The sequence below is a fragment of the Populus trichocarpa genome, chromosome 13 (assembly GCF_000002775.5).
Source record: "Populus trichocarpa isolate Nisqually-1 chromosome 13, P.trichocarpa_v4.1, whole genome shotgun sequence".
Classification (NCBI taxonomy): Eukaryota; Viridiplantae; Streptophyta; class Magnoliopsida; order Malpighiales; family Salicaceae; genus Populus; species Populus trichocarpa.
In genome coordinates, this window is record NC_037297.2 from 14,575,867 (window position 1) to 14,720,045 (window position 144,179).

General features: G+C 32.5%; 11 protein-coding genes, 2 long non-coding RNA genes, 2 other non-coding genes and 1 pseudogene across 29 annotated transcripts in view; 8 read left to right on the plus strand and 8 right to left on the minus strand.

Annotated features, from left to right (window-relative positions):
• The window catches only part of LOC7497409 (transcription factor MYB4), a 2,225-nt gene extending 39 nt beyond the window's left edge, over positions 1-2,186 (minus strand). The window contains exons 1-3 of the mRNA XM_002319899.4: positions 1,954-2,186; positions 1,465-1,594; positions 1-507 (exon numbers count right to left, since the gene is read on the minus strand). The exon at positions 1-507 is cut by the window's left edge and continues 39 nt beyond it. Of these exons, the coding sequence (XP_002319935.1) occupies positions 1-507; positions 1,465-1,594; positions 1,954-2,086 (770 nt within the window). The 5' untranslated portion in view covers positions 2,087-2,186. The remainder of the gene's footprint in view (positions 508-1,464; positions 1,595-1,953) is intronic.
• Positions 2,187-23,079: 20,893 nt separating this feature from the next.
• Positions 23,080-24,773, plus strand: LOC7494445 (uncharacterized). The gene is made up of 2 exons (XR_008057156.1): positions 23,080-23,611; positions 23,845-24,773. It is a non-coding gene; the product is annotated as an uncharacterized LOC7494445 (transcript).
• A 6,808-nt stretch (positions 24,774-31,581) lies between these two features.
• LOC7497411 (uncharacterized) lies at positions 31,582-36,220 on the plus strand. 2 transcript variants are annotated; one of them, XM_024583313.2, is made up of 5 exons: positions 31,582-31,667; positions 32,340-34,466; positions 34,934-35,035; positions 35,133-35,307; positions 35,735-36,220. In XM_024583313.2, exons 2-5 carry the CDS (start codon positions 32,647-32,649, stop codon positions 35,939-35,941), a joined length of 2,304 nt encoding a protein of 767 aa, XP_024439081.2. In that variant the 5' UTR covers positions 31,582-31,667; positions 32,340-32,646; the 3' UTR covers positions 35,942-36,220. The 2 variants fall into 2 exon arrangements, with proteins under 2 accessions (XP_024439081.2, XP_002319391.4); XM_002319355.4 differs by having other exon boundaries at positions 31,588-31,667; positions 32,500-34,466.
• A 7,414-nt stretch (positions 36,221-43,634) lies between these two features.
• LOC7494446 (G-type lectin S-receptor-like serine/threonine-protein kinase At2g19130) lies at positions 43,635-58,673 on the minus strand. Of its 4 annotated transcripts, none has more exons than XM_052446675.1 (2): positions 57,676-58,673; positions 43,635-45,459 (listed from the first exon to the last, which is right to left on the minus strand). In XM_052446675.1, the coding sequence occupies exons 1-2, from the start codon at positions 58,558-58,560 to the stop codon at positions 43,867-43,869; spliced, it is 2,478 nt and encodes an 825-aa protein (XP_052302635.1). In that variant the 5' UTR covers positions 58,561-58,673; the 3' UTR covers positions 43,635-43,866. The 4 variants fall into 4 exon arrangements, with proteins under 4 accessions (XP_052302635.1, XP_052302636.1, XP_052302637.1 ...); XM_052446676.1 differs by having other exon boundaries at positions 43,635-45,389; positions 57,606-58,673; XM_052446677.1 differs by having other exon boundaries at positions 43,635-46,169; positions 58,389-58,670.
• Positions 58,674-62,404: 3,731 nt separating this feature from the next.
• On the minus strand, positions 62,405-67,849 carry LOC18104674 (uncharacterized). Its single transcript, XR_008057157.1, has 2 exons — positions 67,467-67,849; positions 62,405-66,756 (listed from the first exon to the last, which is right to left on the minus strand). It is a non-coding gene; the product is annotated as an uncharacterized LOC18104674 (long non-coding RNA).
• A 6,857-nt stretch (positions 67,850-74,706) lies between these two features.
• LOC112323930 (small nucleolar RNA Z247) lies at positions 74,707-74,838 on the minus strand (annotated as a pseudogene).
• A 2,160-nt stretch (positions 74,839-76,998) lies between these two features.
• LOC18104675 (putative pentatricopeptide repeat-containing protein At1g12700, mitochondrial) lies at positions 76,999-81,023 on the plus strand. The gene is made up of 3 exons (XM_024583299.2): positions 76,999-78,874; positions 80,015-80,168; positions 80,289-81,023. Exons 1-2 carry the CDS (start codon positions 77,039-77,041, stop codon positions 80,042-80,044), a joined length of 1,866 nt encoding a protein of 621 aa, XP_024439067.2. The 5' UTR covers positions 76,999-77,038; the 3' UTR covers positions 80,045-80,168; positions 80,289-81,023.
• Positions 81,024-81,946: 923 nt separating this feature from the next.
• Positions 81,947-84,959, minus strand: LOC7497413 (pentatricopeptide repeat-containing protein At1g62930, chloroplastic). Of its 8 annotated transcripts, none has more exons than XM_024584142.2 (3): positions 83,027-84,959; positions 82,705-82,848; positions 81,947-82,578 (listed from the first exon to the last, which is right to left on the minus strand). In XM_024584142.2, the coding sequence occupies exon 1, from the start codon at positions 84,816-84,818 to the stop codon at positions 83,142-83,144; it is 1,677 nt and encodes a 558-aa protein (XP_024439910.2). In that variant the 5' UTR covers positions 84,819-84,959; the 3' UTR covers positions 81,947-82,578; positions 82,705-82,848; positions 83,027-83,141. The 8 variants fall into 8 exon arrangements, with proteins under 8 accessions (XP_024439910.2, XP_024439911.2, XP_024439905.2 ...); XM_024584143.2 differs by having other exon boundaries at positions 82,705-82,877; XM_024584137.2 differs by having other exon boundaries at positions 82,705-82,894.
• Positions 84,960-88,386: 3,427 nt separating this feature from the next.
• On the plus strand, positions 88,387-91,209 carry LOC7494451 (universal stress protein PHOS32). Of its 2 annotated transcripts, none has more exons than XR_002977377.2 (3): positions 88,387-89,199; positions 90,390-90,454; positions 90,841-91,209. XR_002977377.2 is itself a non-coding variant. In XM_024583651.2 (3 exons), the coding sequence occupies exons 1-2, from the start codon at positions 88,449-88,451 to the stop codon at positions 90,395-90,397; spliced, it is 759 nt and encodes a 252-aa protein (XP_024439419.1). In that variant the 5' UTR covers positions 88,387-88,448; the 3' UTR covers positions 90,398-90,437; positions 90,841-91,209. The 2 variants fall into 2 exon arrangements, 1 of the variants encoding a protein (XP_024439419.1); XM_024583651.2 differs by having other exon boundaries at positions 90,390-90,437.
• A 138-nt stretch (positions 91,210-91,347) lies between these two features.
• On the minus strand, positions 91,348-95,334 carry LOC7497414 (uncharacterized). 2 transcript variants are annotated; one of them, XM_024583649.1, is made up of 6 exons: positions 95,018-95,334; positions 94,140-94,406; positions 93,965-94,052; positions 92,613-93,876; positions 92,347-92,493; positions 91,348-92,218 (listed from the first exon to the last, which is right to left on the minus strand). In XM_024583649.1, the coding sequence occupies exons 3-6, from the start codon at positions 94,013-94,015 to the stop codon at positions 91,593-91,595; spliced, it is 2,088 nt and encodes a 695-aa protein (XP_024439417.1). In that variant the 5' UTR covers positions 94,016-94,052; positions 94,140-94,406; positions 95,018-95,334; the 3' UTR covers positions 91,348-91,592. The 2 variants fall into 2 exon arrangements, with proteins under 2 accessions (XP_024439417.1, XP_024439416.1); XM_024583648.2 differs by having other exon boundaries at positions 93,965-94,406; positions 95,018-95,109; positions 95,254-95,272.
• A 6,210-nt stretch (positions 95,335-101,544) lies between these two features.
• Positions 101,545-103,418, plus strand: LOC7494452 (frataxin, mitochondrial). Its single transcript, XM_002319358.4, has 5 exons — positions 101,545-101,839; positions 101,954-102,026; positions 102,118-102,165; positions 102,260-102,354; positions 103,054-103,418. The coding sequence occupies exons 1-5, from the start codon at positions 101,607-101,609 to the stop codon at positions 103,181-103,183; spliced, it is 579 nt and encodes a 192-aa protein (XP_002319394.1). The 5' UTR covers positions 101,545-101,606; the 3' UTR covers positions 103,184-103,418.
• Positions 103,419-112,757: 9,339 nt separating this feature from the next.
• Positions 112,758-114,417, minus strand: LOC7497415 (zinc finger protein CONSTANS-LIKE 1). The gene is made up of 2 exons (XM_002319906.4): positions 113,772-114,417; positions 112,758-113,369 (listed from the first exon to the last, which is right to left on the minus strand). The coding sequence occupies exons 1-2, from the start codon at positions 114,276-114,278 to the stop codon at positions 113,244-113,246; spliced, it is 633 nt and encodes a 210-aa protein (XP_002319942.2). The 5' UTR covers positions 114,279-114,417; the 3' UTR covers positions 112,758-113,243.
• A 4,499-nt stretch (positions 114,418-118,916) lies between these two features.
• Positions 118,917-118,998, minus strand: TRNAS-UGA (transfer RNA serine (anticodon UGA)). The gene has a single exon. It is a non-coding gene; the product is annotated as a tRNA-Ser (tRNA).
• A 10,069-nt stretch (positions 118,999-129,067) lies between these two features.
• On the plus strand, positions 129,068-130,519 carry LOC18104678 (uncharacterized). Its single transcript, XR_002977254.2, has 2 exons — positions 129,068-129,729; positions 129,824-130,519. It is a non-coding gene; the product is annotated as an uncharacterized LOC18104678 (long non-coding RNA).
• Positions 130,520-132,944: 2,425 nt separating this feature from the next.
• Positions 132,945-137,366, plus strand: LOC7497416 (G-type lectin S-receptor-like serine/threonine-protein kinase At4g03230). 2 transcript variants are annotated; one of them, XM_024583213.2, is made up of 8 exons: positions 132,945-134,338; positions 134,773-135,279; positions 135,357-135,512; positions 135,638-135,849; positions 135,951-136,161; positions 136,262-136,499; positions 136,587-136,737; positions 136,891-137,366. In XM_024583213.2, exons 1-8 carry the CDS (start codon positions 133,057-133,059, stop codon positions 137,197-137,199), a joined length of 3,066 nt encoding a protein of 1,021 aa, XP_024438981.1. In that variant the 5' UTR covers positions 132,945-133,056; the 3' UTR covers positions 137,200-137,366. The 2 variants fall into 2 exon arrangements, with proteins under 2 accessions (XP_024438981.1, XP_024438980.1); XM_024583212.2 differs by having other exon boundaries at positions 132,946-134,338; positions 135,354-135,512.
• Positions 137,367-141,173: 3,807 nt separating this feature from the next.
• LOC18104679 (G-type lectin S-receptor-like serine/threonine-protein kinase B120) overlaps positions 141,174-144,179 on the plus strand; it is a 3,883-nt gene continuing 877 nt past the window's right edge. The window contains exons 1-5 of the mRNA XM_052446682.1: positions 141,174-142,903; positions 143,027-143,164; positions 143,268-143,428; positions 143,556-143,763; positions 143,958-144,179. The exon at positions 143,958-144,179 is cut by the window's right edge and continues 16 nt beyond it. Of these exons, the coding sequence (XP_052302642.1) occupies positions 141,637-142,903; positions 143,027-143,164; positions 143,268-143,428; positions 143,556-143,763; positions 143,958-144,179 (1,996 nt within the window). The 5' untranslated portion in view covers positions 141,174-141,636. The remainder of the gene's footprint in view (positions 142,904-143,026; positions 143,165-143,267; positions 143,429-143,555; positions 143,764-143,957) is intronic.

Sequence of the window (144,179 nt, forward strand, 5' to 3'; positions counted from 1 at the left end):
TAGTACAGGTTGCAATCCTCCATATCGATGAAAGCAAAAGGGCTTGAAAATTCTCCATCAAAAAATGGGGAGTCAGGGTCCACCAAGGGTGCCATAAAATCATTTGGCATGAAATAATCGTCAGACAAGAATGGTTCGGTCCAGAAATTTCCACTAGGGGCCTCGTATGCCTCCAAGAAAGCAAAATTATTATCAGAAATGAGGTCCCAGTCCGTTGCTGCTACGTTATCAATGGTTGAAATATCACTAGATGAAGCTTGAGGGGACATTGTACTCGAGGGGCTTTCAATTATTTCATTACTCGTGGCAGGATTTTGTGTGCTTATGTCTGTTTCTTCTGTGTCTTTCTCTTGGTTCTTGTCATCTTGAGACAGATCATCATCTGAGGACATTTCCTTCGCTTCCAGTACTGATTTCTTTCTCAAGCGTTTCTTCAAATTTGTGTGCCAATGGTTCTTTATCTCGTTGTCAGTTCTACCCGGTAACTGGGCAGCGATGGCAGACCATCTACATATGAACATGCAACGTAATGTAATTAAATAATGTAATGTCATGTAACATTAATGGAGAAAAATGATACTAGTTTTTAACATCTAATTAATCAGATAGTGAAAATTATGCTTTCACTAGGACATTAGATGAACGGTCTATAACATCCATCCTCCAATACAATAATATATTTTAAGAAAAACATATTATGTTAATTTTAATAACAAAAGAAAATAGAGATGACAGTTTCCAATAAATCCCACGACTAGAATGAAGATAATTTGATCTTGTTTGTTTTTGTGTTTTGAAAGCATTTTTAATTTTTTTTTACTTCAAATTAATATTTTTTGGTGTTTTAAGATCATTTTAATACGCTAATGTTAAAAATAATTTTTTAAAAATAAAAAAAATATATTATTTTGATGCATTTTCAAAGAAAAAATATTTTGAAAAACAACTGTAACTATGTGAAGGGAAAAATCAACTGCAACTACATTCTCAAACATCCCAATTTAAATCACCTGCTCTCATCACTATGTGAAGGGGAAAAAAACATTGAAGATAATAAATATAATGGAGTTAGTGTCATGCTAATATAATGTAATTATGTAGGGAGAGAAAACGATATTAGTCGGTTTTAATATTATAAGAAGCATGGCATTAATTTAAACTTTTTTGGGGAGAAAATTAAGAATAATACATTATTATTAGTCTAAAATTTAGGGGATTTTTATTGCATTCCTTATGCTAATTACATGTAACATTCATGTTAATTAACTCTCACATCATGTATTAAGAAAAAATAATCCAGTAAGAACTGAATGAATGAGATGAAGCATCATCTATTATTTGATTAGAAAGCTTGATAGGGTACGTATCTTTTCCTTTCCTTTTCTTTTCATCTTTTCTTAGTCAAAATCAATGAAATGATTTATTAATTTCTTTTAAGGAACAAGATAGTAATGAATTAGGTACCTGTTCCCCATTGTTTCATGTAAGCTGATGATGGTTTCCTCTTCTTCTTTACTGTAATTCCCTCTCTTGATATTTGGCCTCAAGTAATTCAGCCATCTCAATCTGCAACTTTTACCACACCTTTGTAGACCTGATATGTAAGCAAATGTGATCAATGGAGCAATTGTCAGTTCGACAGTACTGCAAGTCGAATCAACTAGTTGGGTGCAGCTGCTAAGAATCTTTGCTAGCCAAGTAACAATGAACTACTCTACAGTACTTTAAGAAATCCAACGAAGAATGGAACCCAAATGCATCGAAAAATGTATAGAGATGCTGAATTCCAGAAAAATAGGGTTTTTTTCTCAGTTTCTTTGAGCTCTCACTTCTCAAGAGCATGCACGGCCCTTAAATGCATCGGAAAATGCAGAACATTTAGAGTTCTATTAATTTGATTGTGAAACTGGGGAGGAAAAAAAAGCAAGTATGATCAATAATACAATCACATACCTGCAAACTTGGGAAGTTGTCTCCAATTCCAACAGCCATATCTAGTAACATAAGCCATTAGTTTCCTATCTTCTTCTGGTGTCCAAGCACCCTTCTTTAGTCCAGTTTTATCACAGCATGGAGTTCTCACCATTCTCACACCCTCTCTCTTACTCTCTTAATTCCTCTCTGCGTGTGCCCCTCAAGAGCTCCAATTTTCTTGGCACCCCGTATCACTTTGATTATGCAGCAGTGAAGCTAGCTAGCTACTTATACCACACAAACCTAAGTTTAGGAAAAACGTGTTTCATACTAGATTTTTAATGCTTCCACGCTCTTTTTACTACCGTCTTTTTTGGTTATTTTCCTAATATTTTATTTATTTATTTCATGGATGGTCTATCCAAGAAGATTTATTAATCATATTTTATTATTATTATTATTATTATTATTATTAGTGTTCCTGTATGGAAACTAAGAGAGGCTTTTCTGTCCTATTTAGCTTGATGGAAATAAAACTTCCTTGTTATGCAGTACCACGTGATGCAGTACTGTGCCATATATCTTCCTTCATCTATGGAGATCAGAAAAATTCAGATGCCGATGAATTTGGTAACGGCGTGCGGGCGTCTAGAATTGATTGTAGTTGTATGGTGTTTAAAAAATATTTTTAAAAAAATTTCATTTTTTTTATTTTTTTATTTGCTTCAAATTAATATTTTTAGTGTTTTTAAATTATTTTTATACGCTGATATAAAAAATAATTTTATTTTTTTAAAAAAAACATCATTTTAATACATTTATAAGTAAAAAGCATTTTAAAAAGCAACCGCAACCACTCTTTCAAACAGACTCATTTGAATGCAGTAGCATGTTCTTTCTTTGATTGATTTTGTCAACGTTCAATCAACCCGAGTGATCGTAGCACATTTTGATGAGCTTTTGTGCGTTTAGTGTGCTGTTTGAAATTACGTTCTAAATTGTATTTTTAAGAATATAAAAAAAAATTCATTTAAAATTATTCTTTTATGTTTTTCCAATTGTTTTGATGCGCTGATGTTAAAAATAATTTTTTAAAAATAAAAAAAAATATTATTTCGATACATTTCTGAATGAAAAATATTTTAAAAAGTAATTACTACTATACTCTCAAACACCCATTTAATATTTTCTAATATCTCATTTTTTTTTAAGTATGCTAAGCATGGAACTTATTTATTAAAAATGATTTAGATTAAGAAGGTAACAATATGTAATTTATTTTATTTTCTAATATATTATTTAAGTGAAAGTGAGTTTTTTTTTGGAGCCATTCTATCTTTGATTATAAAAATGTTAAGAAATTATTAAAATTAAAATTAAAATTATTGCTATATAATATATCAAGCTATAATTTATATTATTATTTAACAAATTCACTGAGAGGTAAAAGAAATATGAGCACGAGAGGATGAATTATGAAGAGGCAAAAAAGGCATCGTATTGCATGTTTTATGCCCCAAGTCAGCATGAAGGGGAACAGTTGTGCATGTAACTTACGACAACAGATGCTTCAAAATGAACGGTTCCGACCCCAACAACTTGTCAGTGATCAGTGTGAAATATGATCATCACTATTTACCCACAAGAAACAAAGGAATAATAATAATAATAATAATAATAATAATGTAAAATAAAGACCGTCACCAATAGGTCAAACTCAACAGTAACCATTTAAGCCCTTCAATTCAATCAACCCAAAAATTATTAAGTATTAAGCATTAATAATGGGGAAACACTGTTTTCTGACAGTGTCAAAAACAATATTCTTTAGTTATTTTATTTTATTTTTCTGATTTTATTTTATTTTTTACATTTTGATTTTTTTTCTTTAGTTATTGATTTTTTTTTAATTTATTCCTTATACTATGTGTTTATTGGGAATCTTGATAATTTATTTTAATTTATTTTTTATATAGTTATCGCGGTATCAAAAAAATATTTCAGTATTGGATTGATATGAGAAAAATATCACAGTATCGTGGTATTATCTATTTTAAAAAAATTTAGTTAAATAAAAAATGATTTTGAAAAAAACTAAGTTATTAAATTTTGTAGAGTCCATGACCCGATTTGCGAGTTTGACGAGATAACCCTGATTGCCCTGGTTCACGGGTTTAGTGGGATGCTTTCTTTTTTTTCTTCTAATTGAACTCAACTATATGATTGTCTATTTTTTTTTATCATATAATTAAAAAATAATAATTTTAAAGAAAAAAACAAGTTATTAAATTTTAAAAAGTCCAAGGGCCTGTTCATAGGTTTGATGAGTTTAACTTTTTTTAAAAAAAATCATTTTTTTTCGATTTCATCATTCGATATTGAGCTGATTGAGAATTTAATTTCATAATTTATTTTGTTTTATTTTTTATAAGGTTATCATGGTCTTAGAAAAAGTCTCATTACTAGTTTGATGCTAGATTTTATAATTGTCTATTTTTGTTATCATATAGTTAAATAAATAAAAGTTTAGAAAAAAACAATTTTAATGACAATGGAGTCTACTACATGGTTTGCGGGTTTGACAAGTTTACCCATCAAACCTGCTATGTTTTTTTTTTTGTTTTTGATCCTTGAATTTTCAATTGTTTTTTTTATTTGACTCTTTTTCAATATTGTATCGGTGAATTCATGATTTATTTTTATCTATTTTCTATAGGATTATCACGATCTCAAATAAATATATTTTTTAGGGTTGATGATTGATTTTGTAATCATCTATTTTTAACATAAAATTAAATAAAAACTCTTTTAAAAGCTCAAGTTGGCATGTTTCGAGAAAAAACCGCTTGATTAAATTTAATAATACCGCTAAAAAAATCTTCTTGCTATTTAACTTTTTTTAAAAAAAAAAAAATTGCCGCCCGTCACGGATTGCAGTCGAATCGATAGCTGTTGGGTGACAGAAAAGAAATCTAAGCCCTTAGATCGATCAACCCAAAACAAAGTAGAAGCAGTGAAGAAAATTTGAAAAGAAATGGAGACTTTGAAGATGGGTCGGAGATTAGTGGTTCAGTACAAGGCGTTGACAAGGAACAGGATGAGAAAGAAGAGTAAGTGTTTGTTCATTAATTAAAAAAAATATTAGTTTTTTTTCAAAAATAAATTCAGTCTTTCTTTTGTGATAAAAATTGAAAAAAGTATTTATTTATTCATAATGAAGACAAAATTCTTCACTAAAAACAAATACATGATTATAACTATTTTTATAAAAAATAATCATCTTATTATTTTATTCTATTTAAATAAACAATTATCATGAAAAAATTATATTGTTAACTCAAAAAAATATTTATATTATATTTATAATAATAATTAAATCTACAACATTAAATAATGATAATGATACTGATAATAATAATAATATTTTTTTTTTAGTTTAACGTGGGTGTCCGGGCCAGCTTGCGCGCACCTCGACTAATCCCACGAGCCCTGAAATTAACAATCATGTAAGCCTCCAATGGCCATCATATGAGCAACCACAGGGCTCGAACCTGAGACCACAGAGGAAGCAAGCCTCTTGGTCCCAAACTCTTACCACTGGACCACCACCTAGATGATTATAATAATAATATTTTATATTGCTAAGAAATGCTTGTATGTAAAAGAAAAAAATATGAAGAATCTCTAAAATATAATTTTCAAAATTAGTATAAATTTTAAAAAATAAAAAATATTATATTTGAATAAGAAGTTTCAGTTTTTCTTTTTAACTCTAATTTTCCTAAAACAATAGAGTATTTTTATTATTATTTCTGAATACGTTCAAAGCTTTTATTAAAAGAAAAAGAAGAAAAAAGAAGAAAGGATGGTGATGGTGACCGATCTTGTTCATGGAACGTAGTGAAAATATTATAAAGCTATTCTTACAATGGTACTTTTGGTATATATTATTTACTGTTTAATATTTTGAATTATTGTATTGACATCAACAATCACTATCACAGTGCTTGAAGATCATTTAACTTGATTTTTAAAAAAAAAAAAATTGATAGCTAATTATTGGTTTTTTTTATATATTTTCAAAAACTAATAAATTTTCGATTTTTTCTCAAATTTAATTTTTTAAAATAAAAAAACAAAAATGATACCAAAAAAATTCCTAATATTTTGGTTCAAGTAATTGAGATATTGAAATACTTCATTTTGATCCATGAAAACAAAAAAAAAATCAAAATCGAAAGAATCTTATGCTGTGGTACGGAAATAACGAATCTTATCGTTTTCTCAAAGATTATGAAAATAAAAGATCTTGTCATCATCTCATTGTTAATCATTTTTCTCCGTGCATGTTTTTTTTTTTTTTTTTTAATAATCAAGAGAAGATATTATTAAAATCTAGCTATTATTAAAAGAATGATAAACCGTCTAAAAAAAACCGACAGTGGAGAAGTAAAAAAATTAATGAAGTATTAAAAAAAGTATTAACAATAATTCATGTGGTAAACAAGTACCTTCACACGTGATTCAAGCTTGCTCATGAATCACGAGTCGCACCAGTCGATGAGAAAGCATGTGAGCACAGTTAGAGAAACGATAAGGGCCGAAAGGTCGTTAAAGAAAATCATTTTGTCTTTGAATTTGCAATTTCTTTTGGTGTAGATGTCGAGACTGCATGTTTATTTTGTATTGTTGGATGAATTAGTATGGAGTTCTTAGTATGGAGTTCTTGAATCATTTGAATTTATTTTTATTTGGTAAGTTGAGATATTTATAAACCTCGATCATGCTGGTTTATCTCATAGAGAGTGAAGCAATGATGAAAAATAGTTGTTTTTCCTTAGGTAACTTGAAAAGTTGAGCAGTTGATTGTTGTGCTTTATATTGTACTATTAGTGAGAAGGTTAGTGTTTATCATTGGTTGTCGTGCCTTGTTATGTCATTGATAGAGATGTCGATGCTTGGTAGGTACCTTTTGAGGTTATGTACGGGTAGAAAATAGTCATTGGCTAGGAAATGTAGCATCATACTAACAATTCACATGTAAGCGTCGATTAGTGCGACACCGTATCAAATTTATTGGAAGTCACAATTATGACTTATGTTGTGTGCCGATCGTTAAGAATTTACAAGATACTAGGCCGAGCCCAAGTAGTAATTTTTTTAGTCAATCAAGATAGGTATAGTTTGTTCGAGCTTGAAGCCGACCCTATTCACAAGCCCATTTGTAAGTTTTTTTATTTTTTTTAAATGGATGTAGCTATATTCTGCTGGCTTGGAGTACTATTACTATTTCTATAAGTTGAGAGAAGCCTAATATAAAGAGCTTTTTGGGATTCTAGCATGGTAAAGAAATGACAAAATAATACAGTATCAAAAATATTTAAAAAAATAACACAATTTAAAGAGTCATAGATGATATCTGTAGTTTACAAGTCACAAATATAATATGCTACTCTCTCGAATTGTAAAACTGATGGGCACAAGATTCAATAAAGAGATAGAAGAAACTCTAGAGAGAGAGAGATCCAACGGTACTGATGGTGTCATCATTGAATCTTCGGTATGTCTCTATGACCATTTTATTTTTTTTTAATTTTTTTTCTTTCCTAACTTTCCACAAATTACAAGGAGAAATGAGGAGAGAGAAAATGACATTGAAATCTTTTTTTTTAATTTTTATATCTTCATTAAATCTTATGTCCAATAAATTTATAATTTGAGAGGGTCATATATGAAACATGTTATTTCTCTAGATATTTTTGTAATGTATTATTTTATTAATTTTTTTTTTTTTTGACGACGGACGGTCAGAATCTCAAAGAAATAATATAGAACAGAAAGTAATGTAAGAGATAAAAGATTGAATGCAACTAGACTTGATTGGTACTAGCTGGTGCAAACATGGAAAGAACCTCGTTTGAAAGTCTGTTAGAAAGGGCCTCAAAGACTAAATGGGGAGTACTGTACACACGAGCAACTGAAATTCTAGCGCGACACTCGTCCACATGTTTTTACCTACATTTTCATTTATCGTGCTGTTTTTTTCCAAGTGGCAGAAGCACATGAAGATCACGGCTGATTGGCCATCTTCAATAAACTATCTGATTTTCGGTTTTCGAAAAAGAAAAGGCTGTACTTGTAAGTCAAAAGCTCTCTCAACCGTCGTGGCTGCATGGCTGCAATAAGAGCGTTGGCCTGCCCTACCATGTGAGTTGTGATTCATTTATTAATTTTTGATTTCATTGCCACTCTTCGTTTGTTTTTTAGAGAAACTTTATTCAAACAAGGAAAAATACAGCTAAGAAAGTTTACAGTGCAATCTCTCAAGATCAATCTAGAAACTAGCTAAAACCTTAATGTTTATTATTTTATCATCATTTATTTTTGTAATTAAGTGGTAAAGGATTTTATTATCATTCACCATTGAGATACCAAAGATTTTGTTGTTCTCGAGGAGTAATTATAATTATTTTATTAGTTACTCTATCGGCTACACTTTAAAAAAATAGACAAACATTAAAATAAAAAAGAATATAAAATTTATTACCCACTGAAAGTTATAAAAATATCTCATTAATTTTGGATATCTCTCTCATAGTTGTATCTCTCTATGAGAGAGAATTTACTAAAATTCGGCTTAAATTTTAAAATTAGCATTTAGAAGAATTTATTATATTTTTTAAATATAAACAAATCAATGTAGAGGATATATATTCATAAATTCGTTCATAAAAAAATCTTAATCTTAATTAACATACAAACTAATCCAAAAATATCCTCGTTATTAAATAAAAAAAGAGTCTTATCGTTATTTCAAAAACATAAATTGGCGAGTTTATTGTTTTGCCATCAAATTAAATGGATATGTTTTTATTCGAAGGGTTGGAAGTCAAGAAAAATACACTGAAACTTAGGACAAGCAAAACCCATAAGTAAAAAAATAAAATAAAATAACTGTGGGTGTTCATGGGTGGGGTTGATACCCATGATTATATTCCACCTAATTTTTAATTTTTTATAAATTATTGACCCGATTTATTAAAAGAAAATTTAGATTTGAGCGGGTTAAATATATTAAGTTGAGCAAAATATTTTTTGTAAATATTACAGATATTTATGGGTTTGAGCATGTAAACTCCATTATTCATCAACTATTCTAAGAAAAAAATACACTTTTAAAAGCATATAATTTTTTTTATCTTTAATCACAACCGTTATTGCAATATGTTTTACAATATCTCAAACATATAGTTAGCACTAAACATAAAAATAAATGGTATATTGAAATATAAGATAAAAAAAATTATATATAAAAAAATAAAGAAAGAAAATAACAAAAAAATATATTTATATTGAGTATTAGAGTTATTCAATAACTAAATGAGTAATATGAGTTGGGTCGGGTTGAGTGGTTTTTAAAAATCTCAACCCACATTCGACTTGTAATATCTATTTATTTGGTTTTTTGATCCACTATTATTTATAATATTCACATTAATTAACTTTGACGGGTTGACTCAGTTAAATAATACAAATATTATAGATAAATCAGGTTTTTTAAACACCCCTAACATCACAGAATTCTCTCTTCAACAAGCTCTCAATCTATATTCTGAGCAATTGACAAGGTTGGCAAAGATGGAGAGATTAATTAGTTTCAATGGCCGAGGAGAATTAATGGAACAAAGCCAACCCTAAATCCTGAACCAAATTAACCTGGCTCTATCAATGTAATGCCAACAGTTTTAGTATTATATATTTGATTGTTTATTGGAACTAGCATTGGCTTAACTACAGTACGAATCTTTAATTATTGGACAAAATCACATGACTATCAATTCTTGTGACGTCCACAAATTCCCATAAGCAAGAGAGACAAATTATACAAGAATTTTTTTAAGCAATTCGGTGTTCTCCTTTGAATCCCATTTGGGATTTTCCAGGATGTACTTGATCAATCATTCAATTAATTAGTAATTATAATAAACATCAATCATTCATACCATTTCTTGTTAATTATTTGATTTTATTATACTATTCTAAGTTAATTGCATTTCTATGTTTTTTTTTATAACTAATTCAGTCAATAATTATTGATGAGATCACAAGGAAAAAGGTTTCAAACCAATCATGATCGATGCATTCTTTTTGCTCTCCCTAGAAATCGCATTGCTATAATTATATCCCTTTCAACCTGTCCCCAGATTTGAGTATATTTCACTGTTAAAACTTTTAGATTTACCAACAGATTTTTTTATTGGTATTTATACTCCTAGTTTATTAGCATAAATTTTACTGACAAGCTCATGGAAAACATTACTTTGACAAAAAAAATCTCGTCAGTAATTTATGGTCTGTCAATAATAATTTTACTAATAAATTTACTGGCAGCAAAAGTGCGCCAAATTATTTTTTACTCACTTCATTCCTTTGGTATTTTTATTGATGAATATAGCATATCACCGACATAAAAACCGTATGTAATTCCATCAATGGATTTTTTTTTATTTGTTAGTATTCCCGTCAATGAATTTTACATATAACCATCAAATAGACCATATGTAATTCTATCAGTAAGTAAACAGTGCCAGTAACATTTGCAGTAATTCCTTTTCAACTCTATAAAGTATATCATGTGCTCAATAGTTTTTGGTGACATGAATAACTTTTGCAGCATATGTGCAATTGAGAAGTATCTAAGTTTTCTATGTGCGATAAGAGTTCTTTCCCTATTAGTTCTAGGTTTACAATGAGCATACCTACATGTTCTGCACTCAGACAACTCTACATTTTCAAGGTAGTACAACATGCAGAAATTTGAACACGTATTAATTTTCTGGTATCCTAAGCCGAGGGGTTTCATCATCGATTTAGCAGAATAAAAGCTCTCTTTCAGTCTATTCTCTTCAAGTAAAATGTTTCTCACCTATTTAATAATTTTATCGTAACCGTCCTTACTCAATTCATGATCTGACTTGATGGTGAAAACCTATGCAACGACCATTAATTTATTATGATTTTTGCATCCGTCCTATAATGATCTATCAGAATCTTTTAAAAGATCAAAAAACCTGGTCACGTCTGCATTAGGTTATTCATCTATTATTAGACATTGATCGACATAACCCTGATTTATTCTCATCGCATCCATAATCATATTTTTATAAGAATTACTATTGTCATCTACAACTCCATGCACTTTGTTATAACTGAAAATTGACCAAACCATCCTTTCTACCATGGTCTCGTGTTTAACATATGGTTCTCCGTGTGCAAATCAACATAGGTATCTCTCCATGAACCCTGTTTGTAAAAGATGCATCGTCACAACTTCCGAATCAAGAAACTTTTTATTTTTACATCTCTTACATTGACATCTAATATCGCCTCCACTAATATTTTTCGGATTAGATAATATGTAATTAATAAAACCCTAAATCTCATTACTATAATCCATCTTGTGTAACCATTTGGGTGCATCTCGATACATCCATTACTTACATCAATCCTATATAGAATATTGATGATAACATGTGTTAATTAATTAAGCTAAATAAATTTGCAAAAATTGGTTTAACTCAAACTTATTCAATCTATTTTAATAATACTTTTAATTCATTATCAATTATCTACATAAATTTAAATTTCTATACATTTACTGAAAATATCAACTCAATAATAAAATTAACAAAATATATAAAAAACTCGTTAAATAAGCCATTATTTATTTCATCACGAAACACCTAAGTGAAAAATTCAAAATAAATCTCATCAATTTACAAACAAATATAATTTACAAAATCTCAAACAAACCTTAATATGTATAAATCATACATTCATACAACAAATCTATAAAAACAAGCAAACACCCAAACAAAATACATATACTATAAAAATATGCAATAAAAATTAATATTTTAAAACTAAGTTCAAATAAAAAAAATGAGTAGTTTTGCTTATTTGAAGTGGGGTATCCTCAATAAAATTTAAATCAGAACAGGGATACTGATATACTAGGTGTTGGGATGGTCGAATTTGTAGAGGGAAGTTGATTTGTGATAAAAATTGGGATGGTCGGTCATGTTATAAATTAAATATTACAAACGGATTTAACCAACGAATTTAAATTCGTTGATAATTTTGTCTGTAAAAATGACACGTCATTGTATTTTTTGTTTTTTTTCATTGCTTCTTTTCGCACAGTAATTTCCCAGGTATATACAGATGAAATATTTTCATCGGCATTTACTGATAGATGCAATGATAATATATTCTATCGAAAAAATTCACCGTAATCTATCAATAATATATATTTTTTTTATCGATGTTTGTGTTTGTATTTGTTAATTTTTTTAATAGCAGTTGACAGTATTTTGAAAATGGATCTTAAAACACGTTTTGATATTTATTTTTTAAGGTTGTCCTGTCTAGTAGGTCGATGCAGGGAACCAAAAATATAATATTGATGGTCTATTCTTTTATTTATTTCCTTTTCTTGTGATCAGAGCATACAAGAAAACAATATATTTTTATTAATAACTATTATCTTTTGGCGGGATCATGGCATGACTTGCCTTACAAAACCAAATAACACGTGAGGAATTTTTTTTCCTCGGATGTGATTTGATTCTCACTCCTTCGGTGCAAATAAGACAATTTATAATCAATGGCAGTATTTTTTATGATCAATGAATAATTATGGTTAAGGTTTTAAGGTCAATGAATAATTATGGTTAAGGTTTTAATCATGATTATAATGACAATCAAAACTTAAATAAAATAATTAAAATAATGAATTATTGGTTATCCATTCCATTAATTACTAACTCTTTTATTATTTTTAAAGAATCAAATTGAACAAATAAATTTAATTATTGGTTATATATTTTGCATGTCTAAGTTATTCTAACATGAAACAATGCTCAGTATCATGATGGACATTAAAAAAAAAGCTTTCTTAAACTATGAAATGAATTACTAATTATTCATAACTAATAGCATTATTATAATTTTTCAATAATTAATTAAAAATAAGTATTATCCTTTTAGTTCAATTATCATGAAAACTAAGATCATAAGCATAATTTGCCCTTTTTATAACCATTTAGTTCTTAGTTTTTCCCTTTCATATATTGCCCTTTTCATCGCCGATCGTTTCCCTCAGATTTTGTTTAGACAATTCTGCCTTGGCTTCCTGATCTTCTTAGTGCCCTCTTTTGTTTCACAATTATTGTGATCTTTAGGATGCTTTTTTGCTTTGCATTATACAAGTGTCTGTGGTGCATGTCCATAATTATATATAATCTCTCGATGCATGTCCATGTTGTCTTATTTTCAAAATTCCTTCAGCTATATATATATATATATATATATATATATATATATATATATATATATATATATATATATATATAATCACTCATGCATGCATGCAGAGTGTTCACATGACATGATCGATATGTATCTGAGATTTTTAGTAGTGGTCAAAGTTTGCCAAACTCGATTGTCTTTATTTTTATTGATACGCTAAACTCCATAGATTTTAATAAAGTTTTTTATATATAAAGTTTCATGATGTTGATAAGCTTATATTAAAAAAATATAAAAACATTATCTTAACATGTTTTTAATTAAAAAACAATTTACATCATATTATCAAACACATATGATCAACACTAAAGCATGCTTTTATTGTTTATTTATTATACTCACAATTGTATGTTAGAAAATTGAAAAATAATTATTTTAGAAGTAGTTTGTGTATAAGTAATTAATTTTAATGGTAAGAAGTTAAGTTATCAATGGGGGCAGATAAAATTAAATAAAAAACAAACAATTTATACATTGACTATAATAATTCTTATTCTCTTTAATAACTCGTCCTTTTCTTTTTCTTACACCAAACAACATTACTCTATCATTATCTTTATAATATCAAACCTCATTACCTCCTACCAAACATACCTTAGAATAGCTATTTATTCCGATTGCTCGTTATCTAAAATGGAGGAAATGTGTTCAAAATGTTATAAAATGCATGCATTTTCACAGATTTTTCTTTTGATAATTGGAATTTCTCATAGATTGGCAAGGAATACAAGACCCTAGAACAAGTAGGGTATCTTATATCAATTTATTGTTCATATAAACAATAAATAATGTTAATATATTTGTTTAATAGTTTTTAAAGGCTCACATGATTGAAACATGCGTGCAATACTGGAGATTATCGAATCCACTCACAAACAATATTTTTTTTTAAAATCCAATTAACATGTTATTTGGATTTTTTTCAAAAAAATAAAGGGAAAAAAAGGTCTACATGTGCCTTGCTTGCTACAATAGGTTAGGCATTGGACCTGACCCTTTTATGTCCTGTTTTTTTTTTAACTCTTTTCTTTAGGTTTTTGTTTGGCACTGTAAAAAAAATTCACAAAAAAATACCTTTTTGTTTTTTTTCATGGTTTGGAAATACCATTATAAATGTTTATTGAAATTTTACTAATTTTTATTTGAAAATTATTATGTATATGATTTAAAAATAAAAGTTCATGGAAACTCAATTCATATTTTGTTTATTCTTTAGATTTTTAAATATATTTTTAATATGATTTTATCACATTTATAATATTTTTAACTTTCAATCGCACGTAAAATACAGACATACTATTTTGATATGTTTTTTTAAAAAATTATTTTAACAATCATAAATTTTTTTTTTTTAAACAGAAACAATAATTCAAATAAAAACATTGTATAATTCAGAAAGATAAATAAGAGATATATTAATAAAAAGTATATCTTGACTAAAAAATAATTAAAATGCTGTGTTTTCAGATTTAATAATTTTAATAATAATATCAAAAAATTCACATAGAAAAGTATATTTGACAATACAAACTAGTATATTCTATTTCATATACACTTAGCCTGTTATTATTGACAATTTCTTCTAGTTTCCTTGCCGATTATAAATTTTCTATTTCGAAATCTATCCTGAACTTGATTCTTTATATATATATATATATATATATATATATTCTAATTACATCTCCATAGTCATTATCTCTTTACTTTTCATTTTTCCAGGCATGCATTTAAGCTTGTCTTCTTACAACGAACATATTATTTTATGTTCTAAACGTGATCCATGCTTTTTTGCTTTTCAAATCAAGAGCATAGATGTTCCACGTGTTCCAATTGAATCACATGCTTTTTTGCTTTTCAAATCCAGAGCATAGATGTCCCACGTGTTCCAATTGATAATTGCCATGTTCTAAACGTGATCCATCAGGCACTCCAAGGATTCATTTCGCATTATAATGTAATGCCGCAGGAAATTTTTCTAATCAGATTACAGTTTTAAAATTATTTGATTTTCATTGTTTAAGCATGTTTTTTTATTTTAAATTATAGTAAAAAATCGAGTTTAAAAATATTTATATTTTATAATTTTTTAATAGTTTTTTTTTTTTAAATTACAACCATAAAAACTAAATGCTATCAAACAACTAATTTGTTGGCGGAATACATTACAAATGCTTAGTTTTCTTGAATTTAGTGTGGTTTTGAATTATTATTATTATTTTGTACCGAATTCAAGCTTATGCCATATGTTTTGAAAAGTGAAATTTCATTCTTGTATTTTATATTCTTTCAATCAGACCCTTTTAAATTCATCATGGCATATAAGGTTTTATCAATTAAGCCATTCTAAATAGTTTTCAATTACACTTGTTGCTCAATATCACTTACTTTATTTAATTGTTATCCTTGCAAGTCTCACACCGGCTCTCGAATCATTTTAATCTAGCTCTGTCATTGTCGCCATCATTGATATATGAAGAGAGAAAAAAAAACACATTTAGATCATATTTGTTTGTCAAGAAGTGTTTTTCTAAAAAAAAACAAAATTTATGTGAGATCAAGAGGGGCTATTTTTAGGGTTTATATTTCTCTGTATAGTTTATTTAATTTTTATTAAATAAATAAGGATAATGAGATTCGAACTCGAGACTATTTGGTCATCAAGACTCTGGTACCATGTCAAATAATCATCTTAACCCAATAGCTTAAACTATTATGTGGGATCCCAAAATATAATTTATATTATTTTTTAATATAAAATACCTTTTATTTTAATAAAAAAATAGTATCAGATATTTCCAAAGGAATAATGATTATTGTTTGAAATCAATAAAAAGTCAAATATTAATTAAATATTAGCCGGCATTCATTTTGCCTCTTCGAGTGGTTTTTCTCTCTCTCATGTTTTTCGAGAGAATTCTTGCAGATTTTCTTGCTGGAAGGGGGTGTTCAATGGCCAGTCCGTAAAAAATATCCTTCGAATTATTCTTTAATTTACGTTCTCTATTTTATTTTCTTTGGATGAATAATAAAATGTTTAAATTGAAAGTTTTTTAAAAAAATTTATTAACAAATATAGTTAAAAAATACATGAAAACTATACACACACACACACTAAAATACATAAATAATTGATAAATCAAAAATAAAATATTAAACAATATTTAAAAGCACCGAGATATGTTGTGTGTTAGAGAATTATATAAATCATATCTTGTGATTTTATTTAACAACTTAAGCTATTGAGTTAAATTGGTTATTTGACTTGGTATCAGACCCTTGATGATCAAGCGGTCACGAGTTCGAATCTCATCATCTCTATTTATTTGATAAAAATTAAGCACAAAGTAATGTGGGTCTGTGCAAGTTTCAAGTCCGAAAAACTTTTACTTGAAGGGGTGTGTTAAAGAATAATATAAATCATATCTTGGGACCTCACCAGCTTAAACTATTGGATTGAATTGGTTCTTTAACATTGTGTTTATTTATTAATTTATATAATGGACCATGAAAAAGTAGCTTAACTTGGTATAGCCAATATTTTGTATAAAGTCTGATCATTTATATATTTTTATATCTTTTCCTATTTTATATCAAAATATTTTAGATAACAAGTATCTTAGGGTTTGAATCTTCAATTTTTTTCATTCCATTGCATTATCTTTAAGTTATCAAAATGTGGCCAGATGTTTCATTTTTTACTGATCACATTAAAAAAAATCTTGATTGATGGCATATACTGAGTAAAATATTCATATTAATTTGACAATAATTGAGGTGATATTACGATGTCTCAGTAACTTTTTTTTTTACTTTGTCCAAAGTGTAAGAAACCCTAATTGCGTAGCCATAGGGTTCACAAAAACATAAATTATTTCTGGTACAGGTTACCATTACTAGTCCAAAAATGTAGGTATTTGCATTTTCAATCCACAGATATTATTGACAATTTCAAATTAGTGTATTGTGAGGACCGTCCTTCGAATAAAAGTTTGATGATTTTTAGGTTGGAAAAGAATATCAGAACATGAATTTAGATTTGTCAATGTCTCCCATGCATGATTATGGTAGGCAACAAGATTCTCTTGCTGTGCAAGCTAACTGCATAGAGGTTTCCTTCATGGAGTTATTTTCATGTCTCTTCTTCTTATGATTTTCTTCTTTCTTTGCCTGTGCATGTTTCTCTTTTTCAATAGACTTGTGAAGACGATCGAGGTATATATATAAAGCTTGGCCATCAAAACAATGGCAAATGTAAATGGAAGGAGACAAACGAGTAAAGATGTTCTAACAGTACCACTCATGAGCTCGTTTCTGCAGCTAATTAGCTGTCTGCACATAAGTTAGCCTCTCTCTTTATACAGACAAATTCAATACTTCGAAGTTTTACATGTTTCTGAATTTCCAAGAAATCTTTGAGCAATTATATGCGTCCAAAAGTAAACAGGTTAAGTAGACTCTGTTTTCAATATATTCTAACATGTTCACGTGAAGTCAAATCTTTTCTTTATATATATATATTTAATGTGTGATTAGTATTGTAGTACATGATACTATTTAAAAGTGTTTTTTAATTAAAAATATCTTAAAATAATATTTTTTATTTTTAACATTAATACATCAAAATCATTAAAAACACTAAGAAAAAATTAATGAAATACTATTTTCAAGTGAAATACACTTTTAAAATGCATCTAGAAGCAAAAATTACTATAATCTCAAATACTTGCTTAGCTAAAAAGAGTAAATAGGTTTCCAGTAAATTATCTTTTATACTTTCTTATATATCTTATAATTTAGGAAATTATTCAATGTGTTGATGTTAATTAAAAGTAAAGGAAATTTAAAAAAAAAATTATTTTGATCCAATTTGTAAACTAGAAATATTAAAAAAAAACTTTTTTTTTTAAATCTACATCACAATACTAAAGATAAAAAAAAAAAAAGAAGTATGAATCAAACCCATCTAAATCCACACGTAAATAATCTCCCCTCCTTTAACTATTCACATTGCAAAGCTAGCTAGCTAGCTAGCCTAGCCTCATCTCAAACTTGTACCACTAACTTGCATAATGCCCAACGAACATTCAAAAGAAGATTCAATCTTTCTTTCTTATCATTTTGGTTTGAAAGAACGTTTGCAGGTATCTTTGATCGAATTAGATCAGTGGCCACATGGGTTGACGTTCAGATGATAGACATTTTGGTTATAAATTAAATGAAGTAGCATCAGCACAATCACTTTCACTCAAATCATGCAACTCCAGGTACAAACATGAGGTTTATCTTGTCAACAAAATGTGAAGACGATAATGCTAATAATTCACAATTAAAGCATCCAGAATTTCTAATAAATATGTGGTAAGGGAAAGAAAATCGGGCTTCAATCAAGCTCAGCCCAGTGTTTTAAGAAAGAAAAAGGACAAATCAATATGATTTTTGTAATTCATCCATCTTCAATTTCAATTTCAACTTCACTTAGGAAACGTTTGGGAACGTGGTTGCGGTTGCGTTCCCAAAAAATTTTAATTTTTTTTTTTACTAAAATTTAATATGGTTTGTATGTTTTGGATCGTTTTGATGTGCTGATGTCAAAAATGATTTTTAAAAAATGAAAAAACATCATTGACATGCATTTTAACACGAAAAGTTATTTGAAAAACACCCGCAACCACACTGCCAAACACGCTCTTACCCTACCTTTGTGCAGAGCTTCAGTCTCCTTACTCTATCTTCTAGGTATCAAGCAACATAAACTGTAGCAAAATTGAATCCTAAATTTAATTTCCACTTGGCTCTTTTTTTATTTAGAGACTGTTTGATATTGTAATAATAGTTGTTTTTTAAAATGTTTTTGTTTGGAAATGCATGTAAATAATATTTTAAAAAAATATTATTTTTTATATTAGCGCATTAAAACAATCCAAAAATATATATAAAAAATAATTTTAAATAAAAAAAATTAAGGAAATGTAGCAAGCCGTGTTCCCACACAAGCTTTAAAACTCACAATTGCAAGAGCATGTGCTTTGAAATGGAAGGATTTATGAGGCTAGAGAACCTACATAATAACTTAGCCTAGAGAAAATCTCATATCCTAAGCTGGAGGAGTCACAATGGATTTCTTGTAGATTTTTTTGGCCCATGAGAAGCCCATAGGCCTTAGTTTATGAGAAATAAAAGAATCCTTATAATACAATTAGTTTGATTCCTTACGCTATGTTATGGGATGAAACTTCTTTTTTTCTCAACCAAAAAAAATGCAGACATTATTAATGTTTTTCTTTTCACCATCAATAAAAATTTTAACTGCGAACTAACAATTTTATATGTATATTTAATAAAATAAATTAAGAATTATATATATTCTAATAAACAATAATAAATTTATTAATTACAAAAAAAAACTGAGTTGGCAGGTGAGATAAAAATGTTATTTATTAGAAGAAGAAAAAGAGGTTGGATATTTATTTCAATTTGAAATTCGGTCTCTAAAGATTTAATTGGTTTGGGTTAATAAAATTGAATTTTATTTTGTTAAATCAAGCATTAACTCAATATCAACACTTGTTATTAACATCGCAAGAGTCTCGTATAAAATCCAAACAAAACAAAACACTAAACCCAATTCCAAGCCAATTTAATGTGGAAGGATTGAATTGAGAATAAAAAAATGTCAATTGAAAAAAATAGGAGAGAATATTATGGGTAACTATCACAAACTCTATTTTCATTACTTTTTAATATTTCTTTCATCTTGTGTTACCTCGTGTTTTTATAATTCAAAATATTATTTCATGATTTATTGAACATTAATTTTATAGAACCGTACTATAATTGTTAAAATGAGAGCAGAATGACTCAATAAAAAAAGATGGGAACGAAAAAAAAGTTGAGGGTTTTTAAATGAGAAGTAAAAGGATCCAACATAAAAAAAACAAAAGATTTGAATGGAAAAAAAGTAACCAATAAAAAAAATTGGATGAAAAAAATAAAGTTAAGGTAGCTAAAGTAGGAGAAGAAGATAAGCTTGAGAGAAACTATATAAAAATTGAAAAGGACAAAAACAATGAAAGATTTGGCGCAACTAGTTTACTGTTCTCATAAACAATGCTACAACCCCAAATCTTTTAATGTTTTTTTTTTTTAATAATAATAGAATTAAAAGGTGCGATGTTTTTATCATGCATCTATTGTTTATTCCCTCACATTAAATGGTTCACTTCAGTATTAATAATAGTTATTTTTTCTTTCTAGGTCCCTGAATTGTTTTTACACATTAGACATTGAATTTGCTCTCTCAAGTTTCATCTTTTATATTATTTGGTCCTGTTCTTTTGAACTTTTGAAATTTTACTTGTGAAATTTCATTTTTTTTAATATTTTAATCCATTATTGTTGTGAAAAAACAGAGGAAGTCATCCAAAAAAAGAAGAGAGGAAGCTTTTGGGTGGCTAAATTTCGACCACCAATGATAATTTTAGTATTTATGAATTCATCACTAAAAGAACTCAATGGAGATGGTTTATATCTTCAATAACGCGTAAAAATAAATAAATAAAGGCTTGATAATTTTTTAACTTGATTTAATTTTGAGTTATATTAAAGTATGTTTTGTTGATAGATTTGGAATTTTAAAGGCTGTGTGATATTTTTCATGTTTTTGGTTTTAAAAAAGTTAAAATTTGGTTTTATAAGTTTAAAAACTTGAACCTTGATTTTTCAATCATTAGAACTTTTGGTGATTAGAAAATGTTGCATGCAGATGATGTGTCATTTTAATTAAAAAAATAATAATAAAAACAATGTGTCATTTAATTTTTATTTTTTAAAAAATAGATACACAATCTTGAACTTCCAATTTAAATGCATTTGGGACTTTTTAAAGGGCATATCCTTCCATTCTAGGAGTGCATGACCTTTCTTCTAAATAGCCTCTTATTTTTTTTTTGTATTTTATAATAAGATTATCTTAACTAAATTTATTAAAATAATATTAAAATAATTATCCAATTATATCATAGTTTTTAAATAATATTCGATTTTTTGTAGTAATATTAACAACTGCTTTCTAAATAATTATATATGATCAATCTAATATCCAAAATATTTTCAAATAATTTCTCATGAATATTTAATATGAATAAAATATATATATTTTTATGTTTTTTGTAATTCTTTATATAATTTATTTGAAATTGATTTTTCTTATGTTTTTTATACATTCACGCTAAAATTAACAATCCATGATTTTTCTTATTTCAAATCATTATTTTTTTTTCAAATATGTTTTTTACTTTTACTTGTATTCAAATATTTATCTTTTTTATAACATGAGTCTTTATGTAATCTCTAATTTACAACTAAATAATAATAATACAAAAAATCATAAAATTGTTCTAAAAATATCCAGTTCCAGGCATCAATCACTATGCATATAAACAAAAAGCAAAAAGAAAAAAGAAAAAAGAAAAAAGAAAAGAAAAGAAAAGAAAAGAAAAATAAATCTAGAGAAAAATCCAAGTCCAAATTTAGAGGAAGTTTACCTTAAACCCTAGAAGTTCCAATTGCCATAGAACACATCCTTCCCTTCCCAACGACAAACAATAAAAGAGAGTTAAATCTTCTCACCTGTCCATCACGGGCAGCACTCACTCTGCCTATCATCACCACCTTTTCTACCTACAAAGCCACACAGAGAACAGAAAAATCAAATCCATGTATAAAACATCCGTACAGCACTCACATATAATAAATGTATGCCCCACTCGTTACTAAATTATCCTCTCTTTTTTTTCTTCAAGTCACCATAACCTTTAATTCCTTATTTGTTTTCTATAAATATTAAGAGCTAATTAATTTTAAAAAATTATATAAATTATATTTTAAGATCTTACCAGATTGTTTAAGTTTTTAAATTGAGTTGATTTTTTAATATGATATTAGAGTCTTATTGATGATCATGCAGTTATGAGTTCAAATCTCACCATTCTCATTCTAATTGATAAAAATTAAGTAAAAAATATTGTGAGTATATACAAATTTCAAGTCTAAAATACTTGAAAGTGTATGTTAGAGAATTATATAAATTATATATTGGAGTTTCACTTAATATATTCTTTGACAATTAATCAGCATTTTTCATTTATTTATCTTTATTTTTATTTTATTTTGCTTTTCTATTTTAAGAAATGGAAAAGAAAAAGAAAAAGGTAAATAATGTAAAAAGATTGATGAGAAATGAAGATTTTTTTTTAAATAATTAAAATAATATTAAATTAAATATGATCAATACTGGTTGACAGATTGATTAATTAATTTTTAAAATTAAAGGGGCTATTTAATTAATTTAGAAAAACTCGAAGAATTAATTTATAATTTACTTCATCCAATTCAAAGGAGAGATCAGTCTCATGCATGCATTAGAAACTCCATTTAACCTAATTTTTTTATCATAGTTAAGTAAGTTTACTTCTTTCATTATTTTTTTTTAAATCCAAATCTTGAAATTAGTATTTGTAAAAATTTATTTTCTTAATGTATCAAATCAATAAAAAGCATGGATGATTAAACTATTTTGAGAAAAAAACTTAATCTCAGTTGATATGCAAGCTGATACAAAGATTCTCTACCTAAAATTATCGGGGGAGAATTTTTTAAATAATATTTTTTTCTTGAAATTAAAACAGTGAATAATAACATGAATAACATACACACAATTACCTTCGGATGAAAACTAAAAAAAATCCTAATTATTTAATTATCTACCAGTATTAAATGGACGGCATTCATGCCGACCTTGTGCTTTCGAGTAAGAACCCCACTAACAAAACAAACCACAAGCTATCTTTTGTATCATTTCTTGTTCTTTCCCACAATATTCAAACCAAAAACACACCCAAATATATGTTAGCAAATACATTAATGATCCTTAAAACCACATACTAGCTAGCTAGTACTCGTAATTATCAACACCTTTCTTTATGATCATCAAGTCTTTATGTTACAAACAACAGTAATTATGAAGAACGTTTCAAGAAACAAGTTCTTGCTATGTTTTAAGCCAGTTGTTGATATGGATCAGCTAGTACTTAATCACTCCAAAGTTGGTGTTGTTGATCACTCAACAGACAAGTCTTTGAAGCATCTTTCCAGGGACAAGAAGGAAAGGGATCATATGAAGCGTTTGGTCCCAAATTCTTCTTTGCTTTCAGAAGATAATGATACGTGTTCAGCAATAATTTCTTCATCGGAGAATTCATTGATTCTTCATTCTTCAAAGAAAAACTTATCTCGTGTGATCAAGGCCGTTTTCTTCGAGACCATACTGGTTAGTTCATCAAGGTTTTTATTTTCATGTTGTGTTTCAAGCTCAAATTTCTACAACAATTAATGATTGTTCAAAAATTTATATTTTGATAGCTTTTCAAAGGTTTTTCTTTATGAGCATGTGTTTTCAAGCTTAAATTTTTAGAATTGACTGCTTAAGAAAAATTATAGTTATTTTTTTCAAGGAATTTTTTTTTGGGTGATGCTCATATGTTTAGTTTTATTGTTTTTCAGTCCAAGAGAATTCACGATAGAAAAGGTAATCTATGTCAAGACTCGAATATTGGATCAAAGCCTTCTTCTTCTTCTTCTTCTTCTTCTTCTTCTTCACCACCACCACCACCACCATCAATGGACAGCAAGAAATCTTTGGATGATACAAGTGATCATGACAATACCAACTTGGTCAATAAGGTATTGATCGATACTCATCAAGCTAATGAAGTAACATCTTGTCCAAGTTCGATATCAGAATCAAGAAAATTGTCCAAGATAAAGAACTCAAGAAACCCAAATCAAGAACTTGAATTCAAGGCAAAAACCATGGACAAGTCAGGCATATATCTATTCCTTATTAGTCTTACGGTGACAGTTTTATGGGGTAAGCTATGTGCAATATTTTTCACCATAATCTGGTTGTATTTTCTGCCTCGAAGACAGCACAATACTAGCCGGCCCCAAAATGTTACAAGAAGCTTGTGGTTGCCAGAGAAAGAAGAGAGCAAAGATCAGTACTCCTACAAGAAGAAGGTCATAATGGAAGGGCTGCTTGAAAGGAACCATCAGAGGGTTAACGGCATTAAATTCTTGACGTGAAAATTCTATTTTTCGTGTTTGATGCAATCTCTTCTTCTCTGGTTTTGAGAAAAAAAATTAAAGTCCTGGCAGGGTTCAGGAGATGGATCACACGCTAGTTTCTTGTACTGTTGCCCCTTTTGCATTTCGGGGTCTGGCAGAATCAGAGCGCACAACATTCTCATTTGCTTTTTGCTCCTTTCCTAGCTTTATTTATTTATTTATTTTTTATTTTCTTTTGGAGAATTGTAAGATATTATCAAGAGAAAATAATATAAAGAAACCGGATTAATGTATTATAGAATGGATGGGGTCATGGTTTGTTGGATGCTTTTATTTAATTGAAAAACAATTATTTTATTTAATAATTAAGAGGTATCTCCGGACCAATTAACAAGTTAATTAGGATTAAATTGTCTCTTTAGATGATTTTGATGATATATTCTCCACATCGATCATTCTCTTACATTAATAAATATTGTCTCAAGACATAAACTTATAAAATTAAGAAAGAGCATATATTCTCAACCACGAGGTCCATATTGAGGTTTAATTGGCAAAAAATACTGCTATTTAAAATTCTTAATTTTATTATGAGAGTATTAAAAAATATATACTTTTTAAAACTATTACAAAATATTTTCAATGGTAAAAAAAGATTAGAATATAGATAACACTATAGTTGACAACTTTGATATGTACATATACAATTTATTATATATTAATGATGTAATAATTAACAATTTCAAGAAGAAAAGACAATAATATTATTGAAAATGCAGGCATGCATGTAACACCAATAAAAGCTTATGTACTATAAATGGTTTTTCTGCAATTAAAGCAATTAATTGGAAGGTAAACTGTTTTTAGAAAGGCTGAAATTCAAGCACTTTTAGTCTATTAGGTGAAAAAGAGCTCTTAAACTTGAAACAACTTTGAACTACAATCTTTAGAAGAAAGGCTGAAATTCGTGTACTTTATTTAGTGTATTAGGCTAGCTGGGCATGCCATACCAAACCATATATTCTAATTTTCTTGGCATAACTCAAGGTCCCTCGCTACTTTTAGCCCTTTAGAAAATTGCAAAGTTTATATATATGGGACATCAGCCTGAACTGCTTTCCCTTAACCTATTTTTTAAATTATTAAATTAATATTTTTAATATTTTTATGGTTTTAATACATTCATATTAAAAATAAATCTAAAAAAATATATTATTTTAATATATTTTAAATTAAAAAATATTTATAAAAAAAACATCTTAATACACCCACTTGACTGTCGTCCTTTATAAGAACGGGTCCTCAAAAATTTTAAATAGAAAGTTGTGGTAGGGATAGATGGAGTTTGGGAATATTCTTCTTGCTTTTGATTCTCCAGCCATGTACAGCAAGCACCAAAATTAGTTAACTAGTGTAAAACCTGTTTTTTCTTGTCGGGAGTATAGATTAAAATGATTTTTTTTATTTTTTTAAAAATTATTTTTAAAATCAATGTATCAAAACAATCCAATATATATAAAAAAATTAATTTTTAGTAAAATAAAATATTTAATTTTTTAAAAAAAACGAGCTGGCTTGTATTTTTAAAAACAAATGTTCAAAATGAGTTCAAATTCAGTAATTTGGCCTAGATACTCTATATTTGCCTTTAATGGGGCCGGCCCTAGTCTTGTCTACGTTAGCTTGCTAGCACTACTATAAAAGAAGAGAGTGTTTATTTTTTTTTTTTTAATGTTTTTAAATTAATGTTTTAAGTATTTTTCTATGGTTTTAATATATTATATTAATTTTTTATTTAAAAATATTTTTTAATATATTTTCAATTAAAAAAATATCTTACACTGCATTATTAAATACACGCTAAATAAAATGAAAAAAAAATTGTAGCAATAAAAGAAAAAAAATGAATATACAAACTTTGTTTTCTTGAAAAATCTCATTAGATCACAAATATTGTCATTTATACTTAACGTGTAAAATCACGTTTTTCATTTTTTTTAGCCAAAGACTAACGATGGCTCCTTGTACTGTCATAACTCTCCAACCACAACATGGAGCTCCTCTTATAATACACCAATTATAAGGGGGAATAATGAGGAATTAATGAAAGGTTATTTATTTATTTATTATTATTCCCTTTTCTTTCTTTTGGTTCTGTGAATATTGTTCATGATTTTGTATAGTATGTGCTAATGGGGAAATATGCTTATTATGTAGACCACACCACAACGATCTTCCATGTGATAATTAAATATAGATAATTATATGTTTAATTGAATATTTTTTTTTGTTAGAAAATAATATAAATTATATCCTGGAACCTTACCTAACAGTTTAAGCTATTGGGTTGAGATGGTTCTTTAACATGGTATCAGAATCTTGATGACCAAACGATCACAAGTTTGAATCTCACCATCTTCATTTATTTGATAAAAAATAAGCACAAGGTTATATAAGTTTGTGCAGATTAAATTATTAAATTGAAATGATTCTTTTATCTTTTTAAACCAAAATACTCTTCATACATTAATGAAAGAGGAAAAGACCTAATTAATATTTTTAAAACCAAAGTATTCCCTATTATGGAGACCACACCACAACGATCTTCTGATCATGACCTAATTAATATTCTAGCAATGATCGATGGACTTTGTTTTCTTTATTGGTAAGGTATTTATTATAAAAGTGATGATGTATTCTTTCACTTTCTTCAATTTCTTAGATTTAAACTTTATCTAAAAAAAAATATTAATTTTTCTTGAATATATCAAATTGATATGAAAAATATATTCTTAAAATTAATTTGTATTCAATACAGGTTGTAGCTAATATTTTAATATCAGTAAGTTTTCTTTTATATTTTAACTCCTAAAAATTTCATATTTAATTGTTCTATCTAACGAATTATCAATTCATTGTTACTTTTCATAAGAAACAAATTCATAATATTTTTTTTAATGTACCATTTCTCTCACTTGTAAATTAATCTACAATTGTAATATATATATATATATATATATATATATATATATATATATATATATATATATATATATAATGCAAATCTTGATTATATTCAAATAAAATGATGATAGTAGAATATAAAACATAATTCTTTTTATTTTTAAATATATCCTTTTAAAATAAAAAATTAATGATCCTTATCATAATGAGGTGCTTTAAACCTTTAATAAGAATTATAGTAATTTACAAGAATAAAATTGTATGGTAATAAATCTTTAATTTCTTAAAGAAATTGTAACAAATGTTTTAGGCTAAAAAATATAGATTAAAAACAAAAACTACATAGTGAAACTTGTTGCAAAGTATTTTATAAGAAAAAAAATAACAAATTCCCAAGTGTGTTTTAAGGATTTTGTTGAAAAAAAAAAAAAGCAAAAAGACCCAGGAGCTAGGGGAAATGCATCTCAAGTACACCAATTAATAGATATGAGAGGATAAACGTTGGATTCACAAGGATAAATGATTGATTTATCCATTCAAAGCAATCTACGAGAAGGATTGTCTTTAACAGAATATATTATTTCTTGCTATGAAGCCCGAAAAAGAGTTGTGGATACTGCTGTACGAACATCAGATGCTGGATATCTTACGCGTCAAATATTGGATATCTTACACACAGAGTTGTTGAAGTAGTTCAATACATTGTTGTACATAGAACACACTGTAGCACCACCCGAGAGATTTACATGAGTTTTCTTATTTGGGGGGGAAAAAAAACTTGAAAGCCAAACTTATAATTCTAACAAAAATATCATTGACCTTATTTTAGAGTGCGCCAACATCTCATATATCAAGAGCCATACAAAGGAATATATGTATGCATTTTTATTTTTTCCTTTATGATATTTGATGACTATAAACATTCCTAAACAAAACAAGAGAAATAATAAATGAATTAACCAAGGCAATGGCTAAACAAAGATTTACAAGGCTCATTAGCTTGCCTAGCCACTTTTAATGTTCCAGAACAATAAAGTCAGGTGCTTTATTAAGGCAAAAGAGTCGTGTGCTTTATTAAGGCAAAAGGTGGAAAAAAGACATGACTTTAAAACTTGATTTAGTTCATTTAAGGTCCGCAGTGTGCCAGTTCCTGAGCTTCCTGGTTGTCAATCTCTAATCAAGGAAAGAAAATCTTTACATGTGTCAGGTCCGCCATTAGTTTATCCACAACTTATGCGAGTCTACTAATGGCGAGTTTGATCAACTAATCAAGTAATTATCAAACTTCTAATCTTGAAAAAAAAGTTATTAAAACTGGATTAGTCTACAACTGGTTTAAGGTTTTCATCATGAGTTTAAAAGATAAACTTAAATTAACCAAATCAATCAAAATAAAATTATTTGAAAAAATCAAATTAATTTTTAATTGAATTGTAGTCGGTTCAAGAATGAGAATACACTAAAATAATTTAAATAAAAAATACATTAAAATAATATTAAACATGGAGAATTGATATGATTTTGCAAGATTGGAACACTATTAGATATCCTTTATCAACTTTGGAATGCGTGATATTTTTACTTTATAATTTTGTTAATATATCTATGTATAATACAAACGGTTTTTTGTTATACAATATGTTCGTTAGCCATAAAAATACTTGATGTAGTTTGGCTTGTAAACGTGCATGATTTTGAGATGTTGGATGATAATTCGATATTACTAGATAAGGATCTGGCACCGTCAAATAATATAGATAACTTAACAAATATTTTTATGGATCAAATGGACAAGTTTAGATACTAGAAAAGATCTGGAACGATCATGACTGATTAGCTTCTTAAAAGTACGATAACGGAAGATCCGACCATTCAATCGAACTCAAATTTTTATAGGTAATTCTACAAGAAATTTTTTGTTGGAAAACCACTATGTCGCTGAACAAACCGTTAGATCTTTCATAATCATGTTTTGAGCATTGCTGCTCCTGATATGGTAGTTTGTAGTATTTCTCCTATGTTTTTTTGGATTCTATATTTTAATTCAGATGTTTTATATATATATATATATATATATATATATATATATATATATATATATATATATATTCAGATTCCTAGTTGTTTTTAAGGGATGTTGAGTTTTCTGATCTATTTAAAGGTCTTGTAACCTTTTAAAAAGCAACCATTATATGCTTTAATTTTCAAAGAGTAAAATTATAAAATTAGAGTTTATATCTGTAACTCTCTTAGTCCATTAATTAAAAAAGCAACCATGATTTTTTGTGTCTCTTAAAATTATAAAATTGTTATGCTGTTAGTTGGATAAAATAAAATTTTAAACGTAAAAATGGATGTTCAAGCATTGTTAGCATGTTTTGAAAAGTAAATTTTTTTTTTGACTCATATCATAGACCCAACTTGATTTAATAAATTAGTTTTATTTGATTATATAATAAAAAAGCAAATAAAATAAATGACCCGAATTAAAAAATATATAAATGGACCAAAGCAAAGTAATCTTGAGCTTAAGTCACACATATGCGCTCGCTCAGTTAGGCTCAATCTTATTTATGAATTTCAATAGAGAATACCTAAGAAAACAAAGGCCATATTATTATGTTACTAAAATATAATAAAAATTATAAAAATAAATTTAAATTTTGTATTGAAAAGTGTATGTGAGACTTGCTAGATACAATGAGAAAAATCCTCTATTTACAAAGAAAATAAACTTATTGGGTAAGTTAGATGCAAACTTGGACTTAGGTTGTAAAACTAAAATAACCTTATAGAAAGAAAATTGATAAAAAAAATATAATGTCCAATTCCTAATAATCCAAATATAGAAAGATGAAATTAAAAAAAAATCAATTAATAAAAAAAAAACAAACAAACCCGTATAAGTTTGTCAAACTCTGTGAGTTGGATAATGCGAATAGCATAACCTAATAGAAGGAAAAATCAAAAAAATTATGAAACTCAATTCTAAAACTAATTCAATGTTGAAAGATAAAAAAAAAATCAATCTTAAAAAAACAAACAAAAAAAATCCTAGTCGACTCAAGCTAACATGTCAAACTCGTGATGTAAGTCGTAAGATTAAGATAATCTCATAAAAAAAAAGTAAAAAAAATCACAAAACTTAATTTTCAATAAACCTAATGTTAAAGGATGAGATTGAAAAATAAAATTAGTGTAAAAAAAGAATTAAAAAAAATATTGATGTCAACCCGGGTTAGCCTTTCAAACCCATGATCCAGGTTATAATACTAAAATCATCCCATCAAAAAATAAAATAACAAAACTCAATTCCTAATCAATCCAATGTCGAAAGTTGAAATTAAAAAACATATCAACTTTACAAAAGACCCAAACACAAAAAGTAGCAATAAAAAAATAAGGATCAAATTTGACAAAAAAAAAAATATTATAGGACTTTGTTGTTGTTTTTTTACAGAGCAACACAAATCACAGAGAGAAATGAGAAAAAGAAGGAGAAAAAAAAAAGCCTCACCACCTTTCTATTGTGTGTTATAACCCTCTTTAACCTTATTTTTCAATGTATTTTAGAAAATATAAAAATTCAAAAAGAAAAAAAAATCTTTTCAATACAATTTAGTTAATTTACAGTATTTTTGGCATTTTTGCTTATTTTATTGTGTGATGAGTTTTTATAAAAAGAAAAGAATAAAATGATAAGCAAAAGAAAAAAAGGGAGAGACAAAGACAAAGACAAAAGCATTTGGTTTAGGCAATCCTCATGTATAATAAATACATTTTATTTTTCAAGAAAAAATAATGTAATTTATTTTAGATAAAATGTATAGAATGATTGATAATCTTTTAAATCTTATTATAAAACTAGATGAAGATTTTTTAATCTTTTCAATTTTGCCTCTTTTTAACTTATAGCTCACCTCAGTATCCTCTTTCTTCAATTTCTTTCAAACCTATCATTAATTCTCGACTACATGTAAAAAAAATAGAAACATCTCTAGCACATGCCAAGCTACATGTCAAGTATTAATAGTAAATCATATATATGTAGAGACCATATTAAAGACATTATCTTGAGTTGAGGGACTAAATAAATAAAAAAAGAATAGAAGGGCCATATTAAGTAAAACATAAGATCATAGGGACCAAATAAAATACCATTAACCCCCTTTATTTTTTTTAAAAAAACCCACCTAAATAACACAACCCAAAACGCCCATTTCCTTTCAATTCTCATTTTCAACTGCTTAGCGCGCTTCTTAACTACCTTTTTTCTCGCTCTCTCTCTCTCTCAGGTATATTTCTCTGCTGCCTTCATTGTCTAGCTAAAAGTATCTCTTGTTTCTTGAACTGATTAATTCAACATTAATGATTTTATCTTTCAGTTCTTATCATTTTTCTTTCTTGTTTTCATCATCAACGTTCTCTTTTCTTTTGTTATATAATTTATGCTATTTTCCTCAGTTTCTTTAGGGTTTATGTTACTGATTCTTGAACTTTGTTTTTGGTGAATGCAACCAAGAACTGATATAATTTCACTGTTTCAATGTTTCTTTACCATTTTTGTCTGGTTTAATGAAATGGGTCTTGGTCAAGTTTCTTTATTTCTTGTTGTTTCTTGGTTTCTTTGCCTATAAAGAAATGGGTTTGGTTTAGTCTCTCGGTTAAATTGCCTTAGTTGCTTTATTGGTTTCATTGTGTTAATTTATAGATAATTATGTCGGATTTCACATTGTATATGGATTATGCTGAGTTTCTTTTGATTTTATGTGATTTTTGCATAATAGGTTTTTGAAAAACAATCACATTCTCTTGTTAACTTCATGTTAGACCAGAAAGCTTTTGTTTTGAATCTCCATTCTGTTTTGCCTTTTTCCTTTTGCCTAGTTGGTTGTTGTTTTATACTCTTATCTTTGATTTTGTGTTGTATTGTGGCCAATTCTTAATTAGTACTGCATTGGTTGCAGGATTCTAACGTTGGAATTGGTTATTTGTGTGCCTTAAAATATGTTGTTTTGTTGAAAAATCTTGTAAAGATGGCACATTCAGGAGCTTTGATTAGATAATGTGAATTGTGCTATCGGTGGTGACATATACTGTCTCATGTGTTTGGACTGCCTTTATTAGATATCAAGTGCAAAAGAGGAGCAACGGTGCCTTTATTAGATATCAAGTGCAAAAGAGGAGCAACGGGTTGATTATTATGGTTGCGCTGGTATCGCAAGGGGATGTGATATTGATTCTCCAAGTGTGGAGCATGCTGAAAAGAAGAAGATGAATAAAATGAAGACTGTGTCAGCCATGAGGGAGATAGATAGTCCGTCATCAAAAAGTGATGAATTTCCAAAGCAAGATGCCTCCTTGACAACTGAAGGTTCTGTTTGTACAAATGAAGCTCTATTTGATTACAACAGTAAAGATACAATCTGTTTTAAGGGTTCAGATCTGGGCAAAAAGGGTACTGAAGGAGCAGGCAGCAACCATATTACCAGGAATTTAGAGGAAGCTTGTAAGACCATGGACATTAAATCTTACTGCAAAGTTTGTGGCAGTGGAAGTACCAAATATGGCTGCCAGTGTTTTAATGTCGACAATGTTGATGTTATGATAAAATCTGATGTTGCAAACTATGGCTATCACCACCAAATCTGGAGGGCAAAGAAAAATACTCCATTGAACTGGCAGAAGAGGCAGAGAATTTTCAGGGAGGGTAAGTTGCATTGGGAAAGTAGATTGGATTGTGCAAACGTGAAGGAGCATATGAGCTTGGGAGAGAGAAATTTCCGTTCACGACAAAACTCATTTACTGATAAAGGGTTGCTACCCACACCCATGGTTTCTTCTGCTGGACACAGCAATGCTGCCTGTGTAAGTAACAGGATGACAAATGCAGAGAGAAAAATGCACAGGGGATTCGATAGTAAAGTAATTTTTCAACATGACTGTGTCCCTAAGCATAGGTTGAATGGGAATCATTCTCAATACTTTTCACGGTCAAATCAAGCCCAGGAAATTGAGTGTAACAAATCAAGATTGCTTTCTCATTGTACATTTGGGTATGATAGAAACCACAGTAGAGGAATAGGATGGGGAGGTTATGGTCAAACTTTCTCTAGGCCTATTTTCACTCATGGTTCATGCTGCTTAAATCCATCTTCAGCTGCTTCTGCTCATGTACAGCAAAGATTTACTAGGTTTATTCCTAGGATGAAACATGTGACAGATAGGTGTTCCGATACTTCTGTAGATGGTAAACTCCATTCGAGATTGATATATTACAATCAATACAGAGAAAGGCATGTTATTCCTTGTGGAGCAAAAGCAATGTGGGTTCCTGTTTGTACCAAGGATTCAGTGATGCCAGAGAAAACTTATCCTGCTAGTGTTTGTGATTCTTCTGATATCCTGCAATTTTCATGCAATGAGCTGACTGATAGCCATTCAAAAGGAGATGTGGTTCTTTCATGTGCTTTAAATGATTCTAAAAGCTCAAGCTTGACATCCAGTCACAGAAAAACCTCTGTTGAAGGGGAAGCCCCAAAATCTGAAGAGTTTTCTGCAGAAGCTCAGAAAGTTGAAAGTGCTATGGAAGATATGGCATGCACTGAAAAATCCAGAGATGTCTCTCAGTTCCTTGGGTCACAAGTGAGAACTGAAGAATCAAATGCTGCTCAAAAACTGCAACTAGAATATCAGAGTACATTGGGCCATCCAATAGCAGAGTTTGAAAGATTCCTTCACTCTGCTGCTCCTGTTATCACTTCCTCTTGTATATATAAAAATGAGCTGTCAAATAGTTCTCTTCATTTGACACAGATACCAATTACATCACTTCAGGCTGTTTGGAAGTGGTATGAGATGCCTGGGAATTATGGGTTAGAAGTCAAGGCAAGAGATTCTCAAAGTATAAATGGTTTGCTCGCCGGATCGACATCATTCTGTGCATATTTTGTTCCTTTCCTTTCAGCTGTTCAATTATATGGTTACCCACATCTCTCAGATGCTTGTCCGAAGGATCTGCACACAAACCCTGAACTCATATTCGAATTTTTTGAATCTGAGATGCCACATGTTCGAAAGCCTCTTCATTTAAAGTTAGTTTTCTAATTGCTATTTTCAATCTTGTCTATGCTATTATTGCTTTCTTCTGGAAGCAGCAACTTTTTATAAGTTCTTGTGAACTTCAAATGCAATCAGTTAATTAATGTGGATGCTACTCGGAACCATCAGCAAATGTGGCTAACCAGTTTTCCTTGTTTAGCTCCTTTTCTGCAATTTTCTATTGACAGAAATTGCATTCAAAGCTACTATAGTCAGACAACAGCATGCCTAATTAGAATATCCTTTGATATGCAATGTCATGTCTATGCGAAGAATCGATGATTTATAGCTGATGCCAAATCACTGAGACTTGAGGCTTTTTTAACTTTAGAAATGATCATTTAATTTGCCTCACTTTTGGTTACTTTCCTCTTCTTGAACAAACATCCTGTTTCCACACTCCACTACATCCCCAAAAACCTTCCAGTGAGATGCAACTGATCTTGTGTTATAATTGCAGAATAAGGGATCTCATCAGTATTGGAACTTCTAATCTTCAAGTGTTTGGTGATCCATCAAAGCTAGAATCTATGAACCTGCAGGATCTACACCCTGCTACTTGGTGAGAACAGACAAAATCATATAGTTCTTGTTATCTTTATTGCTCATGCAAGGGCTAACTTTTATCATATTCATCAATTCTGGATAAATGATTTCAGGTTTTCAGTTGCATGGTACCCTATATATCGAATTCCAGAGGGAAAGTTCAGTGCATCATTCCTGACTTACCATTTATTAGGTCAATCAGTTGTGCAAAGCATTCCAATTGATTCACTCAGTAAGATGTTTCAGATTGTCTTCCCAGTGATAGGATTACAAAGCTACAATACACAGGTAAAATACTATATAAAATGAACTCAAAACATTCTGATGATTTGAGGTCCAGATTGTACTTCTACATGTGGAAATGATGTTTGTAGGAGAAAGAAATTGCAGTCAGGGATTCATGTCATTACTTCATCTGATTTTCCATGGTCTTCATTTCTGAACAATGACATGGTCATTTTAAGTAGTTGATGAGAATTTGGTTGCATTGCTTGTATCGAAAGACAAGATTGATTGACATGTGGTATGATAACGTTCTTTTGTGTATAAGGTGATTAGTTCTTTTTATGTTGTGTTGTTTCGGTTTATGATACTTTTGTCTTTGGTATATGATAATGCTCTAAGAATAGTGTATTTTGGTGGGAGCCTACATTCCCAATCTGCCAAGACTTGTATGGAAGAGGCCGATTGATACCTCACATTCTTGTATCTGTAGGGTGAATGCTGGTTTGATCTCAGAACACCTGATGAACCTTCTTCAAGAAAAACCATCAAAGCTAGAACTGCTGCAATTCTCAGTGAAAGACGCAGAACACTGGAGGAAAATGCCTCACTTCTCTCTAGAGGAACTGTTACCAAAGATAAAGCCAAGGGGGTTAATCAGCATCCAGATTACATGTTCTTCACTTCTCGGAAGAGCTAGGTTGCCCCTTCCCGCATCACATCTGACGCCGTACTGATTTCTGGAAAACCAAAAACATCAGGTTTGTTTAGCAGAGATTTTCCACTGTAACTGTAGTTGATTTCCCTATAACATGCAGTTTAGCAGAGATTTTCCACTGTAAAATTAGAAATCGCTCTCCATTTCGAGTGGCTTTACATTGCAAAACTTTTTCCTGATTGAATAATACCTGCTGTATATTGCATCTCCATTTGCCGCAAACATATGATGTTACTGTATCTGTATTCCACCCTTCTTATATCTCTTTTCCTATTTCCCTCAATTTCTTTTCCCCTGATAGTATGCTGATGCCATGCCTCATAGGTCTTCTGATTGTAAATGTTGAACAGATAATACATTTAGTAAATCAAATTGTTAATTTTTTTCCACTTTAAATTTGAAGCCCATTTCTAGTCATGTATGCTGGGTCAATGCCTGTCAATTGAGGGCATCTTCCTTTCAATTCTTGATTGTTCTTGTTCACCCTGTATTGCACTTAAAATGAGTGGAATACGAATGAGTGGAATACGAATGCTTTGCTGAAATGACCTGAAATGACCTGAAATGAGAAGGCTAGAGTGTCTTCTGTTCGGAAGTCTGTAGCCATCAGAAGAAGCTAAATCCAATGCCATTGCTGATTTTTAAGGTCTTCTGCTGCACACACACATAACAGATTCTTGGTCCCAAGTCATGGCTCTCTTCAACTCAGATAACCTATTTTTAACTCTTTAAATTCCAAGAAAGAAAAAAAGAAATGGAATTCTTTTTACAGGCATTTGGGTGGGATGGACTTTTAATGTTAGAATCATCATAGGTGGTGTGTGTTAGGACCATCCAAGTCTTTTCTCATTAGTGTGCTAGAACCACTGTAGACCAAATATTAGATCATTTGGGTTCAGGGCAAGTTTCAGGTAAAGAGAAATTTTATGGTGCATGGGGAGTAAATAATAGTATCATCTTATTAGTTATTCTTTGGGGTTAATTTTATTTAGAAGAGAAAAATATTAAATAGAGATATTTGTTTCATTTTTGTGGGTCATATATTTTTTTGATTGTAGGTTAATCATAAGTTTTAAAGGTCCTGAAATAATTTGGCAAAAAAGAACTATGTAGGTTATTTATTTTATTTTTCTTTTTCTTTTTCTACATATTATAATACAAAGGAAAATGAATAACCGAAAGGTAATTATTAATTCATATATCTAAGTTTAGTGTTTAATTAAGTAAATAATGGTTTTAATTAAAAAAAAACTTTGCCTAACTTGGCTAACCAAGTTGACTTGGAAAACTAGGCCAAAAATCTAATTTGGGTTATTTTTCAAATTAAACTATTTAAATATTGACTTGATGAATCTTGATTAACTTGATCATGTTTTTAGTAACTCGATTGACTCTGTTAAACTCGATCTAAACCTAGTTGAGTTAACACCAAGCAATTGTTTTTTAAAAGAAAAAAAATGAAATGGTATATTTTAATAAAAAATAATTGACTTAGGTTGATTTGGTTACACAAAAGCATTTTTCAAGTTAAACTATTAAAGATAATGACTTGATGAATCTTGATTGACTTGATCATGTTTTTAGTGATTCGATTGACTTTGTTAAACTTGGTCTAACCCTAGTTGAGTTAATACCATGCAATTGTTTTTTAAAAGAAAAAAAAATGATATATTTTAATAAAAAATAATTGACTTGGGTTGATTCGGTGAAACAAAAACCGAAGTCCCTTTCTAGATCAATTTTTGACAAATTTGATATTTATACTTTAAAAACATAAAAACTTCCTATATGATTCAAAGTTTGTCACTACCTCCAATGAATATTGATCAATCATAAATAACTCAAGAATCAGCTTACAAATAATTTAGACAATTAATGATATGACTAGAATAGATTTAGGAGAAAACACATGGCTAAAATAACTTTTTGTTTTAAAGGATGTGATAAGGGTGATTTCTATCTTTCATTAAACATAATCAACCTTTTCCTCAAATCTCTGGAACTAATGTATATTTTAGAATTCTTAATCTCCTCGAAAAACTAGACAATGACTTTATTTTTATATTTTCCTTTTAAATCTTAGAGGACTCATTATTCATGTCAAGTGCAACATGAATAATGGTAAGCCTATAAAGTGAAGAGAACCAATATCCTGGTAACCTTATAGAGCTAGAATCATTGCGTCAAGGTTGAGTAGAATCAATGGCTCTTATTCCCACAAGCACATCAATTTTTCCCTCATTTCTTTAAACAAATGGATTGAACTTAGTAGTGGTGTTGCTGTTGCGAAAAGAGAATGTTTGTTATTGCTCTTGAAGATCCAGACCTGAAGAGCTCATTTCTCTAAAACAAATGGACTAAACTTGTTGATGGTAATGGTGATGCTGCTATTGCTACGAGAAAGAATGTTTACTATTGTTCTTGAAGATCTAGACCTCACAAGCTCTTTTCTTTGAACTTCTCTCTCCAACTAATTCCTTTTTGCTTTTACTAATATCACCATGGACTCTTGTTCTCAATTTCTTCTCTCTCTTTTTTCTTCCCTCTCTTGGTTTCTTTTCTTTTCCTTTTCTCTCTTTGTGTTTCTTCACTACCATTTATTGTTTCTTTGTCTCTCTTTTATAGGCCTCAAGGAAAAACCTAAAACAACCTCCCTTTACAAAATCCTAACCCTTGGTTCTTCAACACTCATTCTAGTTGTCCAACTCTCCATATACTACATGCCAATTGGTTTGTTTCTATCTTATATCTACAACAAGATTCAAGGCTCGAAGGGAGCATCTTTTTGTGGTTTAATTACAGCAAGTGTCACACTCGACATCACGATTGTCTTGAGAGGAAAAATCAGTGACCTGGTTCCTTGATAGAAAAATGTCTAATTCTAATATTTTTAAAGAAGTTACAAGTTAGTATTATAATCACTAGGAAACCTAATTAGTCTTTAAAGATATGTGATAAGAGGTTAATTATGTTAGAAGAAAGATATTATCACCTTTAAAATATTATACAGTAGGTAAGCTATATTGTTCATCTTGTCTTAAATTGCTAATGATCTATTGTGCTTAATTTACCAGTGGTCTATTTATGGGGTAACACGAGTCTATTGCAATGAGTTAAACCTTGATTGTTAGTTCAAGCTTAATCATTATAAGATTTGGTCGATTTCACCACTCTCAATTACTTGGTGAATTGAAAAGTCTAAAATGAGTAACTTTATATCACAATAAGTCATGTATGTGAATGACATATTGTGCCTATATTGGGTTCATTAAACCGAATCTAGATCCTAGGAAAGAGTCTTGAAAAGGTTAACTTAACCTATGGTACATTAATATTCCTGATTTCAGTGTTAGTGAATATTGGACAAAAAATTTTATTGTTTGAAAAATAAAAAAGATATACTAATCTTCTTTAATAATTAAAGTGAGTCTATTATATCAAATATTACGAGTAATTAACAAAATATTTTCTTTATTTTTCATGACTTTTTACACAATGTTTTTTTAAAGGAAGGATTTTGAAATTGAGCTTTAAACTTGTATGGAAGGTGAAGAATGTGCTTTAACCCACTTTATCTAGCATGTTTAAAAGATGCCACTCATATTCATTGAGTCTATATGGGTCACATTGACTCGGCTAAATTTATTTACAATAATAAAGATAATGTGTTGTAAAAATAATTATCAAATTTATTTATAAATAAAAACAATAAAAAGAATATGATAATTTTTTTAAACTCACAAACAATTAAAAATAACTTCATGAAGCACACAAATTATGTTAAAAAAAAACATTGTACATGTTTTTGTTTGTTTTTATATGTGAAAACACTCCAAAAAAAATCATATGCAAAATGAAGTATCCCAAAAATTAAACACAGACACACAAAATCAAGCGTATGTACATGATATTTTGACGACTTACATTTTTTTGGAAATACGCTACACAAAATATATATTTTTAAGACAAAGGTATTTTATAAAATGCTAAATCATGCAATGATATATTTTTTTTTAATTCTTGGTCATGCTGAAAATAAAAATGAATTGATAACTTTTTTTATTCTTGGTTGGAATAGATGTGAGGGATCCTTGGAAAGATTTTTGGGAAATTTTAGAATTGGAGAAAATCGTGGTTCATGGGAGTGAAGAGCTGTTGCACAGTTGCTCTCCTGGTGAAGCTTACTGCAGCAGTTACTGTCTTCAGCTCCGTTCAAGGTTCATACTGAGATTATCTCAAGCATGTCAGGAAGCTTAGATAAAGATTTCAGAATTTTTAGAGCTGGGAAAGGTTGTGTGTTTTTTGTGCTGAGTGTTGGATAGGAAGATTAGTCGATGGACATTTTGCAAGGGAGAAGTTCGCCCCCCATCAAAATAATGGCTCCCCTTCTGCTTAGCCTTTTTACCCTAAAAAACGCTGGCCTCCCTTCTCTCCCTGCTTTTTTCAACTCCTCCTCTATTATTTCTCTATCTCCCTTTATTTTTTCTTCGTTTTCTTTCGGGGTGTTTAGGAGTGTGGTAGTTGTCATATTTTCTTTTAATTTAATTATAATTGCAAGCGGAGGACGGAAAACAGAGAGAACAAAATGAACCAGAGCTTTCCAGGAAGAAATCACAGCAAAACGAAAAAACCATACAGAGAGAGTCAAAGAAAGAAAGACCCAGAGGACGAAAAACCACAAAAAAGAAACAAAGAAACAGAAACCAGAGGAGAGGAGAAAGACTAGAGAGAGACAAAATGAACAAAAACAGCGGGGAGGAGAGAAGGATTGTTCAACCAGGCACGATCGCCTCACATCTTCATCTCCAGCAAAAATCCCACCAGGTGAGTTTTTCTTCCCCTGCTTACATTTATAATTACCCTGTCAGTGTCACTGTTGCAAGCACGCGTGAATAATTCACGCATGCCTACTGCTAGCCAGCCTGGTCCCTGGTTGGGCCACTGATCAGACTAGATTGACCAGATCAAGCCCAGCTTGTATAAATAGACTAGATTCAATCTGAATTTTTTTTTGTTAAAACCAGGTTGGTCTGGACCTTAGGCCTAGCGGATCCATTTTTATAAGTTAAGACAAACATATTTTTTATACTTTTTCCCTTGTTTTTACTTTTTAGTTTTTGATATCTAACCAAATAGGTATTTTAAGATATCAGAAAATTTAAAAAAATCCAAGGATCTATTTGGATTTATTTGTAGGTTTTTCATATTTTTTTTATGACTTTACTTAGTATTGAATTGTAAACTTATACTGTGAAATGTGAATCTACTATGCAATATATATATCTATTTTTTTTCTCTAAAATATATAAAAAATATGTTTTCGCTTTCAATTCAAATTTTATTAGTTTATTCACTAGCGTCAGAGTTAGGAATACCATACTTTTTTTTGTTACGTAAGATTTATCAACGCCAGAGTTGGAAGTATTCCTAATTGAATATTCACTAGCACCAGAGTCAGTAATATTACAAGTATACTATCAAAAAAAGAATAAAACAAATTGTTAGCAATTTAAGACAAAACCAGCAATACAACTTACCTTAGATATGACACTTAAATGGTGATGGTATCTTTTCTTTCGTGTATCCAGTCATATATCATAAAATCTCTGCTGGTCAGTTAGGATTTCTAGTGACTATAATATCAGATGACGATTCTTTAAACCAGATATTTTTCTCTCTAAGAACAAATTGACAGATATTTGTTCTTTTTCCCAAAATTTTCAGGTCGCCACGATGTCCGGTGTAACAGTAGTGGTTGCTTTTCAAATTGTTTTTCTCTCAAAAAATTATTAAAATAATATTATTTTTTATTTTTTAAAATTAATTTTAATATCAGCATAATAAAATAATATAAAAATAAAAAAAAAATAATTTAGATAAAAAAAAAATATCTTAAAATTTGCCCAACCCCTGTAACGCAATAATAAATGGGAGCTTCGTGTGCCAACTACCTCCGTTTTCATTTGTCCCTCAATCATTTTCTTTCATTTTTCAAAGTCTTCATGGATTATTAATTTCTCTGCCATTCCCCATTTCACTTTTCTTTCTGTTTTTAGTCCCATATTTTACGCATGGTTTCATGCCATGATTCATGCTTGTCTCCTCTCTTTTTTAGTCCCTCAATTTTATTCTTTCATGCATTCTAGTCCTCCTCCCATTTCATTCACTCTTTTTTAATTTTAATTTTAATTTTTCTCGAAAAATAACGTCAAAGTTAAAAATTACAAAAATAGCACTATAGCGTTGAAAATACTTTTTTTATTATTTTCTTAAAAAAATATTAGCAAGAAAAAAATAGTAAAAAAATCAGAAAATGCCAAAATGGGTATGTGAATGGCCGAAAGCGCGTTATTTTAGAGTTTTCTCTTTTTTGATTTTTTTGGAAAATCTCTAGAAAATGGGGTAAAAAGGTGGGATATGACAGCGGGTACAAGAAACGGATGATTGTGTTTTTGGCATGATTCTTGCCACAGCAAATAAGGAGCAAGGACTGTTGTTTTCTGTGGCAGAATGTACAACGTTTGTAGCAAGCAACAAGGCTTGAAAGAGGTGTATTTTTGACGTGTTTCTACAGCCAAAAAAAAAAAAAAGGGGGTGCAAGGGCTTTTTGACGCGTTTCTACAACAAGGCTCCATCACTTTTCATATCGGAATCGGTTTTCGAAATGTTGAGCTTAAAACAAATGCCAAGCAAATTCACATAGTAATCTAAGGAGGTTTAAACCGGTAGTAGTTTAGTAGTTTGTGGATATTTTGGTGGCCTTGCATCTTTACCAAACCTTGAATAGATATTATAGGTGTTATTTTCTTTGATTGCAATATGAGAATTCCCATCACTCTCAAGTAATCTATTTGTGCCAAGGAGGATTGATCAGGACCCCTTCCTAACTCCACTAAATGGGTTTGAAATATTCATGGTAGCAAGAAGAGAAAATTTAATGTTCCTAGTATCAATACCAGATCCCAAGAAAATGTTTTCAAGAGCTTGTAGCTTGTCATTGCTAGAAGATGAAGTGAGAGTTTCAGTTGAAAGAGTACCACTTGTGTAGGAGCCTAGACCAAGGGTTTTGTTGAAGGTGCATGAGCCGGCGGGATTACGTTGGTTTGGCTAAAGGCTTGTAAAATATGGACTGAGTATCAGAATAGAGAGGATCTTTCCGAAGGAAGCAAACATGTTGCTTTTTTCTTTGCAACCATCGCAATGGATCCATGAAATATCACTACCAGTGTCAATGCGGAAATATTAGTGTGATTTGAACTTTTCAGCATTAGGAGATATTGCATTGAATGTTCCAAAGCCATATTATGCTTGTGGACGAGAGTTGTCTGATTGTGCATGCCATGTATATATAATCGAGAATCATCCGTTCTTTTCATAGCGAACACTTGGGTGATGTTGTTGGAGCGATGAATGAAAAGGTAGCTTGTGGACTAGTAATGCTTAATATGTTACCTCTTTTACAAAGATGATGTTTCATAATAGAATTTTGTTGTCTTTTTTTTTCCAGTTTTTTTCCTTAGGAAGACAAGTTTTTGGATAGCACCATGGATAGAGGATGATGAAATGGTCTGATTAGACTTGCTAACAGCCGCTGCTTGCCCTTGTCAAAGATTGTGTATATATTTAGCTGTGTCGAGATATCTCAAAAACCAGTTACAAGCTGAAGTTGATGTCATGAAGCATGAAACATAAAATATATTAAGAAGCAGGCTTTCACGACAGTAGAAGCCATAGCATTTTTGCCATTCTCAGAAATATTCTGAAATTAGCTTTCAAATAATATACAAACCATTTAAAGAGGAGAATTTTAACTAGTACAATCACCCAAGACTCTTGCATAAATAACAGCAGCATTACACAGTTACTCAAACCCGATTTCTCGAAATGCCTTCTTGGTTCTCTCTTTTTTAAGACTTGGAACTTGTGTTTGACGTGGGGCTCTTGGTCTGAGAAGAAGCAGTGGAGGTGTGGCTCTGTGCCTGTGAACTTTGGCTAGAGGATGACTCTGTGAAGAAAATTATGCTCTCCTGGTTGTCAACAAACACTTGGAGAGATCTTGGAACCGGAGGTGGGTTCACGTTCACAACCCCTTCGAGGACCTGAACTACCTGACCCGTTGATGGCCTGTGGGCTTCATCATCTTGGATGCACCAGCAAGCAATTTTACAGATTCTTGTTAGCTCTTCAAGATCAGCATTCCCCTCCAACCTGTGGTCCAATAGGCTAAGGATTTCACCATGCTCTTGATTGATTTGGCTTGCAGCATAACTTGGGAAGAACTTCACTTTTCCATCTTCAGATTGCTCAGAGTTTCTCCTTCCTGATACAACTTCAAAAAGCATCATTCCATAACTGTAAACGTCTGCTTTGGCAGTTATAGGCACACCTGAAATCCACTCTGGTGCAAGATAACCTCTTGTCCCTCTCATGGTTGTTAGCACCCTGCTAAAATCCCGGCCGACAAGCTTCGCCAGGCCAAAATCTGCCACTTTAGGGAAAAACTGAGCATCTAAAAGGATGTTCTCAGGCTTTATATCGCAGTGTATGATACAATCCCTGCATTTCTCATGGAGATAATTTAATCCTCTAGCTGTCCCCAAAGCAATACCGTACCGAGTTTTCCAGTCTAAGACCTTTTTTGAGTCCTCCGAGAAAAGATGGGAATCAAGAGAACCATTCGGCATGTAGTCATAGACCAACAGCTTCTTATTACCCTCCGAGCAGAACCCACGAAGGCGAACAAGATTGACGTGCTGGATTGTCCCGATTGTGCTCACTTCTGAGCGGAATTGCTTCTCTCCTTGGATGATGCTTTCGAGCTTCTTCACAGCTATGACACTCGTATCAGGCAACACCCCTTTGAAAACAGAACCAAAACCTCCTCCTCCCAATTTCTCTGAGAAATTCTTTGTCGCATTCTGTAGATCTCTGTACGCAAAAGCTATCAGTGAACCTTCTACTGCTTTCCCCGTTTTGACTGTTTTCCTCCTCCTCAAAAATACAAACAGAACAAGGCCAAAGAGAGACACTATCACCACTGAGCCCACAACACCACCAATAACTATCCCCTTATCATTCTTCGAACTTGAAAACTCAGATGCTGCAAGCCTGATATAGATAGTGTTTCCATTTGAGTCATCTGCAAGTTGTTGCATATCCAAAAGATCGCCGAACCAAACTGAGCACAGACTGCCATCATAAGCATAGGCAGTACAAGTGCAGTTGCTCAAGCAAGTGGATTCGCATTCCTGTGCACTCCTGGCTGCCACTGTCTGTGGATTTGCAGGCAACTTCATATTGTTACTCGAGAAAAATCTGTCACTCTTCCCATTAACAACACTAGAATTCCCACACTGCAGATTTGATTCCCTCTCACATCCACCAGAAAAAACCTCCGACTTCCAGTCCTCCCATTTTTTCGGGTTGAAACCTCTCAAGCAGTTGCAGAAAGGCTGTGAATTCTCATTACAGCTTCCAAAAGCCCCGCAGTAAGCATAAACCTCACATTGCGTCTTTGGTTGAGACCAGAACAAAAACCATGCTTGGCTAATCTCCAACCATGATAGTTGCTGAATCTGTCCTCCAGCCGCCATCACAAACCGAGATATGAGTGTTTCATTGTACAATGAATAGGTGAAATAGCTCTCATTAGCATCGTTAACATAACTAAAGTTGTAAATATAGTTGGATCTCATTTCAGGAACTAAGCTGAAAATCTGTCCATTCCATGATCCACTATCCCAATAGTATTTAGTCCTATTCCTAAAGATCAAATATCGACTCTGATTTGGGTCTAGCTCAAGAGAGAAAAGACCTGGTGAAGGATCATCTTTGCTTTTCCATGAAATGAGAAGTGTGTTCCTTCCGGTGATTTTGTTCAATCCAACCTTGGCACCAGGCAGCCATGTATGAGCTGGAAAATCAAAAGACTGCCATAGTGGTGACACTGAATTAGACCCATCTCTCAAAACAAGATTTCCATCATCACCAAGAACTGCTTCCACAGAACTTGACCTACTAGAGCTCAAATTTGTGGACCAAATTGGGATCTTGGACTCATTAAAGAGAAATAAATTACCACCAGAAACCTTTAACTCTGAAGAAAATCTATCAGAAACGGGTGTCTCTCTGTTTGCTACCCAAACTATGGTCTGTTCAGACACTTTATCTCTATAGTACCACATGCCTATATAGTAGTTTGGGGAGTTACCTGGACGGAAGAAACCAAGTTCAAAGACTTTTCGTGCTGAGACAATAGTTTGGTCTCCAGAGAGAGAACTGTTTGCAGAGATTGTATCAGCTCCAAGGGAGACATGGGAGTTGAGAGGAAAACAAAAAAAGATAACAAAGAACATGATCCATGGATTGTTTCGGACATCCATGGCTGCTGCTAAAGAATTTTGCAGGCAAGATTGAGATGTTGGAGGCGCAAGAATGCACACTACAGCTAGTTAAAATAGAGTCTGAAAGAGAGAAAACAAGACTTGGTCTCAATATGCTACGTAAGCATTTGCCAAAGAAACTTCAAAGTCTGTTGTTTTGAACCACAAGTCAACCGAGCTTTCTTCTGGACACATTCAACATGGTTCTCCCCATCATTTATTTATTTATTTTATTACCATATGATATTCTCAATCAATTTTCATTTAAATCCAAATATATATATATATATATATATATATATATATTAAAATTGAAGTTAAACCTATTTTTCAATATCTATCAAATTTGGTTAAATTTCCATTTACTCATTACATTATTTCAATAATTCAATCCCAATAAATCTAAAAGTATTTGCTGTCATTTATAATTATTTACATGTGGTGGTTGACGCATTCATTAAAACGAAAATGACAATTTGAACTTTTAGGTAAATATGTGTCTCATATTTTTTCTTTCAATAAATATTTGGTGTTCGTTTGGAGCTGCATTTACAAAAGAGTTTTAGCAAATCTTAAAAACAATTTTCTTTAAATTAGTTTTTTTTTAATCATTTTAATGTATTAATATTAAAAATAATATTTTTTTAAAAAATATTATTTTAATATATTAAAAAAAAACTTTAAAAAATAATTTCAACTAAACTCCCAGAACACCCTTCATCATTTGAGATCCAGTGAGCGTGATTTATTATGATAAAAAAGTCATTCTCGTGCCAAGAAAAGAAAATTCAAAGTTCCATTTTGCAACCTTCAAGAGATCGAACTTGAATTCTGTGTAAGACAATTAATGGTTTGTCATGACCAGACAGAGGACTGGGAACTCAAGCTTGGTCACCATGGAAGAAAAAGGCCGCATAGCCAAGAAAACTCACTCCAATCACTTTCATGAACATATAAAATATATTGTTGGCTTGCGTGATTTTTTATGATAAAAAAATTGTCCTTAATTACATGTTTAATGAAACAATGTTTTTCCTTTGCTCGTCTCTTTTATGATGCATGGCAGGCATATGACATATCGAGATTCGGCTGATTTGGATTTAAATTGATTTATACAATTAACCTGACTAGATTAAAAACCTAATAGTCATAACACTTATTAAAAATCTATTAATATTTTTAAAAAGAATTATCAAAACAACATTGTTTTGATATTTTTTTAAATAAAAATTTATGATGTTAATATAGATTGACTCTCCTAACTTGTGATCTAAAATTTCAAATCAAGTTTTAAAATTATGATGATAAAAACAAAGATTTTATTATAAAAATATAAGTCCTTCAATTTTAAGATTCAGTTTGAATCTTATTACTATTTTTTTTAAAATGATATATTTGTCTTTTAGTACTTTTATTTATAAAAGTAATATAAAAATTGATTTCGATAGAGATGAAATGAAAATATTAAAAAAAATTGCTATAATCTTCATCAACATATATGTACAACCATTTAAAAAGAAAATCATGGTCTTCCCTGCTTAAGTTTGAAGGTTCGAGGTCATGCCCTAAATAATAAGAGGAGTCACCATGTTTAGGTCATATAAACCAAAAGAGAGCAAATCAAGAAGACTAAAAATAATCCATTCCAAAAGGTTGAAAATTGGATCAGTTTTGACGACCTTTACTTGGTTTTCACCTGTACACACTTGAAAGATGATCCTCGACGACGAGGAAGAAGATTTGGTGGGTTGGCTTAGCAGACCACAATGAAATGTCCATTTCTTTTATGTCAACAGTCCTTAAAAAAAAAAAAAGTTTTATAGCAATCGATTTTACCGAGTTATTTGAAAAACAATCCAAAGAATTAATGTTTTTCAACAATAAACTATCTCCTCTTTCTACATCTCACGCCAGCAGCGAGTGACAGCAAATCTAGCGCCGATGAATCCAAGGACACGATTAGTTTTGATATGCTCAATCAATGCGTTTATATTTTTAAAAAAAAAATCATAAGAGAAAAATTGCTTCCGGGAAAATTAATTTTTTCCACGTAAAATTAATTCAAAATTAAAACTAATAAAAATTAAAGCAAGTAATCAACAACCATAATTGTCTAATGATGACTCTTATATAACTGCTGGTTTCTTGAATATCATACGCGCAATAAAAACTATGAAATAAAATTATTTGGGAGTCCCTATGATTCCGTCAAATAAATCTAAAGTTATTTAGGGATTTATTACTTGAAAATCACAAGTTGTTCAATTGTCTGGCATTCAACGGTAATCCACACAAATCACCCGTGAGAAATCTCTATTTAGGAGAAAATGATTGTTATGTCTAGAGTATTAGCTCTAATATTGTATTTACATAGTTTTTCTATCTAACAGACAACTACTCTTCTTTTTCACTTACAAAATAATAGGCTTAGCTTTATATTTATAGAGAATCTTAAAAACCCTATAAATGATAAAATATCTATTTGCCTCTTAAATAATATTCATATATTATTTAAGGATGATTTTAAAAATTTAATCAATCAAGTTCTTATTTGATTTTTTCTAGGTCTACAAATATAATCCTTGTATTAATTATATTCTAATTCTTAATTTCTAAAATATATTTTAATCAAGTCATTTTAATTTCTTACTAATGGTTCTTAATGTGTGAGACTCATTAGGTTTCTAATATCTTGGCCCGAATATAAATTATAATTATAATTAAATAGAATTAAATAAATTAAACAATTTAATTTATTATCAATTCAACAATTGATTAATTTATATTTGAAGATCAGGTATATCGTCTAGCAACGTGTCATGATCTCTCAAATATTATAAAATTCATTAGTGGTTTGATTTTAACCTTTCAATAACCAGTTTCTCAGTATAATTAATATTCTTCCATTAACAATGTCCCGATTTAACATTAAAGCATGAAGTATGTCTGTTATATTAAATCATGTTTGTTCTCTACATAATAATCATTGATTGCTTGAATAAGATTTGAAACTCTTTTCAAATCTCATTACATCCTGACTAAGGATTTCTCAGTCAATACTATTTGAGAATAGATGAAACATTTTTTCTAATTCACATAGGATGATGAATCCTATCTTGATCACTCAGATATTTTCATATAGTTCATGTCATACCCAATGTCTGCTCTTTCGTTACCTCGATTAAGATAACATATAACAAGATCATAGCATAACATTCTCTACATAAGATGACTTAGTGATCTCAAGTCTAAGAATCACTTACACAACTGCCACATGAGTCTTTCCATAGACATGAGTGATCTCTCCATATGAAATTCTTATGCAGGTCAGTTTAGTGTACATGTCTTATGACAAGCATCTACATATTAATTCTAGGTATTTCTTATACCTCAACCTATGAGAACAACTGCTTCCATAATAGAATGGTTTGACCTCCTCCCATCTGAGACTAGTATTTCATTATATAGGAAAAGTTTTCATGTGCACAGTAATTATAAAGAGCAATTTTAAGGAGCTATATATAATAAGCTAAATCTAGGGAGCTATATATAGTAAGGTAAATTTCCTATTTATATCTAGTATTTACAAGCTAGATTTCAATGAGTACAAATAGTTGTATGCTTGATTTCAGCCTTTCTATTGACATCCCCCTTCAAATTGATGCGGGCTTGTCCATAAGCATCAATTTAGTCGTAAGAAAATGATGACGTTGTCGTCTGAGAGTATTGGTGAAAACATCAGCCGCTTGAAGATTGTTGGATACATGTGGAAGTGATATAGTCTGAGCCTCAAAGGCGTTTCTTGGGTATAGTTGGCAATAACAACTCAAGCTGAAAACGCCTAGCATTGTTGTCTTGGTTATAGACTTGTACGAGGTGATCCCATATAGCCTTTGCAGATCTATGAGGACACAAAGAAAGAATCAGATGTGGCTTCATATAACTAAGAATCCATGACATGATTTGTGCATCTTTAGCAACCCATGCTGCCTTAGCAACGACAGATCCCTCAGTAGCCGAGTCTCCTTTGTCGTTGCCATCTATATGGCCTCATAACTTCTTTCCCTTGAGAAAGATCTTCGACTGAAATGCCCAAACAACATAATTTTTGCCAGTAAATCTAACACAAACATTATCTAACTTCTCCATGAAGCTATGACTGAGAAAACTAATACTTAAAAATTCTGTGAGAAAAGCTCTGATACCATAACATAATGGTTTGACCTCTTCCCATCCAAGACTAGTCTTTCATTATATATGAAAAGTTGTCATGTGCACAGTAATTACAAAGAGCAATTCTAAGGAGCTATATATGGTAAGGTAAATTTCCTATTTATATTTAGTATATATAGCCTAGATTTCAATGAGTACAAATAGATGTATGCTTGATTTCAACCTTTATATTGACATTCTTTTTATAAAGAAAAGAACATAATATGTACTAGTCTTTACGACTCTAATGAATGTTCAGTATTTAAGAGAGTATTGACCAGGAACATTTTAGAAACAATACATTAATGCTATAGAAATCTCATAATTATAACAATTTTATAATTTTCTTTGCAGAGTATTTTTGTCCCATGAACTTTATCTTTACTCTAGATTCATTAATCTAATATTATATGAATATTAAAGATAAATTAAGCCTTTATTAATAATAAATATGTATTTATATTAATATAATAATGACATGTGTAACCAACCGATTGACTACAAAGCATATTAAACTAACATTTATTTCCACGATTAAACAATATCTTATAATGAAACACACGGTATCACCATCATGTAATTACAACATATCAACACTTTCAGCTCCAAGCATAATCTTACAAGAAATTTTCTAAAGAGACCAAACATGTAATCTCATATTACTTTACATTCAAATGACTTAATGCCAATCAAAATTATATTAACATTTCTTTCAAACAACTCCATCATCTTAACTTCCAAATGAACAGAACAAAAGATCCAAAAACCAAGAAAAAAAAAGGAGGTAGTGTTCCATGCAGAAATGCACCATAATAGATAACCATGAACGAAGAAGTGATTCAATAATAATCTATCAATATTCTTATTTGGTTGAAGAAGAGGCATCATAATTGGATGATGAAAAGAAAACTAGAATAGCTTTCATTAATTAAATCTACCAAAACACATATTGACAAACACATAAATCCACATGTATTGATTTATAACCTACAAGAATCAAATGCTAGGCCCAAACACATAACTAACAACACCTAAAAAAAAGTAAGTGATTAGTGGCTTGGTCCACACTTCGACAAGACTAATAATAATAACTTATATGAAACAATTACAAGTTCACCAAGTCCAAACAACTGTTTGAGAACATGATCATCATCCACAACCAACTTTGTTGTTTGCACATCTGAAGCAAATACTTTATCATAGTTAATCTCATGCTTTTGACTATAACATTTTACCACTAAACTTACTTTGTACCTCTTCACCTCTTATTTGACGTTCTTCTTTTCTTTGTAGATCCACTTGACACCTATTGACTTCTTTCCACTTGGTCTAAGAACCAATTTCCATGTGTCATTTTTCTCAATTGATGCAATCTTCTCATCCATAGCAATTATCTACTTTTCATCATTTATTGCTTTTTTAAACACTATAGAATCACATATAACAAGGTGACTATATAATGTTACATCATCAATAAGATTAGTTACCCCATATAAGTTATCAAGGCTCTCTATCTTTCATGGTGGATTTAGAGGAGTGCCACTACTTAAGCTTCTACTAAAAGAAAATGAAGAATAAGAAGAAATTGAGCTCATTGGTGTTTATGGAGGTGTAATTATAGGTTCTTAAAGATCTTCATATCTTTCCTCATCTTCATCAAGAATCAGTAGGAAGTCATATTTCTTACCATCATCTATCTTCCAATCACATACTCCATCTTCATTGAACTCAACATCTCTACAAATCACCATCTTTCCTTCATTAAGGTTGTAAAGCGTGTATCATTTAGACTTTTGATCATAACCCATAAAAATCATCTTTTTTCTCTTGTCATCTAACTTGGTCCTTACTTGATCATCTACATGCACATAGACAAATGTTCCAAAAAACTTTCAAGTGAGAAACACTTGGCTTTCTTCCACTCCATACTTGTGAAGTCATGTCATTCAAGCCTTTAGTAGGATATCTATTTGACAAGTAGATAACACATTCTACAGCTTCGGCCCAAAACTCTTTAGACAACTTCTTGGTTTTGAGCATACTTCTTACCATGTTGAGGATGCTTCTGTTTTTTTTTTTTATCTTCATCATGCCATTTTATTATAGAGATCTAGGCACCGTTAGGAGTCTCTTTATACCATGATCTTCACAAAACACATTAAAATCATTAGAACAAAATTCACTCCCTATCTGTCTTGAGTGATTATATAGAATAATTACTTCCTTTTCAACTAATGCCTTAAACTTTTTAAAACAACTAAACATATTAGACTTTTCTTTTCAAAGGTATACCCAAGTTTTTCTACTATAATAGTCAATAAAAAGTAAAAAATACAGATTCTTACCAAACAAACATGGTTTGATAAGACTACAAACATCAACATGTATTTTTTATGGTTTACATGCTTTTGATATAGACTCCTTCAGAAAACTCTTGAGATATTTCTTACCTACTAAACATCTTTCACATAATTGATTTGGATGTATAATAGATGGAAGACAATGACTGTCGACAGTGTTTGAAGGAGAAACAATGTTTGGAGGAATAGATATGGAGGGGCTAGGGGTAACAAGAGATGGTGGTGAGTGTTGCTTAATTTCGCAAGTGCACGAATCGTAACAAGTAATAAAGTGATGAGTAGAGTATCATCCCACGAGGATTTGTAAAAATTACTATTAATTACCAAAGTCTTTTAAATTATGATCTATTTGAGGAATTGAATGAGATAGTTTATGAAACAAAAATTAATGATTAAAAACAAACAACCAATTGATTAAATATTAATGAATTCAATTGTATTGGTTCTAGGATTTCTGACTTACCATAACTATTCCTATATGAACTTTCTCAATTGAATTAATTACTCCTAACATTGATAATCAGGTTTTTCTAATTTAAAAACTAATCTCTCTCGAGTATCAATGAATTATTTCGACAAGCAAATTTCATATACTCTACAAAAGTTCTGAACTTGTCAAAATTTATTAAGTACCGTAAAACCTATAATGATTACAAAAGTTCCTAGGATATCTCTATCCTATAGATTTCTTAAGGTATTTCAAATAATAGCTAAAATAATTATCACTTCTGAGTCTCAAATTGAATTCTAAGTCATGTAGATGTTGGCCAAACATACACAAGCATTACACATAGAATGAAATACTCAACAACTTAATGTAATAATTCAATCAAAGAAATTGTTCACATATTCATAGTAATGTTACATAAAAAATCCCAGAATAAAAGTCTACTCCACCGTTAAATTAAAGATAAACAAACTTGATACGATGAACATCACTTAAAAGCAGAGAATGGCAGTGGAATAGATAGGTGTCCTCCAAATCTTCTCTATTTTTGCCTCCGTTTTTCATCCCTTTTTGTGCAGCTTCTTCTTCTCCCTTTAGTCTATTTTAAGGTCTCTATGTATACATGTTTTTCTTGCAGACCCCTCTTTTTTTCTTTTATATTGTGGCCTTTTTACCCTCGCTGGAATGAAGACAGTTTCCTTTTCTGATTTGAATTCCTTCCTACCCAGACATTGCGGACCATATTTGAGGCAGGAAACGTGCGAATTCAAAGATCTCTATTTCTGGAGCAATTGTAGAAAATCAAATCTTCTTTCCAACAACACCAATCTTGTAATTTTTGGACCTCTAAGACTTGAGATAAGGGCCATAAACCGAGACAGTATTTGGAGTACAGGAAGTTCGGGTCTGATTCAACAATTTTTAGACCTCTAAGACTTGAGATAAGGGCCATAAATCGAGACAATATTTAGAGTGCAGGAAGTTCGGGTATGATTCAATCCCTATTTTTCGACTCGCTTTTTGGGCTTCGAAACAGCAAAACTGAGTTATTTGCCCTTCGCATGTTTTGTAGACCTTTATCTCAGTTATTTGCAAATGGTGACGAACATCTAGAACTGAGTTGTATAGCTTCCTTTGCAACACACGATAAATCAATGTTCGGTTTTACTACTAGATTCTGCCTGCTCAGTAACCTAGTATTTGAAAACACATTAATTTCCTACAAGGTCAATAGTTCAAAAAGGGATCTAAAATTCTAATTATCTTGTGCAACACATCCAAAATATTTCAAAATCAAGCATGAATAATGAAAAATATACATGCTAAAAATTCCCTTATCAGTGAGCTGGCTGGAGATGAATAAGGAGGAATGTATGGAGTAGTAGAGGGAGTTGGCGTAGGGACAAATGGAGCGGGAGTTGGCGTTATTGGAGCAGCTAGTGCAGGAGATGGTGATTTGGCTGGTGGAGCTGTTGGTGTGGCTCCTGGTGCCTGAGCCAAAGCTGAACCTGCAAAGAGAGCAAGAAGCATTTAAGACACCAAGATTTTGTAAGTCGCCATTGTTACTGTAAGTTGTTAAGGAAATGATGAAGAGAAGAGCTAGAATAAAACACAGAGAAAGGAGATAAATGGATTGATGAGAGAGAGAGACGGTGTAGTATTTATACAGAAAAGGTTAAGGTTTAAGGTTTTGGTTGGTTTAATTTCTTTTATTATTATCATTATCGTAAATATTGAATAAACTCAAACAAATATATATTATAAAACTTGAAAATAAATTTCTTTGTGGTACCTTTTGTTTTTCAAAGAAAGTTTAATGATCATTAAATAACAATTTGAAAAGGTACGGATAAAAAAGCAAAAAGCATAAAAAAATAATTATGCAACCTCAAAGTAAAGACTAAGGGTGTATAAGTGGATGTTTGAGAGTGTGTTAGCAACATAGAAAAAGCTAACAAATTCTCTATCAACCGAAGGAAGCAAACATGTTGCTTTTTTCTTTGCAACCATCGCAATGGATCCATGAAATATCACTACCAGTGTCAATGCGGAAATAGTGTGATTTGAACTTTTCAGCATTAGGAGATATTGCATTGAATGTTCCAAAGCCATATTATGCTTGTGGACGAGAGTTGTCTGATTGTGCATGCCATGTATATATAATCGAGAATCATCCATTCTTTTCATAGCGAACACTTGGGTGATGTTGTTGGAGCGATGAATGAAAAGGTAGCTTGTGGACTAGTAATGCTTAATATGTTACCTCTTTTACAAAGATGATGTTTCATAATAGAATTTTGTTGTCTTTTTTTTTCCAGTTTTTTTCCTTAGGAAGACAAGTTTTTGGATAGCACCATGGATAGAGGATGATGAAATGGTCTGATTAGACTTGCTAACAGCCGCTTCTTGCCCTTGTCAAAGATTGTGTATATATTTAGCTGTGTCGAGATATCTCAAAAACCAGTTACAAGCTGAAGTTGATGTCATGAAGCATGAAACATAAAATATATTAAGAAGCAGGCTTTCACGACAGTAGAAGCCATAGCATTTTTGCCATTCTCAGAAATATTCTGAAATTAGCTAGCTTTCAAATAATATACAAATCATTCAAAGAGGAGAATTTTAACTAGTACAATCACCCAAGACTCTTGCATATATAACAGCAGCATTACACAGTTACTCAAACCAGATTTCTCGAAATGCCTTCTTGGTTCTCTTTTTTAAGACTTGGAACTTGTGTTTGATGTGGTGCTCTTGGCCTGAGAAGAAGCAGTGGAGGTGTGGCTCTGTGCCTGTGAACTTTGGCTAGAAGATGACTCTGTGAAGAAAATTATGCTCTCCTGGTTGTCAACAAACACTTGAAGAGATCTTGGAACCGGAGGTGGGTTCACGTTCACAACCCCTTCTAGGATCTGAACTACCTGACCCATTGATGGCCTGTGGGCTTCATCATCTTGGATGCACCAGCAAGCAATTTTACAGATTCTTGTTAGCTCTTCAAGATCAGCATTCCCCTCCAACCTGTGGTCCAATAGGCTAAGGATTTCACCATGCTCTTGATTGATTTGGCTTGCAGCATAACTTGGGAAGAACTTCACTTTTCCATCTTCAGATTGCTCAGAGTTTCTCCTTCCCGATACAACTTCAAAAAGCATCATTCCATAACTGTAAACGTCTGCTTTGGCAGTTATAGGCACACCTGAAATCCACTCTGGAGCAAGATAACCTCTTGTCCCTCTCATGGTTGTTAGCACCCTGCTAAAATCCCGGCCGACAAGCTTCGCCAGGCCAAAATCTGCCACTTTAGGGAAAAACTGAGCATCTAAAAGGATGTTCTCAGGCTTTATATCGCAGTGTATGATACAATCCCTGCATTTCTCATGGAGATAATTTAATCCTCTAGCTGTCCCCAAAGCAATACCGTACCGAGTTTTCCAGTCTAAGACCTTTTTTGAGTCCTCAGAGAATATGGGAATCAAGAGAACCATTCGGCATGTAGTCATAGACCAACAGCTTCTTATTACCCTCCGAGCAGAACCCACGAAGGCGAACAAGATTGACGTGCTGGATTGTCCCGATTGTGCTCACTTCTGAGCGGAATTGCTTCTCTCCTTGGATGATGCTTTCGAGCTTCTTCACAGCTATGACACTCGTATCAGGCAACACCCCTTTGAAAACAGAACCAAAACCTCCTCCTCCCAATTTCTCTGAGAAATTCTTTGTCGCGTTCTGTAGATCTCTGTACCCAAAAGCTATCAGTGAACCTTCTACCGCTTTCCCCGTTTTGACTGTTTTCCTCCTCCTCAAAAATACAAACAGAACAAGGCCAAAGAGAGACACTATCACCACTGAGCCCACAACACCACCAATAACTATCCCCTTATCATTCTTCGAACTTGAAAACTCAGATGCTGCAAGCCTGATATAGATGGTGTTTCCATTTGATTCATCTGCAAGTTGTTTCATATCCAAAAGATCGCCGAACCAAACTGAGCACAGACTGCCATCATAAGCATAGGCAGTACAAGTGCAGTTACTCAAGCAAGTTGATTCGCATTCTTGTGCACTCCTGGCTTCCAGTACTGGCTGTGGATTTGCAGGCAACTTGATATTGTTACTTGAGAAAAATCTGTCTCTCTTCCCATTAACAACACTAGAATTCCCACATTGCAGAGTTGATACCCTCTTACATCCACCAGAAAAAACCTCCGACTTCCAGTCATCCCCTTTTTTCGGGTTGAAACCTCTCAAGCAGTTGCAGAAAGGCTGTGAATTCCCATTGCAGCTTCCAAAAGCCCCGCAGTAAGCATAAACCTCACATTGCGTCTTTGGTTGAGACCAGAACAAAAACCATTGCTGGGTACTCTCCAACCATGATTGTTGCTGAATCTGTCCTCCAGCCGCCATCACAAACCGAGATATGAGTGTTTCATTGTACAATGAATAGGTGAAATAGCTCTCCTTAGTATCGTTAATATAACTAAAGTTGTAAATATAGTTGGATCTCATTTCAGGAACTAAGCTGAAAATCAGTCCATTCCATGATCCACTACTCCAATAGTCTTTAGACCTATTCCAAAAGATCAAATATCGACTCTGATTTGGGTCTAGCTCAAGAGAGAAAAGACCCGGTGAAGGATTATCTTTGCTTTTCCATGAAATCAGAAGTGTGTTCCTTTTGGTGATTTTGTTCAATCCAACCTTAGCACCAGGCAGCCATGTATCAGCTGGAAAATCAAAAGACTGCCATAGTGGTGACACTGATGAATTAGACCCATCTCTCAAAACAAGATTTCCATCATCACCAAGAACTGCTTCCACAGAACCTGACCTACTAGAGCTCAAATTTGTGGACCAAATTGGGATCATGGACTCATTAAAGAGAACTAAATTACCACCAGAAATCCTTAACTCTGAAGAAAATCTATCAGAAACGGGTGTCTCTCTGTTTGCTACCCAAACTATGGTCTGTTCAGACACTTTATCTCTATGGTACCACATGCCTATATAGTAGTTTGAGGACTTACCTGGATGGAAGAAACCAAGTTCAAAGACTTTTCGTGCTGAGACAATAGTTTGGTCTCCAGAGAGAGAACTGTTTGCAGAGATTGTATCAGCTCCAAGGGAGACATGGGAGTTGAGAGGAAAACAAAAAAAGATAACAAAAAACATGATCCATGGATTGTTTCGGACATCCATGGCTGCTGCTAAAGAATTTTGCAGGCAAGATTGAGATGTTGGAGGTGCAAGAATGCACACTACAGTTAGTTTAATACAGTCTGAAAGAGAGAAAACAAGACTTTGTCTCAATATGCTACGTAAGCATTTGCCAAAGAAACTTCAAATACTGTTGTTTTGAACCATAAGTCAACCGAGCTATATATATATATTAAAATTGAAGTTATACCAACCATCTAGGTGGTGGCCCAATGGTAAAAGTTTGGGATCAAGAAGTTTGCTCCCTCTGTAGTCTCAGGTTCGAGCCCTGTGGTTGCTCATATGATGGTCACTGGAGGCTTACAAGGTCGTTAACTTCAGGGCCCGTGGGATTAGTCGAGGTGCGCGCAAGCTGACCCGGACAGCCACGTTAAACTAAAAAAAAAAATTGAAGTTAAACCTATTTTTCAATATCTATCAAATTTGGTTAAATTTCCAATTACTAATTACATTATTTCAACAATTCAATCCCAATAAATCTAAAAGTATTTGCTGTCATTTATAATTATTTACATGTGGTGGTTGACGCATTCATTAAAACGAAAATGACAATTTGAATTTAATAGGTAAATATGTGTCCCATATTTTTCCTTTCAATAAATATTTGGTGTTCGTTTGGGGCATTTACAAAAGAGTTTTAGTGAATTTTAAATACAATTTTCTTTAAATTAATTTTTTTTTATTTTTAAATCGTTTTGATATGCTAATATTAAAAATATATTTTTTAAAATATTATTTTAATATATTAAAAAAATCTTTAAAAAATAATTTCAACTAAACTCCCAAAAAAAATAAAAATCATTTGAGATACAGTGGGCGTTATTTATTATGATAAAAAAGTCATTCTAGTGCCAAGAAAAGAAAATTCAAAGTTCCGCGTCTTGCAACCTTCAAGAGATCGAACTTGAATTCTGTGTGAGACAATTAATGGTTTGTCATGACCGGAGACAGGACTGCGGACTCAAGTTTGGTCAACATGGAAGAAAGGCCACATAGCCAAGAACTCTTGTAAAATATTATTTCATATTAATATTTATCATTGGCTATTAATTTCTTGATATTGTTACATGTATGTGAATTGGTTTTCATCATTATTCTCTTGAAGGTATTAAAATTTTTTTTTAACTCTTAATTGAAAGAAAATTTATAAATACATTTGATTAGAAATAATTATTTGATTTAAATAAAAATTATATAAAATCAAAATCAAAATTTTACTTTAATCAATTCTCTTAAAGAAACCAAAAAAAAGTTAATATAATTTATTTTTTTGTCAAACATACTTTTAATCAATTTACTCAATTTTTTTTTATAATGGTTCAAATTGTTGATTAGAATCTTTTATTATTAATGTTTGATATTATGAAGTATTAGATAAATAACACTAGTTGATTAGTAAAACAATACATCTCAACCATCAATTCAAAACTAATCTTATCATTAACAATAATCAAAGGTGTTAATTAGAAAGTCAACTTAATTTAATGAATTAATTAAGAAACCAAAAGTGTTTCTTTTATTTTAGCCGTAGTTAAGATCACTTTGATTAGCCGTGTGGAAAACTCACTCCAATCACTTTCATGAACATATAAAATATATTGTTGGCTTGCGTGATTTTTTATGATTAAAAAATTGTCCTTAATTACATGTTTAATGAAACAATGTTTTTCCTTTGCTCGTCTCTTTTACGATGCATGGCAGGCATATCGAGATTCGGCTGATTTGGGTTTAAATTGGTTTAAATTGAATAAAATATAAACCAAAAGAGAGAAAATCAAGAAGACTAAAAATAATCCATTCCAAAAGGTTGAAAATTGGATCAGTCTTGACATGTTTTTCACGTATATACACTTGAAAGATTATCCTTGACGACAGGGAAGAAGATTTGGAAAAATTTCGGCTGACCGGAATAATAATTGAATTATTTTTGAAAACAAATCAGAAGAAAAAAAATTAATTTTTTTTCACATGAAATTAATTTGAAATTAAAATCAATAACAATTAAAATATGCAATCAACAACCTCAATTGTCTAATGATACTTCTGATACAACTGTTGGTTTCCTGAATATTATACACGCAGCGAAAACTATGAAACAAAGTTATTTGGAAGTCCCTAAGATCCCGTTAGATAAATTTAAAGTTGTTTAGGGATTTATTACCTGAAATTTAATCTTTTTCGGGTTTGAATAATTTCTTAAAAACTGGGTTGATGCAAACTACAAGTCGTTTAATTATCCGGTCTCCAAAGATAATCCACACGAATCACATGTGAGAAATCTCATAAATTCCTATTTAGGAGAGATGGATTGTTATGTCTAAAGTGCTAGCTTTAATATTATGTTTGCGCAGTTTTTCTGTCTAACATACATCCGCTCCTCTTTTTCACTTACAAAATAATAGGCTTAGCTTTATATTTACAGGAAATCCTAAAAACTCTATAAATAGCAAAATATTTATTTGCCCCTTAAATGATATACATATATTATTGAAGAATAATTTTAGAAATTTAATCAATCAAGTCCTTATTTGATTTTTTTCTAGATCTAGAATATAATCCCTGTAATAATTATATTCTAGTTCTTAATTTCTAAAATATATTTTAATTAAGTCATACTTAATTAAATCATCCCAATTTAATTTCTGACTAATGGTTCTTAATGTGTGTGACCCATTAGGTTCTTAATATGTTGGCTCAAATATAAATTATAATTATAATTAAATAGAAATAAATAAATTAAACAATTTAATTTATTATCAATTTAACAATTAATTAATTTATATTTGAAGATTAGGTGCATCGTCTAGCAATATGTCATGATCTCCTAAATATTAAAAAAGTTATTAGTGGTTTGACTTAACCTTTCAATGACCGGTTTCCCAGTGTAATTAATATATTTTCATCAATAATATTCTGATTTAACATTAAAACATAGAGTATGTCTGTCATGTTAAATCATGTTTGTTCTCTACATAATAGTTATTGATCGTTTGAATAAGATTTGAAACTTTTTTTCAAATCTCATTCCACCTTGGCCAAGGATTTCTCAATCAATACTATTTGAGAATAGATAAAATATTTTTTTTTTCTAATTCACCTAGGGGCTAGGGTGATGAATCATCTTTTGATCACTCTAATACCTTCATATATTTCATGTTATACCTAATGTCTACCTTTTTGTTACCTCAATTAAGATAACATGTAACAGGATCATAACATAACATTCCCTATATAAGATGACTTAGTGATCTTAAGTTTAAGGATCACTTATACAACCATCACGTGAGTCTTTCCATAGACATGTAATTTCTCCGTATAGAATTCTCATGCAGGTCAGTTCGGTGTACATATCTTATGACAAGTACCTACATATTAGTTATACCCAAGCTTCTAAGAACAGTTGCTTCCTTTCATAAAAGAAAGAACATAATATGTATCAATCTTTGTGACTCTAATTAATGTATAATATTTAAGAGAGTATCGACCATAAATATTTTAGGAACAATGCATTAATACAATAGAAATCTCATAATTATAACAACTTTATAATTTTCTTTGCAAAGTATTTTTATATCATGAACTTTATCTTTACTTTAGATTCATTAATCTAATATTATATAAATATTAAAGATAAATTAAATTTTTATTAATAATAAATATATATTTAAATGAATATAATAATAAGTAACCAATTAGCTACAGATTACCGTAAACAAACAATTATTTCCATGATTAAACAACATCCTGTAATGAAACACACAGGTATCACCATCATATAATTACAACATATTAACACTTTCAGCTTCGAGCATAATCTTACGAGAAATTTGCTAAAAAGACAAAACATGCAATCCCATATTACTTCACATACAAATTACTTAATGCCAATCAAAATTATATTAACATTTCTTTTAAACAGCTACATCATCTTGACTTCCAAATAAATAGAACAAAAGATCCAAAAACCAAGAAAAACAAAAGAGAAGAAGGGGTAGTCTTCTATGCAAAAATACACCATGACAGATAACAATGGAATGAAGAAGTGATTCAATAATAATCTACCAATATTCTTATTTGGTTGAAGAAGAGGCATCTTAATTAGGATGATGAAGAGAAAACTTGAATAGCTTTCATCAATTAAATCTACCAAAACAGTTGACAGACACATAAGTCCACGTGTATCGATTTATAACCCACAAGAATCAAATGCTAGTCCCAAACACGTACTTCACCAAATCCAAGCAACTGTTTGAAAACATGATCATCATCTACCATGCACCAACTTTGTTGCTTGCGCATATGCTGAGAATCCTTGGCTTTTCATCTCACTAATAAGTTGCACTGTTCATGGATCCTTGTGCTGGAGAAATCCTCGGATAAGAACATTATAGGAACAATTATCTGGTGGGCGGTCATCCTCTTCCATTTGTCTGAAAGATTTATATGCTTCATCTAGCAATCCTTCTCTGCAAAGTCCATTGATTACTATAGTCCAAGCCCGAGCATCAAGCTGCAGCCCTTTGACTGAGTTCCGAAAACAACTCCAGTGCATCTTTAAGCTTCCTATATCTGCACATGGCAATGATTATGATATCATAGATCACCAAATCATGAGGCTTCAAGTAACTTTTTTGCATGTCACAAAATAGTCCCAACGCTTGATCAAGATACCCTTGTTTTCTTAAGCCATCAAGCAAAGTTGAGTAGGTCATTAAATCAGGGAAATGGCTTTGGGCACGTATATCCTTGAAAAGCTCTTTTGCTTCCAAAACTCTCCCTGCCTAAAACAATTCACTTATAAAAATTATTTTTTTATTTGAAAATATATTAAAATAATATTTTTTTTATTTTTAAAAAATTATTTTGATATCAACATATTAAAAAAATTTAAAAATATAATAAAAAAATTAAATTTAAAGAAACATGATTTTAACAGTTAAACAAGGCAGGAAACCAAACTAGAGAAAAAATAAAGCATATATCATATAGAACCTAGCAGGATAAAGCCTTGAGTAGATGCTCGAGAGACCAAAACCGCCACTTGAAAAAGTTATACAAGTAAATCCATCATAGACCAAAGCAACACGGAAAAAGCTAACAAAAACTCCAGCATCACAGACAATTCTCTATCAAATATTACACTTGCAGCTTGTTTATAATCTTCAGCTTCATTCATGATCTGATATCTCACCTTCTTTTTTTCTTTTTTTCTCTAGATGCATAGCATTATGCTTACACAAAACGGATCTGAAATGTTTATCTACAGATGCAAAATTATACTGAAACACCAAACCTGATATCCATGATTGTTGTTTTCTTTTAAACAACAGATACAAAATGCTTGAACAGGACATGAAAAAAATATAGACATTAGAAGATTCTAAATTCACTTGAGAAATTATTCAACACCTGAATATCTTAACTCTACTTATTATTATTATATGCGTGCTTGGAAAGTGTATGTATGCACCAGCACATGCTCAAAAGTAAATGCTAGGAAGAGGGGAGTATGGAAAAGTGATTTTTAAAAACCTAAACACTCACCTCCTCGGTTTCATTGATGGCATTTCTCCTGCAGAAAATGGGTGTGAAATGTTTGTCCATGTGAACATTATGCAAGTTTGTAGTCTTGATGTCTCAGTCACGTACAACAAACAAGAAAGAAAAGTAAGACTTTTTTTTCTAGAAACTGGGGAGGTTAGTCAGTAGCATCAACACATCTCAAATAAGGCAGTCGCTTTGATTCTGATGAATAATATATAATGGTGCTTAATGAACACTTCACGTGAGTACACTTCAATGTTTTTAGTATGGCAGGCTTTGTAGGAAACCCTTATTTAGGTCATTGTGAAGGTAAAGTCCTGGTTTGGTGTACAGTTTTCTTATTTTCTTTGGCATTATATTTCCTAATCTATGATTTCTCTCGAATTTGTTACCATTACATGGTGTAAAGATCAACTATATTACACTATATATGGCAGAGTATCATGGATTACATTGGACATGTAAGAGTAAAAACGGTGGTCCTGGGTATGTTGTTGCATTTGCATCCTGTATCATCAAAGGTTTTTTAGTGCCAAAACAGCAACTGAGAGGACAAAAGTTGAGCAAAGACACTAGGGAATCAGCAACATGAACAAGTGCAAACAACAGCAGGATCACACATGAGTAAGAGGGTGCTTGGCAGTGTGGTAGCGGTTGTTTATCAAATAACTTTTTGTGCCGAAATGCATGCCAATGATTTTTTTTATTTTTAAAAAATTATTTTTGACATCAGCAAATCAAAACGATCCAAAACGTACAAACCATATTAAATTTTAGCAAAAAAAAAATTAATTTTTTTTGGAAACGCCGGTTTGTACCGCGTTCCAAACATGTTCTAAGTGCACTAACATGCACAGCAGCCACATTCATATAGATGGAGTCAGCATTGATGGAAAACAACTAAGATACCATCAGCTCAACATAACCAAAAAGGTGTTTCTTGCAAAGGCATTCCAAAAGGTAGCAGAAGTTTTGAGTTTTCCTAAGAAATTTACGTAGAATTCCACGAATTTCTCACATGTTTCTGCAACATGACAGAAAATCACCACCAATTCAAACTTAGGTGGCCATTTTTCTTGGCATCATTTCAAGGGTGGACCGCGTGTTGAGTTCTGGTTGAATGTTGACCGTAAAAAGTACTAACTTTGCAGTCAAACCAAAGTCACCTTAACAAGGGACCCAACAAGGCTACAACCCATTTCTTGATTCTTCAATACATGACACTACTAATGAACATTTTCAGCTTATACAATAAAGTTTGACATGCAGAATGAGATGAGGCAAAGCACTTATAAAGCTTGGTGAATGCCTGCACTGAAAGTCTCACAGTTAGTGTCTGATGATGTTAATTGAGAGAGTTTAAATATCTACAAGGGGTGCACTGGCAGACAAAATCCCATAAGTTTTGCATTAACAAAATACCTGAAGAATTTGGATCGATGTATCCTTCATGATGAAGTTCATCAACTACTGCACAGTAAAACTCGAGATACTGAAAACAAGGCAAATTATCATTTCCAGCAACTTTCGATACCACGCGATACCCATACCAGAGTTCTACAGATATATGCTTGATTGCAAGTATTTCTACAAGTATTTTTCTGGCTCAACCAATCACAAAAATTAACACTTTTAATCTGAACAATCACTTTCCACAATTTTAGCCCCTCGGCGTACTCTTCTTGATGCGCTCACTCAACTTACATTAACTCTTTTATAATCCACTCTTACTAGCCTGCTTTTTTTCCTTCCTGCCTCGGGAGAATTGCCACTTTCAAAATAAGATACAACAACTTTTTTTTTCCTCCCTTTTTCCTTTCATTCTTGTAGACGAACCTCTTTAGTGGTTGGTTTACACCACAAAGGCGACCGAAGTAGTAAAGTGGGCCAACATAACAAGATGATGAAGACACAATACCTTTCATGTTAGTTGGCTGGACAAGTTCAATAAACTCTTGTATCTCTGCAAAGCATGAGTGATTAGAGTAAGGAACTGAAAACATGTACTAGCTGGTGGTATCTATCAGCATATCCTAAATTACCGTCTAGCTTATCAGATGACTGTCTTTTTTTTTGTAACGAGAAGTTAAGAGCGAACCGAAGAGATTGTTGTCTCCTTTGACAAGTTTCAGCACCCATAGAAGACCAGATGGCATGATTCCTATTGTTGGTCGCATTGTGTTTAATCCCTCTAAAGTTTCAACGCTGAAACTGTAACGAGGAACTGCTTGGACTCTTGTTAGAGAAGTTTTAGTTGTGAATGTGTCATGGAATCCAAGAAGATACATGGTTTGTAAATGTTCTGGCCACACCCAAATCTTCAAAGGAAAGGAAATTAAAGCTAAAACAAACCTGAACCAGAAATAGTTTGCAAATGTAATTTGCAAGTAACTCACTAAATTTCAATCAACACCTTGCATGGTAACTGAGCTAAGAACTTGGTTCTGTGCTTTACAGAAACACATCCTTCATAATCCACGCATATAAAAGATCAGAATCTTCCATCAACATCAACGATGATCGTACCTTTACGTTAAGCACACGTGAAATGTGAATTAGAAGCTCTTCTTTCCCCAAAGTATCAATCCCAATAACGATGTCATGTTCCAGATGAGAAGCAATGATGTCAACAACCTGTCATTACCAAGTAATTAAACCAGTAAAAAAAGTTGTATAACTGATCTTTTTCCTATTTTGAAGCAATGTAATATTCTCCGCCAAGCCCATAAACTCAAAATAAATCTACTTACTTTCATGACCATTCCTAAGACACGAATACTAATCAATTGCTCAATATATTTTCTCATTTTCAGCACCAACATTTAGCTCTTTATCCATACTTCATCCCTATTAACCGGTATCCATTCTTCGCAATGCACATTAATCGTAAGCACCTACCAAAAACCACTCAAAGAAAGAACTGCTATGTGAACAAGAAATATGCAAATCCTACCTGTTGAGCAGTAACTTCTTGAGTGGGAAAATCATAAGACGGATTACAATATTTATTATCCAAGTAAAGAGAATCAACTGTCTCATTCTTGAGAACATTAAGTAGCCTACTCCTCGCATCCTTTGCCCTCTTACTATCAACTTCCCATCGAAAATCCCCCGTATACATCAAGCATCCAAACTCCCCGCGAAATAAAAACATGACCCCTCTTATTACAGTTCAATCCCATCAAATCTCCATAGCCAACCATCAAAAAAGTGATTTCGGAAAGGTATTTATTTTTTTTCTGAAATCGATTCCCAAAATATCTCATGCATTGCGATTGAATAAGCAAGCGAACTCGGCCGGTGGGTTCCGGGATAAAAAAGAAAACATAAAAAAATTAGCTTACCAGAGCAGTGGTGGGCGTCAAGAGCCATGACATGAGTGGTGATTTGAGATCCGGTGGTCGGAGAAATGAGGAAAAGGAATGCCAGATGTGAAGATCGACGACGCAAAGTAGAGAGAGGTTGAAATCAGGGAACTTGAAAGGTAAGAGCTTAGCGGTTAGTTTGGAGCAAAAGAAAGGACCTTTTCCCCATTTTGAGGTCAAGCCTTGAGTGTGGTCTGTGTGTAAGTGAGTCAAGAAGTATGTCTGGCTTGACTCGGTGAATCGGTCCACTGATATCAAACCTTTCTCCATCGACATTTGAGAGACAGGCGGAGGTTTTGATTTTTCGTTTTGGCGGGGAAATTTGATTTTATTTGAATTGTTTTGTGATTTATTTTATCTTATTGAGAGACATAGCGTGTGTGTTTGTTATATTTCGGAGGTGGAAAATTTGAAGAATGAAATCTTATAAGATGTGCTTCATCATATTCGAATAAAAAATTCAATAATCATAAGCTAATTAATATTTATATATCGTATAAGAATTTTGGATAATCTAAATCTAATCTAAAAAAAACCTAAACAAAACAGGAAATTCATGTTTATTTGTTGTGCGTTCAGACACATTGCACTACGCACTCATTCACTGTTTTACTATTCACATATTGTTCATTGCTTTTTTTATTTCATTTTGATTTTTAAACTTTTTTCTCTTTTAATGACCAATTTCTTATAATTTACAACTAAAAGTCAAAGTTCTAAGTCAAATGATTAAAGTTCAAAACACGTAAAAAGACAAGTGGTCATTGATGACTTTGAGCAAAAAAAGGTTTTTTTAGTCCACAAATTTAATTTTCACTCTCTTTTTTTTATTTCTTTAAGCTTAATATTTGATCAAAAACTTTATTTTATTTTTTTTGTTATAAAAAAATAAAATCAATAACAAACAACAAGTTAAGATAAAATATTTGATCGGCTATTAAAAAAATCAAATTTAATATCAATAATTCTCTTGAAATAAAAAATTATTTATGGTGGTTTTTTCTATCAACTATGCTCAAAAAATAGATGTATACTTAAAAAGTCTTTTTAATTAGATTTAGTTTAATTCTTGATTTTTATTGTTTTGGAGTAAAAAAAAAAAGGCAATTGAGGATTGTGGAGGTGTTTTAGGCCTTTTATTTTTCTTCTAAAAACTGGCTCAAATGGGCTTTAGAGGTAAAACCAACTACCTGATTTTTTTTTCTTTTCTAATATTATTGGGCCATACTTTTCTAGCACAAGGTTGGTTCTATACCACCTAAATCCTGTTTATTTTTGTGTTTTAAAAGTGTTTTTTAAAAATTAAAAAAATTTATTTTTTATTTCAAATTAATATTTTTTTGGTGTTTTCAATCATTTTGATGCGCTGATATCAAAAATAATTTTTAAAAAATAAAAAAACACTATTTTGATATATTTCTAAATGAAAAGTATATTAAAAAACAAAAACAACCACACTTCCAAACAGGCTACTAGTGCATCCAACTTGATTTTTCTTAATACCTTTTTCTTTTCAATGGTTTATTGTTTTCTCGATATCAATATTATTCCCATACTTAATGATTATTTTTCATGATTTTAAATTTTTTATTTATTAAAAATCAGTGTAGAAAAATAATCATTATGGTAAAAATAACTAATCTTTCATGGAGCCTTACATAAAATAAAGATATTAATCATTTTTTTCTATAATAAGTGAGGCTTGAGGATAGATAATACATAATACTAAAATAGAGTTAATGTAATAGCTTTTTTTTCTCTTAAGAAATTCAACATAGGCTTTAGATTAATATTCAGCATAATAAGGATTTATTTGTTGATAATTTATCATTTCAAGTTTTTATTATTTTTGGCTAATTATTTGTTAATTGATTCAAAATTGATCATGTTTCTTAATTAATATTTCCATTTTCCTATGTAAATTAATATTTTATTTCACATGATAGAAATAAAAATAATATTCTAATCAAAATGGATATCAAGCAAGTTTTTAATGAAATGATTTATCTAGTAAATTCTAGACACTTTTAGTTATACCACCACATTTATTAGTTTGTTTAAGTTCTTGTTTGGTATTGCATTCCAAATAGGATTGGATAAAATTAAAAAAATTATTTAAAATTAATATATTTTTATTTTTTTGAATCTTTTTAATATGTTGTTATCAAAAATAATTTTTAAAAAATAATAATAAAATATTATTTTAATATATTTTTAAATAAAAAATATTTTGAAAAGCAATAACTAACACACTAAAGATATGCATGCCCAGGCACATCCCTAGATTTGATGACTTGCTCAACTTTGCTTGCATGATGGCTCAAGGAAAACAAGGGTATCTTGATTAGGTGGTGGGACTATTTCGAGACATGCAAAACAGTTGATCGGAGGACTTCTCGAGCACAAGGATCCAAGGCCAGGCAAAGGATTCTCGGCAAACTGTTGGTGGCTTTTGTGAAGTTCATCAAGGGGAAAAGGTGACGTAATAGCTTCATACAAGGTATTATTAGTCTTGTCGAAGTCTGGAACAAGCCACCAATCACTAGCTCTTGTGGGTTATAAACTGATACATGCAGACTTGTATGTCTGTCAACATGTGGTTTTAATCCCATGCATGATCAAGTATCCTGTATCTGTTGTTCAAGAGAAAACAATCATACTGTGGTGTTCCTGTATAATTCTTGCATGTGTGGATAAACATTTCAGATCCTTTTTCAGCAGGCAAAATGCAATGGATCTAGGGGAAAGGGAGAAAAGAGAGGTGAAAGATTAGATCGTGAATGAAGCTGAAGATGGTGAACAAGCTGCAGAGTGTAATGTTTGATAGAGGATTTTCTTTGACGCTAGAGTTTTTGATAGCTATCTCTCTTGCCTTGGTTTATGATGGATCCAGTTGTATCAGTTTTCAGGAGGTGGTTCTGGGCTCTCGAGCATCCACTTCAGTCTGCATGCATGCTGCTAGGTTCTGTACAGTTTATGCTTTATTTTCCCTCAAGTTTAGCTTCTTTTTTGCTTAATCTTTCTTTTGAGGCTGCTTTGTTGTTTTCTTTATGCTTTTTGCCTCTTTATCATTTTCAAGTTTTATAATATAATTTTGTTTGAGTCTGTTCCAGATTCATGTAATAAAAAGAAATTACAATATGAAAGATGAAAGAATGAAGAGAGAAAGAGTGAAAGAAGAATTACAGAAATGTGTTTTTCTTAATTGATTGAATACTGTTACATCAAGGTCTTATATCAATTACAATCTCTGATTCAAAAATCCTATAATTAAGGAAGCAATAAATGATAAGATATACACTCAATTCTTAGACTATCTGTTGCGGATATGATTTTCATTATCTTCAGTATCAGTAATCTCTTGTGCAGATATGATCAGAGATCATGATTATCTTCAGTTTCAGTGATCCCTGATCATGATCTCTTCAGTATCAGGGATCCCTGATCATGGTGGCAATCCCTGATCATGTTTATCTTCAGTATCACTATTATCCTCAGTGGATATGATATTATCTCTAGTATCAATAATCACTGATCATGATTATCTTTAGTATCAGTAGTAATCTCTTGGGCAGATATGATCAGAGATCACGATTATCTTCAGTGTCAGTGATCCCTGATCATGATCTCTTCAGTATCAGGGATCCCTGATCATGGTGGTAATCCCTGATCATGTTTATCTTCAGTAGATTGGATAATATCTTCAACACGCCCCCGCAATCTGAACGGGAGGTTACGAACGTTGAGATTGGAGCACAGAAGATTGAACCGCGCAGCAGAGAGCGGTTTTGTAAGAAGATCGGCTAGCTGATCACGACTGGACAAAAAATTAACATTCAATTTTTTTTGAGAAACAAGATCTCTGACGAAGTGGAAATCAATCTCAATGTGTTTTGTGCGTGCATGGAACACTGGATTGGAAGAGAGATACGTGGCACCAATATTATCACACCAAAGAGTGGGACTTTGAGATAAGTGCAGACCAAGTTCTGCAACTAAGAATTGTAACCATTGGAGTTCAGCTGCTGTGTCTGCAAGAGCCTTGTATTCAGCCTCGGTACTGCTACGAGCAACTGTGGCCTGTTGTTTACTGCGCCAGGAGATTAAATTGGAGCCAAGAAACACACAGTAGGCACCAACAGATCGACGATCATCGGTGTCTCCTGCCCAATCTGCATCAGAAAAAGCCTGAAATGTAAAGGAGCTGCTACAAGACAATAGTAAACAGTAGGAGATGGAGTGTTTGAGATAACGCAGGAGTCTCTTGACACATATCCAGTGGGACTGTTTTGGTTGATGCATGAATTTGCTAACGCGATGAACAGCGAAAGCAATATCAGGCCGAGTGAATGAGAGGTAATGAAGGCCGCCAACAATGCTTCTGTACAGGGTAGGATTATCAAAGTGTTCAGCATCAGTGGCTGTCAATGCCACAGACGTGGACATGGGAGTGGAACACGGCTTGGCACCATCCATTTTGGATTTTGTAAGCAGATCAGCAATGTATCTGCGTTGAGTGAGATAGAGTCCTGTAGCATCACTTATAGCTTCAATGCCTAAGAAAAAACTGAGAGGGCCAAGATCAGTTATAGAAAACTCCTTATGCAATCGCTGAATGATATCTGTGATAATGGCAGCATTAGAACCCGTGATGATAATGTCATCAACATAAATGAGAATGTAAATGATGTTAGACGTGTCCGTGTGGACAAAGAGTGACAAGTCTGCCTTGCTGCCAACAAAGCCAAATTCTATCAACACAGCAGCAAGTCGGGAAAACCACTGGCGGGGCGCCTGTTTAAGGCCATATAAGGAGCGTTTGAGCTTATAGAGATGATCAGGAAACTGAGGATGTGTGAAGCCTGGTGGTTGATCCATGTAAACCACTTCTGTCAGATTGCCGTGAAGGAACGCATTCTGGACATCCAGCTGACGAACTGTCCAATTATTGCAGACTGCAATGGATAAAACAAGCCGGATAGTTGCAGGTTTTACAACCGGACTGTATGTTTCATGAAAGTCCACCCCTTGCTGCTGATGGTACCCCTTAGCAACCAGTCGGGCCTTATATCTTTCAATGGAGCAATCGGCTTTCCTTTTAATCTTAAAAATCCAGCGACAACCAATGACATTAAGATGGCGTGATGGAGGGACCAGTTCCCAGGTTTGATTGCGGAGCAAGGCATCAAATTCAGAATTCATTGCTTGTCGCCAATGACATGATTTGGAGGCTTCAGTAAATGAAGTAGGTTCTTGGCAGGAGGTAGAAGCAGAAACAAGCAGTGCTCGAGGCAGAGGATACAAGGTGTGTCCATCAGGGGCTTTTTTGGGTTTGGAAATGAGATTTTTAGATCTTGTAACCATCGGGTGAGTATTTGGAATAGGTGGGATTGTGTTTGGGATCGTGGCTGTGGGATTGGAAACTGGTATGAGAGGGGAGGCGGGGGCAGTATCAGCTGATGAATGAGTAGTTGGCTCCGGAGTTGAAGACGATGCTGGCAGAGTAGAATCAATATGTGGTGATGGTGAAGGTGCACATGTACCTGCAGGTGTTAGTGACAAAGAAGAAACAGTATTTGAAAAAGGAACGACTGTGAAGGGTGTGTCTGGAGAGATAGAAGAGTGATGATCAGGACTTTTATATGGAAAATGGTTTTCATCAAAAACGACATGACGGGATACATAAACTTTACCTGTTGCAAGATCAAGACATTTATAACCATGATGGTCCAAGCTATAACCAATGAAAATACAGTTTTTCGATCTGAAATCAATTTTGTGTTTGTTATATGGTCGAAGATAAGGCCAGCATGCACAACCAAAAACTTTAAGGAAATGATAGTCAGGTGTATGACGATAAACAATTTCGTATGGAGATTTGTGATTAAGAATAGGAGTAGGGAGACGATTGATAATATAAGTTGCCGTGAGAAAAGCATCTTCCCAAAATTGTTGCGGAAGTTTAGAATGTGAAAGTAAGGACAAACCAACCTCAACAATTTGTCTATGACGACGTTCAACTGCACCCATTTGTTGATGAGTGTAGGGACATGCTTTACGATGATGAATTCCAATTTGAGTTAGAAGTGTAGACATGCGGCGATATTCGCCTCCCCAATCAGATTGAATATTTTTTATGGTACGATTAAATTGTCTTTCAACAGAAGTTTTAAAGAGCAGAAATACTTTTTCAACATCAGATTTAAGCTTAAGAGGAAACAACCATAGAAATTTTGTGCAATCATCTAAAAAACATACATAGTATCGAGCACCACTAGTGGACAAGATAGGTGCTGGTCCCCAAACATCAGTATGCACGATGTCTAAAGGATGAATAGATCTATGATTGCTGGTTTTGAAAGACAATTGACTGCTTTTAGCTAGTTGACAATCTGAACAAACTGGAAGTCTTTTATTTGCAACAGGTAACGTAAATGCAGAAATTGATTTATGAAGAACTGGAAAGGATGCATGACCAAGCCTGTTGTGCCATACTTGGTAGGAAGCTCGTACAGCAGTAAGTGCATGAGGAGGGAGTGTTTCTGACAGGCTGGAGAATGAATACAGACCGTCTTTAAAAGTGCCGCGATGAAGGATTTTCCCCGAGTAGTCCTTAATGAGAAAAAAATGATCATGAAATTCAAAAAACACAAGATTATCACTGCAAAACTGTTGAACAGAAATTAGATTTTTTTGAATTTCAGGGACAAGAAGTATTTGTTTTAGTACAAATGGTGTTTCGGATGGAGTTAAAATAGAAGAACCAATTTGAGAAATTTGCAAACCTGCACCATCTCCAACAAGGACTTGATCTGAGCCAGTATAGTCTTCACTCCGTAGGTTCAAATTGGCCATGTTATTGGTGAGATGGTGTGTAGCACCTGTATTAGGGTGCCAATCTGGTGGAGAAACAGCACCGGTTGTAGCCATCAGACCATGCAGATTGCTGGTTTTGACAGCATTATCACGGTAGGTAACATCAAAACGATGATAGCATTTTTTTGCAGAATGACCGGGTTTATCACAGACCTGACATATCATAGGATCTCTATGAAATGTGTTCCTTCCAGATGAGCCATTATAGAAGGATCCTTCTCTGTAATTCCGGCCTCTGCCTCTGTATAAATTGCGTCCCCTGTAGGAAGAAGAAGAGGGCTGACGAGCAGCAACATGAACAGAGGGCTGGACAATGGGTGAATTGTTGTGCAGCAGACGGGATTCTGTGGTGAGTAAGAGAGCATATACTTCCTCTAAAGTGACAGGATCGGTGCGGGCTGTGATGGTAGTAACAAAGGGGTCATAATCATGGCCAAGACCTGACAGTAGATAGGAGATGATTTCATCACAGTGAAGAGCATGGCCAGCGATAGCAAGCTCATCTGTCATGCGTTTGATCTGCATAAAAAAATCATGTGCTGATTGTGCACCTTTACGAGTGTTAACAAGTTCAGTGCGGAGTTGAATAACCCGAGCACGTGATTAAGAGGAGAAGGATTTGGCTAGAGCACACCAAATTGCAGCAGAGGTAGTATGAGAAACTACTTGAAGGAGGATGTTTTCTGAAATTGTAGAGAAGAGAATAGCAACGATGATGGCATCTTGTCTCTGCCAATGTTCATAGAGAGGGTTGGAGGTGATAGTAGAGGTTGCGGTGACGGAAATTTCTTTGGGTGGGATGGGAGTGGTTCCATCAAGATATCCAAGAAGACCTTGCCCACGGAAAAAGGGAATTAATTGAGCTTTCCAGACATGGTAGTTATCTTTTGAGAGTTTTGTAACATTTATAGCTGGAGGAGAAACAAGTGGAGGAATTCCATTAACAGTAGCATCTAAGGTGTTTAGTGAAGAGGAGGCCTTTTGTGTGACGTGAGTCAAAGGCTCTGATACCATGAAAGATGAAAGAATGAAGAGAGAAAGAGTGAAAGAAGAATTACAGAAATGTGTTTTTCTTAATTGATTGAATACTGTTACATATACGTCTTATATCAATTACAATCTCTGATTCAAAAATCCTATAATTAAGGAAGCAATAAATGATAAGATATACACTCAATTCTTAGACTATCTGTTGCGGATATGACTTTCATTATCTTCAGTATCAGTAATCTCTTGTGCAGATATAATCAGAGATCATGATTATCTTCAGTTTCAGTGATCCCTGATCATGATCTCTTCAGTATCAGGGATCCCTGATCATGGTGGCAATCCTTGATCATGCTTATCTTCAGTATCACTATTATCCTCAGTGGATATGATATTATCTTTAATATCAATAATCACTGATCATGATTATCTTTAGTATCAGTAGTAATCTCTTGGGCAGATATGATCAGAGATCACGATTATCTTCAGTGTCAGTGATCCCTGATCATGATCTCTTCAGTATCAGGGATCCCTGATCATGGTGGCAATCCCTGATCATGTTTATCTTCAGTAGATTGGATAATATCTTCAACACAATATTATAATCATTAATTATTTTAAATTTAGTTTTGAGTAAATAATAGAATTCTACTCATCTATATAAGTTACAATCCCGATGACAATAAAAGAGAGAATTCAGCCTCCATAGGAAAAAATTGTAGCCTCCTCATATCTTATTAATTCACTTAATATTTGATGACAGACTTAAATATAATAACATGATGATTAAGAGCATTTGTATACTTGCATCCACATTTATTTTAATAAAAACATTTAGAGACCAAGACGACTATATTTTCGATTCAATTGGACCAACAAGGGTTATTATTTTAGATTTAATAACCTTGTCTTTTAAAACTATTTTTATTCAATTAGATGATAATAAATATTTATATAAAAACAACTTGATATAATTAATATATATATGATAATAATTGATTATACCAAAAGAATATTTGCTAATATTATAAAAAGTTACTCTAATTTTATTCGAGGACAAAATAAAAATTGAATGGCATTTAATAAATTAATATCTAGAATACATTCTTAAATTTCTTCATATAATTTTATTATAAAAAAATTATTTTTTTCTTTCAATTGCATACAAAATATCTAATTGTGATTTTTATTTTTTTATTGAAACTTTTTTTAGATAATTTTTTTATTTAAAAAAATATTTATGTTGAGAAAAAAATATATAAATGAGATTTATATTTAAAAGATATATTTTTACCTGCTTATTTATAATTATTAAAATTTAAAGAAAAAATATTTTAACCACCTTTACTTTTTATTCAAAGAAACAAGCTACTAGTAAAACAAAATACATGTTTTAGTCGAACAAAAAAAATTGCATGAAAAATTAATTTATAAAAACATTTTTGTCATCCAAAATTAAATTATATTCAAGGTTTGAATGGACTTATTTATTTTCTTGAAAAAATCTAATATATTAAAATATAATTTCACCAATTAAAAAAGAAACGGATAAACCCGATCCATTAGGAGTCATAGGCCCAAAGATGAAATGGTCATTAAAGCCCATAACGTTTCCTAATAACGAAGCAGAAAGACCGCAGGGAAAAAACTGAGAGAGCGAGGCTGCGAGAGTAAAAATTCTTACAACGATGGCAATGAAGCGGCTAAGCCTTCTGCTCGCTCCATCTTCTGCTGCATCTCCAGCTTCTCCAGCCTTTCTTGGGTTTCCTTTTGAACGAAGCCAAATAAGAAATATGGGTATGATTCTTAAACCCTCTTTATTGTTCAAAGACAACAACCCCTTTTGCTGCCTTCATTCTTGCAGTAGTAGTGGGAGCTACAGACATACTAAAGACAAAAAAGGTTGTTCTTTTAGCAACATTAATGATGCCTTGTCTGCCTTCAACCACATGCTTCATTTGCAACCTCAGCCTTCTATTGTCCAATTCAGTAAATTATTGTCTGCAGTTGTCAGAATGAGATATTATGAGACTGTGGTCTTTTTGTCCAAACAAATGGAACTTGCAGGAATCTCTCATAATGTTTATACCTTTAACATCTTGATTAATTGCTTCTGCCACTTACATGCTGATTCTGGGTTCTCTGTATTGACCAAAATCATTAAACTTGGTTTTGAACCCAGTGTTGTCACTTTTTCTACCTTAGTTAATGGGCTTTGTATTGAGGGTAGAATTGCTCGAGCTGTGGAATTCTTTAATGACATGGTGGCAAGGGGATATGAACCTAATCTACATACTTATAATACGATTATCAATGGTTTGTGTAAGATTGGAGATACCTCTGTGGCTGCTGGATTGCTCAAGAAAATGGACGAGGCAGGTTGTGAGCCGGATGTTGTGACATACAATACAATTATTGATAACCTTTGCAAGGATAGACTAGTCAATGAGGCTTTAGATATCTTCTCTCAGATGAAGGGTAAAAGCATTAAGCCAGATGTTATCACATATACCTCTTTAATGCATGGCTTATGCAATTCAGGCCAGTGGAAGGAGGCTTCAGCATTGTTAAATGAAATGATGGGTCTGAATATCATGCTGGATGTAGTTACATTCAGCATGTTGATTGATACACTGTGTAAAGAAGGCGAGGTTTCAGAGGCTCAAGGTGTATTAAAACAAATGACAGAAAAAGGTGTGGAGCCTAACATTTTTACTTATAATTCATTGATGGACGGATACTGTCTCCGAAGGGAAGTTGTTGAAGCGAGAAAAATATTGGATGTTATGATTAGCAAGGGTTGTTCACCTGATGTTTTTAGTTATAGTATTCTGATCAATGGATACTGTAAGACCAAGAGGATAGATGATGCGAAGCAGGTTTTTGATGAAATGATTCATCAAGGCCTAATTCCCGACACTGTTAGTTACTCCAATCTTATAGGTGGCTTGTTTCAAGCAGGGAGAGTTTTGGAAGCAAAAGGGCTTTTGAAGGATATGTATACCCAGGGCCACTCCCTAAATTTAATAACTTGCTCAATTTTGCTTGATGGCTTAATCAAACAAGGTTGTTTTGATCAGGCGTTGGGACTCTTTCGAGACATGCAAAATAGTTACTTGAAGCCTGATTTGGCAATCTATAATATCATAATCGATGCCATGTGCAAATCTGGGAAGCTTAAAGATGCAAGGGAGCTGTTTTTGGAACTCTCTGTCAAAGGGCTGCAGCCTAATGTTCGGGTTTGGACTACAATAATCAATGGACTTTGCAAAGAAGGATTGCTAGATGAAGCATACAAAGCTTTCAGACAAATGGAAGAGGATGGCTGCCCACCGGATAATTGTTCTTATAATGTTTTTATCCGAGGACTTCTCCAGCACAAGGATCCAAGGGCAGTGCAACTTATCAGTGAGATGACAGGCAAAGGATTCTCAGCAGATGTGCACACCACAGAGTTGGTGGTAGATGATGATCTTGTTGTCAAACAGTTGCTTGGCTCTTGTGAAGTTCATCAAGGGGAAAAGGTAGTCTTGTCAAAGTCTGGACCAAGCCGCCAACCACTTGCTTTTCTTTTGTGTGGTTGTTAGTTACCTGTTTGGGACTAGCATTTGGTTCTTGTGGGTTATAAATCGATACATGTGGATTTATGTGTCTTTCAACATGTGGTTTACTAGATTTAATTGATGAAAGCTATTCCAGTTTTCTCTTCTTCATCCTAATTAAGATGTCTCTGCTTCAACCAAATAAGAATAGTGGTAAATTAATACTGAATCACTTCTTCATTTCATGGTTATCTGTCATGGAGACAGGGAGGTAGTAGTAATTTTGTCATTTTGAGCCTTTGTTAAAATAATACCTTTGAGAAGGTAGGTTGAAATCAAGAGTTGAGATCTTTAATAATTATTGAAGAAGGGGCTTAGGCAGTACCATAGTAGAACTTTCTTGGTCATAAGTTTTTTATGAAATGAAGAAGGTGAGATTGTTCATTGTTGGAAGACATCAACCCTTCTGATCATTTCCAAAATAACATTATAAAATTGATTGCTTTAAAATTACAAAGTAAACAGGACTTCTTTGATTTACATGTTGCTGCTCTGCATTACTTCGCCCATATCTATACCTGCATTTTGGCTTATTCATCGCCTCAATATCCTAACACGACTTATAATTATAATATATGTATGCTTGGAAATACAGCCGTGTACGTTTCAGTATGTGACCTCTCTTTTTTCTTCCTTCTGTCAATAACATGTGCAGATGCTACTGACTAGCATCCATTTTCTCTCAAGTGAATCCAGAATCTTCTAATGTCTCATTTTCTTTTTTCCTGTCCTGATCAAGTATCATGTATTTTTTGTTCAAATGAAAAACAACCATCCTGTATCTCAGGTTTGGTGTTTCTATATAATTTTTGTGGCATGTTTAACTACAAGAAAATAGGGGAAGCCTGCTTCAATCTAGCGAAATATCCTTGGAGTCATGAATGATATTTGCTTTGCATGATTGTATGGTGATAAATTTGAAGTGTAAAGAATTTTTAAAAATCATGTTATTCTTTTTCTTATTTATTGACTACAACCAAGGCATAAAAAATGTAGGTTGTGAATAAACTTTTTGCAAAAAATTTATACCTGAATAAAACATTTCACATCCGCTTTCTGCAGGCACACTGTGATGGATTTAGAAGAAAATGAGAACACAGAGAAGGAGATGAGAAATCAGATCATAAATTATGCTGAAGAGAATCGACATGCTTTTTATGAGAAAAAAACAGCAAAGTTGTGAAACTAAGAAAGCTCAGAACCGAGAAAGAAGAAGGTAAGTTTTTTCTAGGAAGCCACTTTTCTGTGCCCTTTCAGCCCTCTCTTGACGTAGATGCACATTACCCATGTTCCTTTCACCTTTATTATGATTTTAGACAAATGTGTTTTTCTGCAGTTGCACGTAGCGAGCCATGAGACATTCCATAAAGAAGCTGAAAAAAATTACTGGCAAGACATTGCCAAGCTCATTCCTTGAGTGGTGCCGAATGTTGAAAAGAAGAGAGGTAGGAAAGATACTGAAAACAATCTTCTAGTGGTAATTCTGGTGCAAAGCCTGGAAAACCCACTTATCTTCCAATGATGATGCATCTTGAAGATGAGACAAAGCCCTCCACCTCATATGATGCCACTGCAAAGGATGGGAAAGATGCCAAGGATGCAAAAGGCAGGAAAGATAGCAAGGATGCAAATGAAAGGAAAGATGCCAAGAATGGGAAAAGTCCTACTCCTGCAAATCCTGTTGCAGCTGATTCTGCCACTGGAATAAGCATTCTTCACTCCTAAAGATGCTGCCAATGGTGGTGCACTTGACTTGTTGAATAACTATATGCTCCTGCTGCTGTTGCTGAGGATGAGAAAAGCTGCTTCAACGGAACCAGCTATAGCTTGGTGATGACACATCGTAATTCTTGCTATTAAGTCCTGTTTTCCATTTAAATACCGTGCTTAACCATTCATTTTGCATAGTCAGAAAAATAGGAGCTCTCTGTTGCTGGAGTCTGCAGCATGTGTTGTGGAGAGCTTTCTTTTTAACTGTAGGATTCTCTGGCTTTATGTGCCAAAAAGAAAAAAGTATCTGTTACTTGCTTTTTATGTAATTATCTAGCTATATCTTTGCTTGAGCTTTGCATCTGATTTCTGCATTTCTGGATGTGCCATTGAACTATTTGGACGTTCTATAACTATCTTAGTAGGGTTTTCCATGAGCAGTTGAATTTTGAAAAGTAAGAAAACCGAAAAGGTGCCCTGAGCTCGAATCATTAGGATATGAGCAAGAAAAACTCCTCGAAGGATGTATGGGAAAAAGAGACATTACAGACGTAACAAGTTTTGGGTTGATTAGATGCAATTGGGATTTAAAACAGCCTTTTCCATGCCAAAACCCTGCAAAGGAGGTGCAGAAATGTAATTGTGGGGTTTGAAGACATAGGAGGCGATGAAGTCTAGCAACAGCTTGACATGTTATACTAAACATACCAAGTTCGAGTCAATCTATCCTAACAAGTTGAGTTCAAGCTGTGTCAGGTGCAGTAGAGAGGAGCCTCAAAGCTTAAAGGTTTGTTAGATTTCAGAATGGATGAGTAACCAAAGAGGCTATGGCCATCACCTGAAGACTTTGCCGTTTGGCTGGATTTATTTTTGATAGTTCTACACGGAGGATTATGCACAATTTTTCGTGGATTTTGACAAAAAGGAAAGCAAATTGTTTCTTGCAGTTCTTCTTTTTTTACCAGATCATTATCTGGCTGAATCTCTTTTTCAGCGTTGCTTATGACTTGGACTTTTGTATATGCCGAAAGAGTGCATTTCCAAAATTAATTCCCGTCTTTATTTATGGTCAGGTAATTCATAATACAGATTAATAAGAACCTGCAAAAGAATAGTGATAGTTTGGGGCACGAATTACCACATATTTCGACCGCAAAATTAAACAGCTTACGGTTTCCCTGCTATGAATCATGAATGGTTAAATGACACATCCATGAATATAACAATCATATTCAGAGCTGAAAAACAGATTAGCTTGTTTATAAATATTGACAAATTTTGGAATGAAAAGAATTTTTTTTTGCATTTATTGCCAAGAATCTTATAGTGAAGAAGTAAGCTTTCCACAGGCTTGATAACATCTATCGAGAGTTGCATCTATACTCATTCTGCATAATGAAGGTTTAAGCCAAGTTTCTAAATGGTAAAAAGAAATTACTAGAAGAAATTATGTTATCTTCACTGAGCAGTAGCTAGTTCATTGGAAGCAGCCTGCTCATCCTCAGCAGCAAGAGTATCCAATAGTCATCTTTAATAGGTGAAAGCAGTAGCGGCAGCTTAGTTGCAGATAGTGTAGGCCCTCTCCCATTATCGTCATCTTTCCCTTCATTTTCCCCTTTCCATCTTTCTTACTTTTCACATCCTTGGCATCTTTCCCATCCTTTCGTCTTTGGCAGGTGAGAGCTGACGAGACATAACGTGAGGTAAAGGGTTGTGGTTCGGCTTCAAAAAAAGTTGCCTCATCCTTGAACATCAGTGGGTTTTCCAGGCTTTGGTCAATGACGACAATGTTGCATCTTTCTTACCCCTCCTCTTTTCAATTTCAGCACCTCTAGAGGTGATCTCCACACTCCACAACAGCTTTCTAGTAATGTTTGTCTGCCTCTATGAAGCTTCTCTTGGTTGGCCTAGTACAACTGCAGACAAACACATGCATTTTTTACCTCCATAATAAAGCTGGAAGGAATGTGGAAAATATAAGTGCATGCATGCACTTCGAAAGAAACGAGGACACATGGAAAAGTGGTTTTTTGAAATTTTACCTTCTCTCTCTGTATATATTATGAGATTTGTGGGTTTCACAATTTGTGCCTTTTTACAGAAAGAACCCGTACTCTTCAGCTTCATTGATGATCTGATTTCTCATCTCTCTTTTCTCCTTTAAATCTAGATGAATGGCAATTTGCCTGCTAGGAGTTCGTAAAATTTTATTCATCTACAGATTTGATGCCTCTATTATCAGCAATACATGAGAAGAAGAATTTGGTTACAGGAACGAAGTGAAAATAACTTACAATGGGACAGAAAGCTACTTCATGTTGGGCATTATAATTAGCATCATTGAGTATGAAACAATTACTTCACCTTTTCTCCTTGATGACCTTCACAAAAGCCAAGTAGCCTTTTCAGGACAAGTTTGTCATCTACCACCAACGCTGTGGTGTCTGCATCTGCAGAAAATCCTTTATCAGCCATTTCATTAATAAGTTGCACGACCATTGATGCATCCTTGTGCTGGTGAGCAGTCATCCTTTTCCATTTGTCTGAAAGCTTTGTGTGCTTCATCTAGCAACCCTCCTTTGCAAACCCCATCAATTGTTGGAGTACAAACCCAATTATTAGGCTGCAACCCTTTGACAGAGAGTTCTGCAAACAATTCCCTTGCATCTTTAAACTTTCCATATTTGCACATGCCATCAATCATGATATTATAGGTCACCAAATCAGGCTTCAAGCCACTATTTTCCATTGCTCGAAACAGTCCCATCGCCTGATCAAGATACCCTTGTTTGCTTAAGCAATCGAGTAAAATAGAGTAAGTTACTAAATTTGGGGGGTATCCATTAGAATGCATGTCCTTGAAAAGCTCTTCTGCTTCCAAAGGTCTTCTTGCTTGACACAAGCCACTTATTAGAGTGTTGTAACTAACCGTGTCTGGAATTAAGCCTCGATGAGTCATTTCATCAAAAAGTTGTTTTGCCTCGTCTATCCTTTTGGCCTTGCAATATCCATTCACTAAGATGCTAAAACTAAAAACATCAGGCATGCGGCCCTTGCTTATCATCACTTCAAATACCTTTCTAGCTTCAACAACTTCCATCCGCAAGCAATATCCATTCATCAGCGTATTGTAGGTAGCAACATCAGGCTCCACACCCATTTCTGTCATTGTTTTCAATATAACTCGAGCCTCTGAAACCTCACCTTCTTTGCACATTATATCAATCAACACACTAAAGGCAACTAAATCTGGCATTATATTACCACCCTTCATTTCATTTAACAATCCAAAAGCCTCTTTCCATCGGCCTAAATTTCGTAGACCATGGATTAAAGATGTGTATGTGACAACTGTAGGTAAAATGCCTGTACCCTTCATTTTACAAAAAATATGTACAGCCTCATTAACTAATCTATCCTTGCAAAGTCTGTCAACAATTGTATTGTATATCACCACATCCGGCTCACAACCTACTACTTTCATATGCTCAAGCAATTTAATCACCTCAGTGGTTTTTCCTACTCTACATAAACCCTTGATTATTATACTATAACTATGTACATTAGGTTTATACCCTCTTGCCACCATCACATCAAACAATTCTATTGCTCGACCAATTTTACCCTCTATACAAAACCCATTAATTAAGGTAGAAAATGTAATAACATTTGGTTCAAGACCAAGTTTAATAATTTTCCCCAAGACAGAGAACCCATAATCAACATGGCATAAGCGGCAGAAGCAATTGATCAAAATGGTAAGAGATAAAACATCATGACTAATCCCAGCCATTTCCATTTGTTTAGACAAAGAAACCACAGTCTTATAATGTTTCATTCTGACGAGTGCTGAAAACAATTCACCAAACTTAACAATAGAAGGCAAAGGGTTCGTATTAACCATGTGATTGAAAGCAGACAAGGCATCATTAATGTTCCTAAATGTTCTGTTTTTATGTCTATAACTACTGGAAGAATGAAGACAGCAGCAAATGGGGTTGTTGTTGATGTTGTTGTAGAATAACAATGAGATTTTAGAAGGAAAAATTATCATACCCATCCTGATTTGGCGGAGAAGATGAAACCCAATGAAGGTTGAAGCTGAAGATGAAGTAGCGACCGAAAAGCTTAGCTTTTTCGTTGCCATCATCATCATCGCCAGTGGTAGCGTTCTCTCTCTCTCTCTCTCCCCCTCTCCCCTCCCCCTCTCTCTCTGTTTGATTGTTTTCCACTTTGTGGCCTGGTTTTGGCTCTGACGACTTCTTGATTCCAATTTGGTTTAGGGTTAGGCCCCTTTGCTGGTTTTTCGGTTTTAGGAGAAGTTATGGGCCTATTGCGTGGGTGGGATGCATACAGTAATAATCCAAACTCCTTTTTTAAAAAAAAAAAATTTGTCAAGAAATGTTTTATAAAAGCATTTTAATGATTTAAACTATTGTTTTAAAATCAGAACCGACCTACCATGTTGATGTAAAACCTAATTAATTTATAGCTTGAATTGTTTAAAGTCTTTTTAAATCAATTTAATTTTTTTTTCTTCAATCATAACCCGAGCACCCGAGCTTTACTTTGGATCGACTTCATATTAAATTTTTTATTTTATAAATATTAATATGATTGATTAAAGTAATGAATAAAAAAAATATAATATAACTCTACAGATAATTTTAGAATAAATTTTTATTTTAAAAATAATAAAAACCTCACAGCATTAAAAAAAATCATTGTATTATTATTATTTCAAGATAAAAATTAAAAGTTATGTATTATATAAAATCAAGACAGTAGAATGTTGATGTTGAATATATCAATTAATTTATTGCTAACTTCGGAATATATTAATTATCATGACAATAGATATATTGACATCCTAATTACAGCATTTACAGAAATCTGAAATCGAGTAATAAATACTAAAAATAATTTTTTTTATCTAAATTAACCGAATATTTACTCTTCTCAAAAAAGAAGAAAGATGAGGAATTCACTTTTTGTTTTTTTATTTGGAAATTGTATCAAATCAATGCTCTTCTTAATATATTTTAATAATTTTAATATTTTGGTATCAAAAATTAAAAAAAAATTAAAAATATTTTAATATAATTTTAAATAAAAAAAATAGTATACACCTCGCATAAATAATAAATGCTAATCTCTATAATTCATTTGGTGCCAAGTGGAGGCGTAAAGGCCTCATGAAGGATGTGTTGTGTACATTTGGCCAAGTGCACTACATTTCTTCCATCTCTTTGAATGGTGTCATTGAAGGCCTAAATCAAGGAATCGAGGGAAACAAAATTGATTAAAAAATTATTTGGGTCCAGAACTTATATAAACCTAATATTTGGGGGCTTTCTTTATAATTTCTTAAGTTTTAAAGCTTTATTTTTATACTTGATGAACCCTAAACCATAAGAAATTTTCTAGTTTTCCCATCTGACTTTTAAATGTTCACGGTGTTAGGGAAAATATTTTTCATGTGAAGGGAATGAATCCGTAGCAACGTTCATATTTAGAAAATTCTCAGAAAACAAAGGGGACAGATTAATGTAAATATTCGTACTTCAAAAGTTTTTTAAAAGACAATTTGAGAATTCAAAAAGGATGATTCTATAGAAATTATTATTAATGGTTAACTCATTAGATCAGCTGAGTTTTTTATTTTTTTAAAATTCGGTCTAATTCTAACTTTAAAACAACTAAATTCTAAATCGACTCTCCGATCCGAGTTTTAAAACTATATCTCTAACAAAAAAGTACGAATCAAATAGCCAGTGATCTTTCATTTCGTGTTAATAGAACAAAGACTGACTTTTTATGTTTAGGCACTGTCTAAGATCACTTGAAAAGAGTTAGACGCGTAGAGAAAGTGCCATAAAGTATGGACAACTTACAGCTATTTTTCCAGCACTTTTGATAGCTCTCTCTCTCTCATTTTCCTCGAGCATCGCTCACGTCTCAATCCTCGAGCATGAATCACGCACAAATGACCTAAACTTTTTGGCCTATTTGGAGTTTAATGTCCAGCCTTTTGCTGTCTGTTGCTCTCACTTCTGGGCACTCTTCTTGTATGGTTTTAATCTCAAAGCTCGCTTTCAATCACAAAACAACAAGAAGAGCTAGCATTAATGTCTGGGTTTTTGGTCTGTATGGCAAGCTTGCAAAGCAACTTGATAATTTTACTTGGACTTTAAGGTTTATTTGGTGTTTTTCCTTTTGTTTTATATCTGAAAACCTTTCCTTTTTCTTCTTTTGATTACGAGATTTAGCCACTGAATTCACTACAACTTGAATATGAAAGATAGCTTTTCCTGACGATCACAAGAAGAACAAAAAATGCTCGCAAGAACGTTTCTAACACCTCAAATCCGTGTCCCAGCTAAGCACCGGCAACAAAACTATCAATATAGCCATGCTTAAAACCGCCAAGATACCATTTTTGTACAAGAAGTGAAGCGAGGAATACACATAAACCTGCCAAAAAGACACATATCTTATGGCTTCGAGCTACCCTATAATAATAGAAGGGAGAATTTAGAGCCATTAGAGGGTCAAGCATGGATGGTGAAGGCAATTGATCTTTACACCGCTTGCCCGCCGTGCATGGCATAGAAGGCAAGAAACTCTCACCTTGAGAAATTAGGAACATATTATTTCACTCCACCATTAAATAGTTTTACTGATGGATTTATTCCATCAGTGTGATGTACAAAATTTATCAATAAAATTTTTACCAATAATATCACCGACAGAATTAGTCCGTCAAAATATTGATCATCGAAAATTTCATGTCGGTATATACCGATAGAAGTAGAAACATAATTATTTTCGTTGGTAAAAATTACCAACAAAAAAATTTCATCGATAATTTTGTTGGTTTTCACTGATTTTCTAGTAATGTTTTTCCTACTAAAAAAACTTCTCTCTCTGTTTTTAGTAGATGAGTATAATAAATAGTTACAATTTTACCAATTAAATTTATTGCTAAATCATTCAATATATAAGTTTCAACACAAGTAACATGTGAACACGTTCTTGATTATTCGCACAAAAGACATGCATTACCATTGCCACATTTAGATGCTTTAAGTTTTAAAAATAAAATATTAATCTTTTTAATTAGAAATTAAACATAATAAAAATACATTATTAAAATCCTTATTTTCATCTGAATAAAAATATTTGCAATTTTTGCAATCCTTAGTGAATTAATTATATAATCAATATATCAATTTTGAATCCCATAATTAATTTTTTTTTCAAAAATAATATATTTATATCAATTAACATTCTAATTTAAGAAATATTAGGAACTTTAGCTCCCACCTAAAATATAACCAATTTAGCATTGATTATAAAACCAAGCACGGTCAGATAAATTAATAAAATAATTTATCCATTTATAATATCATCCAAGCTGAGTTTTAATATCTAATTAAATAGAAAGTTAATATAATTAAACTCGATTAATTTATAATTTATTTAATTTTATTGAAATTCAAGTGAAATTTAATTTATTTTTTTAAAAAAATTTATTTCAAAATAAATATTTTTTCTTTTTAAAAAAAAAAACCTTAAAACAAAATTGTTATGTTATTTTAAATTATCTTGAGATTGAATTGTCCAACTGGACGGGGACTTAGATCGGTCAATTTATTCGGAGCTAACATATGAATAAATATGAACCATAATCATAACTCTCTCCTTCCCTCCAAAAGTCAAAACCATAACAAAAAAAAAAAAAAACAACAAAAAAAAAAAAAAAATTTCCATTTCTTTGATCAAAATGAACTCAAAACAACCTTACAAATCTGAATCTGACCTCCCAGTCCCACCACTCCCCACCCTTCCCTGCCTCCACTCCCCTACCACCCCGAATTCCACCTCCAACCGCCGTGTCGCCATAGCCGTGGACCTTTCCGACGAGAGTGCATATGCAGTCAAATGGGCAGTCGAGAACTACCTCCGACCAGGCGACGCCGTGATCCTCCTCCACGTCCGGCCAACTTCCGTCCTCTATGGCGCTGATTGGGGGTCAATTCAACTCCAAATCAATAACAACAACACGCCTTTTGAGCTAAGTGGCTCAAACAGTCCTGATAATCGAGAAAGGCAGAAACTTGAGGATGATTTTGATAGTTTTACTAATAACAAAACCAATTTGTTGGCTAAACCTTTGTTGGAGGCTAATGTTCCTTTCAAGATTCATGTAGTGAAAGATCATGACATGAAGGAGAGGCTCTGTTTGGAAGTTGAGAGATTGGGGTTAAGTGCAGTGATAATGGGAAGTAGAGGTTTTGGTGCTACAAGAAAGAAGGGGATTAGTAAAGGAAGAAGTGTTGGTGGTGGGAGGTTAGGGAGTGTTAGTGATCATTGTGTGCAGCATTGTGTTTGCCCTGTTGTTGTTGTTAGGTGTAGTGATGATGGTAAAGAAGAAGAGAGTGTGAAAACAGGTGGTGTTGGTGACGGGGTTGAAGAGGGTCTCCATCCTGTGCCTGAGGAGGATCAAGAGGAGTGTGTTGATGATGAGCTGAAAGGTTTGTTCTTTAGAACTTTCTGTGTCTTTTTTTAGATATGAAATGATGAGTTTTTGAATTACTGATGTGAGTTTTGTGTTTATTTGGGAATTTTTGGGTTAGGTGATTGGTTTGATTGGTGAGGTTGTTTGTACTTCTTGTAATGCTTTGGCAATTTGAGCCTTTTCGGGTCTTTATGTTGATGTTATGTGGATAATTTCTTTTTTGATGTTGCTTGTAAATTTTAGCTTGGTTTGGGTAATTGAGTTATAGTGTAGGTGTAGCAATGGAGTCTTTCTATTATATGGTTCCCTTGAAAGACCAAGAGAAAAAATGGGGATGGAGTTTTAATGTTTTTTTTTTTATTATTATTATTTTGTGCTGTTTCTGGCTTCAAGATCAGGTGAGGGAGAAAAAATAGCTCTTCTCTGCACTGGAATGATCGGTAATACTTGAATTGGCTATGGAGGCTTTTGTCTTTGGCATTATTATTTTTTTAAATGAAGGAGAATCTGCTGTCCAAAATTCTCTAGGGGATTAATTTTCATTTTTTTTTTTTAACAGAAATCTCTGTATAGGTTCGTTAAATATTTAGAGTTTCTGAACTGATAGATGCTGTTCCAGTTTTTTAATGGAGGAGTAGCCACCCAAACTTGTTTGTTGTTTTGGCAAATATGGTGGGCACCCTTGCCTAGGAGATCTATTATGAGGAATGGGCTGAGTAGTGATAAAGCTTTGGGGGCTTTGTGGTAGGCCAAGGGATAGGATATAGGAAAGGGAGGGTAATAGCCTACCTGTCCTCTGTTCGGCGCAGGATGGGCAAAGAAATTTTATTCCTGACCAAGATGAAGTATATCTATATTCTGTTTTGAGTAGGAAATTGCTATATGCCCTTGTTCTTTCTCTTCTCGCTGCTGCTTTTTATTCTAAACATTGCTAACGTGTCTTATACGATAGCTTAGAGCATATGTGGACTGCATTGGTGCTTAAGTACTAGGTTTTCTGTTTTCTGGAACTTCTGGCAATGAGACTTGGGACCTTTGACTCGGTCTGGTGCTCTTCTAATGTTTCTATTAATTTCGTCAGTGGATTTATTTGTTCTTAAATATGTGTTTTCTTCGCTTGATAGTAGCTATGTTTCCTAGTGCCTGACTTCCTACCCTGTTTATGAAAGTTCATGGTTGTATAACTCTTAACCTCTCTTGTAACAGATGCTTAGAAAGTGCTCAGTGCAATTGCAAGCCCCCTCTTGAATACAGGTGACAATTAATTGCAGGTCATTTTTCTTTGCAAATCTTTTTACGCTCCCCCTTTGTTTTGCACAGAAGGAGAAAAAAGTTTAATTTAGATGACAAGTAAGACTTGTCAGGATTTTTTCTTTAGATTAAGATGTTCCAAGGTTTTCATCAATGCTAAATTATATTACATAGATCGAATTCTGATCGATTGCTTGGAGCACAAGGCTGTTGACTGTAACTGAAATAAATTTATAAATGTAGTGTGGTGCTATGTTCAGATTTTTTGCATGTGAATTGTACATTTTATTTGATTAACTCCTTGGTAATTTTGTCCTCACGTTTGAGTGTGAGAATTATATACTAAGATGCGAAGTTTATTGTGATCTATTGGCCAATCTGATATATATGTCTTCACATTGTGCAGCTAACAATTTAAGGCCCCAAAATAGTTGAAGGCTGTGAACTGTCAAGAATTACTCTCTGTCTGGTTTCTTTAGAATTCCTTGTCAACTGGCTTGTTTTCAGATGCGATGTATTGGTAGTTACATATCTTCACCCAGTTTCTCTGAGAATGTTAATAGGTTTTTAGCATTCCAATGTCTTGTGAGAACTGGCTTTTAGAGTTGTACAAATTTAAAAGTTGCACACTCTGGTTTCTGGACATCTTTTGCATCCCTTCTTTTCTTTGTATGTGTAAAAAGTGTGCACCTTGCATGATGATGTATAATACACTTTCATGGCCTTCAGGGAATCAGGCCATGGCCTTGCCCATGTTATTTCTTCATTGGCTCCTTGTCAACGTGTCCTGAGGAAACCTCGCATGAACTTCTGTCAGGTAATGCTGCGTTTAAAATTGCTTCTCAAATATTTGGCTGAAAAAGCATCAATTTAGTCAGATTAGGCAGAAAGAAAGTTATCATGGTTATGGAGCTTGCAAAAAACTAGGCAACCACTTTCTTCCTGCAACTTGATAAAATGTAAATTTGCCTTCCGTTCTCCATCACATTAGAGCCATTTTCAAGCTGCAACTTGATTCTCATATACCTTTCTATTAAGAGGCCGGCTCTTTTACAACAACCTCTACTGCTTTGAGTAAAAAATAATAATGACAGAAAACCGTACGTCAAAACAAAGTAATGTACCAACCAGACTTTGGAAAGCATAATAGAAAATCTCCTAGAACGCTCTCAGAGTCCCCTCACTTTGACTCCTATGAACTAAGAACTCCGATCTAAAGTTCAGGAGTTTGCTACCAGGATCAATGAAATGATGATGATGGCCTGTTGTTGATTGGGTTCTACTTGGTTGTGAGTGGAGATGCCTTCCACTTGACCGTTTAGTTGAGGTCAAAGGTTGACTTTTACGACCATGAGTTGATGAAGGTAATGGCCTTGAACCAGCTAGACCATGGCTAACCTTTCTCACAGCTTTGCTCTCTGACCTGAGGCCACGATCAAATTGATGGGCATTGATGCCTACCCTAACTGATCGATCGACTGAGTCCTTCAAAGTGCTGGCTTTAATTGACTGCCGATTGAAGTAAAGCAGATGGGGAAGAAGGCCTTGTAGATATTTCTTGAGTTGTTCATCTCCAACATTTTTCTGCACTGGATTTCCTTCCAAGCTGATGGCTTGCAAGGAACTGTGGTTAGCTGCAAGTAGGCCCAGACATTTAGCGGTAGAGATTTTGTTGAAACGCAGATCCAGCAAGGTCAGTTTCAACAAACGGTGGAGACCCTCTACCTCGCTTATTTTATTTCCAGCCAAGTATAGCTCTTTCAGGGAGGAACACGATGCCAGACCTTTAACAAAAGAAAGTAGTGTTACAAGAATCAACATGACTAATGCGAGAAGATTTCAACAGTAATTCGGAAAAGAGAACGAATAGGAAAGATACAACCATCAAATAAAAATCCAGCATATAACATACCATGTCCAATTCTGAATATTTGATTGTAGCTCAAATTCAGTACACGAAGGCGGGTGAGCTCGTGTAAACCCTCAACGGTGGAAATATTGTTTCTTGACAAATTCAGCATATGAAGTCCTCGAGGGAGGGCACCAGCCGATATTCTTACTGCAAGGCATATAAGAAACAAATAAATGTCAAGCACAAATTTCTCAAGAGTTCAAGACTATTCTGCCAAGGCGCTTGAAAAAATGGAAGAAATAAAATGGGATGAAGGAGAAACAAACCAATAGAGTTTCCTGATAAATTAAGCACCCTCAGGCTACCAAATACACTAAGAAATGGGATCACTTCCAGCCCAAGGTCTGACATATGAGCTGTGGTAGCAGAGACACTCAGAGAAGAGATGTATCTTTTAGCAGCTTTTATACCAGGAGTGTCCTTATTATCAACCTTGGCAGAAGTCAAATCATTGGAATCTCCCTCAACTGGGTCATCGGCATCAGGCAATCCATTTGTTTCTTCCAAAGAATCATAATGTTGAAGTTTGTTTACCCAGTCCACGATACGCTTCATTTTAAAATCCTTACTCGGCAATTCTTCCCACAGCTGAGTGGAGGATTCCCCTTGGAGATTTTTTGCCTGGTTCACTTCGTCTATAACTGGCATTATCCAGTCCTTTGCCAAAGCTGAGTAATTATAAAAATCAAAACCTTCATCAACACAACTTTCTGAATTGTTTTCCTCAGTTTTAGGCACATTAACATCCCCTTCTTTTTCTTTCATTTTTTGAGTTTCATTCCCATGAATTGAAATCGTTTTCCACCTCAAGTATAGAGCATTGAGGTCCTCAGAGGATCTTGACCGAGGTGCTAAATATTCACAAGAATGTCTATGAAAAGTCGGTGCATAAGAGCCCATGTCTGAAAAAGTACATGCTTTTTCAATGATGGGATGGCTGTGAGGTGACTGGTCACCAGAGACATTGCCACCTTCACCAGATAATGGAGTATCAGAATTTTCAGGGCCTTCCTTTTCAGAATGCTGAGCATCACCAATTGAGAATATGGATTCCTTCTTGACAAATTCAGAACTCTTATTAACAGATTCTAGTTGCTGAGCTTTCATATCCTCACTAGTTGGGCTTATTCCTGAATCCTTGCTGCCATTTGGTCTAAGTAACCCATTTTGATCAAGGGAATCACTATATACTCCTTGATCTATCCCCTCCTCAGTATCATTGTCACATAGATCCCTTCCCTCAAGGCATAATCCACTCCCGAGAGACTGACTTTTCCTAATAAGCCTTGTCTGATGGGCTCCTATGTCATTCTTGACATTGATTTTGTTCTCAATTTTGTCTGAAATCCAGCTTTGTCCAACAGATACATCAGAGCTTGTAACATCCCTGATACCATTCCTACTTTGAGCATCTACTCGTGCATTCGGAAGTGCTAAGCTTGAAGTGTTAGTCAATGCCTTAGGAGCTTGAATTTGAGAAAAATCTTCCAAACTCTTATGCTTTGCTTCAGCAAAAGGGTGGGCTGTTTTCTGAACGAGAAAGGAAACTCTGGTAAAAAAAGCCATGAAACGATAAGTACAAAGATTCTAAGTCCAAGTCAGTGATTTCTCCACATACCTTTGGTTTGTGAGAAAGGATGTGAGCATTGAAGCATGAGAACCTAACCATTGTAACAATACTAACGCAAGCAACATCTACAATTGGCCTAAACTTGAATAAAGAATGCTATCAGTAAACAACCATACTATTTCTGTTTCTTAACGTCCAGACTCCTAGAGCCCAGAACTGATACCTGACTATCTTCAACTACCAACAAGCTTCCAGAAAACTAGCAAACCTTAGCCAAAATCAAGAGACAAGCCCTTTGAACATGGCACAGTCTCCAAACATAAGATGATCTTGATCGCCTTAAAACTCAAAGCAATATCACACCCTCGTTATCACCCCACACCCTCCTAGAGGTGTGAGAATGGTTTAAATCTGTTGCGGCGGCCAGAGTGAACCAATATCTTTGCCAACTAGGAAAACCCAATTCCTATTATGCATAGGAAATGCTGGCCTGAAATTAAGGAAAAAAGTTCAAAAAAATGCCCTGCATATTTATAATCTGCAGGGGTGATACAATTGGCAACCCATCATGAACACTTCAAGACCCACATTGGGTTGTTTCCATCAGAACAGGCAAACATGAAGAAACAAAAACAATTTTCTGAAATAAGAAAACAAACATGGCATTAAAGATGCTTTCTTTCTCAAACACGGTTTCTAAACAAGAACCAAATCAAAGAATAGCATTCACAAAAACTGTATAGCCATCAGTCCTTAGCAATCACATAACGCCAAAGCAGCAGCCAATAAACTTCAGCCAACCATAGCAAATTCAATATTTCAGAAAACAAAACTCAATGAAGCAGAGACACGTTGCTGTTATTCAAACAAACAGGAGACCAATCTATGCATAAACTAAGAAAAAGAAATCTTTTCCCATTTATTCAAGAACACAGATATCAAGCACAATTAACTTTTTTCTCAGAAACAAGCAAGAGGAATTCATTCTCTCAAACAAAAAACCAAGAGATACACAAAAACAAAAAAAGAACCAATTTTGAGAGAACAAAAATAAAAGCAACTAGCACCCAGAAAACTAAAAGAGAAGGAGAAACATGTTACCTTTCTCTAGCCAGGTTTTGATAAAGACAATGGTCCTTTTGGAAGAGAAAAAAGCTTTTCTTGTTATTTTGCTGTCGCGTGTTGTTCTTGGGCTAAACAGAAATCGTTATTACAATGGGAAATAAAAAGAAAAAAGAAAAAAAATGGTAAAAATACGTCGCGTGTTGTTCTTGGGCTACCAAAATAAACAGAAATCGTTATTACAATGGGAAACAAAAAAAAAAGGGTAAAAATACTTTTTTTAGAGAGAGATTTGATGAAGGGAGAGACTATGTGGTAAAGCTTGGAACTTGGCTAACCCTAATATTTTGTGTGTTTGTACTAATTTGTGATTGAGGTTTTTATAGGCCAAGAATATTTATGGCTGTGATTAAAAATAAAATTTCGATGATTTTTCTTTTTACGGAAAGAACAAATACACATGTTTAAATGTATTCTGCTTTATTAAGTATATTTTTATTTGATGGCAAAATATATACACACACTATCTAACCCGTGCTTTCTTTTGTGTTATAAAATTTTTTTTCAAAAAATTATATGTTTTTACATAAAAAAAATTAAAATTAAAATTAAAAAGTATATGCAAATTTCTAAGTAAATAAATCGATAATTATCTATATAAATAAATGAAAAAACAATTAACAATAATAAAAAATTAAAAGATAAAGGTAGATTAAGATATTCAAAAACACAAAATAAAACATTTTCTTTGTAAAGTGCACGAATGTAACAAATTTAAGAAAAAACTACTATAAAAAAAATAGGAACAAAATAAAAAATTAAAAGAATGAGGACTGAAATTGAAAAATCAAAGAAAGATGACAGTCATGTACTTATCTTGAAGGAGAGAGAAAAGAAGAAGGAAAAATAAAACGATTGTTGGTTACAATTTGATCACCATACGTCGTCACGTGTCATACTATATGGAAGAGGACATGATGGTGCCTTCAAGAAAACAACGAAGGGTCAATTTTGGCCATCGGGTAATGTCACATGCACTGCCTGAATGACACTGACGCCACTCACTCAGCACGCGCTAGCAACTTTTCTGATTAAAAAATAAAAGTTAATGTGAAAATACTAAAACACATTGTAATTACCAAACACAAACCCTTTTTTTTTTTTTTTTTTGTCTTATATAAGGCCAAAAACATGCTTTTATTGAACATGAATAATGAAAAAACAAAAAAAACACCTCTTATCCAACAACCCAATAATTTTTTAATCTCTAGAATAAAAAAATATTTTTACTCTTTAAAAATTTATAAAAAGTAAAAAAAACTCTTGGTCAACAACTCTAAGTTTTGTTGACTTTAGAGGTAAAAAAATATTTTCATGGTGCAAAAAATAAAAATAAAAACCTAAATACCCTTGATCAATCTTTTAATGATCAATTAGCCAGTAGAAAAGACCAAAACACCCCCAACCTCAAGACTACTTCTTTTTCATTTAATAGCAAATAAGTAACTTCACTTACCACAAAAAAAGTTTAAATTTTTTTTTATATTAACACTTCAAAATCATAAAAAAATTACTAAGAAAACAAAAATTTAATGATTTTTTATACAAAATATATTTTTAAAATAGTTTCAAATGTAATGCAAACACACAAGTGTCATGTGATTTGCTTTTCATGTGCATCACTATTTTTACTTTTTCGGATTTTCTTTTCCAACGAGAAGAAAACAATGTGTGTATCAATATTGAATCTTTAAAGCCTTCATTGGTGTTTTTCTTGCTTGCGATCTTAGGACATAAAAAACAAAGACAGCTTAGAAAGAAACATGTTTAGCTACGAAGACAAAGAGATCAATTTTCTATTCCTCTAAAAAGAACAAAAATATATATATTGATACTTGAAGAAAACGTTACTTTGATGATGATAAATATGAAGAAAATGAAAACTATTTTTTTTTTGTTTTTCTTCACTTTTGTAGTTTAATTCAATATCAATTTCTTTGTTTCATCTTGTCTTTTCTATTCTAGTTATCTCTCTTTTATTTTATTTTAGTTTGGAATAAAGAAAATAGTAGGAAAAACCTAATCAACCCGGTCAAAAGCTTGGATTAATTTGTTTACTTGGTCGATTCAGTCAAAACCTAATTTATTTATTTTTTTAATATTATTTTTTAAGTTAAAACGATATCATTTTGATTATTTTAAATATTTTTTGGGTGGTCAACTCTTCAATCTCCTATCCCATATCTTACCTTAATTCAATTCTCGATTTTATAATTATGATTTGAAGAAGCATATGTTTCAATTGGAAAAGGTAAACTATAATCTTAGAAGATTATTAAAATAGTTTGGTGTTTTATCTATACATGCAGGGAAACTGCAAATCCATCACTACAACCTGTAGAATATCATCTTCAAAACAGAAACATTACAGGGAAACTTCCACCTCTCATATTAATAAAAGAATATACCGCAACCATTCAGTAGGTAGTACAGTAATAAAAATTTGAAATCAAGAAATTTATTCTCCTGTGATCTCAAATTCGAGCCATGTGGTTGCTAATATGATAGTCACTAGAGGTTTACATGGGTATTAACTTCAGGGCCCGTGAGATTAGTCAAGATGCGCGCAAGCTGACCCGAACATCTACATTAATAATAAATAAAAAAAAAAACATATGGCGTAGTGGAGATGAGACAGAAGAAAAAAAAGTAAAAAAAAAAGAGGAAACAGAAAAATCAATCAATTATTTCATTCCTTTATGAGCCAATCAAATCATGTGAATGAGCTAGCTAGGTAATGTGGATTCCACCCCTAACATTCTAAAGCAGTGGTGGATGGGACGACGTTACCATTCCTCAATCCTTGAAAGAGTATTTCCAATTAAATAAATAAAAAAAAGCTGGTTTGATGATAAAAACAAATAAAAGAAGTATCAAATCTAAAGTTATAGATAGATATTATTCCCAAATAAAAATAAAAATAAAAATAATAATAATAAAGACATGTTTCTATATATTATCTGTTTTGAAAATATATAAATTAATTTTAAAATTATTTTAAAAATAAATTTATTCTATGTTTCTATCTTTACCATTAGTTTAACCAAATACGATTTTTTTTTTAATCAGAGAACAATAATTAAATACAACCTTGAAAATTAAAGTCCTAACCAATTAGTTCATAGGAGGTCTAGTCCACCTCAAGCACCATTTTTTGGCTTCATCTGGGAATCCTGAAGTTCTTCCTCGTTCCATCCACCTAATGAGATTAAGCGTGTATTTATTTTTGTATTTTAAAAAATGTTTTTTTCTTAATTTTTTATTTTAAATTAATATTTTTTATATATTTAAAATATTTTAATACGCTAATATCAAAAATAATTTTTAAAAATAAAAAAATATTATTTTAATATTATAATTTCAAATAAAAAACACTTTATAAAACAATTAATATCATATTTTAAATATACCTCAAGTTATGTATTTGCTGGTAACGTTGATTGTACGTTACATTGTTCGTTACAATAGCTTGGGAGAAAGAAACAAAACCCTAACATTGATATAACGAGAATTTGTTTTTTAAGTGAACAGATTAAAACCATAGTAAACAAATCAAATAATATTAATAAAATCAAAATGAGGTCCGCGTCAGGGGTTAGATATGTTAATTAAAATTAATTAAAATTGATAATATATATTTTAAGATTTTTTCTTCTTTATTTTTTTTTTAAAGTCATGTTTAATGTTACAGGCCTCCTATTTTTTTCATGGTATTTTTATTTATATAGAATAGTACTGCTTTACTAGTGTTTTCTTTAAGATAAAAGTTTCTTGTTAAGATCCAAATTGATTGAAAACCTCATTATGGTGCCATAATGATTTAATAAAACCTTTAAATTAACTAAGTACAAGAATTCATGAATAAGAACTCTTATATCATCATCTAAAATTCTAAAGAAAGGTTTATCTTTGATCAAAATAAATATAAATAAAGAGCAGGAAGAAAAATCTTTCCATTTAGAGTTTCTAACTCTTTGAAATATTTTGGAATCCAGTAAACAAGCAGGATTTTAATATTAAGAGTTTTAAACGGGTTGATTGGGTCTGAATTGATATACTAAATTGATAAAATTTAACTAAATTTTCATTCAATTTAATTTAAAATCTAAGCAGTTGTACTGTAGAAAGTCTTTAAATTAACTTATCGCACGGGGTAATTTTTCACTACGCGAATAAACCCGTGCGGCAGCCTAGTGCCTCACTAGACTCAGTCTTCTCTTGCCAGTTCCACTCGTGTTTGTCTAGTAACTAAGTGTTTCCCTCACCCGAGAGGTTTTCCAAGTTTAAAGACAAACAGAATACACAAGTAGAATAAGATTATCAAAGTGCACAACAAACTTTACAGGAACTCTTTCCCAACCTTTATTGATATCTTTGTGCATAGCTCACATACGAATTTATGTATAGTTCTATTTGTTTACGAGATCAATTTATATTCATTCGTTATTGTTGATCCAATAGTGGTTAATTAAATTATTCATTGAAATGAGTTGTCAATACTCTTTAATTTGCTGTTAAAAAAAATTCTGTAATGACCATCAAAGCATGGATTGTCCGGTTAAACAAATTTACGGGAAGCCATGAATTTTATTTTGTTTGAACACTTATTAGTTTGAAAAAATTAATAAGGTCAAAGCCGTTGAAAAAAAAAAATTATTCGTCAGCAATAAGTGAAAAGTCTGCTGCTTGTTTCAGCAAGGCTAATGAGGTAACTGCTTTACTGTAAATCAAGTTTCTGCTTGTTTGACTAGGTGGAGGTCTATTGCTGCCACGCCTGTTGATTACAAGTGAGAAGGATGCTGCTTTTCAACGGATCACAAGAAAAAAAATATGTGTAGACGTTGCTACTTCAAGCTGTGATAGAACTGAAGCTGTACTGCCGTAAGAAAAAAATCTGTGATAGGAAGGGTCTGCACTACCGTGAAAAAACTGCTGCTTGAACGGAAGCTGCGCGAGGAAGGGTCTGAACAAATATAATTGCTACAAGCTACTGTTTGCTTTGGAAAGAGACTAGAGCAGCTGCTGAAAGGGTTTGGAACTGCTGTTACATGAAGAACATTGCTACTGTATCTGGTCTGCTGCTGAAAAAAAAGTTTGTTGCTGCTGTTGCGTGTTGCTGAGTTGGGAGCTGGGAAAAAAAAAAAAAAAAACTTGCTACTTCGCTGATGCGTTTGGAGGTTTTGTTGCTGCTACTGCTGTAATCGAGTTGCTGCTGTGCTCATCTACTGCTGTCAAAAACACTGTTGTGTTTTTCTACTGTTAAAGAGAGAAAGGCTGTTGCATTTTCTCTCTCCTAATTAACCTAAGCTTTAATACAGAAACAAAATATACACAAGTATTTGGAATTTACCAAAATTATTGATTAATTTACACTTATAAATATATTTATAGAAAAATTACACCCGTATAATCTAATCTGTTAAGAACTATATATTATCTTGTTTTATTTATTCTTGTTTTATATATTAAGAATAAAATAATATTTTCAGTTTATCTTATATATAATTACTTTGTATTTAGATTAAAATATACACTTTTAAAATATAGAGATTAATGAGAATTTCAGTCATCGTATATTTTTTTTATGTTAATCCAAATTAATTTAACATAATCAACTAGTCTAATTAAAAAATCAGCATCCTAAAAACAATCAATTGGTCTTAATTAAACTCAACTTTGTGTTTAAGAGCCCGTTTTATTTTTATTTTTAAAATATTTTAAAAAAATTATTTATTTTTATTTTAAATTAATATTTTTTAAATATTTTTAGATTTTTTTAACGTGTTGATATTAAAAATAAATTTAAAAATTATTTTAATATATTTTCAATTAAAAAACACTTTAAAAAACAATCTTAATAACAATACCAATCAGAATCTAAGTTTCAATAGCTTTTGCCTTAGCTATGGATTAAACTTTAATTTTTGTCATCTATATTAGTTGTAAACTTGGGCTATAGTGATGAAAGTCCCACTAAGTGTGATTAAAATTTGATTTTTGTTATTATTTTAGTTATAATCTTGGATATTTCAACCTCTTCAAAACCAGCTTAATTGGAAAAAGATTCATTTTACTATATGATATTTGTTTGTTAATTTATAATTCCAATAATTTGGAAACTATATGATCAAATTTTTTCCTTCAAATTTTGAAATCAATTACATAAAAAAAATATCCACTTTAAAAAAAAAATTATTTTGAGATTAATTTTTATCACTAATTAGAACATAGAAGATTTGTCTTTCATGTACTTTATATTATATTTTAAAAGTATATAAATTAATTTTAAAATTAAAAAAATAAATTTATTTCATATATTTATATTTATTTATTTAACTAAATAAATTTTCTTCATCTTCATTTTTTTATTTCAAGAAGTAACAAAATATTGTCTGTAATCAATCATACGAAAATTATATAATTTTCAATGCTTTTGGTCCATCCCTTGCACAAATCCATTGGATGCAAGCCCATTAAGAAATTTGATCCAAACTTAAGAAACCGAGCACATAGGCTTGCTAAGACTACAACAGGCACCACCGAAGTACCAGGTTTTAGCAAAACATCAATGGCTTCAGAGCTGCAATTTTCTGTCAGAAGGCTCTCCACACTTCTAAAGCACTGCTTTCCTTCTCCTTCTTCATTCTTGGTCAGGTCACGTTCTCTTCTTATACAATCCTCAAGAACTATCAACCACCATTCAAGCAGTCATTCTCCTCCTCTTTCAAGAACCTTCTACTCTTCTCCCTTGTTAAATCTCAACTCAACCGACACTGAAGGTCCTGCTGCCATTGATTACCGGTAGGTTTTTCGTTGCAAGTCTGGTTAAGGGGCACCTAATGTCGGATTTTGTTATCTGGGTCTTTTTTGGTTTGGTTAAAGGTGGTTTTTTTAATTGATTAAAGTGCGATACAGTTCGCTTTTACAGGAGGATGAATTTCACTCTCTAGCTGATTCAACTATTCATGACCTTCAAGAGAAATTTGAGGTTAATTTTTAACTTTCCCGGCTTTCAAATTAATGGAGTTTGAAGCTTTTGTTGTTTTTTTTTTAATAATGAGTTTTTGGTTTTTGGACAGGAATATGGTGATAGTGTTCAAATTGATGGCTTTGATATCGATTATGGGGTGAGTTGTTTTTTTTCTTTGGTCGTTATTGTTTTGAGGTTCTGTTTTGATTTGAGTTTTGTTGTTAATGAAGTTTTTATGTGGTTTTTGGTAGAATGAGGTTTTGACTCTAAAGCTTGGAGATTTAGGGACTTATGTGTTGAACAAACAAACCCCGAATCGGCAACTTTGGTTATCTTCCCCTGTGAGGTGTGGAATTTTCTTATTGCTAGCTAGTTCAGTTCGTACATTTTTATATGTTTGATTAGGATTGTGTTTTAAGTACCATGTGATGTTGTGTAAATGATTCATGTCCTTTGGTTGAAGGGGATTATTGTGCTGATGTTCTCTCGTTTGTTTGTTTCTTTTGATTTTTGGAGTGAAATTGAACATGTTACTATAATTGTGGACGGTCAAATAGCTGTGAAATTAGGTTGGAGGAAGTTGGTTAGGACTTGCGAAAGAATTGTTGGAGGTTCTAATGAATCTGGATCGAAGTTGAAATAGTGAACATTGTTGGTTAAGTTGTATATATTAGTAGGTTTGGAAGCAAGTAATGTGCTATTAAAACCAAAACAAAAGAACTCCTTGCTATCATTGTAATCCTTTTTCATGCTGATTCACTTTCAGAACCAAAGAAAGTGTATAAAATTCGTGTCCCTTTCTTTTTTTAAGGATGAGCTTTTGATGCTGAAAGTTCTGTTTAGTAGTGTACTTTATTGAACAATTATCTTGTTGAGCTAGAATGTTTTTGCATTAATGCTTGTCTCTCTTTAACTTTTTTCTATGTTATCTATTTAAGTCAATGGCATTATCAGATATTCATGCTGCCAAATTTAGTTTTTTTTTTTTTTTCCACCCTGTTTTTCTTGTTTGTGATCTGACTGTTACGACCTGGTTTTCTTGCAGTGGTCCATCAAGGTTTGATTGGGATCGAAGTGATCAAGCTTGGGTGTATAGACGGACAAAAGCAAATTTGTTAAATGTCTTGGAAAGTGAAATGGGGCAACTGTTTGGTGAACCTATCAAACTTGCTTAAGAAACGTTGCTAATTGAATTATAAGATGTATTGCAGAATTTCTTTTCCTGGAAATTTATATGTACTGTTTTTGTGCTTTGATTTCTTTTCTAAATCATTACTGTATTGTTCCTTTTTCAGTTTAATGTAGGGAGAAAAAAACCCTAGTAAACCAGAGTTTCCTTCCAACATTTTTATTGGTCCTATAACTCTCATCCGAAATAAGAAATCAGAAATTTTCTCGTCTGACAAATAAGTTTTTTGACTTCTTATCCTGTTTAGGCATGCATTCCTAAAGATTGGTAGTTTTTGAATGGCGTGTGCTGGTCCAAATAGGAATTTCTCGTAGCATGGCAACTAAGCTATACTACTTTGGATTCTTATTTCATGGAAACTCAGCAGATGGAGCAGGCATATTCTCAAATGTGATGCACTTATATGGAGGGGATTCATTCATATAATGGAATGAGCCGTATAGGTATTGGAGCATTGGAGTTTGGAATGAACTACTTTTAGCTTGATTTGTGAGATGAGATTCAACAATATGTTCTTGTATTTAATTTTAGTTTTGTGTGGAATGAAAATGAAGCTATCTCACTTATTCTGTATACAATAGTTTTATAATTTCAAGACAAGTGGTAAATATCTCAGGACAGGACGACCAACTAGCATTGTGGCCTAGTGATCTGGATTTTGGATGTGTTTTGGTAAAAATGAGAGACCAAGATGGTATTTATACTCTTTGAGGGCCTTGCTGTGTCTTCATGAGACTTCACTGAACCTTTGTCAATGCTCCCAAGGTCACATGCCTTCTTGCACTAAATGATTGATCGAGAGCTTTTGTTAGAAAATCATTGCAGTGTGCGAACAAGGAAGGTTATGCAGAGGAAGGTCGGTGGTTAAAAATGTCCAAGTCTCACATTCTTTGCAAATTCAAAAGCATACTAGGAAACAAGTGCTGCAAGATGCTAATTGGATCGCATGAGAAATTTGCTCATGAACAGCACGTTCATCACCAGTGGGTGGTTTGTACGGAAAGATGCTCTCGTGAATTTACATCAGTTGGTGTTAGGAGGTGGTGCTGCTGGAACAGATTACATCAACATGCTGCATCTGAGCTTCAAAACTTGAGTGGTAAAAACAATGATTAATGTGGTAAATTTCAGGAAATATTTTTTAGAGTATGTGCATTTGTTATGGTAGAACTTACAGTGGTTGCAGTATAAACAATCAGGTCATTGACCTGCTACCTGTTCAAGAGAAAGCTCAGACACGAAGGTAAATCTTATTTCTTGCTGTGAGTTTTGGACAGAAAGAGAAAAGTAAAGTCTTAAGTCTAATGACAGCAGAAGACAATGAGTGTCAGGGTACAGAGAGAACCTTTTCAGTTACTAGTCTGATATAGAAACCACAATTTTTGTTTTTCTTGACCTGTGGCCTGCCATTGATAATGCAACTAAAGCATGCCAAGTTGCCTAAGCAGTATTTAGATGGTTCCTTGTGATTTAGTGAAATTTCATTTGAATCACTTCCTGGACTTTGGCAATGATAGCATGGGATTCCTACATATTCATTTTTATTCTTAGAAATTGCTACATTTTTTCCACAAAGTAATAGTGTTGTTTTTCCATAACGAGATGGGTGATTGATAACTGTGATCACCTGCTCCCACTGACAAATTCTCAGCAGAAAACAAGCCTTGACAGGGAGGGTATGGACCTGTATACTAGGAAGTTAAGTTTCATCCTCTTTACGTTCACCATTACTTTCTTAGTTCAACGTCATTCTTGCATTAGCTTCTAGCTTTGGAACATTTCAGAAATTCTCTCCTGAACATGATCACGTATGCATTATTGAAAGAATTGCTCAAGGGCTTCAGTACCTACATAGATTGTTAAAAATTAAGAATTATTCATAGCAGCATTCTGTGGCTAGTGAAATGAACCTCAAAATTGGTTTTTGTTATGACTACAGTAATAGCCACTTTATTGCAGTATGACTTGTTGCACTCTAATCAAGCCCATGCAAGATATGCATACACCAAAAGATAGCTCATATCGTGTAGATTTCAAATTTAAATTTTATTTGTTAGAAAAATTATAATTCAAGTGATGGAAACAAATGGGTTTATGATTCAACCATAAGCCGGAACATCAATCACCAAGTTTTACATCTAACCGTTTGCTTCCCTATCTTTTGAAAAATGAGCTTATTTGTGTCCTGAAAGGGTTGTGGATTCATAGACTTATTTCTTTTCTCAATTTTAGAAATATATTACTGCATCTTAACAACTGCAAATAAGTAGGGGAATGTTTATAGTTGTTGAAATGCAGGCTTGTCTCTAAGATTGAGAAAAGAGATTTGTATGTGTGCCAACATCTTTGTTGCTAAAAAACAAAGGAAAAGCAATGGGTTTTAGTTGTAAAACTTGTTGATCAATGTTTCAAGCTTTCTTTGTCAGTTGAATTATGAATCTTCAAGCAAGTAGAAATATAATGAATTTACATGCTATAAGCTTTGTTTTAGTTTATAAATTACATGATCATGATGAGATTATAACGAGTAAAACTGAAACAGAATGACTAGTGGTTGGAAAAGAAAAAACAAATACAAGAATTACCTGGCCTAGCTATATTACATTTAAAAAAAAAAACTTCTTTGGTTTTGACTGGAATATGATGCTAGTGTTCAAATTGATGGGAATGACATTGATACGGGGAGAGTTTTATTTTGTTGATTAGTGTTAAAGGTTTCTTTTGATTAGAGATTTGTTGCCAGAGAGTTTCTGGTATATGGAATTTTTGTCGAATGAGAATTTGACTCGAAAGCTCGGGGGATTGAGAGACTTGTGTTTTGAATAAGCAGACCACAAATAGGCAGCTTTGGTCACTTTCTCCAGTGAGGTATGGTTGTGTTAGGCTTGATGTTTTGGTTGTTATCTTGTCTATTTGACCATGCTAATGTGATTCAAATGTTGCGTTTCTTGTGGCATGATGTGTGATTGCGAGTTTGCCTTGTTCAATTGATTCTTTCTGGCACTTACATTGATATTTACCTGATTTCTTTCTTTGTTTCGTTGAAGTTACATAAACATACTTTCGGTTGAACAAATGTGAATCTAGGTTTTAGAAAATCTGATTACATGCTGAGAAACAAGAGAAATCGTGGTAGGTTTTTGTAAATTTGATTAGACCTAAATATCAGATAAATTGCTTATACATGGTTGGTTGATAAACATTTGATGCAACTGAGGATCATTTTGAACATTGTGCCAATTTCCGAGGGTGGTTTGGTTTTCTCTGCAAGGAAATTAGTGGTGTAGAAATAAATGACGACTGCCTTGCTGTTCAAAACTGTGCCTTTCTCTAAACATATCAGTTTGTTTTGTTCTTCAATCTCTGGGATTTGATATCTTATTATCTTCATACCTCCCAAGTTTTCCTTCTGGATTTGGTTGTTTGCCTCAGGCCAATGCCGATCTTGCTACCTCTATAACAGGTTTTGAAATTTAAGCGGCTTGCATGGATATACCTGAGCAGCAAGCCACATTTAGCTGTGGTGCACTCTTATGGCATTGCTTTCTAATACACCTTCTTTGCATTTTGACGGAGAGACATTCTCATCATCTCTCTATAGTTCTGCTTAGAAAGTTGACTATCCTAGGGTTGCGCAGTACTACTGTAAAATTAGGATGACTGAAAGAGTTGTCGTCACCATTATCCTTTCTGCTAGCTACTTCCCTCTTGGTACCAAAAAAGAAAGAAAGAAAACAAAGTTCGTGTCATTTCTTTTCTTTTTGGATAGGCTTTTAATGCAGACTGTTTATGTTTGTAAGCTCAACACTCATCTTAATCTAATATGCTTTTGCACTAGCAAGCTCATCTGCATTTTTCTCTTTTGCTTTCTTTGAAGCCAATTGCATTATCAGGATATTCATGGCCCTGAAAATTCAGTTATCTTGGCACTGATTTCTTGTTTCTCCCCTGGCAGGTACACTCTGGTTTTCATGCAGTGGTTCTTCCAGATTTGATTTGGGTTCAAAATGCTCCAAGCTTGAGCTTATAGACCGATGAAAGCAATTTTGTTAAAAATTATTAGAAAGTGAATCGAAGCAACTGTGGTAAACCTGCCGAAGAAAATATTTGAAAAAATAACACAGTTTAATGAGTCGCATATATTTTATGTGACTCGAGAGTCATAATTGATATCTGTGATATGCTATTTTTTCAAATATTTTTTTCAATTACTTTACCGATTATTATTTTTTTAACTGAATTACAAACCCAAAAAACTCAAGCTTAGCTTGTGTTAGGATTCAGGTTTCAAATTTTAAAAGTCATTGTATTAATTCGAGATCAAGTTTAATAGCTATGATCTTCCAATGTACATACATATTTGGATTTTTGCAGCATTGAAAACACAATTTATTGAAACTACTAGCTTAGCCCATCTTTGGAGGGAAGGGAACTTAACATGATAGCTACAGATAGTAGAAGTGCTTGTCACAAGCAAGTGAAGATAGGATTGGGAAGTTGCAATGTCGAATCTTTGCTTGCCTCTTTCTCCTTCTCTCTTCACAGCATAAGTGTTTTAGCCGCATGTTATGTTGCTTTAAAGCCTTCGGAAGTGAGGTGGGAATTGCCTTTCAGGATGTATTTTTCATGATGTTTTTTTTAAAAAAAATATAATAAAATAATATTTTTATTATTTTTTATATTAGTACATCAAAACAATAAAAAAATACTAAAAAATATTAATTTAAAACCTTTTAAAAAAATTAAAATTTTTAAAAAACATCATATAATTGAGCAAGTATAAGTCTAAATCTAACTTTGTAAGATCAAGTGCTATAATTATTAGACTTAGAGTAAAAAAGAATGATGCGAGACCACCAGACTTAGTATGTATTTGGTATTTCAATGCATATGTTTTTTAAAATTATTTTTAATTAAAAATATATCAAAATTAATAATATTATTTTTTTCATATTTCTTTTTATTTTTATATCAGCATATTAAAATTATCTTGAAAACAAATAAAAAAACATTAATTTAATATTTTTTCAGGTGAATTTGATAAGCACTTTAAAAAACAAATCATAACGGGAAAACAAACATTTACTAAGTTTTAATCAACCTAGTTTATGTAAAGAAACAAGAATTATTGATTTTGGCCATGGAAACCACTAATATGAGAAAAAGCCAATGAGGAATGGATCTTAGCCACAATTGCACTTAACTATTATTATTAACATAAAGTGGGGGCAAAGGACATTTTTATTTATTTATTTATTATGTAGTTAATAAAATTGAAGGGCCAATTTGAGGAGTGGTGCCAAAATGATCCTCTATCACTCAAGGTGGATCGATACATAAATTAAATTGCATTTTACTATATTATAAAAAAAAAAACACAAACATTTAAGTAAAAAGGAAATTATATGGTCATTATCAAAGGTCATGAGATCACGGTCAGCAGAATCCTATGATCAATAGTTAATTATAACTTTTATTAAACTAATTTTTTATAATATCGAAAATAATTAAATGGTCCCTTAACAAGCATTGACTATAGTTAATTTAACAGTATTTTGTTTTGAAAATACTTTTTTTTTCCCTCATCGTATCTACTTCTTTAAATAAAAATAAAATAAAATAGAAAAAAATATAAAATAGATGAAGAATTAATTGATTACTTTCATAGAATACAGGGACTGGAAAGATCAATCAAAGCCCCCACCCCAGCAACAATATCAACGCGGTTGTCAAGAAAATTCTCAGGAGGTTAACACCACCAACCACCACCACAAAACACCGACTCCACCTCAAAACACTCAATCAATCTCCACCACAAAACCCCACTTGGTTTTTCTTTTCTTTTCTCTCAAGTGATTCTTTTTTGTTGTACTTCAAGGGAAGTTTCCTTGGCAACCGTTAATCCCAATTATTATTTTATATATAATTAACAAAGTAATTAAGACTTTTGTTTTCTTTTTTTTTGGTTGGCTCGAGCATGCTCTATGGTGGGAGGACTTTCCTCGACCACAATTTCTTGCAAGACTACATTATTTTAAAATTTTATTATGGTTTTAAATTTTAAATAAAGTTGAATTCCAACACATAAAGATGTTCTTGATTGATGTGATGGCCGGCCAAAAACTTTATACTATTTCGTATTTATTACTTCTACCATATGTTTATTTATTTATTTATTTTTATTTATTTAAAAGGTGAAGTAAAGATGCTGCCTGCCTATCTTCTGTATACATCAACTTGGCAGGCGAGCCATGAAGACCATATGTTCTCTGATATTTTGGAGAGAAAACAATTAAAAACTCATAGGTATCTCCCTAACCAATGTTGACTTTTTGTAAACCAAACGAATGAACTCTAGGGAGGTCGTTAATTGCGTGTCTAATCCTCATAGGTTACTCGCTAGCATTGTTATTAAAATCCGGTTTCTATTAGAGTTGACCTTGATGGCCGGGTGGGTTAATCCCAGCTCGGTCGATTCAGTGAAAAACTCAAGGTAGAGTTATTTTAACATTTTGTAAATAATTATAAAGATATTATTTTGATTTATCCGGGTCAACTCACCGAATTTATCATTTTGGTCATGATCCAAACCGAGTTTAATAATTATATGGAAGTTGACATGGTAAGTTAATCAACGATTCACTAGTTTAACCCACAACTCGATTAAAACCTATTTTGATTTTTTTTTTGAAAAAAATAAATCAAAATGATATTTTTTTACTTGAGTTAACTCATCCAATTTGTGATTCAAGTTATGGTCTAAACCGAGTTTAATAGCATAGTTAAAATAAATTCACTAGTTTTTTTTTCTTATTATTATCTTTTGAATTTGGATTTTGAAGTTTGAAGATTTTATTAAGAGTTTATTTTGTTTTGCTGTGTTATATTGTAATTATAATTATTGTATTGTCTTGTAAGTGTTTCGCTATATTATGTTATAAGATTAAACATATATTGAAATGTTTGATAATGAAATGACATATTGTGCTATGAATAAAATCACTTGACTGTTTTAAATAAAATTGCTATATTGGTTTTTTTTAATGATTTAACATTATTATTTTTTTATCTTTTAAACAAAATAAGTAAATTTTCATCTTGAAAAGCATCATTCCCCTATGCTTTTTAAAGTTGATGTTTTTTAAAGTAAAAATTAATGTAACTTTAAACATATATTTGTTTTTTTTATAAAAATCATCTCCCATTCTCTAAAGTTAAACAATTGATTTTTAAAATCATTACATATTATTATTTTTTGTACTTTTAATTGCTTTGTTTTAAAGCAAAACATTAAAAAATAAAAATAAACAAAGCCCAAACATGTTCTAAGTGTTTGTTTAGTATTGTAATATCTTTTACTGTCACAATTTAAACAAGCAAGTTTAAGAAAAGCGATAGATGGTAGCTTTTTCGTAACCAAGATTTCAAGAGAGAGTTTTCAATGACTTCCATATAAAATTATGATGCGTGTTCATTAACCAAATACTTTCAAAACTATAATCCGAATGAAAAGCCATTACAATCATACCTCATCATATTACCAAACAAATCCTAAATTTCCGGGTTAAAATAATATGATGGGCATGTCCAAAAAAAAAAAAACTTAATTGATGGAGATAGATAATTACCCTTATCCTCAAATAAAAATAATAATAACAACAAAGGTTAACCACACAAATTAAACATAGTTATTTACCCTAATCATTGATAAAGAGCTAACCATGGCCACAGCTACTAACCGAAGAGATAAGGCTTCTTTCCCCCCTTCCTTTTTGCTAGTAATCTTCAAATCTTTTTATCTTTGATTTTTCCTGATAAACTTTTATTTGTACTTGAAAAGCAAGATTCCCACGAATTGAAGAAATCACCTTGAATTTCAATACGCCTTCTGATCGTGAACAAAACAAGATGTGATGGTGATATGAATTGGACTCGCAATCAACTCCCTTCCTAGAGGTGGTGCGTGAAATTCAAACTGAATCGTTTTAAATATATATTTATATAGGAAAACACGTGTCAATACTTTTTTTAATATAAAAAAAATTAAAATTTTTATTTTAATGTATTGTTAAATCAAAAAATAATTTTAAAAAACATTAAATAGCATTACGACACTTGTCAAATCAAGTGGTTTGGTTTGCAGGGCTTTTCTAAGGATTGTAACTTGTGAGGCTTAGAGAGCAGAGCAGGACAGGCAGAGACTTTAGGTCACAAACAGAGAAGGTTGTTTGTATCTTGATCCTGTTCAGAAGCAGCTTCTGTTTATTTATTAATATTAAAAAATAAAAAAATATTTCAAAAAATATATTCAAATAAAAAATACATTTAAAAAAAGAATTAAAAACAGGAAATTAAAAGGACAGACACGACAGAGGCTCAGGGCTGCAGACTGCAGAGAGGTCCCCAGAATGGCTTATGGTCTCCCCTAAAGTGACTCAACATTGGCCATAGGTTATCTGACACCTGACATTTTGCGTGTGATCAGTGAGCAAAACCCACCTCTCAATCAAGTGGATGGAATTTAAAGTTTCGAAAATACCTTCTGTGCACCACACTCAAAGCTGCTGCTACAGCCATTTTCTTTCCTTTTCTCAACAGAGGAAACGAAAGTTGGTCTCCATTATTCCATATGCCTCTTGAAAATCACTGTGCCACGCTTCATCACAGAAATAATCTTCAATTTCCCATTTTCTATAATTACTTTCAATATAAAAATAACAAGAAGGATGTAACCCTATTATTAATATCCCGTGATAGAAAATAAATAATGCATACTTGTTAGCTTGGTTAGAAATGGGATTTCGGTTGTTTTTGTTTTTTTGCTTAGAAGGTATCAAAATAATATTTTTTTAATTTTTTAAAAATATTTTTAATATTAATATATCAAAATGATCTAAAACCACCAAAAAATATTAATTTAAAACAAATAAAAAAATAAAAAAATTTCAAATTTTTTTTAAAACATTTTTAAAACATAAAAACAAACATGATCTACTAGAATAAATATATACATTTTCAAACTAGTACTACGACGACATGTTTTCTCTATCTTTACTATTCCATGAGTTTTAGAGAGATAAAGTTTTATTTTGAACCTGTTTGTTTTTGTGTTTCAAAAACACTTTTAAAAAAAATTAAAATTTTTTAATTTTTTAATTTCAAATTAATATATTTTTGGTGTTTTTAGATCATTTTAATGCGCTGATATCAAAAATAATTTTTTAAAAATAAAAAAAAATATTTTGAAACATTTATAAGTAAAAAACACTTTAAACAATATAATCTATAAGTGCCAATTGCACATCTCAAAACTATTTACCTAAACAAAATTAAAAAAAGAAAAAGAAAAGGAAAATAAAGAATGCTCGACCTATCACCTCATTTCAATCTAAACATCACCTAAATAGAGCTTAAAGATTAGTGTAGCTGGCAAATAAACTGATTTCCTACCTCGTCAACCAGGATTCAAATCTGAAGACAAGGCTGTGGATGCCAAAATATTTCCCATACAATAAAAAAAGACGTTGTACTATGAAGAAAATCAAAATGACTCCAACGTAGATAGTCCAATATCAATGAGACAAATAATATTAATAAAATAAATAAATAAATGTCACATCCCTGTTTTTTCCTCTAATCATGGAAGAAACCCTAAGTCCCTACCATTAACACCATTCCAAAACCATTAACACCATTCCAAAAAAGGGGCTCGCACCAAGAACTTGCGAACCAGCACTCACTCCTAACATGGTACAAGTTGATTATGCTTTGGCTTCAACATGGAGAAATCATGGAGATAATTAATTAAGATTTAATAACACAATTAATTAACCAAATGGTCAATCAAAGTCTCAGAGATCCACAGCTAAACAGCCCTAACCTCCTGTTAATATCTTTGTTAGAAAAGGTCAAACTACTAAATACTAGTAAGGACATCCCTAATCTTCCTCAAATCGTACGGCCACTATTCCTCAACAAATCAACATCAATGGCTTCGAACCCTCCACTCAATCTCTCAACAAACTCAGCAGTTCTCTCCACCCGGCTTAAACCGTCGGGTCCAATTCCTTTCTCTTTTCTTTCAAAGATCCCCTCGTAGAAGAACTGTAACATTCAACGGGAGTAGCTGTGTTTCCGTACATCCGTAGAGAATACGAACGGTTGAGATCATCCTGCAATAATCAAAACCCACTAAGAAAATACTAGTTCCAATTCCTACTTAGACAATGCAACAATTCTTTTATTGCGTAGATGAGCTGCTTTTTTTTATATATATATATATAAAAAAAACATCTCAAACTCGAAACGTGTGCTCGGGGAGTAACTAGTGCTGCGAACACGGATATCAGTTGATGAGCTATTATAATTTGATCATGAAGAGATTTCAGTTTTGCACATACTGATCTGAAAAACCCTGACGTTAAAGTAAGAATTCTTCAAGAAAATGGCTCACCTTTCCGATCAAGTTAAAAACAATGCATCATAAACACTAAGAAAATAAAAAACTACCCACTAACGACAATTCAATTGGTATATCGATCAACTCATTCCTGCAAATTTGGGTAAAGGCATACCTGGAGACGTTGTCTTTTGAAGGAAACAACATTAACAGACTCAACAAAATCTGCATCATTATCATCAGAACTGGTACAAGAACAAGAAGAGCTTGCAGATGGCGGTGGAGGTGGTGTTGTTGGTGACCATGGCACCACCTGATTATCACCATCACCATCGTCTTCATCACCACCGTCATCATCATTAGTATCGCTATCGCTTTCACTGTCACTATCTTCCTCTATATCATCTGAACTGCCATTCTCTTCTTGTTCTTGAATTTCCCGATTGTTATTCTCATTTGAAATCATACATCTCTCACATACAGACACAGTGTGCCCTAGTTGAGACCCAGAGGCTTTCCAGGGAGTTAGCGATTGACAAGACTGACAAAGAAGAGCACGAGCATGTCTAGCAACAAGAAAGTTGGCTCCATGGACTTTTGTATCACAGTTCCAACAAAGATTTGCTTCGTCTGATTCACAGTATGTTCTTGCTGGGTTCTTGCATAGCTCACACTTCTTCATTCTTGGGATTCTTTATTGGGTTTGATCTAAAAAATCACAAAGTTTTGAGCTTTGAGTTGATTTTTGTGGATTTTTTTCTTCTCCTTCTAAGGGCAGGGAAGGAGTGGGTGAGGGAAGGTAAGAAAGAAGGAGCATGAGAAATGGAGGGTCTTAAGCTAATTTTGCTTTGGTCAGGGAAATTACCTTAGTGGGTTTTGGCCCTTTTGGGTTTTGCTCTCCAATTTCTTCATTCCAATTATACCAAATTATTTTTATTATGGAAATTGGAAAGAATAATTATATTGAAATATATATTTTTATAGATTTTAATAACAAAGAATAAAAAATATGTAATTTTTATAGACATAATCATTATGAATAGCACCACACTTTAATTTTTAAATCTAATTAATATCTGAAATAATTATGCATTCTATCATAATTTAAAATTCTCAATCAATATTATTCTAATAATAGTTTAAGCATAAATACCATATTAGATTAACCGGTATTATTGAGATATATTCTATAATTATAAAAGTAAGAACAAATAATTAGTAGTACTGTAAGTTAAATTAAACAAGTTTCAAATCAGATCAATGATTGAAGATTATTCTATTTTGGCCCAATTAAATTATAACCACTAATAAAACTCAATGAATGTTTATTTTTATATTATAACATGTTTCTCTTAAATATTTTTTATTTGAAAAAATATCAAATTAATTTTTTATATATATTTTTGTATAATTTTAATGTGTTAATATAAAAAATAAAAAAAATATTATTTTAATATATTTTTAATTAAAAAATACTTTTAAAAAGTAACACCAACCATAATAACAAACACAATCAACAAAATAACTGCTATTAATATTATTATTTAGAGGGAAAAAATATTCTTGAGTTGTTATGCAGTGTATAGGGGTAAAGTTGTCAATGACCAAACTCAACAAGAATGATAAAGACCTAGGGGTTTGTTTGATCACATCTACGGACCCAAGAATTTGTGGTGTCCGTCACTGCCAGGTGTTGGGTCAATGGGACCCACACTTAGCTTCTGTGGTCCCATACCCTTCTGCATCCCCAAGCCTTAGCTAGCAACAGGCAGGTTTTCTTTAAAAAAAAAGAATAATTTTAGATTTTTTTCTTGGGATTCTATTGTGACGTGGCGTCCACGTGTCGAGTAACGGAGCTGAGATTCGATTTGCTTATGTGGTTGGATTTGGCTGAAGTTAATGGGACCCATCCACGTGGATCTCACCTGGTATGGAACTGCTTTGCTTGTGGTTTAGGTTTAGGCCCCTAGTTTTCCCGTTTGATTTTTGCCTTCTATTTTCAGTTCTTCCTTTGTCGGGGATAAGAACGAATTTACGTGCATACTAGGGTTAGATTATATAGACCAAGTTGTTGTTTCAGTCTAGGTCTTCCTTCACCTGATTAATTTATATATATATATATTATTTAAGTTTTATCTTGATTTATATAATCAGATATTGCATGCAAGTGTAGTTATTAAATTTGGTTAAATTTAAAGAATTAATTTGGTAATTTATTAATACAAAATCCGGTTTATATATGCTTCTGCCATCGCAAGTTCATCCTCAGAAGCAATTAATTCCAGTATCATCGATCGTCGGTCCTCATTCCAGCAGCGTCGACCTCAGTCTTACTTCCAGTAACTGCCAACACTCTAAGCTGATCATGCTTCCTCCTCCTTTCTCCATTGTCGTCTCTCCTAGGCAGATCATCATCACCAGAAACAACCTGCTTGCATGGGAGCAAAAAGAGAAGAACAACGTCAAAATGTAATCTAAAATACCTAGCACAAATTTACTACATGGTCAAAGTCACTCCAAAATCACGATAAAAAGCTAAAATCATTCTAAGAAATCCCTCGAAGTTGTTGATGAATCAGGTTAGGTATTGCTTGTTGAGATGATAGCTGTTAAACCTGCAACCTCATTCTAATTAATAACGATTGCAAGAAGCAGCAATCTCTCAATCCCAGCAGCTCCACCAATTTTAGATGCGACTAGCTAGTTAGGATGGGTAAAACTCAGCACAATGTGTACCAAGTCAAGACAATTGAATTTTAACCTGGTAAAGATCCATTTCAAAAAGGTTAGATTTGAAGTGGAATCTTCCAGCTCAATTTCTTCTTATCAACTTTAGCAACTTGGGGAAATATTGAAAAGAAAGGGGCAAGGCTGAAAATCAATCAAATATATATATAGGATGCAAATAATATATAACCTTGGCTTATTCTTTTGGACATAACAAGTTTGGGAAGTTTCTTTGATCTCAATGAGCTTGTATGTCCATTATACCCAATCTTTGATGCCGTTCTCATCATCTATAATTAACATCTTCTTGGTATTCGCGTGAGTGTTTGTTATTTAAGATTTTTGTTTTAAATTAATTTTTTATTTGAAAAGAGTTAATATTTTTTAGATGTTTTTTTAAAGATTTTAATGTACTGATATCAAAAATAAAAAATATATATTATTTTGATATATTTTCAATTAAAATACACTTTTAAAAAATATTGTATTTTACAATATCTTTTATAACTTTTAATTACTTGATTTTTTTTGTGTGTGTGTGTTTAGGGTTCTAGATCTCCAAAATAGGTGATGCTTGCAAGTATATGCCTTTGGTTCTCAAATGTGGATGGGTATTCTATCTAATTTTAATTTTAGTTTGTTACTTTGGACTTTTCAAATCTAGGTGAGTATTTTAACTCATTTTAATTTGTTGTCATGGATTTTTAAACTTGGCATGAGTGTTTATAATATATTATATATTGAATTTTTATTTAATTAGAAAAACATATGTATAATTCCGGAAAAAATAAATGCAAAGTTAAGAAAAGGACTAAACTACCCTACAATATAAGAATCAACTAATAATTAAAATGATGAGCATGTAACCATGAAAACTAACCTCTGAATGGAAAAGGAAAACATATCTAAGGCCCTGTTTGTTTGCTGGAAAGTAGTTTTTTTTTGGAAAGTGGATTTCAAGAAAATGAATTTCGGGAAAGTGAATTATTTTTCGATGTTTGGTAGTGTAATGGAAAATAAGTTGGAAAACACTTTTCAGTGTTTGGTTATGTCATGGAAAATGAGCTGGAAATTAACTTATTAATATTTTATTTTTTTCAAGTTTATTAAAATAATGAGGAACAAATCTTACAAATTAAAAAGTTGAATGAGAATAAAATTGAAAAAAAATATAATTTCATAAATTATCTCAAATAAAATAAATAATAATCAAAATAATAGAGATCAAATCTAAAAAATAAAAGATGAAGAAATTAAAATAATAATAATTAATATTTTATAAATTATTTCAAATAAAATAAGTAACAGTCAAAATAATGAGAACCAAATTTGATAGATAAAAAATTTCAATTAAAAATAATAAGGGAAAAGCAAATAACAATTATAAAAATAAGGACCAAAGTTAATATAAAAATTAAATTCTAAGGGATGAAATTGAAAAATAAATATTCAAAACAAAATATATATAGCAATTAAAAGTTTGATGACCAAATTTGATATAATCAGCAAATAATATGATATTTCTAAATTTTTCACATCTTCTGGAAAGTGTTTTCCGCCAAAAAAAAAAGGAAAACACTTTCCTGAAAATCAAGCCAAATTTTTCTTTGACAGGAAAGTGTTTTTTTGTTAACCGAAAAGTGTTTCATTGACCAATTTTTCTAATAATAAACAAACACAATAAAATTTAGAATAAAATTTAGAAATTTATTTTTTTAAAATTATTTTTCAGAAACTAACGTACCCTGACTAAGAATAATGTCAAGAGAAATTGATGGTCACTCAGAAACCTCGTCGAAATCAGATGCAATGATAGCAAAAAGCAAAGACTCCAAAACTCGGTTTTATTAAAGTTTAGCTCTCCTCCCTCCCTGGCCAGGCTTTTGGGCACTAAAGAAATGGAGATTGGGCTGGCTGGCTTAGCTTAGCTTGATTTGACAGCCACCTCAACAATGTTAAAGGTTGTGGTGATGGTGCGTGCACCTGGGGGCCAGATGACAAATAGAACAAGTACTGGTCTGGTTCCCGCGTTATACGACACGCCAGATCAAAAGCTGATTTCGATTCCGTGTTGTAACGCGGTACAAACGCGTTTTATAAAAATTTAAATTTAATTTTTTTATATTATTTTAATATTATAATGTGAAAAATAATTTTTTAAAAATAAAAAATATATTATTTTAATATATTTTTAAATAAAAAATACTTTAAAAAACAACCACTACTATACTTCCAAACATCCTAATCATAAAACTAATATAGTGCATGTTGTTTTTATTCTATAAATAATATATAGAATATAAATTTTTTCAAAATTGATTTAAAACCCAAATTAAACTTAACTTGAAATATATATATACTTTCACATAATACACACACATATATAAGTATAAATATCTCATATATTTTTTATTTTATGTTGATAAATAAATAATATTTAGATAATGAAAATAAAAAACTAAATAATAAAATAATATATAAATACTGATGTTAATAACTTCATGAATAGATATTAATATAATAAAAACTTGATTCATTTGTTTTTAATGGATAAAGAAAGAGGTGATTAGGAGGAGATAAAGAAACGGCAAAACGTCGACAGCAGGGTTCGAACCTGCGCGGGCGAAGCCCAATAGATTTCAAGTCTATCTCCTTAACCACTCGGACATATCGACGCTCATGAATATAATCGCTCATCGTGCTATATTAATAATATTATGTTGCTTCATTCACCAAGGTTTTTTTAATCAATATTTTGTGAAGTTAATTGGACTTGTACGAGTTCCAACGAATGAATCCCACCGTGAAAACGCATCAGACGGTAATGCATATTCCAAGAAGGCGTGTGCCAGCCAGCCACGTACAATTAATTCTGGCCTTGCAATGTATAATATTTTTTTGCCAAATGTCTGCCTCCGTCTTTTTCAATTTATACACACGCGCGCGGAGTTGTTGGTTTGGAATTTGGTAATAGTTGCGTATTACACACGCGCGAGGTTGTGGTTTAAAATATTGTTTTTTTTAATATATTTAATATTTTTTTAATATTATATTAAAATAAATCCGAAAATATAAAAAAATTAATTTAAATAAAAAAGAATTGTTTTTTGCTAAATGTCTGCCTTTGTCTTTTTCGATATATACACACGCACACCCACCAGTTAAATTTCTAAAGGCAGGCAATGAAATATTGTCCCTGCAATGAAGAACACAATTACACCACTAGGAAACATGCAAGGTTAAGTCTAGAGAAGTTTACGCATGCTTGAATCATTGGATTTAAATAGAAAATAAATTTAGGTAGTGCTTGAGACGGTGATAATGATTATTTTTTAAAGTATTTTTGTTAGTAAATACATCAAAATAATATATATTTTTTTAATTTATTTTTAACAGCAACATATCAAAACGATCTAAAAAACAAAAAATAATAATTTGAAGAAAATAAATATTTCAAAAGCGTTTTTTGAACGGAAAAACAAACATACGCGTTTCAAATAAAATATGTATCATAACTATGTTTAAAATATAGACATTATAGCAGCCTTTGAAATGCAAGATCAAGCAAGAGGATCCATATTAAATTATGAATTGAAATCTTATAAGTAGTAGCATTTTTGGTGTAATATATTGATAATGAAGCTAGCATTGGCTAATGCGTTGATGGCCCCTTGTTTTCAAAGAAAATTCTATGGGAGAGGAGAGGCATTTAAGACTTTTAACCCCACCGAGTGGCAAGTCAATTAGAAAGAGAGAGATTACCAATATTTTTTAAAAGTTTTTTTTAATTTAAAAATATATTAAAATAATATATATTTTTATTTTTAAAAAATTATTTTTGACATCAACACATCAAAACAATCCAAATATATAAAAAACTAATTTTAAATATTTTTTTTAATATTTTAAAAAACACGATTTCAGCCGCATTTCTAATTTAACCACATAATATAACGCGTTTTAAAGTATAGTTGGAATTTTAAAAAATAAAAAATAATACTTATTTTTTAAAAATTATACGGGAAAAGAGAGGCATTCAAGACTTTTAACCCCACCTATCTTAGTCCGAGTGGCAAGTCAATTAGACGGAGGAAGATAAATTATTAATATTTTTTAAAGTGTTTTTTTATTTAAATATATTTTTTTTATTTTTAAAAAATTATTTTTACATCAGCACATCAAAACAATTTAAAAATATAAAAAGATAATTTTAAATAATTTTTTAATATTTTTAAAAATAAGATTTCAACATCGTTCTCAATTTGATCGCGTAGTAAAACGCGTTTTTAACTATAGTTAGAATTAAAAAATATAAAAAAATAATGTATTTTTAATCAAATCAAAGTTTTGCACATGGCCTTGCTCTCCTTGCCGACCATACCCGAAGAAAAGGTAAATTTATTTATCATCAACAATGACTTTTCCTTTTGATGGGATATTGTTATGGGAAACATTTTCCAGCTTAAATGCCTTTTTTTTTTCTTTCTTTTCCTTTAATTGGACGACAAATGAGTTCTCAACACTGCTTCGTGCATTTTACATTTTTTTTTGGGTCAGAATAGAATTTACGTCACACGATTTTGTTTGCAATTAGGCTCTAATTTTGTTGTTGCGGTATGGTGTGGTCTGCGGTCCATATTTAATCAACGTATTATAGTATTGTATTGTATGAATCTAAATAAAAATTATTTTTTAAAATTTTAATTAAAAACTATAATTTATATATTTTTTTAAATTTATTTTTCCAAATCACAATCATAAAACTATCCCCATACCAAATACCAAACACACATAAAATCTAACATGAATTGTCACACTCTGACTTAACCTGTTTATTTTTATATTTTAAAAGTGTGTTTTTAAAAATTTAAATTTTTATTATTATTTTTTTAAATTAATATTTTTTAGTGTTTTTAAATTATTTTAATGTGCTGATATTAAAAATAATTTATAAAAAATAAAAAAAATATTATTTTAATATATTTTTAAATAAAAAATATTTTAAAAATTAACCATAATCTCGTATAATATTGTATCACTTAGTCTGAGCAGACAATATTTATTAATCCCTCCCTCCCTCCCTCGTGTATCACTGGATATGGATTGTTGATGGGTTCAAAAGGCCTGCCCTTTGAATTAACCAAAGGCCAAGCATGATCCGACAATAACCTAGCTTAAAGAGTAATGGATTTTTAAAGCATGTTTAGTAGTTTAGTATTGTGATTACAATTAATTAAAGGCTAAGCATAATCCGATACTAACTTAGCTTATGGAGTTGTGGATTATTAAAGTTTATCTATATATATATGACTGTCATTTTAAAATATTTTTTAATTAAAAATATATTAAAATAATATTTTTTTATTTTTTAAAATTTATTTTTATTATAGCATACCAAAACAATATGAAAACACTACAAAATAAAAAAAATTACAGCAAAGAAATAAAAATTTTAAATTTTTTCAAAAGTGTTTTTGAAATGTAAAAATAAACAGTTTTTTAGATAGTGATTGGGAACACGGTTTCAAAAAATTTGAATTTTTTTCTTTTTTTTCCTTTAAATTAATTTTTTTATGTTTTCAAATATTTTAATGTGTTGATATTAAAAATAATTTTTTTTAAATATTTTTTTGATGCATTTCAAAATGAAAAATACTTTGAATTAGAATCGTTACTATACTCTCATACACCCCCTTTAGTATCGGTGAAAATGAAGGATGGACGAAAACAACCCTTACTTGCAAACATAAAAAAAAACAAAAAACAAATTGTAGTTCCATGTTTACTTTAGAGGCACTCAATGACATCAACGTAGTTCAAATGTTGTTTTCTTTGAATAATCTTAATAATAACAGTGTTCTGATGTGTAGTGTTCCCTGATAATAATGTCTAAGGAGACTGGTTGTTATTTTTTGTGGATGCCAATATTGCTCAAGTTGTTGTAAAGGAGTATACGATAACATAATTTCCCCCCGAAGATTATGATTGTTCAAATGGATTGCCTTTTCTGAAGTAATCTAACTTCAGAAATCCAATAATGCAAACACATTTTACAGTCCTGTCGGCATCAACACAGAACATGCCCGGTGACAATTTGCTTTGCAGCTGACTTGACTGATCCATACATGTTTGATGGTGAGGAGTAGACGGCTTAAGCCAAAAAAACTAAGAGAGATCTCTGTGCATAACATGCTGTCTACCATTTTCTTTTCTTATGCAATCTTCCTATGCTCTTCTCCTTTATGCTGCTTCGCTAGAGACACCATCACAATGAATAGTTTGCTTAGTGATGATGAAGTGGAGAAAATCTTGTTTCAGCAGGCAAAAAAAGAAAAAAGAAAAGGGTTTGAACTGGGTTTTTTTACTCTGGAAGAAAATCCTGTTTACAGAAGCTATGTAGAAATTGGAATTAGACCATTGTATATTTTCTATTTGATGAACCCAAATATATATATATATATATATATATGGAATGATGTCACATGTCCCAATAGGAAATTGGTTTTACATGAACCGCTCATCAACCTATTCGCCAATTGAGAAAATTAATTTTTTTTATCTGAAGATTTTTTATGATTTTATTACTATCAAACTTCACCGGAATCAACAGAACAGCCCTATTACTCTCAGATTATTGTAATATAATGATGAGGTTGGATATTAGAGGGGAGCTTCAATACTGGAGCTTTGATGTGTATACAATCTGGTCTTTGCAATGGTGGGAGCCGAGAGACAAATGCAGTGTGCTTAATGCTCGTGGGAACTTTGGTAGCTGCAATTTATACAAAGTTGGCTTGTAAATGTTTGCCGGGGTTCAAGCCTAAGTCACCAGAAAATTGGAACAGCGGAGATTTCTCTGGTGGATGCATCAGAAACTCTGATGAATGTGGGAAGAATGACACCTTCTTGAGCTTGAAGATGATGAGGTTGGGCAACCAGGCTTACCACTTGTGGTTGAGTCTGAAAATCAATGCAGAGAGAAGTGTTTCCTTCAGTGCCAATGCCAAGCTCATTCCTTTATTAAGGGGGGACTCAATACGCGAAGGAACTGACCACCTAGCAACAGCATTTACTTGATCTGGACTGATGATCTTAAAGATCTTTAGGAAGGATATTCTTATGGTGGTCACGATCTCTTTGTTCGTGTAGCCATTTTTGACATAGGTACTTCCTTCTTTCCTCTTCCTCTTCTTCTTATCCTTTTATTACATACATAATGGAAGGATGATTTTCTCGGATAGAGCATCGCAGACAAGCAGTGGACTTCATTCATAACTGAACTAAATTTCAGTCTTCAATGTCCTGACAAAGCTCCAATATTTTTGCAGAATCAAAGGCTAAAAATTGTGAGCCTCGTGGAAAAAATGTGATTCCTTATCCTCTAGGTAATGGATCAAATTGTGGTGACCCCATGTACTTGAGTTTCTACTGCGATATTTCCACCGGAAAAATCAGCTTTAAGACACACAATGGCACCTATAATTTCACTACCATCAATTCCAGATACAAAAACATGTCATCCAAGAGAAAGATGTAAATTATTGTAATTCAATTAAAGAGGAGAAATCCAAACGTTCAACATCTCGTTTCCATTGAAGGTGAATTCCATGAAACCCTGGTGTGATACCGCGGCAGGAAATTTTAGTTCTGATGTTTCATCTCAAGTTATGGTTGAAATAGATACTGGTTAGGAGCCACCTCCAGAGCCAATCTGTACAGCATCTTCAGACTGCAATGAATGGCCTAATTCAACTTGCAATGTAACAGGAAATGGTACAGAGAAATGCCTTTGCAATTCAAACTTTCAACAGGATGGCATAGCTCTAACTGTACTGAAGCTGAGGACTCTGCCTCATGCACCAAACTGCAAAGGTAGTGAAAAACATATGTTTCATCTAGGTTGATTTGTTATAATTTGCACACTTCCTTTTCTTCATTGTAGTTGTCGATAGGAAATCAGGAGGATCTTCTAGAAATAAGAAACCATTGTCTTTGATTGTAGGAGTTACTATGTCTAGTGTCACAGTTCTATCAAGCATCAATCTTTACATATGCATTTTGATGAGAAAGAAGGCCAAACGGCGAGGTAACTAGACAACTTTTCCGTGTTTGAGTTGGGATTGAAGTTCTTAAGGGATTCCTCATGTAATTAGAAGTTGTCTTCTCGAAAATTCGGAAAGCCAGGAAAATGCTGAAAGAAATGCAGCTCTTCTGAATGGCACTGAGAAACGGGTCAAAAACTTGATAGACGCAGAAGAGTTTAAGGAAGAAGATAAGAAGAGAATAGATGTACCTTTTTTTGACTTAGAAAGCATACTAGCTTCTACAGATTATTTTTCAGAAGCAAATAAGCTTGGAAGAGGGGGCTTTGGACCTGTTTACAGGGTAACATTACATTTAACCGTTGGAGTTTGTCTGGACAGACTCTCTAGAGTTTCAGGACAAGGCCCAGAGGAGTTTAAGAATGAGGTGGTTTTGATTGCTAGACTGCAACATCAGAATCTCACAAGACTAGTAGGCTAATATTGCATAAAAGGAGATGAAAAGATTTTATGAAATAAAAGCTTAGATTCCTTCATATTTGGCTAGCCTCCGAAAAAAGTCATCATTTTCAATTTATAACATAATATTTCCGACGTCATGGTAGCTACTTTATGTTCTTTCGGGAATGGAAAACCTTTCAAGATAAAAATGTTGGCAAGCTACTGAATCGGGAGATGCGTTTCGACATCATTTTAGGAGGTGCTAGAGGTACGTGTATTTGTATGCTGTAGAGTATTTTTAAATTAAAAATATATTAAAATGATTTTTTTTAAAAAAACTATTTTTATTTTTACATTAACAAATCAAAACTATAAAAAAAACACTACAAATAAAATATCGCTTTAATATTTTTTTAAATAAAATATATAAAAAATAAACTATCACACTTTTAAATATATCATCGTAAATATTTTAGACTCTGAATTATTCAAAACGCTCCATGGCTAAGAAGGTGTTTGGTTCAGAGGCGACTTTAGTTTTTTTTTTTTTTAAGGTACTCATACAAAAAATATGTAATTTTAACTTTTAAAAAAATAATTTATATTTTAAAAAGATTATAGATTAAAAAAAAACCATTCCACCTCCTACCCAAACCTACTCTAAATGTCGCCAACGTACACATTAGATTGAATTATTATCTGTCAAATCTGAGGTCTTTAGCTTCAGCGTAGTTGTTGTTGTTCTTGAGATTCTCAGTGGGAAAAGGAACACAAGATATTTCAATTCCGAAGAAGCCCCCAAGTCTTCTAGCTCATGCTTGGGTAAACTTGAAAAATTTCAGGCATGGAGATTACGGAGAGAAGAAAAGGCACTTTTATGCGTACAAGACGATCCAGCCGACCGTACGTCCGCCCATGTCAAATTTTGTTGTAATGCTTAGTAGAGCAGCAGCAAGCTTTCTTGTTCGCTGTTCCTAAGATAGAAAAATGAAGTAAAGGATTATAAAGAAACAGATTTTATGTGTTTTATTTTCTTAAACTTCTAGTTGTGTAATAGAACCATATATATATATATATATATATATATATATATATATATATATATATATATATATATAAGGGTGAAAAGTTATTAATCTTGAGTAATTGTTGTAGGAATCAGGATATAACTTTTCATCATTTTTTTAATATTATCTAATTAATATAAATAAAATTACCATGGATTGGGTTTGCTAACTCAATTCCAATTTTTTCACTCAGCTTAAAATCTTGCAAAGTTTCTCAATCTTCAAACGTTAATCGGTCCAGTTCTGCTTACCAAAAATGGCCCATTTGAAGCTCTCGATTCCGTGGCGCGGCTCAACGAAGCAGCCGCGCCGTCCTACCTATTTAAAGTTTGAGAATAGGTCGAGGGCGTTGCGCCCCCGATGCCTCTAATCATTAGCTTTACCCGATAGAACTCGCACCGAGCTCCAGCTATCCTGAGGGAAACTTCGGAAAGGTGTTTTTTTCTTTCTTTTGTCACTGTAAGGTGAAACCTCATGTGTCTCCATGACATCATTCATGCGTAATCCTTCCGTTCAGCAATTGTAAGCAAAACCTTTCTCAAAATTTCACTATTCTACTTGTGTAATTCACCAATAAACTATTTTTCTTTCAAGTGTTCTAAATTGTTATAATCAATTTGTTTAAATTCAGAGTTAGCTGCATGCCTCAGGAAACTGAGTACTTGTAGCATAGTTATTAGACTGATGTCATAACAGTGCCGAGTAAAAAAAAATCAATCCAACCTAAAAATTTAAGTTTTTAATTGAGGTACTAAAATATGATTTATATAGTTTTCTAATATATCCTCTCAAATAAAAGCTATTAGGACTTGAAATTTGCAAATGCCAACACTACCTTGTGCTTAATTTTTATCAAATAAATAAAAATGATGAGATTCGAACTCATGATCACTTAGTTATTAAGACTTTGATACCATATGTCAAAGAACCAATTCAACTCAAAAGGTTAAACTTTTAGGTGAGGTCTCAAGATATGATTTATATTATTTTTTAATATCAGGTATCTGATTTGTCAGTCAACCCCAAACTGAAGGTTAATCCAGTCAAACTTGGTCAACTCTAAAGAATTTTTTTAAATTTTTGTTCAAAACCACATGGTTTCAATTTTCTTTTACAACATCAAGAACTAATTTACATGGTGACGAGAAAAGTTCATGTCTCCTTTTTTATTTATTTTTTTCGGTCGATCAATTTTTTTTCAATTTGATCCCTTCACATGGCTTTATTTGGGATTGATTTCGTAGTTTTTTTTTGTTGCCTTGATACTAAGATCTTACAATATTGATGGAAATTTCTGGTGCTCGATTGATGCTTGGTCTTGCAAAATAAAATAAAACTCGACTAATTTAAAACAATTAAGTGTTAAGGGGCCGCAATTGAAACCAAAATAAATATGAGGACTGAGGTAAATAAATAAGATAAATATATAGATTGGCACGTGCAACACACGCGCTAGAGTGTGGGAGGCGCCCACTGTATTTAGGTGATGCATGCAACATCATACAACAACCAAATGACATCTTCCGTGGTAACATCATACAACGACCAAACGCTATCTTCTATGATGGTGTTGGAAGCGTCTCACCGTGCTTTTCCTAGTGGTCAAGCATGTGTCTGTGGCGACGTGACAATTAGGCTTCGACGAGCTTTTTTCTTCTCCTTCCTCTTTTCTTTCTTTTCTTCTTAGGATTCATGTCAGCATGCCAAAATTTAAAGGTGGACCTATCATTTATTTTTATATCAAATTTGATCGCTATTCTTTTGATTGATTTTTGGTTTCTTTTTAATCTTTTTTTAATTGTTTATTTTTCAATTTTGTCCCTCAATATTTAGTTTCATTTAGTTTTTTATATCAACTTTGGTCCTTATTCTTTTGATTGATTTTTGGTTTCTTTTTAATCTTTTTTTTATTAATTGTTTATTTTTCAATTTTGTCCCTCAATATTTAGTTTCATTTAGTTTTTTATATCAACTTTGGTCCTTATTCTTTTGATTGCTGTTTATTTTTTGTATCATTTTCTTAATTGATTTTTTTTTCAATTTCATCTCTTAACATTTGGTTTTAATTTATTTTTATATCAAATTTAGTCTTCATTCTTTTGATTTCTATTTTTTTTTTGTTCTGAATCCATTTTTGACTGATTTTTTATATTTCATCCTTCAATATTTGGTTGATTGAGAATTTTACTTTGTGAGTTTTTAGGGTATGCCTTCTATGAGGTTAGTTCTAGAATCATGACTCGAGTCATGGGTTTCAAAAACTAACCCGAGTTAACTTTGGATTTTTAAGGTCATTTTTTATTTTTCTTTTCAATTTCATTCTTCAATAATGAATTAGTTGAGAATTGGTTTTTGTGCTTTTTCTCACTTTCATTTCAATAGGGTTATCTTGATATCATGTTTTGGATTGCAGGCTTAGTGGGTTAACCAAGGTCTTTATTTTTCATTGCTTTATTTTTAAATTGCTTTATTTTTATCCCCCCTTCAACATTGGATTGTTTGATAATTAAGTTTCATAGTTTATTCAACTTGCTTGCTATGATGTTACCCTAGTCTGACAACTAGGTCGTAGATTTGGCATGCTGACTCTGGTGGGCTCAAGTCGGGTGTTTTTAACTTTTTTTTTAATTATTTTTTTTTATAAATTTTATCTTTCAATATTTAATTTGCTGAGAATTAAGTTTCAATTTATTTTTTATTTTGCTTTCTATAAGGTTATTATATTCTCATTTAATTTTTTATTTATTATCAAATAAGATCATGAAGACTTTAAAAATACTAGGAGGATATTATCTTTCTGCAATATAGACAAATATTCATTTTTAAGCTGATCATTGTAAAAGAAAAAATCATTCAATTCATTTATTATTGTTGTATTTTTTTAAATATATATTATTAAATTAAATGAGCTTATTGAATTAAGTTGAGTCAATAACGCCAGTCTCAATTGTTTACATCTTCTAAACATTTTTTTTTCATTGAGAAGATTTTTATCCAGCCCTCGCTATACCGGGTGCTACCAATTTAGTTATTGCCAAGACAAATTCAAACATGGGGGTGTTGTTAAAAAACTGTTTGTAAAATATTACTTAAATGGCATCCAATGAATTTTGTAGATTTTCTAGTGTTTGAAAAGAAAGATAGATCATTTCCTCGTTATTTTATTAAGCAAATTAAGAAAGTTGAAATATAAAACAATATCATCTTCAACCACCCTCACCGGGCAACCCCACTGCACAGTCGTCGTACATCTTGCCATCAATAATTGATCACAATAATTTCAAGAAAAGGGGTCATTTTTTCTTTATTTTTGTAAGAACATAAGCAACAGAGAAATTTTTTTTTTCAAAAAACAAACTGGCCGCCCTGCCTTTGAAATTCCTACACTCAGTTATATGGATTCCATGGAGAATCCAAAACCATTTCAAAAATCAAGGAATAACTGGCCCTGCCAGCCATCCAATCTTCTAAATGCTAAGGGTGTGTCCAAGCCATCGTCTAATTTTAACTGTGATGTTCTTTACAGACTGGCTCCATTTACTATACAAGAATGGTCAAGGAGGAATGGGAAGACGTGCGTTTCTCCATTGATTTGGAGTCAAGCCCAGGTTGTTGGCTATATCTGATCCACACATGATCAAGAAGATTCTCACAAATACAACTGCAGGGTCATGATGGAGTCTCCATCCTTGATCGAGTTTCCTACTGTTGCTAGTTATGATATATTTTTTTCTTTTTTGGGATTAGATATACCATGGTTAAGGAAAAATAAATCGAGATTTCTGACTCTGGCTTGGCATGGATCTTTGGAGGCAAACAAACAGAGGACAGAACACAGAGAGGAGTTGTGACTTGGGTAAGTTTTACTGTTTGTCTAACCATGGGATACCTTAAAATGTTGATCAGACATCTGAGTTAGCTAACCCGATGCACACTTTCCTGTCGTGCAGTGGCTACATGTCTCCAGAGTATGCATTGGATGGCGTTTTCTTAATCAAGGGTGATGATGTCTTTAGCTTTGGTTTAGTTGTACTTGGAACTCTGTGGGAAAAGAAATACGGCGTCTTACGAGTCTAATCATAACTTTTAGCCTTTCAGCTTATGTGAGTAATCAAGATTTTTGTAGCCACTCTTTGTTTGTCTCTGCTACGTACTAATTTTGATTTTTGAAGTTTTCCCAGGCATGGAGGTTGTGGAAAGAGGAAAAGGTACTGTATGGATAGAGAATTATGCGAAACTTGTGATGCCAATGAATTTGTGAGGTGTGTGAATGGTGGCCTCTTATGTGTGCAAGAACATCCATGGGATCGTTCAACCTTGTCGAACATAGTTTTCATGCTTGGAAGTGAAACTGCATCTCTACTAACGCAACAGGATTTGCAGTGAGCAGATCCCTTTCTAGCACTGGTTCTTCTTCTAGTAAAGCAGATTCATACGTCGAGTTAACAAATACCTTGTAGACGATAATGGGGGGGGGGGGGGGGATCCTTCTCTCCTCTGTATCAATCTAGCAGGGCGTGTCATACTTCTGATCGATTTGATGTTTTTTGTCTAGTTCCATTTACTCAGAGCCATTGTCTTTAAAATTTGTCAAGTGAATTCGGATCAAGCAATATGAAAGGAAAAATTATAAAGCTGGAATATTATTTATGAAAAGTTGACAGAAACTAAACAACTTAATAAATACATCAAACACAAGAATATATAATTATGCCGAATAGATTTACAACATAAAAACTCTAATTTAATCTAATTTAAAATTTTATTACTGAATATTTCTCTATAAATATTCAATATTTTTTAAAAATTTACAATTCTTTAAATAAACTAAAAAACTAAAACTAAACAAACTAGAAAAATTAAAAAATAAAAAGAAGAAATAACAAAATTAGCTAAAATAAGTGTTTGTGTCCAGTTTGGAGATCTTCCGCATCTTAGCTAGGTACACTAGCCGACCCCCTATAAAACTGTACATATAGAATCTACTGAAAAAATTCGAGATCAATCCAATGGACATATCAATTGACTTTTTTTGTGACAATCCATGCCTTTTCTTGGATTTAATCTTGTCCTATTTGATTATAAATATCCATGCAAGGCTATTCATGTAGCTTAGTACATTGACTAATCAGAATCACCTGCGTCAAAAGTTTCACAATTTCTTGTGTGCCTGCAGTGATGATCTAAACAGAAATGGAGATGAAATAAAAAAAGTTGATTCTCACAAATCATAATGAAGATTGAATCACGAGGTTAATGGAAAATGCAATGGACTGTAGAACAAAATGCTAATGTAGAGAAGTCATTAGGGCCTCAGCTTAGGAGGCGTTGTGTGATTTCAAGCCTTAAACAATGTTCTGAAGGAAAACCTCAGGGGCTCAAGGACTACTACACTCATCCCACAGATTTCCTATAATATAATTTGAACGTTACAGCGGTGGAATCTTTATTTTTTAGTTTTATATATTGTCTCCTGTCAAAAAGAGAGAACAGTGAGTGAACCGTGGAGCATAAACATCCATGCACATTGACAATGGTCGTAAAAGGTCACCATCATAGGATAAAATATTTAGATTATAGATGCACCTAAAAAGCCAGATGTGCTTTAATCTATGGAGCCCCGCGTAATCATAGATTCTTATTTATTTTTAACATAAAGATGAAGAAATTTGAAACCTACTGGGCCACAGGTAAAAAGATGAAATAGACATAAATCCGAAGACCTTGACCTTTGTCACACATTAGCATGACAGCTTCCCTGCTCAATAATTCAACTTAATCTATTAAATTACCATTCAAATTACAGTTTATTATTGTTTTACCCTCTCTGCTTATTGTTTTAGTTGTTGGCTCAATGCCAAATACCGGAGTCGAGGGGAGCATATCGAGCGAAGCAGAAAGACAACATCTGCTTCTCTGTGATTTATTTCTTGTTTTGTTGCCAGAGACGACTAATAGATTGGGGGTGCAGGGGTAATGCCTCTCCGGTTTGGTAAAGGGGTATTATGAAAAAATTATTAATACTTCTTAAATGATTAAGATTTCTTGGGCGATTTAGGGCCGACTATAAATACATATCATGCAACTCTATTTTAATATAGTAAAAATAAAAGCTCTTTACTTTTATAGATATAGTCACATTGCCGAATAACATTAAATCTTATGCTATTTTCAGTTTCTATCCTATTACAATATTCATCTATAATTACCGCAAGTTTTTCATAACACTGATAATGTCTTAGTGTTGGTTTGTATGTTCACATAGAGGGCTAGATACGAGGGGATTGAGTATTTTTGATGCACAAGTTGATCTGAGAATATTCATTATTGTTAAAAAAAGAGGGCTATGTTAATTTATCTTAACAAGGTCAGTTTTTATGTTAGTTTTGAAAACTCTAGTGTGTATTTGATGTTTTGGTAATTTGTACAGTTGTAATTTAAAAAAGTAGTTTTTTCGTAATCAAGATTTCAAAAGAGTTTTTTTTAAAAGAATCATGGAAAACTACAATGTAAGTTGATTAAACACACATTTTCAAAACTGTGATCGAAGTAGTTTCAACTGCTCCTCATCATTGTGCTAAACAGACCCTTATAAGAGAGGGTGGAATCGGGGAATGAAAACCACAGGCTGAGGTGGAGTGACTCGGACCTGAACATTCTCAATGACGAGTCCAGGCATTGTAAATTTCTTCCGGTAGCCGATCCGATTTGGAACATGTATATATATATAGGCTTAAAGATTGGTCTATTTGTAAAGCAAGTTTGCAAAGAATTATGATGTGAAGCTTCATGTGGATTGTAACTAGTCCTTTAGACTAAACATTAAAATAAGCTGAAGATTAATAATTCTTACATGAGAGACAAGTTTGTCATTAGTATTGTAATCATGCAACAATCCTTGACGAGTCATTTGATCAATGCACCCTGTGACATGCTGACTAAATTCAACTTTTTGAGGGCATTGTTGATAGTGGAAATCAACATCAAGGCAAAATTTTCAGATAGGACAAGACGTGCGAACTTTAATAGAAGATCCAGTAGAGATTAGATGATTAGATCTTTGGCTACCATTATAGACTGTCTAGTTAAGAGGAAAAATCTAACAACTGACATTCTTTCCTAATCATAGGTAAAAAGAAATATCAGAAGAATAATAATCATAATTACCAACTTTCCAAGACAGATGCTACCTCCTACCTTCTTTCTGTATGTGTTTTTGTTCTGTTCTTTGCTTCTGCATTGCTTGGCAGGAGATACCTTAACAAGAAACAGTCCTATTAGAGACAGTAGAGGAGAAACTCTTGTTTCTAATGGAGAAAAATTTGAACTTGGTTTCTTTACTCCTAATGGAAGCACTGAAAGAAGATATGTTGGCATTTGGTTTTACAAGTCTAGTCCACGCACGGTTGTGTGGGTTGCAAATAGAGACAATCCACTTTTAGATCACAGTGGAGTCTTCTCTGTTGACGAGAATGGAAACCTTCAGATACTGGACGGGAGGGGGAGATCTTTCTGGTCAATAAATCTTGAAAAACCATCCTCTATGAACAGGATAGCCAAGCTAATGGACACTGGTAACCTGGTCGTCAGCGATGAAGATGATGAGAAGCACTTGACAGGAATTCTGTGGCAGAGTTTTGAAAATCCAACTGAAACATTTCTTCCAGGGATGAAATTGGATGAAGATATGGCACTCATTTCATGGAAAAGTTATGATGACCCAGCATCTGGAAACTTCAGTTTTCATCTAGATCGAGAAGCAAACCAGTTTGTCATTTGGAAAAGATCCATTAGGTACTGGAGAAGTGGAGTTTCGGATAATGGTGGCAGCTCCAGAAGTGAAATGCCTTCTGCAATATCTTACTTCCTGTCAAATTTCACCTCGACTTCAGTCCGCAATGATTCTGTTCCGTATATCACTTCATCTTTGTACACAAATACAAGAATGGTGATGAGTTTTGCTGGCCAAATTCAGTACCTGCAGTTGAATACTGAGAAGACTTGGTCCGTGATTTGGGCCCAGCCTAGGACTAGATGCAGTCTCTATAATGCTTGTGGTAATTTTGGTAGCTGCAATAGTAATAATGAAGTGGTATGTAAATGTTTGCCTGGTTTTCAGCCTGTCTCACCGGAGTACTGGAATTCTGGAGATAATTCAAGAGGATGCACCAGAAGATCACCATTATGCAGCAACAGTGCTACAAGTGACACATTTTTGAGCTTAAAGATGATGAAAGTAGCAAATCCGGATGCACAATTCAAGGCTAACAGTGAGGTGGAATGTAAAATGGAGTGCCTCAACAACTGCCAATGTGAGGCTTTCTCATATGAAGAAGCTGAAACCACTAAAGGGGGTGAATCTGAAAGTGCCACCTGCTGGATTTGGACTGATGATCTCAGGGACATTCAAGAGGAGTATGATGGTGGCCGTGATCTCCATGTACGCGTATCAGTCTCTGATATAGGTAAGTTTTTTTCCCCTTTCTAAAACATGTAAAAACTCTTTGTTGTTTAATTTCTGCAAACATAGCTTTTGATGTGGATCTGCTTTTCAATTGGAGCTCTCTATAAATTTGATTTCGCTATTCCCCTATCAGATGAGGTCACTGGGCTATGGTTGCCCTTACACCTTACGATATAGTGAGTGACTCCAAAAATACTATAAACCTCACTGTTATTCTAAAAGTGATTCTAGTCCAACCATTAGAAAAGGATAAAAAGATGGTGATCCTAGTCTCTGCAGTTTGCTTGATCCTACACTTGCTAACCTTTCTTAAGGCTATGATCATGGAGGTTTGAGAAATGAAATGAATTCCTCTGTCGAACATGCGCTTTGATAGTACATAACTAGATTGCAATTGTTAGTGTTTTTGAGTTTTCAGAACTTCTGTTTCTGCAGAATCAGCAGCAACAACTTGTGGGACTTGTGGAACTAACATGATTCCCTATCCCCTTAGCACTGGACCAAAATGTGGTGATCCCGCATACCTTAATTTCTACTGCAACCTCTCATCAGGCCAGCTTAACTTTAAGGCAAGAGGCGACACCTACAGAGTCACAAAAATCAATCCAGGAATGCACACATTTGTCATCCAAACTGAAACTGCAGATAGTTGCAAGTCCATAAAATCAAATGGAAATCTCTTACAGCTCAATCAATCATCTCCATTTCATGTGATTAGATTTTGCAATGTTGATCTGGGTAACATTAGTTCAACTATTTCTTTCACGGGTGGAGACGAGGTTGAGATAGGTTGGGATCCGCCACCTGAGCCAACTTGTTTTTCTTCTTCAGACTGCAAATATTGGCCAAATTCAAGTTGCAGTGCAAGAATAGATGGAAAGAAATTGTGCCTTTGTAATGCAAAGTTTAAATGGGATGGTTTGAAGTTGAAATGTACTGAAGGTAAGAATTCTAGAATTGCTCATAAGTATGGAACGATATGCCTTTTACGAGTTGTTTTCTGTTTCTGATTGCAGCAGGTCATTACAGTGAGAAAAAAGATGGTTCTTCAATAGGAAAGATTCCATTGTCTCTGATCATTGCAGTAGCTTTGATTAGTCTCATTGCTTTAGCTGTTCTCTCAAGCACCATTGTTTTCATATGTTTGCAGAGAAGAAGGATGCCGAAGCTACGAGGTAAGCAATATCTATTCAACAATGTCAATTGTTTTCTTCTACCAAGAGAATAACACTATCTTGGAAGACTTCTCAACGTGGTTATGATGCTACTAACACGTCATGACATTGATATATGAGTTCAGAAAACAAGGGAATTTTTCCAAGAAATTTAGGATTTCACTTCAATGGTAGCGAGAGACTTGTCAAAGACTTAATTGACTCAGATCGGTTCAATGAAGATGAGACGAAGGCTATAGATGTGCCATGTTTTGACTTGGAAAGCCTATTAGCTGCTACAGATAACTTCTCAAATGCAAACAAGCTAGGACAAGGTGGCTTCGGGCCTGTCTACAAGGTCAAGATATAATACTTTTGATCACAGTTTCTATATCAGAAACCTCAAAATATGTTCACTGATAGATGCATCTTTCAAAACTTTGATGTCTGTCGGATTAGGCTACATTTCCAGGTGGAGAAAAAATTGCTGTCAAGAGGCTATCAAGTGGTTCTGGTCAAGGATTAGAAGAATTCAAAAATGAGGTTGTCCTGATTGCCAAGCTACAACACAGGAATCTTGTGAGGCTTCTGGGCTATTGTGTTGAAGGAGATGAAAAGATGTTACTGTATGAGTATATGCCGAACAAAAGCTTAGACTCATTCTTATTTGGTTTGTTCCACCTACTTATCTTCCTTACATTGCATAACATTAATATGTTGACTGACTGAAACTAAAGTCATTCTCTTGATTTGAAACGAAACCCTGCAAGATCGAAAGCTGTGTGTGTCACTGGACTGGGAGATGCGCTATAACGTCATCATTGGAATTGCTCGAGGGCTTCTTTATCTTCACCAGGATTCCAGGTTGAGAATCATTCATAGAGACTTGAAATCAAGCAACATTCTGCTGGATGAAGAAATGAACCCCAAGATTTCCGACTTTGGCTTGGCAAGAATTTTTGGAGGCAACGAAACTGCCGCAAACACGAACAGAGTTGTTGGAACCTAGTAAGTTCTACATTGATTGTAAAATCTTCTACTTTATTTAGACAATTTCATGTCTATTCCTTGACTTCTACTCTGCCTGTTATGCAGTGGTTACATTGCTCCTGAGTATGCATTAGATGGCCTTTTTTCTTTCAAATCAGATGTGTTCAGTTTTGGCGTTGTTGTGCTTGAGATTGTCAGTGGAAAAAGGAACACAGGATGCTATCATCCAGAACAATCTTTAAGCCTTCTAGGCCATGTAAGTTTCTTGATGTTAACCAGCAATTGAGCAAGTACAGCTTAGCCTAAAGAAATTGTTGCTAAGATGTTAAATGTGTGCTGCTAAAATTGGTACTGTCCTAGTGTTCATCAACTAACATAATGACATTTTCTGTTTCTAAACTATTCACAGGCCTGGAATCTTTGGAAAGAAGACAAGGCAATGGAGTTGTTGGATCAGACATTAAGCAAAACATGCAACACAGATCAATTTGTGAAGTGTGTAAATGTTGGGCTATTATGTGTGCAAGAAGACCCTAGTGATCGCCCCACAGTATCCAACATACTTTTCATGCTTCGAAGTGAAACTCCTACTCTTCCAGATCCTAAGCAACCTGCATTTGTCTTTAGGCGATGCCCTTCTAGCAGAGCTTCTTCATCTAGTAAACCAGACACAGTTTCCAATAATGGGTTAACAGTCACCCTAGAAGATGGCAGATAGAAAGAGTTGTTACTAATTATCAGGCTTTGTTGCTGTGTTTTTCCTGATAAAGAATATTTTCTAGCCTGCTTTATGTGTTTTTGATTTTTATTCTTACTTAACTGTACAATATCATTGATTTCAGGATTGCTAGTGATTTCAAGATTTTCCTGTTCTTTTCCCTGAAAGCTGAACAAGTCACTATTCCTTGTCAGGATACTAATATGCAGGTCCAGGATATTCTATCCCAGTGCTAGAAGTGGAGACGCATGAGTGCCAGAGAAAGACGAAAAGTCTCCATCTACATTCCACTCTGCACAGTCCATTCATGCATTGTCCCCACAGTCCCATTACTAATGAAATTTCTCCAAATGAAAGTTGCTCGTAATAAGTATAGTTTGACGGGCCTGGCCCCCATCTTTTGGAAGTGTAAATATACTATAGACGTTTTAGTGGACGCGAGTCTAAAGATGGCATGAATTGCAGACACTCCAATGAAACAGCATTTCAACTAAGAAATGATGATGGGCGTGGCCACTACTTGATGATACTTCTACCTATCATCGTTCCATTGGGCCCTTAATCTACCTCATAATCACCAAACCTATATCACTTTCTCAGTCCATATTCCAATCAATTTATGCTGCAACCTTGCAAGCGTCACTTTGATGCTGGCATATGTCGGCTATGATAAACGTCTCCAGGACAAGGCATTCTTCTTTCTTCTTCTGGTCCTCTGCATCTAATGTCACGACCCCGGGCTCATGACCGGCAAACATAGCATCTTAAGATACCTTGATTGGTAAGTCTTATAATTTATATATTTGATATCATAAAAATCATAAAATAACGCAACATAAAACAAAATATTTAAAATTAAAAAATTCAATAAATAAATTAAAATCCGACTCTTTCATAAATAATCCAAAACAAATTCAAAACATAATTAAAATCATTTTATGGAGTATCTATAAATAAAAAATAAAATATAAACTAATGGCATCAAGGAACAAACAAGGTATATTGACTCAAGAAGAAAGAAAAACACAACCAAAAGATCCCGTTATTAAACTAAAGACCTGAAAAATATGGATGGAGGGGTGAGTCCAAATACTCAGTGAGAAGTAATAACTATAATGTATGTTAATATGTATTTTAAGATAAGAAAATAGAGTTACAAGTACAAATCAAAAAAATATATCAAAGGTGTCATTGATTTTTTTAGTGACGTTAATGACAACTTTTGAGGAAGAATCAAGAATAAACAAATTTGTACCATTCTTCAATTCATTATGAGCAATAGTTGTCATAATTTACATCAGCTTTTTACACTTTTAGCAAGTAATGGTGCCTACACATTTTACACAACGCAGTTATCCGAGCAAGATAACACTATTTCTCATGCAAGGGGAAAGGAGCGGTTGGTCAAATTTTAGGAGGTCTGGTGTTTGTTAAAATAGTTCATAATCCACAAAATAAATTTCAGAGGGTTGCAACAAGTAGTGTTTAGAAATGGTTTGCTACAATAATCTCAGAGAGTTATGGAACCTTGCCAGGAGAGCCATGTCCACCAATCATGTTAGCTAGCAGCCTTACACCTAACTGCATAGCTCCGAACATAACAACAAAAGGGAAACGGTGCCAAGTTTATTTGATGCAATATAAATCTCCGAGAAGCAACAAGAGTTACCAACACGTCCGAAAGCAGACATCGAATATTGAATATTTAAACAAATCAGTAACAACAATTACACACATTCAATGAAACACTTGGAACATGTCAATCATGCATTGAAAAAATGTAAAAGACGAGTGTCTCTCTTGTTACTAATACGTCTATAGTTTCAAGCTGTCACTGTATAAACAGATGCAGCGAAATGTTTGGAAACGTGGTGCAAACCGCGTTCCCCTAAAATTTATTTATTTTTTATTAAAAATTAATTTTTTGGGTATGTTTTGGATCGTTTTGATACGCTTATCTTAAAAATAATTTTTTAAAAATAAAAAAAAACATCATTTTAATGCATTTTGGCACGAAAAACACTTTGAAAAGCAACCGCAACTACACTTCCAAACAGGCGTGCAGGATCGGAGATTACTAAGGATCGGAGACTGTTAAGGATCTCTAGTAGGAATATCAACATAACCTATAACAGATACGAAAAAACACTAAAAAACAACTCGAAGAAATTGACATAAAAAATTAAAACTCTAAACTTAGAGACCAAAATGTAATTATAAAGCCATACTGATTCACCCAATCGATCTCGAACATACCCAAAATTAATCAAACCTAATAGACCAGATTAGCCCAACTGTTGGGTCAACTGGTCAACCGAAATGACCAACTGGTCGATCATCATCAGAAACCAATCGGTCGACCGACAACATCAAGTTAACTAGTCGACAGGTCTAGTTAGAGGTCTAGACTAACTGGTTGACTAGTTGATCAGGATTTTTAAAATTCCAATCTACCACTCTTCAAATCTACAAATTCCAAAAACAATTGATCTATTCTTCAAGACCCATAATTCTAGTTATCTAATTAATTTATTTTAAGTCAATTGACACCATAAAATATCTATTAAATCTTTTAAATTGTTCAACCATCAAATCATAGTAAAAACTCTAAACTTTTCTTTAATCCTACAACCATCAAATCCCTAATAGAAAAATAACAAAAGAGGAAAATACTTAATTGTTTCTTCGACACTTCTTAAAACCAAAACTTAAGCTTAAAACTCAATTCCTTGGTATCGGGAGAAAAGTCATGTTAGAGGGAAAGAAAAGAGGAGAAGGGTAAATCAATTCTTTGGCAAAATTCTCTTTAAATACATAGGTTAGATTGGGTTATTGGATTTGGGCTAAACTTGAGTTTTGGTCTGATGGCCAAAACATGGATCTTCCATATATTAAGTGTGTGTGTGTATGATCATCATTCTTGCTTGATTATTGTCCTTGATTGTATATATTGTTTTATGTTTCCCTTACTTATTCCGCTCTTATAATATGGGGATTTTGATCTGAACAATTTCAACAAGGACGAATTCAATCAATGTCATGACATAATTGAATTTTTCCTGACTTTTTGTCAACTGCTGTTCTTACTACACTACGTTTGCTTTGATTATGTTCTTGCTGATATTCTTGGTGGGAGAGTTAAGGAATTTGTTGATCCTGGCAGAGTTGTCAATGATGGAGAAATTAGTGGTGTCTTCTTAATGTTAGAGGTGAAGAAATTAGTGCCTTCTTGGTCTTGGAGATGAATGGATCGTTAATGATGATTGGATTCTTGCTTATAAGGAACACACGTGAAAGTCCTGATGGAGCTCTCAAGTGAATCCATGTAGGGCTTTTGTGTGTTCAGGAATCTCCAGCTGATAGACCAATAATGCCGTTAGTGACTCTGATGTTGAGCAATGATAATTCTTTATTTCCATCTCCAAAATAACCTGTATTTTCAAGTGTTTGTCGTAGGATGTCTAGCAATTTGGCTGCCGTTCGTTTTCACAACACATCAACTAGATATTCTAACAATGATTTGACAATTAGCCTGCCTGAGGCTCGATAGGACTTCTCAGGTTTTTCAATTCTCTTGACAGGTTTATAAAATGAAGTTAATGAATTCAATCATCTAAAAGTTGTTGGAGAATACTGTCTATTGGATAATATATCTAAATTATAAAAGCAAGTGCTTCACAATATAGGGCCTGCTCTGCCACCAAAGGTCCTTTATGCCTGTGGAGTTGACACCATTTTGGCAGATTTCTATTTGCTGTAAGGCTCATAGTGCTTCATATCCAACTTGTGAATCTTATTGCTTCTGTGGCCACAAATATTAGAAATATAAGATTTAAAGGAGAGCTTGATTTTCTTTTTTCCCCAAAAAGTTGGTCAAATCAAGGAATTAAGCACATGCATCATGCAGATGTATTCATATTTTTTATTTTGAACTTAGCTTTTAGCTTACCAGCATTACTGCAACTTACTGAAAGAGCCTTCTTAAAAATGATAAAAGGTACATGCATGAGTACCACATGGGAGATGGTTGGTTCAATGAATTCTTCGTAGCATTAATGAAGGGCTTTGAGAATTATACTGAAAAATCATGTCCTCTTTCAGAATATAGAAATGCCTTGTGCACAACAAGTGTAAAATGTGTTATCAGAAGTTTTTTCTTTGGTTAGGTGTCTTGTCAACAAAACGCACCGACAAATGGCTATGGAAAATGAGATTTTTCCATGGTGGACATGATGCCTACCTACACTATAATGCAAAAAAGAAATGATTATGAAGATTACACTTTAGTTTGTGGTGAATGGTGAGATATCATTGGTTTAAAATATGGTACCAGCTTTTGTCTTTTTGGCAGCCAAAAAGTTCAGCAAATAGCGCAGTTTGTTGTGGTAATCGAAGGATTTTCTGCACTGCAAGCATCTCTTACTATCTTACTGTCACATGATGTGGTTGTGTGTTCTGTTGCTCTTTTTGTCAATCTCATCTTCTCTATTGCCATTCTGTGCAAGTCAAGGCATTATAGCTCCAGGAAAATACATCAGTGCAAACCAACCCATAATTTCTGCTAGTGGAACTTTTGCATTAGGTTTCTTCAGTATGAGAAATTCAACTCCAAGGTACTATCTTGGCATTTGGTATAACAAAATTCAGAAGAAAACTATTGTCTGGGTGGCCAATAGAGAATCCCCAACTGATTCTCTAGGAACTTTTGCACTCGGGGTTGATGGAAATCTTGTGGTTTTGGATGCAACAAAGAAGACTGTTTGGTCATCAAATGTAAAGGTTGCTGATTCTGCTATAAATAACACAACGGGTATGCTGATGGATAATGGAAACCTTGTTTTGAGAAGTGATGAAGCCGTCTTGTGGCAGAGCTTTGATCACCCCTCTGATACATTCTTGCCTGGCATGAAACTTGGCTATAATCGCAAAACTAATCAGAGAAGGCAGCTTACTTCTTGGACAGATGCTGAAGATCCACAACCAGGAATGTTCTCTTTCGGGATAGGCACGACTGGAGGTCCACAGTTTTTAATCTGGAAGGATAATGATCCTTATAGCCGAAGTGATGTCTACAGCAATTCTGTGTCATTTGCGAAGTTATCCAAGATGCGACCATTTGCTTATTACCTTACTTTAAACTTAAAAGGTGATGACATTTATGTCACTTACAGTGCCTCAGAAAACTCGGCGATATTAAGGGTCACGCTAGTCCCAGAAGGGCGAATTGAGTTGTTTCTATGGCAGGAGATAAACAATGATTGGATTTCTATTTGGCAGTGGCCTTCTACTTACTGTGAATTCTATGCTCAGTGCAGTCCATTTAGTAGCTGTGATCCAAAAGGGTCTCAGGATCGTTGCAAATGTCTGCCAGGCTTCCAGCCAAAAGTTCAGCAAGAGTGGGATATGAGGAATTGGACTGGTGGCACCTGTGTGAGGCAAAAGGCATTGAGATGTGACAAGGATGATGGGTTCTTAAAGTTGGTAAATATGAAATTACCAGATCATTCATATATATTGGGAAATATGAGTACCAATGATTGTGAATCCAGATGCCTACGGAACTGCTCTTGCACAGCTTATGCATATTTAAACGCGAGTGATGGAACTTCAGGGAAATGCCTGAACTGGTATGGGGATTTGATGGATCTTGCACAGGATTTTGTTGGATCAGATCTTTACATTCGTCTTCATGACCGAGACCAGGGTATGATCATCTCATTTCAAGTAGCTTAGCTCAACATTTGCATTGAGCTGAAAGGATTAGGACTACTTGTCCTGTTCATTAAATTTTGTTAACGAACTGATAAACCTTTTCTTTTATATGCAGTTGGAAATGTTAAAAGTAGTGTTAAATTTACACGTAAAAACAAGCGCTCGATTATAATTGCAGTAGCTGCAGTTTCTATAGGGCTTCTTTGTGTTCTATCTGGCTATTTCATCTGGAGAAAAAGCATTGGAAAACAAGGTACCTTCTGTATGTTTTCGTCACACACACACTCCATATAAAGATGATGCTTGTTAGCTGTTCTGATTTACTCTTCGGCCTAACATTAATTGATTTCTGACAGAGAGACTTGAAGAGACTTGTACTGGTATGAACACCAGCATTGAACTCGGAAAGAGTGAGACAGAGCTGAACATATTTAGCTTTAACCAAATAGTGGCTGTCACTAATGACTTCTGTGAAGAAAATAAACTGGGAGAAGGAGGTTTTGGCCCTGTTTATAAGGTAGTACTTCCAGTTCAAGGAAAATCTGCATCCAAAGTTTCAAATTTACTTGATTTCTGTTTTTCTTTTTTGTTCTATTGATCTCTTTACTGAAGCTGTGAAGGTTTGTTCTGAATCTGGTCTACAGGGGAACTTGATGAATCAAGAAGTAGCTATAAAAAGGCTTTCAAAGAAATCTGAACAAGGGATTGAAGAGTTCATGAATGAGTTAAAACTTATTGCAAAGCTTCAGCACACTAATCTTGTGAGGCTCTTAGGTTGTTGTGTTGAAGGGGAGGAAAAAATGTTGGTCTACGAATACCTGCCGAATCGAAGCCTGGACAAGTTTTTGTTTGGTAAACTTCTTTCTCTGTCGAAACAACTCGAATATGAAGATTAACCTGGTCTGAACATCATCAATAGATTGAACAATTTAAACACTACATTTAGCAGATCATAATGAAATGTCATATGACCATTTTATTTCTCTGCAGTTCCACATTGCTATACAAATTCAGAACTGATTCTTTTTAGTGATTTCTTCTATCAGATCCATATGAAAAGGCAAATCTTGATTGGAGCAAACGTTTTCGGATCATCGAGGGCATTGCTCAAGGTCTGCTTTACATCCACAAGTACTCTAGATTGAAAGTGATCCATAGGGACCTAAAGGCAAGTAATATATTACTGGATGAAGCAATGAATCCTAAGATTTCAGATTTCGGAATGGCAAGAATGTTTGGTTCAGATCAAACCGAAGCTGATACCAAGC

Bases quoted from the DNA above. Each gene is read 5' to 3' on its own strand.
- LOC7497411 (XM_024583313.2), top strand. From the start codon at position 32,647: ATGAATAAAATGAAGACTGTGTCAGCCATGAGGGAGATAGATAGTCCG. The intron at 34,467-34,933 runs GTTAGTTTTCTA...TTATAATTGCAG, and splicing joins CGAAAGCCTCTTCATTTAAA to AATAAGGGATCTCATCAGTA. The intron at 35,036-35,132 runs GTGAGAACAGAC...AAATGATTTCAG, and splicing joins GATCTACACCCTGCTACTTG to GTTTTCAGTTGCATGGTACC.
- LOC7494446 (XM_052446675.1), bottom strand. From the start codon at position 58,560: ATGGATGTCCGAAACAATCCATGGATCATGTTTTTTGTTATCTTTTTT. The intron at 45,460-57,675 runs GTTTATGCTTAC...ACGCAATGTGAG, and splicing joins AACCAAAGACGCAATGTGAG to GTTTATGCTTACTGCGGGGC.
- LOC18104675 (XM_024583299.2), top strand. From the start codon at position 77,039: ATGGCAATGAAGCGGCTAAGCCTTCTGCTCGCTCCATCTTCTGCTGCA. The intron at 78,875-80,014 runs GTAGTCTTGTCA...CGCTTTCTGCAG, and splicing joins AAGTTCATCAAGGGGAAAAG to GCACACTGTGATGGATTTAG.
- LOC7497413 (XM_052446681.1), bottom strand. From the start codon at position 84,818: ATGATGATGATGGCAACGAAAAAGCTAAGCTTTTCGGTCGCTACTTCA.
- LOC7494451 (XM_024583651.2), top strand. From the start codon at position 88,449: ATGAACTCAAAACAACCTTACAAATCTGAATCTGACCTCCCAGTCCCA.
- LOC7497414 (XM_024583649.1), bottom strand. From the start codon at position 94,015: ATGGTTAGGTTCTCATGCTTCAATGCTCACATCCTTTCTCACAAACCA. The intron at 93,877-93,964 runs GTATGTGGAGAA...TTTCTCGTTCAG, and splicing joins TCCTTTCTCACAAACCAAAG to AAAACAGCCCACCCTTTTGC. The intron at 92,494-92,612 runs GTTTGTTTCTCC...TATGCCTTGCAG, and splicing joins TTTATCAGGAAACTCTATTG to TAAGAATATCGGCTGGTGCC.
- LOC7494452 (XM_002319358.4), top strand. From the start codon at position 101,607: ATGGCTTCAGAGCTGCAATTTTCTGTCAGAAGGCTCTCCACACTTCTA. The intron at 101,840-101,953 runs GTAGGTTTTTCG...AGTGCGATACAG, and splicing joins CCTGCTGCCATTGATTACCG to TTCGCTTTTACAGGAGGATG. The intron at 102,166-102,259 runs GTGAGTTGTTTT...GGTTTTTGGTAG, and splicing joins GCTTTGATATCGATTATGGG to AATGAGGTTTTGACTCTAAA.
- LOC7497415 (XM_002319906.4), bottom strand. From the start codon at position 114,278: ATGAAGAAGTGTGAGCTATGCAAGAACCCAGCAAGAACATACTGTGAA. The intron at 113,370-113,771 runs GTATGCCTTTAC...TGATTATTGCAG, and splicing joins TCAAAAGACAACGTCTCCAG to GATGATCTCAACCGTTCGTA.
- LOC7497416 (XM_024583212.2), top strand. From the start codon at position 133,057: ATGCTACCTCCTACCTTCTTTCTGTATGTGTTTTTGTTCTGTTCTTTG. The intron at 135,850-135,950 runs GTCAAGATATAA...CTGTCGGATTAG, and splicing joins GCTTCGGGCCTGTCTACAAG to GCTACATTTCCAGGTGGAGA. The intron at 136,500-136,586 runs GTAAGTTCTACA...CCTGTTATGCAG, and splicing joins AACAGAGTTGTTGGAACCTA to TGGTTACATTGCTCCTGAGT.